The sequence below is a fragment of the Polypterus senegalus genome, chromosome 7 (genome assembly GCF_016835505.1).
Source record: "Polypterus senegalus isolate Bchr_013 chromosome 7, ASM1683550v1, whole genome shotgun sequence".
Classification (NCBI taxonomy): Eukaryota; Metazoa; Chordata; class Cladistia; order Polypteriformes; family Polypteridae; genus Polypterus; species Polypterus senegalus.
This window is the reverse complement of record NC_053160.1, coordinates 122,222,575-122,366,753: the sequence shown is the minus strand read 5'-3', so window position 1 is coordinate 122,366,753 and position 144,179 is coordinate 122,222,575. Positions and strand designations below refer to the sequence as shown.

Sequence of the window (144,179 nt, the reverse complement as noted above, 5' to 3'; positions counted from 1 at the left end):
TATTGTGTTACATGCAGATATATAGCCTATAAATAGCATTCACACATACCTGTAGTTCCTTCTCTTGCTGACCAGGTGGGCCAGTGCTGCATGAAGGATCAAGGTGGTGGCATCCTCAAGGGAACTACTGGAGCGATATGCAAACTGTATTAGGTCCAGTTCTTTTGGCAGAGAAGAGCATGCTATTTTTGACTCGCCTCTCAAAGTACTTCATTTCTATAGGAATTAATGTGACAGAATGATGGTTGTTCAGGCATGTTGGATGTTATTTTTTTGAGGTGCAGGGAAAATGGTGGACCTTTAATGCACTTTGGTATGATAGATTAGGTTAAGGAGAGATTAAATGTTACCACAAACACTGGTGCAAGCTGATCAACAGAGAGCCTGAAACACGTCCCAAAATCCCATCTGAACTTGCTGCCTTCCTGGGGTTCACTTTCTTAAAAGCTCTCATCCTGTCATGTTCTGACAAAGTGAGCACTCTTTCTTCACTGTGCAGTTGTCCCGTCACAGATGTGTTGGACCTCTGACTGCTATTGGTAGCATTCACATCAAGGTACATGTAGAAATTATTAAGCTCTTCTGCCAGAGAGGCGTTGGCCACATTACATAAATTGATGGTTAAGATGGTCCAAGAGTAATGCTTGGAATGTAAGATGACAATCAGAAGTATAAGATGTTGCCAAACTATTAAGAGCCTTACAGTCAAATAAAGGTATTGTCCATTCAAGATACAAGGAGTCAATGCAACGAGGGCAAAATAATGGAGATGTCTTTATAGTATTTGTTTTTGTCAAAGTTGGCCTAAAGCATTCTGCACAATCTACAATCCCCTTTAACTCTGTAGCGCAACTCCGTCTTCTAGTGACTGCGGAGGTTGCCACCAGATTTACATAGCAAGGAAACCGTTACACTTTTAAAATGAGTCACGGATAGAATCGGGCCAACACCTAAGCCCTACCGTATTTCCACCCTGAATATTACAAACATCCAGGAAAATGCCCATACAGATTAAGCACACCAAACACACAAATATACAAAATGTTCCTTATTTGCTAAAATAACTATTTACAAATACAAAAATTACTAAACAAACCCCATGAACAAACCTCCACAAGACAATATTTACAGTCCTGAAAAAAGTCCTTACTGTAAGAGATCGAAGTGATTTTGGAAATGAAAACTATGGTTAAATGATGGAAAGAAGCCTTTATTAAATCCTGATATATCTTGTGATATTACTGAAAGAAGCATTTTCTCAATCCTTCTAGCTAGAACCTTGGAGAGTATCTTAACATCATTATTCAGAAGTGAGATTGGTCTGTATGATGCACATTGTAAGTCCTTACACTTGGCGAAAAATCTTAACATTAGTCACATTTCAATATGCAGCAAAAATCTCTTGCAAACAAAGTTGTGTTTTAAGTTTAGTTTTGAAATGTGACATTAACACCTCATGGTTTCTTGATGAAAATGTTGGTCGTTTCTTTTGATATACCCATTTACCTTCCATCCTAGCTTGAAAACCATGATTCTGTCTTTTGTACTTGAAACATATCTAAAATTCAATCATCAGTTTGAAGAGTGCTGGAAGAATAAGTTCCATACAACTATACGTTATGAGGTAACCCATGCAAAAAACTCCATTCAGAGTAAAGATTTCCCCTATTGATCAGGCTGATATTTGTCAGGATAAGATGGCATTCCACAGAACCTCAGATGAACCATGAGTGGTAGATGCATATTCATAGAGTAACTTCTAAAATGCACATTCTTCAACTTAACATTTTTAACAGATTCTCAACTGATTAATTTAACTGATTTTCCAACTGATCCTCAGTACAACAAATTTCTTTGTCATGCAAAAGTCAAATTTACCACAAAGAGTATACTGTTAAGGAAGGACCCAATATGGTACAGTAGGTTCATATGGAAGCGTAATAGGGTCACGGTGAAGAAAAAAAAAACTAAATGTCGAGATTAAAATTGACATGTTGACTTTATTCTTGACATTTCCACTTTCTCGCCGTTTATGTTGAGAGGGAAGGAGAAGAAAACAGATAAAAATGGAGTTAATGGAAGACTTAATACAAATGTATTTAGAAGTGGTTTCAGTAATCAAGAAATTCTAGCTCTTTCAGCTCATGAGCACAGAATCATAATTAGCATAAGGAGTTTGAAGAGACTGTGTGGAAAATTGCATCTCTTTAGATGGATGAATCATACAAATGTAGATGAAGTGGCTGCTTTTTTGAGACGCGAAATTGCCAGTAACGGACAAATGCAGGGATATCGCTAGTTACATCTGCGAGCAATCCAAAAAGGATACATTGTAACACGATGTGGTGAGACAGTTGATCAAGCTGATTGACCCCGAAGGCATGGAGCTTAGGCGGGCATGACGGCTGAGAAGACGGCACTGTCACACCCAGGGTCCAAATGCTCTGTGGCATATAAACTCTTGTGATAAACTGAAGCCATATGGTATTGCAATTCATTGTTGCATTGATGGCTTCAGCCACTCTGTTTTGTGGTTGGAGACGTATACCACTAATAATGGCCCGAAAGTAGCTGCAGATTACTTTATCTCAACAGTTTCGCGGTTGATAGGATGCCCGCAGCAACTATGTGCAGATAGAGGTACGAAAAACAGATATGTGGAACAAATGCTTTTGTTTTTGCGAAGAAATCACGATGACAGTTTTGCATGTAAAAGGAGTTTCATTTATGGGTGCAGCACCGCAAATCAGCGAATTGGATCGTGGTGGGGAATCTTGAGGAAGCAAAGTATGCAGTTTTGGATTAACTTGTTCCAAACCCTTCATGATGATGGATATTTCTCTGCCGATTTCTTGGATAAAAGCCTAATGCAGTTCTGTTTCCTCAACCTTGTTCAGGTAATATTCTTAAATAAAAAAAAATGAAAATAAATCAACATAAACACAACCGTATGTGAGCATAAATAATTTGTCTTCCAAAATGTTTTTGTACCTTATTTCTTTATATTTGTAATTATTTCTTCATTTATGTATTTCAGTGACATCACATGTAACATAAAATTCATGAAGAAAAAAATAAGCAACAAAATTGTACATCATGACACATTTGAGTATTTAGGCTGCCCTACTATTGCGTTTTTATTTATTTGTTGTTACAATTCACAATACATTTATTTTTTTAGGTAGTTAGTTACTTAGTTATTTTATTTTGTCTGAAATATTCCTTCATAGCCTGAAACCATGCTATCATTCATTCATTTATAACTAATGGGCTGGTTTCAAGGATTTGGATTAAGCCTAGCCTGGTTTGTTTGCAATGCAAAGCAGTATTCTTTAGTCTAGAATTAGACTTAATCTGGGTCCAACAATCAAGAGTATCTCAATAACAATAATAGTCAGTGTTGTCTTGCTTATGAGTAAAACATTGAACTCTTACTTATTTATTTTGTACAGTCTGAACTCAGTGAGGTTGACAAAACGTGGAGTTTTCACAAAACCAGACCTAGGGCAGGCCATGGTGTCATTGGAGGTCGACCTGTTTTGGTGCACAGTGTTCATGAGATGTATGGTCCAGAGGACAAACTCATGGAAGTGGACATGGAGGAGCTGGCTTTGTGTAAGGGTGAGTGCACACCAAAAAGACAGTACCCCTGTGATGAGACAGTTTTTGAGCTCTGGTGTCTTCTAATGGAGGAAAGGGGTTGGAATGCTCCTACAGATGCCTTTTCTGTTGCTGAACTGTACACCTTGTTGAGAAATGAAATACGAAATGAGATATCTGACTCATAACACTCTAGTTCATGTATCAGTGTTGAAATAAAATGGAGCATTGCTCAATTATTACATAAGATGATCTGTCTAATGAAATGCATATGGACACTGTAAAGGAAAAGTTACTGTATAATTCTGTAAAGTGCTTGAAACTATGCTTGCCTTACCCAGCACATTACTATAAAGACTATCATATGACATGTTAGCTTTTTATTTTGTTCTCTGGTAATAATTTACATATAAGACATCCTGTTTAATGAATCAGATATTTGCCAAAGATTTTCAATCTGTTTAACTATTTTGGGACCTTTAGATAATGTTAAGCTATAGGAATGTTTAAAGATCACACCTTTTTATCTGTATTCTTACTAGTGTAATTGAAATACAGTACAGTACTCCCTTGACTGTAGTTATGTAAATGAACCTAATTGATAAAAGATGCTGCACTGTTCAGATATGCTAGTCTGTCATGATGTATTAAACAAGAGCACGTGGCAGCACAATCAGCCTGATGTAATAAAGGACATCCATCTTGACTAACAACTATTCTTTATTTACCAAATATTTTCTCTAATAGACACACAATTTCATTTTGTGCACACATACACTGGGCACTAGTTAAGGCTTATGGTTTTTAATGCACAATTCATATTAACATTACCCTTACTAATGACATTGGATGCTTCAACCACTTTCAACACCTAGAGACTGTTATTTTATGGTAATGTTTACACCGAAATGAGAAATAGTTGACTGTAGTGTTTGGCAAATATGATAATAAATTCAGTATTGTGTTTTTGGTGGGTATTGACAATAAAAATCTGACCCTTGAATAACATTTAATGTATGATTTGGTGACACCACAATATATACTAGTGGTTAGATGACTCAAGAATTTATTTTATTTTTTTTTTGTTCTTTATTTCGCCTTAGACAATTTCTCATAACAGGATCATCTCCAGACAGAGTAGCAGCTTCAGCGACAAACTGCTGTCACTGTCCTTCTCCACTGACAGACTGAGGAGACCCGTTCCTCCCCAACACTATGCGACTCTTCAACTCCAACCTTTTATCAAAAGGTTTAGAACATACTGTGAATGTTTTATTTCACAAACTTGGATTACAGAGTCACAGAGTATTAAATGTTATTGATGCTGAGCATTCACAAAAAAAAATTAAAAAGGCAACACTTATAATTGTGCAATATACCAGTATGTTTGGCATGATTTAGCAAGATAATTACTATTTAATTACTGAAAAGTCAATAAAACAATGTAAACTTTAATAAAGGTGAACAATGAGGAAGTGGCACGCAGCCACCCAAGTAGTATGTGGATGTTTTAGTATAAAGCACTGAACATTTTGAAAACTTTACAAAAAGTCAAACGTTTGACAGAAGTGTGATAACAAAATAGATTGAGTTTCCACTTTGTTTACACAATGACCATTTCTTACGTTGGTATAAAGCACAGAAGGAAACTGTGTAGTTTTAATTATCTTCTAGCTGAAGGATCACCTCACATGTACAACATACTCAGTGTAGTGAAAACACATATAAACACAACAGTAACATTATCTGCCAAATTCAGATCTGAACCTCTGCATATTCTGTCTAGGAATTTTAATAACCAAGACTTTTATTTTTGCCATTCATTTGACTTAAATCTATGTATCCTAATTCAGTTCTGCACAAGTTCCTTATGTGCAATCTCTATTTAAACTGCTTGATTGATAATGGTTTTACCACAGAAGAATTTGGTGTCTACACAATGTCCATCGCCCAAATGTTACTCTCTAGGACATCATTGAATTCAGCACGAAAGTCTGGAAAATTGTCATAACTGTCAGATAGCTGCAGGATCATCCCACATGTGTGTCCTGTTGGCCACCTTGTAAAAGAAGACATAGGCACAAACGCAACAGTGATGTTTTCTGACACCATCAAATCTGACCCTGTACAAAACCTCAAAAACTTAGTTTTACTTTGTCTACTTCCCTGATATACCTTCTAAGATGATGCTCAATCTCTTTCTGTTTTGGTGTCATAATCACTGGGAATTTCAACATCTGTGACACTTTTTTGGATGTTGGTTTAAGATCAGTATACATTTTGGTCAACTGGTCATAATTAAGTTCATTGTGATGCTGGATGATGTCTCTCCAGCTGTCTATCATGAACATTGGCTTCTATACAAGTTCTTTATGTGCAGTCTCCCTGAGAACTGCTGGGAGAGTGTCAGGGAAAGCTCTTTTTCTACACTCATAATTGTCTAGAACATCTAAAATGTCATCAAGTTCAACAGAGGAGAAATCCTTCAAAGCTTGTTTGAGGACGTCTTGCTCTTGGAAACTTAGAAACTGCAACAAGTTTTCCATTAGGTCACTGTAAACCTTTACAAGTAGAACCTCCTCCAGAAAGGGAAGTGCAGGCTTGATTGGAATGTATTTGCAATCTTTGCATCCTCTCCAGAAAATACGGGCAATAGCTTTCCAAGTGTGAGCCTTAAAATCATGTCTAATGAATAGTACTTTGAAACTTGTTCCAATTGTGCGCCGATCGTAGAATTCCTCCCAAAAAGAACTGTACATGTCTCTAACAAGCCCTGATCCACAACCAGCCTCTAAAGAGTTACCTGGAAGTAACCTGTTCAGTGTCAGTGGTCTGGTCAAAGTCTCTGGGTCAGAAAAAGATTCAATCATGTCACTGAGGCAGTTTGCGTAGTGTATAGTTATTATTTTTGACTGTTTTATGTTTTCATTGGATTCAGCCTCATAAATTTCTGTGTCATTTAGGTGATCTTCAAGATCTGTACATGGGTCAAATGTAATTTCAGGATCAGACACATTATTTACAGAAGCATCAGCATGTATTTGGTAAACAATTTCACTTTACTCCATCAACTGATAATGGATGTCACATTGATCTGTACTGAGTGTGTGATTTAGACTGACTTGGTTTTGATCAGAAACTATAAAACCATGAGGTACATCCTGAGGGGCACAATCCTCAGTAGTAGTCTGCCTGGAATCGGTACAGTCCTCAAGATCACTAGTACTGGCTTCAATATCTGACTGCTCCTTTTGTTTTTGTGGCAAGGTAGAAACGCAGCTTTTGTAGTTTGATGGTGTCATATATTGAACCAATTGTGATATGATGATCAAGTGAAGTTTGTTTGAAGTCCAAGATATCAAATATGAATTTGGATTCATGCCCTTTGCTTGAGACACCATCAGGGGGAAAAAAAGACCCATTGCCTCTTTCAGGATTTCAGTGCATCCAGCACTGATTGGCAATGAAACCTTTTGTGTGCCCCCGCCTTGTGTTGCTCTGACCTGTTTAGTTTCCCCCTTGTTACCGTGTATCCACCCTAACTCTATGGTGCATGGTTTTGGCCTTGGTCGGGAACTGGATTGACAATGTTGAGGTGTCTCTTCACTTTCATCGTTTTCCTTCCTTAACTTCATTTTGTCACGGAGCTTCTGAAGAAGGCCAGATTTTCGTATTATGGTGCTATTTTGATTCCTGCAGAAATTGAAAAGTGCAAGTCTGTCTCCATAGGAGGGAATGTAATTGGACAGTGTTGAATCATCCATGAGCAAGACAACATCTCGGTCAATCTGTGAGACAAAATAAAAACATGAAAGCTAAGTAATTCATAAGTATATTAAATACATAATAAAAGCATATTTTTTAAAAACATAACTGCCTTGTAAAGTAACACTTCAAAAAAAGGATATTTGTCAATCCTTTAAATCAGGCTATGCACAATACAGGGTCGTCCAGATCTAATTATGCAGATCCAGATCGTCTGAATGACTGTGATTTATGCGGGGACGATTCCAGTTTGGTGCGAAGATGATTCCTCATGTCGTCAGTTCGCACACTTCTCAATGTTCCAGGATTTTCTATGTACTGTAATAAACTTAAATTATAGCATAATGATAATTGCATAATTAGATCTGGACCACCCTATATATTGTACATCTATATCTATACTAATAAAAGGCAAAGCCCTGACTGATTGACTGACTCATCACTAATTCTCCAACTTCCCGTGTAGGTAGAAGGCTGAAATTTGGCAGGCTCATTCCATACAGCTTACTTACAAAAGTTAAGCAGGTTTCATTTCGAAATTCTACGTGTAACGGTCATAACGGTCGACAACGTGCACCATGTTTAAACTTTCTTATTTATGGCCCCATCTTCATGAAATTTGGTAGGCGACTTCCCTGTGCTAACGGAAACCGATGTACGTACTTATTTCGGTGGTATGACGCCAATGTCAGCCACCATATTGATCTTTCCAACGGTCTTTGTTACCTATGGGCCCATCTTCAAGAAATTTGGTACATGGGTTCCCAACGCTAACTGAATCCTACTTACGTACATATATACGTCCATAGCCTGCAGCTCGGTCACCGTGTGAGGCAGCGTTGGGTCCCCCATCCCCACGCCTTCCACGTTGTTGGCTGCCTGCCTATATAACGCCGTCCGTCGCTCCAGTCTGTACATTCTCTTCCTTGCTTCGCCAAGGGATTCACGTCTCCCTGCTGATAACTACAGCCTTTTTATTTAATCCACGGCTTCTCCGCTGTTTTGTTGTTCATTTATTACGATTATAGTTATTGTGTAGGTATTTTAGACTTAGCTTACATTGTTCAGATACCCATTTCCTTTATCATTCCAACCGTACCCCCATTAACATGTCTATCGAGGTGATCACCATCGATCAAAGAACTGTCACTTACCGAGTGGTTTCCATGCCGGAGATGGCACCTACCTTTTCCATTCTCTTTGTTACATATTGCACGGCCATATCAGGCTCACTCTTGATATTGTGTCTTATTTATTGAATGACTGGGACAGGTTCAAGGTGTGGACTGATGATGGTACAGGAGATAATTATGCTACACAGGAGCACTATAAGAGTGAAATGCTTAAGCCCTTCACCTATGGATCTGCATGTGAGTTGATGGCTGCCGCTGAATTGTTCGGGTTGTCGCTTTCAAGTGTACCGAAATGGCAAAATATTATACACCTTTCGACAACCGCCAATGCCTCTTAAACATCTTAGATTCACAGGTGACGATTTCAGTAGTGGACACTTTGATGTTTATGAATGTTTAAACTCTCAAAAGCTGGATGTGAAGTTATCAATGAAACCGGTTGTATGCTTACAGCGCTTGACAGATGCCGAATGTCACTTCAACACAAGTCCTACAAATACTGTCATAATTGAAACAAACCATGAAACTCAAACCGATTATGACACCAGCAATCCAAGCAGTGAGATTCGAAACAAGATTACTGTTCACATGGCCAACTGTACGTTGCATGCTCAAGAGTAAGCTCAGTGCACAGGATGGTCATATTACAACCGGAGGGCCGAACTCACAATGTGGTATACAAAGAGATCCTTAACAAATAATCATTGGTATATTTTCCCTCAGTTTAAAAAGGTTTAATTTTCTTCATAATAAAAATTTGAAGGCAGTACTTCGCCGCTGCGAAGCACGGGTATTTTGCTAGTTAATCTATAAAATGTAACACTAAAATGCATGCATTTAAAATTACACAATCTCAAGTATAAATCACAGTTTTCTAAATGCTCACGATGTTTCCATAAAATGCACATGCTGTATGGTGATGACTGCCTGTGAGTATAGGGTCTGTGCAAGAAGATGACCGTTTAAGAAGTATTAAGTGTATTAATGGCCAGGTCAGGGAGAACTTCGATTATGAATGACTGAATGCGCTATTTTAGTTAAGATGGGGTTTGAGAAACAGCTTTAAACGTACAATTTCAAGATGGAGTTTATGGCGAACTTAGCGATGGCATGCTTTCGGAAAAAGCAACTCAGCATATACACAATCCCCCTTTAAAACCGTTTAAATTGATATATGACATACACAAACTAACCTTTAATCGTTTAGTTTATTCCTAGACAGACTTGTTTTCGCAAGTCCCAATCGTACGTGCGGAAGTTAAACTTGAGAGAGAAAAAAACAAGGGTTTGATGTGGAAATGTCGAGAATACAGTCAACATTTCGACCGTATTCTCGACATTTAATTTTTTTTCTTCACTGTGGCCCTATTTTTTCTATTAAAGAAATGAAATCCTGTAGTAACATTGCACTTGCTCGTATTTTAATCTGCAATGTTTTTTTTTTTTTTTGCCTTTGTATTTATGCCAATTAATTGGTCAGAATAGGCCACGCTATAATAATTTAACCATTCTTTTTAAAATGCACTTAACAAAATTCAAAGATGTGGTAGGGAAAGTCTTCAGGTAAAGATAGTAATGTCACTAGCTGTGCTCTAAACAGCAGGCTAGTAATTGCTCCTATGTTTCTTTTAAAGAATGAAAGGCAATATTTGTACTTTCTGGGATATTGTGCTGGGCCTTCAAGTTATGAACCAAGTTCTTTATGGCTCCATTTCGACTCGCTCAATGTTCAAGTGCTGTCGGCTGGTGCAAGCTGAGCCACATGATGGCTTCTAGGCAATTCTAAGACAGTGAGACTTTCTGGACCTCTTTTGAAGTTCCTTGTCCTTTTTAATTGACTATCATTTCAGTTCATATTTATTAGCCATCAATCTCAAGTCTGAGAAAATAGGTTTCTGCAAATTTTGAAATGAGCATGTATGGGATCTCTTTCAATTGACAGTGATACCTCTACTCTTCTTTTCTGAGTAATTGAAATTCCCTGGAAATTAGTATTTCTGGAACTTCCACCTTCTATACTTAGCTATCTTAGTAGCTGTGACTCTTCGTACAGTACAGTCAGGAAATGAAATCTATGACTCCATTTCTATAATGGATAAGGGATAATTTTGCTTTGAAAAAAATGAATCTCTCTTGCTTTATTTCATTGTCTAACATTTAGTTCTGACCTATTCTATATTACTACCCATTTATATTCTCTTCTGCATCAGTGCCTACTTTCCTCTTGAAAAATAAAAACATACAGCTATTCATTCATTCATTACCCAACCCGCTATATCCTAACTACAGGGTCACGGGGTCTGCTGGAGCCATTCCCAGCCAACACTGGGCGCAAGACAGGAAACAAACCCCGGGCAGGGCGCCAGCCCACTGCAGGGCACACACACACACAACTAGGGACAATTTAGGATCACCAATGCATCTAACCTGCATGTCTTTGGACTGTGGGAGGAAACCGGAGTACCAGGAGGAAACCCACGCAGACACGGAGAGAGCATTCAAACTCCACGCAGGGAGGAACCGGGAGGTTACAACATAATAGTTACAACTTGAAGTCCACATGCCATTGGTAATTCAATCTGGTCCTTGGTGCTTCTGTTGGAGTAGGACATGTTACATCAGCACTACTTGTTTCGTTGCTGCGTGTAAAGAGTGCCAAGCCCAATATGTCATGTCAGTGTGTTCCACTTTGTTGTACTTGGTTGGCTGGCTTTAACTTGCTGAAGAGAGCTCCTGAAGTAGGCTATTCCTTCACAATTCAGAGGTTTTGTTTTACTTTCATATACTGGTAGTAAAATATTGTATCTATAAAATATCTGCCCAGTTTAGGAAAGAGTACATCATGCATTGCAATCCCTATCTATTTAAAAAAAAATCCAGGAGAGAAACACAAGGGCATCGAGACGTGATCTTCATGTTAAGATCACAGAAGACATTAAAAAGAAACCGCGGGATGAAAGAGACTGGCCACAAAGCATCTCGCGGGGACCTTAAACATGAGACTGTGCCAAGAGATTGACCCAGGACCGTCTCGCGATGACGTGGAACATGAGATTCTTGCAAGACACGCCCTACTTACAATCAATATCAAATAAGCCAAGAGGCAGCAAAACATTCAGTCGTCTAAAGGATTTGAGCACATACAGATCCAGGGCTCTCTGCGCATATAAAGTGTATAAGGACAGTACGTTATAAATGAAACGTCAACGTCAAAGCGAAGAAGAAAGCACCATGGAGAAAAGAGACTCGGAAGCACTGGAGAGAAAAAAGAGCGAAAAAGAATAATCGAGGTGCAAATTCAGAAAATAAGGAAAGTAATTATCAGCCTGGAACAAGTGGAATTGGGAAAAAAAGCACGTCCAATCCGGCTCAGAATTAAAAGACAGAGTAAAAGACAAAGTAGAACTTCATACGTTCACAAATGTTGTGGAGAAAGTTAAAGGATATGAAAGTAGGAAACTTAGAAAGTATAAAAAAAAAAAAGAAAGTAAAGATCGTAGTAGCGCAAACAAACTGCCTCATTTAACTATGCACCTGTCTAACTTTGGTTTGGCACAATAATCACTGCACTATTGTACCTTTACACTTAAAAAAATACTTTATTAAATGTCTGCTTTCAAAAGTCCTCAAGTACAAAAAGTAAAATTACACTTTATTATAATAACAAAATCATGTCTTTGATCAGTACTGCAATCAGAAGAGCTTCTAATTTTCCTCCAAAACATATTATTCACTTGAACAATAGATTTTGCCATTTATAAGCTTAAGTAGTAGCTGTTTTTCAAAATTCCTGCTGTCCAGCCGTGCACATCTAGGGCTAAATAAAACGTTTGTAGTGCAGAATGTTGGATTTTCAAACAGAGGCCACCGGATGAATCCTTTTCGTAATAAACATTAGAGTCATCACAATTTTTTTCCTTTCTAGATGTGAAAATGCTGAAAGATTTTAGACTTTGAAGAGTATGCATTGCTACTGTGACTTAAAAATAGGATTTGAATTTGTAAACTGACAGTATTAATTGGTACTAGACATGAAGTTAATGTGTCCTATTCAGTTTAAAGCTATCCACTCTACTTGGGTGCTTAATGATTGTGTGGTGTGGAGCATACAAAGAATCGACTTGTTTTTCATAGCATTGCTATTGAGTTTAAACACAATATTGCCTTGTTTAAATGAGATCATTTTCGTTTTCTGTGTAGAGCTATTATGTTTTTGTAAGATCATACTTTGCGATGTAGGAATGGAATGAATTTTAACTTGTCCAGGCATGGCAAAATACTGTATGATCTCTGTTAATTATCAGCTTTACCTTCAGCACTGCTGGTAATTTAAAACAATCAACAAGATGACCTTCAAGAGACCAAGTTCTCTTTCACTTGCCAGTCGGGATGCCAGCAATGTGAAGCAATCTGTACAATGAAGTTCATAAATTGTCCACATTGACAATTTCACTTTCTCTGCGATTAGGATGTGGCCAAAAACTTAACTTTCACAAATAACCGAAACACACTTGTTAAAGTAAACAAAGTAAGACAATTTATAACCTAAGGATAATTCACGGATATATGCAAATATAAACAAAGAGAGCTTGAGTAGTTCTTTGTACTTCCATGTTCCACAAGGCTTATTCTCACCTAGAGAAAGCAGGCAAAACTGGCAGCACCATCCAGCCATCCCTGTTAACAGACAAGCTCAGAGATATACAGATAAAGGACTATCTGTTGGGCAGACTGCAGTTTGTGAGATTCGAAAACTGTGTTTCTGGTGTGGATGTGAGCAATACTGGACTGCCACAAGGAACAGTCCGGTCTCCTTTTCTCTTTAATCTGCACACCTCTGACTCTAAATGGGTGCACTGATAAGGGGGATGAGAGAATATAGGAGTCAGGTGGAGAACTTTGTCTTTGTGCAGACATAACTATCTGCAAGTTAACATCAGCAAAACCAAACGTCATTGCACCAAAGAGACTCTATGTCCGATCACTAATCAGGGAATAGATGAAGAGGTGGTGTACTCTTAGAAGTACTTGGGGGTCCACATGATTGACAGGTTGGACAGGTCTCATAACACTGAGGAACTAAATAAGGAAGGTCGGAGTAGGCTCTTTGACCTTAGGACCACATCTTCTATAACACTATGATGGCCAGTGCAATTATCTATGCTGTGGTGTGCTGGGTTGTTAACATCACTTCAAGAGAGGCCCACCAAATCGATCAAATCAATTTTCTCAAGCAAAGTGCCATACATTTGAAAATGTAATTGATGGTGCTTCGGAGACAGTGGCTCTGTTACTCTTCTGCTCTTCTCCTACCTTTGTAGTGGGGCTACATAATAACTTTAAGCTTTTTGTCTGTGCTGAGAGCGTTTTGTTTTCACCGTCCCGTTTACTGTTCAATATATGTGCGTCAGTAAATGTTGTCCCCATAAGTGAAGAGGGGAAGGATGATGGAGAGAGACCGCAGCCCCGAGACGGAAATCACCTGTTGGATCCACCGTCCCATCCGGGACATTCTGCATTTAAACAAGAGGAGCGAAAGGCAAGACGGAGAGAAAGAGGAGAGGCAATTTACCCGTTCCTTTACAAACTCATCAGTGCCGTTTATTACATCATTTCACTGCTTGCTTTTTCAACATCCGATACAACATCACGACAGCCAGAGCCGAGAAACCCTGGGTTTCGGATTCATACCAGCCATTGCCAGGACTTTCACAGTGAGGTTGTTTTGTTGTCGGGAAGGAGCACAAAAACACTACAGCCGGTATCAATACTGCCGGATTTATTTTGGACTCATTTTTTCACCACATTTCAATTGCTGTGTTCAACTAATCTGTGTTTGTATTTGTGTTCCATGTTTTTATTAATTGTTTTTTGTAAAAATTGGTGTATTCATGTTTTATATAGTAATTAGTCACTGGTGTCACTGGAATAGTGGTATTTTGCGAGCACATATCTACATTATTGAATATTTGTTTGTCTCTTCCATTTACAATATATCCGTGTTTGATTTCACATTCCTGTCTGCTGGTTATTTTGTCGTGTGGGGAAAAAGATACAACTTGTAAGGAGTATGGCTTGTTATTAGAGCAAGAAGCCTCAGGTTATCCAAGGAATAGTCTTGGTAGTGTAGTGGCTGGTCAGGGTAAGGGGTCGGCCGTTACACCTTAATCACAGGACCTCTTCTGTCAGTATTGGAAATCAGTTCTACTCATCTGCTGTTTCATCTGGAGCCCCATAGGGCTCTATTTTAGGACCTATTCTCTTTTCAATTTATAGGTTACCTTTAGGACAGATAATTAGGAAACAGTATTTCCTTCCACTTCACTTCCATAATAATATTCAGCTTGAATTGTCCATAAAATCTTGAAGACCTTTTGCAACTGCTTGGGGGAGATTAAAGGCTGGTTGGCAGATTTTCCTCCTGCTGAGTTAAAGTAAATCGGAGATAATCTTGTTTGGTCCACCTAAATGTTTTGCAAGACTCTCTAAAAGCCTAGAGCACTGACCAATATACGTCAAACCGCAGGTGATTTTTCAGCCAGGGCTCAAATTTGAAGAACAAGTAAATATTGGCTGCTAATCTCTCTCTCTCCCTAGTAGGGCGTGAAGAAGAAGATGGCTGAATGTGAGCTTTAGCGCATTGTTGATGAACTCTAGACATCTGAGAGTCAGAGTCAGCAACTCCTTGCTAGACAGATGCACCTAAGGGAACAGAAAGCTCAACTGCTAAGAGACCCCAGCCACATTCAAATTCGAAGTGACTTGACTCAACTCTGCAACCGCTTGCACACTATACCAAGTGAGTTTTACCTCCCCCCCCAATCCTACTCGAGATGATGACGATGAAATCAGCAATATAAACTCCATGTATAGATCATCCCTGTTGTCTCAAGCGAGCGTCACCATCCTTAACCACCAACCCTCTCCGCTCCCCAACTGTGCTGGCAGACTTTCTTGATGTATTTATTAGTGGGAATTCAACTTTACAGCTCAGTATTTCATTTCCTAAACATAAGTTTTGTTTCTTGTTTTCCAGTGCACTAGTATGAGATATTACAAAAAGATCACCACCAGTCAAAGAACAAGAATGGGGCTGTTGTACTACAGGTGCATCTCAATAAATTAGAATATCATCGAAAAGTTAATTTACTTCAGTAATTCAATTCAAAAAGTGAAACTCATATATAGATTCATTGCACACAGAGTGATATATTTCAAGCGTTTATTTCTTTTCATTTTGCTGATTATGGCTTATAGCTGATGAAAACCAAAAATTCAATATCTGAGAAAATTAGAATATTGTGAAAAAGTTCAATATTGTAGACTCATGGTGTCACACTCAACTCAGGTAATTAACCCAAAACTCCTGCAACGTTGTCCTGAGCCTTCAAATGGTCTCTTAGTCTGGTTCAGTAGGCCACACAATCATGGGGAAGACTGCTGACTTGACTTGACAGTTGTCCAGAAGGACCACAACGAGGGTAAGGCCATTGCTAAAGAAGCTGGCTGTTATCCAAGCATATTAATGGAAAGTTGAGTGGAAGGAAAAAATTTGGCAGAAAAAGGTGCACAAGCAACAAGGATAACCGCAGCCTTGAGAAGATTATGAAGCAATGTTAAGCAAAAGTATCCGGGACATGGACTACAACTGTTGTATTCCTTGTCTCGAGCTACTCCTGAACCAGAGACAACATCAGAAGCGTCTTACCTGGGCTAAGGAGAAAACGGACTGGACTCTTGCTCAGTGCACAGAGGTCCAAAGTCCTCTTTTCAGATGAAAGTAAATTTTGCATTTCATTTGGAAATCAAGGTTTGGAGGAAGAGTGGAGAGGCACAGAATCCAAGCTGCTTGAGGTCCAGTGTGAAGTTTCCACAGTGATGATTTGTGGAGCATGTCATCTGCTGGTGTTGGTCCACTGTGTTTTATCCAGTCCAAAGGCAGCAGAGCCATCTACCAGGAAATTTTAGAGCACCTCATGCCTCACTCTGCTGAAAAGCTTTATGGAGATGCTGATTTCATTTTCCAGCAGGACTTGGCACCTGCCCACACTGCCAAAAGTACCAATACCTGGTTTAATGACCATGGTATCATTGTGCTTGATTGGCCAGCAAACTTGCCTGACCTAAACCACATAGAGAATCTATGGGGTATTGTCAAGAGGAAGATGGGAGACACCAGACCAAACAATGCGGACAAGTTGCAGGCTGCGATCAAAGCATCCTGGGATTCCATAACACCTCAGTAATGCCACAGGCTGATCGCCTCCATGCCACGCCACGCCACATTGATGCAGTCATTCAGGCAAAAGGAGCTCCGACCAAGCATTGAGAGCGTACATGGACATACTTTTCAGTTGGCCAACATTTCTGTATTAAAAATCATTTTTTATTGGTCTTATTTAATTTTCTGAGATGCTGAATTTTGAGTTTATTACTTGTAGGCCATAATCAGCAAAATGAAAAGAAATAAATGCTTGAAATTTCATACTGTGTGTAATGAATCTATATAATATGAGTTTCACTTTTTAAATTGCATTACAGAACTAAATTAACTTTTTGATGATATTCTAATTTGAGATGCACCTGTACATGCCGGCATAAACAACACTTTGATATCCATGTTGTGGAACATGATCTGGACACAGACAGGCAGACACATTCAAATCACCCCACACACATTTATTTAACATATTTACAGTCACAAGTGCTTCACAAACCCCTAAAGTCCCCAAAGTCCTGGCCACAACAATGCCTTTCTTCGCCGCCTCCTCTCCTCTCCTTCAAGACTCTGTCCACTTCCACCCGACTCCAGCCATCATATGGAGGGAGGCGGCCCCTTTTATAGCCACCCAGATGTGCTCCAGGTGTCCTACAGTAACCTTCCGCTGACACGCCCCTGTGTGGTGGAAGCACCGGCTGTGTACCTGAAAGCACTCTGGGTCTCCCCGATCCTCTTTTCCCCCCAGCACTTCCGGGTGTGGCAGAAGTGCTCAGGTCCAGGGCTCTCTAGGCACAGGGGTGCCCCCTGGCAGTGACCACGGGCCCCTGCAGGGTACCGCTTCAAAGCTCTGTACCCATGGCCCCCAAAGGAACCAGGGTGGTCACCACCACGTGGTCTGAGGTGAGCGTAAGCCCTCTTCTGGTCTTCCTGGGCCTCCCAGCCGGGTCACTACCCCAGCCATCTCTGACAATGTATAAACATAAAAGGCAAGGAAAAAGGGGAACAAAGTTACAAACCTATATGATCATTAAGTTAGACATGTTAAGACAAAAAAAGACTAAAGTATTGTAAAGGACAGCCGGGTCCCATGCCCAGCAGGGACGCCCCTGCTGCTTATGTTCCGGGGGAGCCACTATGGGCAATCCAGTATCTCCCCCGGGACGCTTGGTGGCAGCCTCCCTGGCTGACGGTGATTCCCCAACCACCAGCAGGGCTCCATGGGAGATGGAGTCCTCCACAGCTTGGTTGGGGCCCAGGGTGGCCGCTAGGTGGGGCTGTCTGCTTCCAACACCCCGGCTGGACGAGTCTTCAGCTCCACCTGGAAGTGCAATTAGGACCAGGTGGTCAATCACCTGGAACGCTTCCGGGTGGGCTATAAAAGGGCCCAGCCACCACCACTCGAGGAGCCAGAGTCGGGAGGAGGAGGACTAAGCTTGAGGAGGTGTGGTGGTCAAGGAAAAAGGATTGTGGGTTGTGTTTGTCATGCTTTGTGACTGTGTTTGGGCTGTGTGGCACGGGTAAGACGTGTCCCACAGCTGAAGAAAAATAAAAGTCTTTGTACTTTTATACGTGCCTCCGTGTCTATCTGTGTCGGGTCAGGCGCCTATATAGCGCCTTCGTTACCATATATAAAAACATACATCAAGGTAGACTCAAAAGCTAAAGGGAAAAAGGGGACATTTGAGTCCATCCATCCATCCTCTTCCGCTTATCCGAGGTTGGGTCGCGGGTGGAGCAGCTTGAGCAGAGAGGTCCAGACTTCCCTCTCCCCGGCCTCTTCTTCCAGCTCTTCCGGGAGAATCCCAAGGCATTCCCAGGCCAGCTGGGAGACATAGTCCCTCCAGCGTGTCCTGGGTCTTCCCCTGGGCCTCCTTCTGGTTGGACGTGCCCAGAAAACCTCACCAGGGAGGCGTCCAGGAGGCATCCTGATCAGATGCCCGAGCCACATCATCTGACTCCTCTCGATGCGGAGGAGCAGTGGCTGTACTCTGAGCCCCTCCCGGATGACTGAGCTTCTCACCCTATCTTTAAGGGAAAGCCCAGACACCCTGCAGAGGAAAATCACTTCAGCCACTTGTATTCGCGATCTCATTCTTTCAGTCACTACCCATAGCCCATGACCTGACCATAGGTGAGGGTAGGAACGTAAATCGACCGGTAAACTGAGAGCTTTGCCTTACGGCTCAGCTCCTTTTTCACCACGACAGACCAATGCAGAACCCACATCACTGCAGATGCCACACCAATCCGCCTGTCGATCTCACGTTCCAATCTTCCCTCACTCATGAACAAAACCCTGAGATACTTGAACTCCTCCACTTGGGGCAGGATCTCTCCCCCAACCCTGAGAGGGCACTCCACCCTTTTCCGGCTGAGGACCATGGTCTCGGATTTGGAGGTGCTGATTCCCATCCCAGCCGCTTCACACTCAGCTGTGAACCGATTCAGAGAGAGCTGAAAATCACGGCCTAATGAAGCAAACAGGACAACATCATCTGCAAAAAGCAGTGACCCAATCCTGAGGCCACCAAACTGGACCCCCTCAACACCCTGGCTGCGCCATAAAAGTTATGAACAGAATCGGTGACAAAGGGCAGCAACTGGCGGAGTCCAACTCTCACTTGAACCGGGTTTGTTACTGCCGGCAATGTGGACCAAGCTCTGACACCGGTTGTACAGGGACCAAACTGCCCTTATCAGGGGGTCCGGTACCCCATAGTCCCGGTGCACCCCCCACAGGATTCCCTGAGGGACACGGTTGAACGCATTTTCCAAGTCCACAAAACACATGTAGACTGGTTGGGCAAACTCCCATGCACCCTCCAGGACTCTGCTAAGGGTGTAGAGCTGGTCCACTGTTCCGCGACCAGGACGAAAACCACATTGTTACTCCTAAATCCAAGGTTCGACTATCCAACGGACCCTCCTCTCCTGAACCCCCGAATAGACTTTTCCAGGGAGGCTGAGGAGTGTGATCCCTCTATAGTTGGAACACACCCTAAGTCCCCCTTCTTAAAGAGGGGGACCACCACCCCAGTCTGCCAATCCAGAGGCACTGTCCCGATGTCCATGCGATGTTGCAGAGACGTGTCAACCAAGACAGTCCTACAACATCCACAGCCTTGAGGAACTCAGGGCGGTGGGGCTCGATGGCGAGCGCCTGGTGGCCGGGCCTGCACCCATGGGGCTCAGCCAGGCACAACCCAAAGAGGCAACGTGGGTCCCCCTTCCCATGGGCTCACCACCTATGGGAGGGGCCAAGGAAGTTGGATGCAGTGTGAGTTGTGTGGTGGCCAAAGGCAGGGACCTTTGGCGGTCCGATCCTTGGCTACAGAAGCTGGCTCTTGGGATGTGGAATGTCACCTCTCTGAAGGGGAAGGAGCCTGAGCTAGTGCACGAGGTCGAGAGGTTCCGGCTAGATATAGTCGGGCTCACCTCAACGCAGAGCTTGGACTCTGGAACCAATCTCCTTGAGAGAGGCTGGACTCTCTACCACTCTGGAGTTGTCCCCAGTGAAGGTGCCGAGCGGGTGTGGGCATACTTATTGCCCCCCGACTTGGAGCTTGTACATTGGGGTTTACCCCGGTGGACGAGAGGGTAGCCTCCCTCCGCTTTCGGGTGGGGGGACAGGTCCTAACTGTTGTTTGTGTGTATGCACCGAACAGCAGTTTGGAGTACCCAGCCTTTTTGGAGTCCCTGGAGGGGGTGCTAGAGGGCATACATTCTGGGGACTCCCTCGTACTGCTGGGAGACTTCAATGCTGACATGGGCAATGAAAGTGAGACCTGGAAGGGCGTGATTGGGAGGAATGGCCCCCCTGATCTGAACCTGAGCGGTGTTTTGTTATTGGACTTCTGTGCTCATCACGGATTGTCCATAACGAACACTATGTTTAAGCATTGGGGTGTTCACATGTGCACTTGGCACCAGGACACCCTAGGCATCAATTCGATGATCAACTTTGTGGTCATGTCGTCGGACTTGTGGCCACATGTCTTGGACACTCGGGTGGAGAGGGGCGGAGCTGTCAACTGATCAGCACCAGGTGGTGAGTTGGCTTCGATGGTGGAGGAGGATGCCGGTCAGGCCTGGTAGGCCCAAACGTGTTGTGAGGGTCTGCTGGGAATGTCTGGCAGAGTCCCCTGTCAGAAGTAGCTTCAACTCCCACCTCTGGCAGAACTTCGACCACGTCCCGAGGGAGGTGGGGGACATTGAGTCCAAATGGGCCATGTTCCGTGCCTCTATTGTTGAGGCAGCTGACCAGAGCTGTGCCCGTATGGTGGTTAGTGCCTGTCATGGCGGCAATCCCCGAACCCGTTGGTGGACAACGGCAGTGAGGGATGCCGTCAAGCTGAAGAAGGAGTCCTACCGGACCCTTTTGTCCTGTGGGACTCTGGAGGCAGCTAATAGTTACCGACAGGCCAAGCGGAATGCAGCTTCAGTGGTTGCTGAGGCAAAAACTTGGGCATGGGAGGAGTTTGGGGAGGCCATGGAGAACGACTTTCGGATGGCTTTGAGGAGATTCTGGTCCACCGTCCGGCATCTCAGGAGGGGGAAGCAGTGTAATGTCAACACCGTTTATGGTGGGGATGGTGCGCTGCTGACCTCGACTCGGGGCGTGGTGGGTTGGTGGGTGGAGTACTTCGAAGACCTCCTCAATCCCACTAACATGCCTTCCAATGACGAAGCAGAGCCTGGGGACATTTGAGTCAGCTTTTAAAAATGGTAACAGAAGCTGCAGCTCTAATATTGAGGTTTAAGCTGTTCCACAGTCATGGGGCCGCTGCTGCAAAGGGATGAGGCACATCTCATGACACCTGATGTAATTACCATTGGCCTGGTGGTCAAGTGGGAGCAGAGCAAGTAAGCAATGTAAGGGTGAGCCAAACCTTTAAAACCAAAAAGGAGGTGTTTAAAATGTATCCAAAAATGAACGTGAAGCCAATGGAGGGAACCTAAAACCAGAGTGATGTCCTTTTCTTTGTGCCTAACAGAAGACTACCTAATATCCATATATAAAGAATTACAATCTAAACATGAGGATATAAATTGTGAGAGAATAATTTAGAGGGAACAGTAATTAAGTATTTTGGTTTCTAGTGCATAATGAAATATATAAGCATGCATTTTAAGAAATGTCATGAAGAGAACCACTGATGGTCTCCTAATGGTGGTGGCATTGGTAATTAATGCCTGGCCATCTCAATTAACAAATGCTGCTCTGCAATCTTCTCAAGTTAATGGGACAGATAATGGGGAACAACTACATTCTCTTGTAAACCTGATTAAAAATAATTCAAATTGTTAAGCTATATTAGATCAAAATGATCGTCTCTGTCATTATTGTAAACATTATTCATTTGAATAATGAATGAAAACGCCCTGAAATCCCAATTTGGAAAGTATATTATGACGAGAAAGTACATATTAGTAGAATTGTATCTGAATCATAATTGTCTCTTTGTAACTCATTTCCCAGTTATGTACACAATACTGGAGAGTTGACACTTGTTGTTCATTATGCACCCAACTTTTCCTAATAACTGAATTAATCCAACAGTCACCAAACCACAAAATACCAAGCCAGAGCTTGGACAATACTCATATAAAATGTCTCATTGCAGCCTAAACCTCTCAGTAAAGAACAAGCTCTATAGAATACATATTGTGAGAGACCTCATAGCAGATCTGGGGAACACCTGCAAACATACCTCCACAACACACCGAAGGAATACTGCATGGAAGAAACTGGCCACCAGTTCAGATGACCAGGTCAAGCAGCTTTTTGCATCTAAAAAAATGTGTGAAAGCTGAAAATAGGGGTCCAAAAGGCAATTACAGGGCATTAGACAATGGCTGTGTAAGAAGAGCTGGGATCAGTGAAGGTACTGATGGTGGGGTTGCTCCCATATTTAGAGAGGTGTTTAGAGCATGGAGTATATTCTGCTCATGACACTGCCCTTTGAAAATGTAACAGTACAGTAGACTCCATGCTGTAACTCTTTCTGCCTCCAATTTATTGCTGTCTATTGATTGTGCCATTGGCAGTGATGTACTGCATGCTGATCTGTATTTTTATATTTCTTATATTGCACAATATAATTTTTATGCATTGCTTTTTTTAATGGTATTTAAATATATTTCATTCAGTGTTAAGCTATACTTCAGTCCAAATATAATTTATGTTTTCCATATTTTTTAAGTGGCATAATGTCTGCAGCATTACCCACCATACACAGAGTTCTTCCACTCTACTGTCATTGGCCACCAGCCTTTTATACATGATGTGAAGGTGTATTGCATACAAAAATTTGGTCTTTCACCCCTCTGACTGCAAGATTTGGTATTATAGCTAGTGAGTATGCTTAACATTCATTATTTGAAACTGGAGTAGCTCAAACTAAACCCAGCTACAGGGGATGCGCAAACGAGTGTGTTTCTTTGTGCCTATCCCAAACCCGGATAAATGGGGAGGGTTACGTCAGGAAGGGCATCCGGTGTAAAATTTTGCCAAATCAAATATGCTGACAACAATACAAATTTCCATACCGGATCAGGAGGTGGAGGTGGATTCAAATTGTTCTATCATGGTGTGGATAGGAGGAGAAATGGAGTAGGGGTTATTCTGAAGGAACAGCATGTCAAGAGTGTTCTGGAGGTGAAAAGAGTGTCAGACAGAGTAATGATTATGAAGCTGGAAACTGGAGGTGTGATGATGAATGTTGTTAGTGCATATGCCCCGCAAGTTGGGTGTGCAATAGATGAGAAAGAAGATTTTTGGAGTGAGTTGGATGAAGTGATGAACAGTGTACCCAAGGGACAGAAAGTGGTGATTGGAGCGGACTTCAATGGGCATGTTGGTGAAGGGAACAGAGGAGACGAGGAGGTGATGGGCAGGTATGGTGTCAAGGAGAGGAATGAAGAAGGTCAGAGGGTAGTGGATTTAGCCAAAAGGATGCACATGGCTGTGGTGAATATGTATTTTAAGAAGAGGGAGGAACATAGAGTGACGTACAAGAGTGGAGATAGATGCACACAGGTAGATTACATCCTATGCAGAAGAGTCAATCTGAAAGAGATTGAAGACTGCAAAGTGGTGGCAGGGGAAAGTGTAGTTAAGCAGCAGAGAATGGTGGTCTGTAGGATGATGTTGGAGATCAAGAAGAAGAAGAAGAGAGTGAGGGCAGAGCCAAGGATCAAATGGTGGAAATTGAAAAAGAAAGACTGCAAGGATGAGTTTAGGGAGAAAGTGAGACAGGCACTGGGTGGTAGTGAAGAATTACCAGACAGTTGGGAAACTACAGCAGATGTAGTAAGGGTGACGGCAGGAAGGGTGCTTGGTGACATCTGGACAGAGGAAAGAAGAAAAGGAAACCTGGTGGTGGAATAGGGAAGTACAGGACAATATACAGAGGAAGAGGATAGCAAAGAAGAAGTGGGATAGTTATAGAGATGCAGAATGTAGACAAGAGTACAAGGAGATAAGGCACAAGGTGAAGAGAGAGGTGACGAAGGCTAAAGAAAAGGCGTATGATGAGTTGTATGACAGGTTGGACACAAAGTAGGGAGAAAAGGACCTGTACTGATTGGCTAGACAGAGAGACCGAGCTGGGAAAGATGTGCAGCAGGTTAGGGTAATAAAGGATAAAGATGTTTTGAAGTTGATTGGGGATGTTTATCCACCATTCAGACTATCCTTCGTTGCAGTCTTTTATCAATTTTTCTCTTCCGTCCACATCCAGGGAGATTAGCTACAGAGCCATGTGTTGTGAACTTCTTGATTATGTTGCGCACAGTGGATAAAGAAACACGAAGATCTCTGGAGATGGACTTGTAGCCTTGAGATTGTTGATATTTTTCCACAATTTTTGTTCTCAAGTCCTCAGACAATTCTTTGCTCTTCTTTCTGTTCTCCATTGCTTAGTGTGGCACACTCAGACACACAACAGAAAGGTTGAGTCAACTTTTCTCCATTTTAACTGGCTTCATGTGTGATTGCTATATTGCCAGATCCTGTTTCTTGCCACAGGTAAATTCAAACGAGCATCATATGCTTCAAATAAAACAATTTACCCACAATTTTGAAAAGGTGCCAATAATTTTGTCCAGCCCATTTTTGGAGTTCTGTGTGACATGATGTCAGATTTGGCTTTTTTTCTCTGTTTTTTTCTGTTGTTCCAATACACATAAAGGAAATAAAAGTATATACCAAAACATTTGTAATTGCAACAATTTTCTGGGAGAAATGGTGCATTTTCTGGGAAAATTCCAGGGGTGCCGATAATTTTGGCCATGACTTTAAGAGTTGTACAGGATATGTACAAGGGAAGTGAGACTGTGGCGAGGTCTGTGGTAAGAGCGATGGATGCATTCAAGGTGGAAGTGGGATTACATCAGGGATCAGCTCTGAGCCCTTTCTTATTTGCAATGGTGATGGACAGGTTGACAGACGAGATTAAACAGGAGACCCCGTGGACTATGATGTTTGCTGATGACATTGTGATCTATAGTGATAGTAGGGAGCAGGTTGAGGAGACCAAGCAGAGGTGGAGATATGCTCTGGAGAGGAAAGGAATCAAGGTCAGTAGGAACAAGACAGAATACATGAGAGGGAGGTCAGAGGAATGGTGAGGATGCAGGGAGTAGAGTTGGCAAAGGTGGGTGAGTTTAAATACTTGGGATCAACAGTACAGAGTAATGGGGATTGTGGAAGAGAGGTGAAAAAAAGAGTGCAGGCAAGGTGGAATGGGTGGATAAGAGTGTCAGGAGTAATAGGGACAGACGGGTATCAGCAAGAGTGAAAGGGAAGGTCTACAGGATGGTAGTGAGACCAGCTATGTTATATGAGTTAGAGACGGTGGCACTGACCAGAAAGCAGGAGACAGAGCTGGAGATGGCAGAGTTAAAGATGCTAAGATTTGCATTGGGGGTGACAAGGATGGACAGGATTAGAAATGAGTACATTAGAGGGTCAGCTCAAGTTGGGCGGTTGGGAGATAAAGTCAGAGATGCGAGATTGCGTTGGTTTGGACATGTGCAGAGGAAAGATTCTGGGTATATTGGTAGAAGGATGCTAAGGATGGAGCTGCCAGGGAAGAGAAAAAGAGGAAGGCCTAGGAGAAGGTTTATGGATGTGGTGAGAGAGGACATGCAGGTGATGGGTGTAACAGAACAAGATGCAGAGGACAGAAAGATATGGAAGAAGATGATCCACTGTGGCGACCCCTAACGGGAGCAGCCGAAAGAAGAAGAAGAGCAGTAGCTAAAACTAGTTTGTAAGTAAATTAATAAAGGTGCGATTCATCAGTCCATACCTCACATTCCAGGAAGAGAATCATTTTAGAGCTGCTTGATGTTGTGCAGTTTTCCTCTCTGACTCGCTCTGAAAACACAACTCAAGTACAAGTTAAACAGAGTGAAACAAACAAGAAACCAAAAGCCACTTTGAATGCTCCACTCTTTCCTACAAAAAAGTTTTTTCTAGAAGTGGTTCATTTAACCATTCTTTAACTAGATGTTTGAGACACTGAGCACATGACTAGACAGAGTACCCGACATTTTGATATTCTGACACAAGTAATTTGAAACATTTTCGTATTGTTTGTTATTATTGATTGAAGCCCAGATTATTAGGAATTTTGTGATCTTTATTCTCCATGAAAAACATGGGACAAGCTTTTGAAATCACTGCAAATAATGGGGATAGGTAAAAGATGCAACTATATCTTTGAGTGGTTTTCCTTTAAGCTGATTATTACAAATAGATCCATTCCATACAAAAATTCCACATCTGCCTAAAATAGAAATGGCAAAAAGGATACAAGCTCTTAAAATATAAAATGTAATTTAATCAAAGTAACACGAAAGGGATCATGTGTGCGCATGAATGGACCTTGTGCAGGACTTGCATCCCATGCAGGGTTGATTTCCTATCTTTCATGCAAAACGCCTGGAAATAGGCAGTGACTCCCTGGGACCTAAATATGATACTCAGATGATCTCATCCATTGGCTTATCGTCTAACCTAAGGAAAGGCAACACACCAGAGGGACAAAACTAAATCCCTGAAGTCTCACTGAGTTAAGCCAAAAAAGTATCTGCTGTGTCAATTAGTTGGTGCGGCCCTTCAATTTTGAGAGTTGCATGTGTCCTGAAAAAATGTAAACAGTTTAGCAGTCATGCAAAACACCTGAAAAACGAGAAAAAGTAAACAGTGCTGGAAATTTCCTGTGCTGTTACGGAAAATATTCCCACATTCACCAAGTGAAAATGTATTTCCATAACTTTCAAAAACTAATCCAGGTGTGCCCAAAACTGGCTGATGACATTAGATCTATGTTCTGCATTTTTGACTTTTGCGATTCCCAGGCAGTTTTTCATGATGATATCCTACACAAGAAGCTGATTATTATGGTCTGCCAATAAACTAGTCCAATAATGGCTCTCTTATGATAACTGGCAAAAATGAACTTACTAGTAAGAAGTTTCATGTGACCGCCCAAAGTATTAGCTTCTAGCAGGAGAATTTGGAGATTATTATAATATTTCCAAACTCACGTAACTAGATAGGTAAGACAGAAATTTGGGAATGTTATATTTGGATGAATGCAACAGTCACTTAATGAGTTTCCACTGATGTTTTGTGTGCAAAATAAAAAGAGACAATCCACAAATGCTACTGGTACAATTTGAGAAGCACAGAGCCAAACAGGGCAAGTGTTGCATGTCCTAAATGCCGGTGGACACTGTTCTGTATGCAAATATATAGACTTGGCGATTAAAACGCAAAAAGCAACAGCTACTTGTATGAATGGACACATCAAATATCTCTAATACATTTTCACTGGCAACTCTAAATTGTCCCTTTATCAGTGGCTTTGTGAGATTCTGTCCACTAACATCCAGATATGGGCTTGTTCTTGCCTTGTACCCAGTGTTGCTTGCATAGGCTTCAGGTACTTCGACTTTGAAGATGAATGGATGCAAGTCCTGGATATACTTCTTTGTTATTGGTGTCTAGTCAACTAATTATGATATTTAACTGCTGACACATAATGAGGGTTAATGTTAAGGCCGTAACCAAAATCTTTCAGTAACATTTGCTCATTTGCAATGGCACTTAAGTAACGAGTGGAAAAGTGAACTCCAGATCTGACAATGTGTGAAGAGCCATTGCAGGCGATTGTTACTAATATGGAACTCAAGAGTCAGGCATGAGAACAAGGCTATCTCAATGTATCTGGACAAATCACAAAATGAGTCAAAAATAAGGTGTAAGAATAGCAACTTTAAACTGCAGAAGTATTTTGCAATCAAACAATTTCAAAAATGCACAAATCCAGTGGGTGGCACCTCACAGGTCCAGCATCCTGGGTCCAGGACTTGCGCCCAGTCACTGTTATTTATTGGACAGTTTTCATTTTCTAGTTGTGTAAAAGTCTTGTGATAACTGTAAATGTCATAAGTGTCTATAGCTAAACTGTACACAGTAATAGATAAAGTAGTGCAACAAGTACTGTGACAGGTAAGGCAGCTATGAAGGGCTTACAGCTGAAATATTTTTTACTTATCCTTCTTTTGGTACTCAAGGGTGATTACTTTGTGCTGGCTAGTCCAGGGAGTGAGGGCAAAAGGGTTACAATGACATTCTAAGATTTTTATTTACAACAGTCCCTGCAGGGTTAGTTAATTTCTTATAAGAAATTCTAGTGATAAAGCAAAGAATACAGTACTGTGAAACCTTCTGCAATGTCTTACCCCTACCCTGTCTCCTGACAAACTGCAGTACAAGTTGGATACTCTGACAACAGAAATTTTGTAAAACTTCCCCACTTAGCATAGCAACCATTTTTGTTTTAAATGGCTAAAGACTGTTCATCGTATCGGCCGGACACCCTACTCTGTTACTGCCAGACTTCAGATGTAGCACAGCATAGCGTTCTTGGTTATCTCTGGTGACCTTCATCATGCATGTGTCTCTTGTCTAAACTCTCTCCTTATGCCTGCTGTGAAAGAATAATTTAGAAGTCACAGTAGTAAAGCATTGTGGCTTGCTGTGCATAATGAAATATAAGTATTTGTTTTAGTTATGTCACGAAGTTATCCCCGAAACAGTTAAGCAAACAAAGGCACAAGGATGTACCAGAGGAAGGTAGATGTCATACACAAAATGTTACCAGGGGATGACTAAGAGAGCAGCAGATGTCCTGTAAACATCAAGACTGGACAGCTGTCACACAGCAATTTCAAGGAGATGGCTAAACCTAAAAGATATGAGAAGATCAAGAGTATTTTAATAAAATAAGACTTATTTTAATAAGTCATTCGGGTGTGGCCAACAAACCAATCAAAGTAAATATATGTATTAATCACCACTGTTATGTAAATTCAGTTCTTTATTTTTCTGACTATTCTAATCATTTTGTAACAGACTACTGTGATGAATGTTCCCTCTTCAATCATTTGCTTAAGAATAAATTAAAGACACAATGGATAACTTTTCTCCTGTCTGTTTTCGGACTTGAACAGGTTTTATCAAACTTGTCCTAGCAGAGGATCAGTTTCTTTCTTGAATTAATACATATAATTTTCTACCACACTACCTACTGTGTTAAGTTCTCAGTCCAAGAAATTAAGACTTTACACCTACTGTATGCTAAAGTTAAGTATGCATATACCCGTATTTCTGCAGCCCTACCACATCTAGACATGCCAGATAGCAGCGTAGTGTTTCTTATGCTATTTTATAAATTAATTGTACAACAAGAATTGATGCATTTCTGGACAGTGAAGGGGACACTGGAGGCTGAAAAAACCCTACAAAATGATGTTGAGGCAAACTACGTGGGACTGTTTAAGTAATCCAGTGGAGAGAGAATTACCTTAGAAGTCAGACAAATGAAAGGAGACCATTCAGTCCATCAAGATTAGTTAGTTAGCTATTAGCTGTGCTGCCCCAACATTTCATCCAGATACTTTCTAAATGCTTTTAAGGTTCCTGCTTCAACTAAATGACTCAGTAGTAGTGCTTCCTGGCTACAGTCTTAAATACACTTCCCATTAACTTTCACCGTCACCCTAAAGTACATAATCTGCTATTAATTTCTAAGAATTCCCTTGGGTCATCTATATCAATGCTTGTGAGAATTCTGAAGAACTGACTTAGGTCCCCAAGTAGTCACTTCTACCTGCGATTAAAGATATTTACTTCCCTGAACCTGTCAAAGTAAGACTTCCTCTTTAGTCCTGGAATGCACTTGGGTTGCATTTCACAACACAGTTTCATGTCTTTTGTATAGTGTGGTGACAACAACTGCCTGGTACTCAAGAGATGGTCTCATTTGTGCATTATACAGGCTGAGCATAATCTCCCTTTGTTTAAATTTAACATTTTTTACAAGATAACCTAACATTTTATTTGCCTTTTTAATTGCTTATACTGATTGTTTAGACCAGTGGTTCTCGAACCCAACCCCAACCTGATTCACATTTAGAGATCTATACTAATAAAAGGCAAAGCCCTCACTCACTCTCACTCACTCACTCACTCACTCACTCATCACTAATTCTCCAACTTCCCGTGTAGGTAGAAGGCTGAAATTTGGCAGGCTTATTCCTTACAGCTTACTTACAAAAGTTAAGCAGGTTTCATTTCGAAATTCTACGCGTAGCAGTCATAACAGTCAACAACGTCCGCCATGTTGAACTTTCTTATTCATGGCCCCATCTTCACGAAATTTGGTAGGCAACTTCCCTGCGCTAACCGAAACCAATGTACGTACTTATTTCAGTGGTATGACGCCACTGTCAGCTGCCATATTGAACTTTCTAACGTCACTAATTCTCCAACTTCCTGTGTAGGTAGAAGGCTGAAATTTGGCAGGCTCATTCCTTACAGCTCACTTACAAAAGTTAGGCAGGTTTCATTTCGAAATTCTACGTGTAACGGTCATAACTGGAACCTACTTTCTTCCATAAACTGTAATAGCCAGCAGCTTGGTCGTCGTGTGAGGTGGAGTTGCGTCTCACATCATCACGCCTCCCATGTAATTGAGTGCCTGCCCATATAAGGTAAATATTTGTGGGTGAAGGACTGTGCTTAGCATATTCATAAGTACAGCTACTGTGGAAACCCTCCCTCAGCGAAAGTGCGAAAGAAACTTTTAACTGCCGGGTCTGAGCTAAAATTAAATAAAGCCGTGGACATTGCAGGATCGTACAAGATATTCGTGAGATACAGGTTTAATGAGAAGATGCAGGGTATAAAGCCTCGATGCTAAAGACCTGGCGAAGTCATGCCTTCTCTGCTGGCCTAAAAAAATATCTGAATCACAAACTGATGTTAATTATATTTTGTCCATGAATACTTATTAAATAATTCCAAATAGTCTGTCCGCTTCCTTCCATAGCTTTTCCGATGGTTGTGCTGCTTCCAGACATGTATTTTCGTATTAAAGCATTTAACCAATTACATTTCAGCCATCATTTTTTGCCAGGCAGAGAGGCCTTCACAATCCGTTGTGCAGGCCCTCTAACACAGAATAAATGTCGATTAAACTGTTGCTTCAACCAATCAGATTTTGAGTGGGTGTCAGTAGGCCCTCTAGCAGGGGTACGGCAATGTTACCGTATTCAGACCCATTGTTTGGATAGAAGCCGATATGAGGAACTCTACGAGGCCACTGAACGCTCCGCAGGCGCTCCAAGCGCAAGATGCCTCGCTCGCACTGCTGTCAACTCCATGGCAGAATTCTGGACAATATTATTTGCCAGACACAGACCAGATTTCAAGACCACGATAAACTGATGTTTGTCACGCTCCTCGCCCCCCAGAAGTTTCGGGAATACAAGAAAAATTTCCCGCATGCAGCTTTCTCCAGTTTAACACAAGAACCATAGAGCAGTTTTTGATCTGTCTCGGCTAAAAACATAACTGACTGTAATGTATGCTATGGATGATTTTGCAGGAAAATCTCCCACTGATCTCCTTGACTTCCTTCATCAGAAAAATCTGAATGAGAGCATGGGGCAGCTGTACACATTGGTATATTTGGCGGTGACCATTCCCGTGTACACTGCTTCTGTCGAGCGGACATTTTCAGCCCTAAAGTGAACTAAAACTTATGCCAGAAATACGACAGGGCAGGTTCGACTTTCAGCATTAGCTTCGCTAAAGATAGAAAGGGACTTTTTGAGGGAACTGAAGTGCACGGATAATCTGTATGACAGAGTAATTGAACTGTTATGAGGAAAGAGAGGAGGATGGATTTTGTTTACAAATAATCCACATTTTTGGTGAGTAAAATGTTGTACTTTTCCTAAATAATATTGCAAGTTTATGAGTTATTATTGATGCTTTTTATGTGTGTCACGGCTGTAGCTGCAGTAGAAAGGAACTTATTCACCCCTGGTTTGTCTATTCAATAAAGGCATTTATTGTGGCTACAGTTATCTATCTGCGATGCAGCAGCTCTTTATACTGTATTTCTGCATATTAAGATGTTTTTTATAACCCTAAATTAGTTTTTGAGGGGCAGGTTGATTCAGATGGAGCACTATCGAAGGCCTAGGTGTGAAATGCACCGTCCATCACTAGACCAGATGATACGTAAATTTGATGAACATTACAACCCGAAAATAAACGAAACTGTAGAGAGGTTCAGATTATACTTCTCCCAGTGCGTCTGTCTAAATCCTCCATGCGGGAACATTATCATAAGGCTTAACAATCTTATTGTTACTCCTTCTACGTGCACTGAACCATTCTTATTACGAAGTCTTCCTTGCTTTACCGCTGGCTGCTTCTTTCCATTTACCTTCCTAGCTCTTTATTTAAACAGTTTTCCTTCTCACTTTTCCGCTCCTTTGCTGTCTTCTCCCTTTTCGTTCAAAATACGCGCCTCCTTGCCTTTTTACAGTTAGCTACCCTTACGTCACACCATGGTACGTTTAGCACAAGTTAATACCGGGAATGCCTGTTAAACATCTTACATTCACAAGTAGCGATTTGTGCAGTGAACACTTCGGTGAATGAAACCTGTTATCTTTACAACGGTTGACAAACACGGAATGTAACTTCATAACACGTCCTTCAAATATGAACCTGATTGAAAGAAATAATGGTAATCAACAGCAACACTCATAACAGTGACAAAACAATTACATTGACAATCAGGTTATGTTATTTTCAAAATGTTTCCTTTTCTTTTTCATAACATCTTTAATACACTACTTCTCCGCTGCGAAGCGCGGGTATTTTGCTAGTAATTAATAATTATTGATCTCATTTAACTAGCTGGTCTTCAGTGCCATATGTATTAGTTTCGTTGTAATGTCTAATAACTAATTCACATTATCATTGATTCAACTAATGATTCAGTTTCACTTTGTTCTAAAACTGGCTTTACAGCTTTTTGGTTATATGTCTAAGTATATTTTGGTTGAAGGTTCCACCCCAACCATGAATATTGATAAGTTACCATAGCATGGCAAAGCACATAAAAATATTCATTATTTTTTGGCAGTATGATGTTATTTTATCCAATAGATGGCAAACCCCCAAGTGTTACTTGTGCTTAATGCTGTACATCGGAACATAACAGCTTGTCCAATAAGACACTCTGACTTAACCATTTTTAAAAGAATTACAAGCCTGAGAGAACCTCAGGGTTAAACTCATACAAATAATTCAGGCTATTGACATAAAAGTAATTCTTTATTTACAAAATCAGTTTATTATTTTAGCACAATTACAGTTTGACCCACTGTCCGCATGTTTTCTGTTTAGTTTTACAAAGGGTCATCATTGTTACAGAAAAAAAGGCTTTTCTGTATGTGGTGCAAAGCACGCCGTCTTAAGTGAGAACAGGCAGAATGAAAACAAAAGAGTACACTCGTTCCCTGAAGTATGTCAAGTTTTACATCTATGTATTTTTGAAAAACTGGGGAATAAATAACAGTGGACATGCTTCTCACAGGCAATCGATAGGTAACAGGCAAAATAAAAGAAGTATTTGCAAAACTGAGAGACATATATGCAGAACTGCAGTATTTCTGTGGGGTACCAAAGTCTGAGATGGCAAATGTGCATAATTAAACAACCACAAATTATTAATCACAAATGCAATATAAGGGTGATGCATGTTGTAAAAGCCAACTTAACTTGTATAATAAAAATATAGATAATGATCAAAATAATTCTTTCCATTTATAGCTTTTCTCGCTACTGAAAGTGCTTTACGCAGTGAGTAGGGATTCACTTCAACCACCACTAATGGGCAGTATCCACCTGAATGATGCAAAGACAGCCATTATTGTGCCAGTATGCTCAGCACATATTAGTGGTTAGGTGGTGAAGGGGTGACGATAGTTAATCAATTAGAGACAGGGGATGATAGATAGATAGACAGACCCACTTTTTTGGGCACCTATTCTGACAACCTGGGTTTGCTCAATAATTCCTATCTATCTAAAGATACGTTTACAGCATTTTTAAGCTTTCACAGTTTTTCAAATCATCCTCTTCTGAAAAAACATCTCACTACAGAGGATTTTTTAACACAATTGTTTTAAATATTTGTGACACAACACACCTCTTGTAATCACTGACACCACTGCCCATGATATTTTTAAGGTATAAATGATTTGCAAAGAAAATTCACCTTGTGTCAAAAACCTTAAACCAGAGTTGTCAAAGTGAGATCCCAGTTGGTCACAGGGGCTGCAGGTTTTCGTTTCAGCCATGTCCTTAATTAAAAGCCAATAACTACCACTAAAAGAATGGAATGGACTTCTTTTGCCACAATTTTACCTGACTTGTTTTTAAGATTAAACACCCTCAAATCTGTTCATGTAGTGGCAGGTTTATTTTTATATGAAGCCCCAACATGTGAAATAACAAAAAAATGTAAAACATACAATGCAATATGCCAGGAAAGCTTAAACTGGACTTCTGACATTTTGACCTACCTCTCCATTGAAAAAGGAGGTGAAGGTCTAGCTGCAGACCTCTGTAAATCTGTGTTTAGGGAGCTGTGCTAAACAGCCAATTAAATCGTATGTTTACATCAGATCATTTACACATCAGAAAGTCTGACACACTCTGAGACAGGACTGGCTGTGGCTCACAGCACTGTACCTCACTACCTTTTTTGATAGTCATCCTACATGACCTATCCACTACAAACACATCTACTCAATAGTTGGCATTACTCAAGCGTAACACCTCCCTAATTTAACCGTAGTGTATGTTTCATATGAATTAAGGGCGTGGTACATCTTGAAATGGGTATGTTTAGAAAGACATAAATGACTGGGCATGTCACACATCATGACTGATGTATAATGCAAAGGTTACTAAATTTCATCAAACATATAAAATTTGATTAGCTCCACAAGGGGGTGGTGCTCAAAAAGCCACTGTACCATGTTACATCAGGGTTTGTTTTGGGCTTCTTAACTGACATTAAATGGATCACCTATGACCCAAATTAAGAATATTTAATTATATACTTCCCAAAACATGATTTAAAAAATTTTCAGTAGACTAAAATATCACTCCTTAATGCAACATCATTGAGATCCATTTGACCACAAATTTTATACAATTTACTTACTGTAGTTTGAATGTCTACAACTGTGAGTTTTCATCAAAATGAAAAATATTTAAAAAAATGAAATTATGATAGATCATCTGTCTATTTATCATGTCCAGCTTGGCATATTTCAGGGAAAATGGGGGTCATGGCCTGTTCCAACATTCAAAAGTACAATAAAGTGAACTCATCATTGATTTCTCCTGAGACTCACTCGCATCAAAGCAGTTCTCTCTCACCCATGAGCCTAAAAGAATCTTTGGACTAAAGTAGGAACTTTTAGAACAGGAAAAGTAATTTTTCTGCCTGCTTAATACTGAAAAAATTCTTTATAGTTGAAGCCAGAAGAATCTTAATTGGTTTTGCTTAAAAACATACTTTCGATATCTGAAAAACGTGATGCTGTTATAAATGTAATTCAGAGTGAAAAGTTCATTAATTCACATATGAAACAGATGTGATCACTAGTCAGTGCAAGTTCAGAGTGGACCTTCAGCTCCATTAGACTGTTCCAGTTCCTGTGCAGTTTTGCCACTCAGTCCTGGAGAATCTGTAACACAAAACCAATAAATATGCCTAGCAGTCATTTATTCCTTTTATTTTGTTTAATTGCATGTTACTAAGAAATTCTGATAAAGTTTAATTGGCTTAATATGAAAGATTTTGGATCTTGCTACTCTTTATTAAAGAATACTGTACCTGCTATTGAGCTGCATTTCCTTGGGTCAGAAAACAGTTCTTGAACATTAGCTTGTAAAAATAGTAAATAGACCACCCAGCTGCATTGTTCACCTTCTTCTTGGTACTAACCCTTTATTTGGGACTCCATCCCCAATTATTATCCTTGGATGTTTTCTGTTCAACAGATTTTCAAATGATGCCTGTCCATCTATTCTTGATCCTATCATGATCACTCAAAACCATACTCTGGCTTTCATCTGCTTTACTTGACTAAAATCCTTCCCAGGTTATTATTCTAAAATAAGTCTCTCTCTCACTTGTGGCTCCAGTTTTTCATACACCTTTTCCAAAGCCAGTGCCTTTGCTTTGCCACTGTCCTCTTTGCCTTGTTTATCTGCCTATACATTTCTCAATCATAATTGGTACAAATAACTGTTACTCATCTCTAAAACAGGCTTTAGAAATGGAAGGCAGTGAAATTCCTGTAAAATGTGATGAGGTCATCACAATTGGCTGCCCTAAGAGCACTTTGTGTCTGCACCTACTGTGAGGTGATTAGCATGGCAATCACTCCTACATCTTTAGAAACACTCACTCACTACAGCACAGCTTCATGGAGTAGCTGCCTTCAAACCTTCATGTTTCATCGATTAGCACAGGGCATCTCAGAAATGCTCTACAGTAAAACCGGCATCCTGCAGCTGCTCCCTCAGTCACACAAATCTACTCAATTTACATTTTTATATTACTGCTTATTTTGTCTTGTTTTAATTCAAACTCTTGAGCTTCATGTATTAATCTATTATTTGATGTTTAATGTTTGATAACAGCTTGTATTTAGTGATCTTCATCTGTGATTTTATTCTTTTGTGCCCTTTTGATTTTATGCAAGGTGCTTTGTCTTTATCAGCTCTGTTTTTGTCTCCTTCCTCAACCTGGCCGACTTTGACCCATTCATTTCTTTTGAACCCCGTCCACCAGGAGGCCATTTCTACTTGATCTTTCAGACTGTTTTCCGACTTCCTTCAAGTTGATCCATAGATAGAAACTCTTAGAGACTGACTGTCCCAGGAAATCCCTGCTGCCAACCTCCACTAGCACATTTCATACACTTCACCTCTTCTTTTGAGAAGCTGATACTTCTTAAGTTTCTATCTTTTCCTGTAAATCCACAGTCAATTTAACAAGGGCTATCTGCATTGTGCTTTCTAACCAGACAATGATGAATTCTCTTTGGAGGTCCTTATGACAATTTTCTCTGGTCATCTAAGCTGATTCTTGAGATGGGCTTACTTCTCCCAGTCACCTGCTGTGGCCATGAACTTACTGCCTCCAGAATCCTTAGCCATTTACCATGGCTTAACTATACTTTATCAAAGCTGAAGATTACAGCATTACAGTACAGAAGTTTAGCAGATCGTTTGGCCATAAAGTATTGAATAATATGGGTAAGCCTCTTTAATGTTTTTTGTGCATAATTTTAAATATATTTTAATTGTGTTCAAACTGAGTCAACTGTGCTACAAAACTGTGTATTATGATGGTTGATACTTAAATTTCATTAAGCAATTTGTTGGGTGTCTTTTGCCTGTCCTTCTACTCGTAACTCTCTCTCTCTCAATCTAAGATAGAGTTTTGGCCTGTGCTCTGCGGAAAACTTCATACAATGGTATCCACTACTATTTTGAGATTAGAGGGCTAACTGGATATAACTAGGATAGAAAAAGAAGGGGAAGGGTCAAAGGCAAAACTCCATTAAAAGGAGAAGTACGTCAGAGTTTGTAGCTTGAGAAACAAGATGCCTTACAGGTCCTCAATTGGCTTCTTCGTTTAATTCACACTAAATAGCAGTATAACAGTGAAAAGAATAGGTTAAAATGGGCAAAAGAACGGAGATTGTGAATTCCACATTTGTAGCCATTTTAACCTTTTCTTTTTATTTGCCAGGTTTACCATATGGCTTGTTCTTCTCAACACTAACTCTTAGGCCAGCATACCAAAATTGTGTTCCGTTTTGAAACCGTTTTATAAAACCTTCAGTTTTTTTTAGCAATCTGCCTCATGGAATAAACATCTTTTCACAAACCAGCAATACATTAACTTAGTGTTTATTTGTGAAAACTCTTCCATTTTGGAAATTTTTTGAAACCAGAATTAGGTACATGTATGCAAACTGCAGATAAAGTCAACTTGTGTGTAATTTAAACTGACATTCAATGCAAGGCCTATCATCCAACAACACAAACTCTTAAATGTATTGTTCCTAGTCAGAGATTTCGGAATATCCCCACTTTGTCACTGGGGGGACAACTATGAAGCATATATGAGAGAGAGAGAGAGAGAGATTAAGCTGATGTACAAATAAGCAAGTCTAACTAAATCTAAAGGGTAATTTTTACCCTCCTATACAAGCACCATCTTGTTTCTTTTTCCCAGATGTAAAGTCTGCATTAATTTGTGCTATATATGTTTGTTTTCTGGATGCCATTGCATTTCAGTGCTTGCTGTGGCCTTGCAGGTGGCAAGATGACACAGCGGCTCCTTGTAGTGTTTAACAGCCAATCAGGCAACATGCGGTCATCCAGTCAGCAGGCACATGGTGGCAAACACCATAATCAGCCATGACTCAAGGTGTTATTAAGTTCCTGGTATCCCTTGTTCAGGACAAGTTCTGCATACTTTTATTGACAGCTTTTGTTTATGTATTAGTATTTTTTTAAGTGCTGTTCTACTTAGACTAATTTGTTAATCAGTGACTCAAGGCTGCAAATTACATATCTCTAGGAACACTGCAGACATATAATCTCTATCTACTAAGGTCACAATTATAGCAAGAGCAAAATGATTAACTAAAGGAAAAAAGGGAGCAGCTGGAAATTAATCCTTTGTACAACTGTATACCTTACCTTAAAATACCTTTAATTTGTATAATTATATACTGTTGCACACATGCGCATGGGAGGCAGCTAAAGGGCATGAATAAGGGTAATTCCACAACAGACCACTGGGTGGCGGAGTGTACTGACCCTTAATCTCTTTCAACTGCACACCGATTATGGGAAATTTCGCCTGTGTCCAATGACCTCACTTTCCGGTTCCAGCCCCAATGACTTCACTTCCGCTGCTCTCCCTTAAAACTGCCATCTTTGCCTCCTTAAGGCAGTTCTGTGTTGGACTCATATCTGTACACAATGTACTCCTAATTTAACTCTTTCACAGTCAGGAAAATCATATGGGTGGCTGCACCAAACCTTTTTCTCGACTCTATTGTCTCATCTTTGACAATACTTTACAATATGTTTAAACCTTTCACCTTAAAAACACTCTGCACCAGAAGAATCTAAAAACCCTTTGCTAAAAAATAATATGAAGAGTATAGAAATACTGTACAATTTTTAAATTGAGAGAAATAGGAAAAACTGAGTATCTTAACTTGTCCGTGCTCACCTGCATGTTCATTATCCTGCTGCACTACTTTAGGTTTTTGTAAGAGTCTTGGTCCAGCCAAGCCAATAGCCAGAGCTCCTATTGGTGCGGTGATAAGGATTGATAAAAATGCCACAGTAAGAATATCCATACCATATGCCTCCAGCTGCACATCATGTTTTTCTCTAGCTGTATCCAATGCAACAGGACCTATTGCAGCCTTGAAAACAATAGGAAGACAAACATTACCATTACAGGAACCCCCCAAATCATAACTGAAGAATGTGCTTGATAAAAAAAGAATTCATCTGTAAAATAGGAATGCAACTAGCCATCACAATAGCCACACAATAAATATTTAAGAAAACTTTTAAGTGAAGTTTTTTAGCCAGTACATAAGAAGAACACTAAAGTTTTTGATAAGAACAAGAAATTCATCCCATCCCAGTAGGGACTACCATCACCAGTTTACCTAATATGATTACCAGGAGCACAAAGAGAAAAAATAAAAACAGTATAGGAAACAAAGCTAGTTATTCATCACAAACACATACTGAAATATAGTTCCCAAAAAGTACTGTAAATACAGTACTATTCCTGCTAGAGAAACAGAGATATTGGTCTCTGACAAACCAGGTTAACACATGCAAATTTCTCTGCCAATAACCGGTTATTTCACCATGTAAAACCTTACCTGGGGTTCACTTAAGTATTTTATAGTGCTTTCACGTCTGTTGTTGTCTTTACTTTGTACAAAATACAGAAGTACCACAAAAGTACATTTTCAGAGGCACATGCTCAATCAGTCACATTATTTCTTCTCCTGCTTTAAATAATTGGTTGCAATATTTAAAAAAATCACTCAATTTACGTTGATGAACTGAACATGTGTTAAGCTCAGCAGCACAATGTCGGTAGCAGAGTTGAGGATGACACATTAAAAGTATTGTGCATTAAGTAGTCTGTTTAATTTTTAGAGTAATATGTTAAACATAAGTAATAGGTTACTCATTTTATTGAAGTAAAAATAACTGCATTGTTATTTATTATCCCAGCAGCACTGGATGTAAGGTATGAAGCACATGCACCAATATGCTGGTCGTTTGCAGGGCTCAATCACATAGCCAAGCAGAAACAGGAGTGCTGCATACAATGTAGTAACAGACACATATTATTAAAGTGTTAATTTAGTTCTCATCCAGCTATTTGCCATAAATATGTTGAAACAGTATGATTGGGTGACACAGTGGTCAGTATTCATATTGTTGAATTCATGAATTGTTGCTGGTTCAGGTCAGGGTTGAAAAAAGGAGATGCATATCATTTACATCGCAAAACACATGAAGGACTAAAAGGTATTAATAAAACACAAGAATATTATCATGTTTGATTCAATTATTGGTCAGTTTCATGAAGGTTCATATATGGGCTTATGATTTAATAACAAATGGAGGTCAGTCTTCTTTTTTATACAAATTAAGAAAAAGAAACACAAAAGTACCACACTGTTTATAACGTATTACATTTTATAACAAGTAAATATATAACATATATAGTAGCTTTTTTGTAAGTAAGAGTAAAGTAACTAAGTAACTTTGAAAATTAATATTGTTCCCTACATTGATTGTGAGACACAAGCTCCGTGCCTGTTTTTGGATTCAAGACAGCCAAAGAGGGCATTTGATGTTGCTTAGTTTAATGGCATCAGAGACTTTTGCCAAAGGTAAACTTAATAAATGGACTCATACATGTAGACAGGGTTATTTGAGAAAGCAAGTTTCTGCCTTTACCGGGTTACTCACTTTATCTCAGTTTTGTGTGTGTGATTCCATGACAGTCTGTGGAAACAACTTTTTTGTTGCCAGTCCCTTTTTTTACCTTGGTGTTCTCCAAGTATTTAATTCTTTCTCCTTTTACTTGCTCCTGCCTAGCCTCACTGGCCATAAAAGAGGCTCTACATATGTCCTCTGGTAAGCCATTCCCCATTTCACAGCACTAATTCTTATGGTCCAGGCATAAGTAGTGTAACACAATGCCCTGCAGACTAATCCTTCTGTCTCGCTACCTTACATCAAATTCTGGCCTGAATGTTATTTGTGTGCAACTTGTACTTTGTGCACTTGCCCAGGAGGCTTTTTTTGAGGTTCCCAAAGTTTCTCCTGATTTTAAATACCACCGTATGAGCGAGTGGGGGTGAGTGCATGAGTGTGCCCTATGATGGTTGTTGTCGCAGACAGGGATTGTTCCCTCCTTGTGCCCACTGCCGTCAGGAAGGGCTCTAGCTCCATTCTAAAATATGCTGAATTTGAAATTTGAAAAAAGGCTAAAAGAAAATGTCAAACTACATAAGGAATGTATTGTAATACATAAAATGCGTCCATAAAATAAAGTTTTGTAATTTAAAGATAGGATGTGACTTAGAAATTGCTAATGAGTAACTAATTTATTAATTTTTAAATGATTTTCTTTATCTATTTCTATGGAATAAATAATTAGAAGCAATGAAAATAATCTCTTTTTTTGGAGGCTTCATATTTCAAGGCTACACAAGAATAAGAACAATCATTTAAACAACCTTGACAATTCCATTATTTGGAAAATTAAAAAACAAAAACTCCTCTTCAAGGGCCATATAGAAAGACTGACAGGATTTATCTGAAAAATTGAACAGCTTTTGAAAATGGTTTTCAAGTTTTGTTTCTAAGAAAATTTCAATATGTACTTTTAATAGGTCACAATGTAAGCACTATTTGTAACTTCACAAGCAATGACTTGAGGCAGTGATGTCACCTTGAATGAATGCTACCTTACTGGCTGGATTCAAGCATGTATAATAACTTAATACTACCTTGAAGATAATAATGCACATTGGCAATCACTAGGTCATTAACTGTATTCAAGTAAAGTGAGAATAAAAATTGTTGCATGTCTGTTTTAACTACATGGTATGTTAAACATTTAACCTATGGCTATAATTTTGATGAACTTGTATAAAAAGACTTGCAGTCATTCACTTCATTAATTTTTGGAGCTGCTTAATCCAATTATCTATCCATCCGTTGTTATTCAAAAAACATCAGGCACTATGTGGAGTACCAACCTTGGAACGTGTGCCAGGCCAGCAAAGGGCAAACTTTCTCTCTCAAGGGGTCACTTTATTGTCACCATTCAATCTAACATGCAAGTCTTTGGGATGTGAGGGAAAAACCATTCATAATACAAGGTGAGAACATGCAAACTCTACAAAGGGTGTGAAACTTTCTTACTCGTAAAATCATAATGTGAGAAAAACATGCATGTGTACATAATACAAGAAAAAGGACTATAATGGATTAGAAATTTGAACTAACAGTTTATGATGGATTTACATGTTCTAGTCATACCGGTCTTTAAGATGTGAAAATTTCTGCCATGATGTTTGTCTGTGGCAATAAATTTTAACTTGAGCACGAATTTATCAAATTTAGCACTCTTATTACAACCCTGAAACAGCAGAATGACTTTTAACAAAATCATAAACAACAAAAAACAAAATGCGAGTCTAAAAGATCCCTTTTCAAAAAATGTTTTAAGTAAAGGTAGTAGAAAGCCAGAGCTCATGAAAGTTGAAAATACTAGTTTAGGCTCACTTCCACAACAGTTACAGGCCTCAGTAATTGAAAACATTGTTATAATGTTTATAGAAAACTCAACTTAGTCTTCATAATTTCAATTTTCCACAATATGCTTTTGGAGCATGTAACCTTTTTTCTTTATTCCTGGCACTGCTAGCCTGTTCCCAAATTACTTGAGTAGGTCATTCAATCCTGCAGTGCTCTTGGTATACATTTGTTCATGAGTGCTTAATTCTGAGAAGTCATAATTCATCCATCCATTAACCAACCCGCTATATCCTAACTACAGGGTCACAAGGGTCTGCTGGAGCCAATCCCAGCCAACACAGGGCGCAAGGCAGGAAATAAACCCCGGGCAGGGTGTCAGCCCACCGCAGGAAGTCATCATCATTATCATAAATCATTTTGAATACTTATGTATAATACAATTTAGCAATTTATTCACTGAAACATTTGGAAATGTATTACATTTCATTTGCATTTCTTCTTTCAATGTTGAGTATTTGAAGACATTTTATCATCACTGGTGCTAACAGCTAATACATTATAAAATGCAGTGTCTCTCCCTCACTTCCTCATGTTAGGTTTACTAGAGGGCATTCAATTCCTGTGCTGCCCTCCAGTGCTGCTGCTGCTGCTGCCATTTCGATCTTCCATGGGTCCTTTTATGCAGCTCCATTTATCTTTTTTCTGCAGTCTTTAGGGTTTATACATTCGCATCTCACATTCATTTGGTGTCATAGGCAACACCATCTGCACTTGATTATCCCTTTCTGTTAGCCAATCCAAGCCAAAATCCTCCCCAAAAATTGCCGGCAGCCACACAGGAGGGGCAATGGATTTAATTAAAGGAGTGTCTCTCATAATTTAAGTGCTTGATCCTTCCTTTCCCTCAAACTCTGCACAACATTTCAGGATGGTTCTGCCCTTTCTGACAGTGACTTTCTTTTTCATGTCCATGTGGCCCACAAGGACTTTCATTAAAAAATGCCACAGTTCTACATGACACACTTACTTTGAAACCAAATTCCCTTATTAAGATGGTCTTTACCCTGCTCTGGAGGTGACCCATGGCAGGGACCCCTGGAAAAAATTGGAGATACTCACAGTACCCTATCTGGGTACCACAGAGTTAGAGTTTTTTTTCCAGTGGACTACAGACTGGCACCACACAAAAATCTGAAGTATTTGACCATTTTTGAGATACTGAATTCTATACTTGAAATAGTACCATCTACTGGCTATCCAATCCTACAGTAAGAATTCAACACAAGTGGTGAATGATGGTACCTGAAGGGGCAGAATTGGGAGGAACAACCAACCTAATCTGAATTTGAGGAGTGAATTGTTACTGGACTCCAGTGCTGGAGATGGACTTCCCATAAAGAACACGCATGTAAAAACACAAAAGTGATCATACGTACACCTAGATGGACCCTGTTTAAGACTACATAGTGGAGACAATCATGGCAGCAACCCCAGAACAAGTCCATAGACAGTAGTGGTAATGTGAGCTGTAAAGTTTAAAAAAAAAACAAACAGACACAGGAATATCACACAATGTAAGCAGAATGGTCTCCATATTTGACTTTGAAGTATCAGCATGCCTAAAAGGCAGCATCTACAACAGTGCTTGAAGTGAAAACCCACCTGTATGTGGAGTTTGGCAGAAAGATTGACCTTAACATGATAGTCTTTGAAGAAAATGTCTAACCTGGTAAATACACCCTACAGTAGTTAAAAAGCTCTGTAGTGGCAGGGCCAAAGTGATGGATGAAATCCAACCAGAAAGGCTAAATGCCTTGGTGAGATGTCTTGGCCAAAATGTCCCTTCAGCATTGCTTGGAAAGTGGGGCAGTGTTTCAGAACTGGAAGACTGGTATGATAATCTTCACTTTTAAAGAGGGTGGCAAGAGGGTTTATAGAGAGACCACACTCATTAGTCTATTGGGGAAAACCTTATGTCTGGGGTACTGAGAAGGAAACTGATAAATAAATTCCAGACCAGGAATGGTAATGCACATTCTATTTTGGACAAAGAAAAGTGAACCAATTCTTTGTCCTTGCACAAATATTTGAGAAGTCATGAAAGTTTGTCATTTCTGTTACCAGGTGCTTTGTGGAAATGGAAAAAGCTTATGACCACGTAATATCTTGTGGCAGGAACTTCAAGTGTTTGAGGTTCTAGGTCTTTTGCTTTATGCCATGATGTCCTTATATTTGTGTAATAAGAGTTGTGCTTAAACACTTGGCATTTAAATCTAGTCTGTTCAGTGTTGGCATTGGACTCTGGAAAGGACGAGTCTTAACCTATCCATAAACAGCATGTACAGCAAAGGATATATTAAAATGTATCCATAAATTGCAGAGTGTCAGGTTTTGGAGCATAAGTGTTGGCATCACCAGATTGTGATCTCAATCACACACTGAAACAGTTTACAGACAAGTAAAATGCAGTTGAAATGAGAATGAGTACCTCCAAATCTTAGATGAAATTCATGATCTGCCTGTTCTTCTACAGTGCAATTTTGATGTACAGTATGAACATAAGCACTAGCGAGTGACTTAAATAAAAGTTTGTGGGCACGTACAACCAAAATGAGATTCTTGTGCAAGCTTGCTCATAAGGTGAACAGCTCAACATTCTTGATGGATGATGGAGTACAACTGCTACTTTTCTGGACTAAGAGGAGTCAGCTGAGGTGGTCTATGCATCTGATTGGGATGCCTGCTGGGTGCCTCCCTTGGAAGGTGTACCAGGCACAATCCATTGAGAGACAACCCAAGAGAAGACCCAGTGCACATACCTGTCAATTGGTATGGGAGCTTCTGAGAATTCCCCAGGGGAAAAGAAAGAAATTGATGTAAATAGGGTATCTAGCTTGTCCAGTTCAGCATATTGCCACAGTGACCCTCAGGGCAAATTAAGTGAAGGTGAGATTAACCATTTTTGGGTGTTTCCAACCATTTCTCATCTGCCATCAATTACACTTACTACATGAGAATTTTTTTTTCCGGTCCTGTAACTTTGTTTTCATAAAAATTTTCAAATGAAATTGTGTGGGGAAATAACTTTTTGAAATTCTTAACCATTTCCAGAAATTGAAGACCTGATGTATCCCCTTGGTGATTCACATCCATCTTCAGGCTCCTGCATTTAATGGTTCACACCATGTATGATACTATTAAATGTGCTTCAGTATTTTATTTATATTTTTGATATTCATAGTTTGAATCACAGGGCACAGCTGTGCTGTTAACAAGGGTGATCAGAGTATGGAGTAAATAAATTTTTAAAAAACAAAATTTAAAAAATGGTTTAACTTAATTGTAATCAGTTACAGTATTTGTGGCCTGCATGTAAGTCACATATTATCACTTATATACTGTCATAGATAACACCCTTTGTGGCTCACACATCTCAGATCAATAATCCCATTGTTTGGTACTCCATGCCTCATGAATTATGCCCTGGACCAAGTCTTCATTAATAAAGAAACCTCTTAGGAATATTACAAATAAAACTAATTTAACATTATGAAAAGTGTACCAAATAGAACTGTAAATTACAACTTTATTTTATGCGTGGGACAGTAGCAGCATACTCTTAAATTTCTTAATGCAACACTAATGCTTTGTCTTTAAAAAGGATGAGGGGCTATATTTGTTTTTGTATACAAGCCATGTACAGAAAGATGCTGATACTGACTAAAGGTCACCCCTTCACTTTCAAGAGGGTTAGGGGTGGAAATTCACGAATAATACTTGGGCCCCTCTAAGTGTGGTGGGATGTGTCACAGCAATATGTTTTTGTGGTTTAATTTATTAATTGCTTTTTGGTTTGTTTGTACTTACCTCACTGGTTAACCGGAGCTGGCATGCAGGTACACTCTTTAATGAGTTGATTGCCATTTAGAGAAATGGCAAGTACACAGTGTCAGCTGGAATTAGACACGCGGATAAAAAAGACAGTGGAGAAACGAAATTATTTAAGTGAGTGAGATGAGTGAGTATGTGCAAGAATAGTGAGAGTCAAGAAGAATGGCTAGAACTCTATGTGGGTTTCCGGTAGAGGTGAGACAGACAGCGGAGTGTGAATCAGCTAGAAGTAGATGTCTGGATCTGCTAAATAAGTAAGGGAGCAGTGAAGGTGGAAGGTAGCTGACGTAGATCCCACAGCTCTCTTTTTTTTGTTTTTACCAAAATTAACTTTTAATATTAAGACTAGAAAAATACCCGCGCTTAGCAGCAGTGAAGTACTGCCTTAAAATTTTTATTAAGAAGAAAAGTAAACCTTTTTAAACCGAGAGAAATATACCACATTGTCAGTTCGTCCCTCTGGTTGTAATATGACCAAGCTGTGCGCTGAGCTTACTCTTGAGCATGCAACATACAGTTGACCATGTAAAAAGCAATCTTGCCTCAAATCTCACAGCTTGGATTGCTGCCGTCATAATCGGTTTGAGTTTCATGATTTGTTTCAATTACGTTAGTATTTGCTGGACTTGTTGTGTTGAAGTGACATTCAGCATCTGTCAAGCGTTGTGCCATTTCGGTACACTTGAAAGCGACAACCGAACAATTCAGCGGCAGCCATCAACTCACATGCAGATTCATAGGAGAAGAGCTTAAGCATTTCACTCTTCTAGTGCTCCTGTGTAGTATAATTATCTCCTGTACCGTCATCAGTCCACACCTTGAACCTGTCCCAGTCATTCAATACATAAGACACAATGTTCCTCCGGATATCAAGAGTGAGCCTGATATGGCCGTGCAATATGTAGCACAGAGAATGGAAAAGGCATGTGCCATCTCCGGGCATGGAAACCACTCGGTAAGTGACAGTTCTTTGATTGATGGTGATCACCTCAATAGACATGTTAATGGTGGTACGGTTGGAACGATAAAGGAAATGGGTACCTGAATGATGTAAAGTAAGCCTAAAATACCTACACAATAACTAAAATCGTAATAAATGAACAATAAAACAGAGGAGAAGCCGTGGATTAAATAAGAAGGGTGCAGTTATCAGCAGGGAGACGTGAATCCCGTGGCGAAGCAAGGAAGGGAATGAAGAGACCAGGGCGACGGATGGCCTTATATAGGAAGGCAGCCAACAACGTGTGAGGCGTGGGGATGGGGGACCCAACGCCGCCTCACACGGCGACCGAGCTGCAGGCTATGGACGTATTTCGTGAAGATGGGGCCATAAAGAAGAAAGTTCAACATGGAGGATGTTGTCGACCGTTATGACCGTTACGCGTAGAATTTTAAAATGAAACCTGCTTAATTTTTGTAAGTAACCTGTAAGGAATGAGCCTGCAAAATTTCAGCCTTCTACCTACAAGGCTTTGCCTTTTATTAGTATAGATATAGTATGCTCTTACACTAACAAACATTAAATAACACTAATATTGCTATGCTGTACAGAAAAGCCAAGCAAAATGACACATTTTATTGGCTAACTAAAAAGATTACAATATGCAAGCTTTCGAGGCAACTCAGGCCCCTCCTTCAGGCAAGATGTATTGAAGTGATTTAAACTATTTTTAGTATTATATACTGTATTTTTGGCTTATGTATTGTCTGCAAATTTCTGCAACCTCCAAAAAATATTCCAATTTTAAATTGTTCACGGCAAATTTGTGAATAACCAAAATGCAAATATTGAATTTGTGTATCTAGGGGGGTGTTTGTACATTAATTTCTGTACATTATTTTCTGAAGTATATGTCTGTACAAGGGTGGTATGGTGGCGCCGTGGATAGCGCTGCTGCCTTGCAGTTAGGAGACCTGAGTTTGCTTTCCAGGTCCTCCCTGCATGGAGTTTGCATGTTCTCCCCGTGTCTGTGTGGGTTCCCTCCGGGTGCTCCGGTTTGCTCCCACTGTCCAAAGACACGCAGGTTAGGTGCATTGGTGATCCTAAATTGTCCCTAGTGTGTGCTTGGTGTGCGGGTGTGAGTGCCCTGCCCGGGGTTTGTTCCTGCCTTGCGCCCTGTGCTGGCTGGGATTGGCTCCAGCAGACCCCCGTGACCCTGTGTTAGGATATAGCGGGTTGGATAATGGATGGATGGATGGATATTTCTGTACAGATTTTTTATTTTTCAGCTATTTTTAAGCAACACGTCTGTCAAAGCAGAAGATGTAAAATTATGCAGAAAAGTAAAATGTGTAATTGACCGTTGATGGACAATTTTATTCTAAATAAAAATTTGGTAACTGTGGATTGTGATAAACTTGCAAAGCACAGGGTACAAATTTATTACAATGCACACCTATTCACGCCACCGCATTTACTCTTAACATGTAATATTTGACTTCACTATCAACTGTAGCACCCGTAACCCTTTAAAGTCAGCCTAATTTTTGTCAATTTTCTGCTACTTTGATTTAAGTGGCTATAACTCATCATCCTTTACTCAATATTCATGTTCTAACCCTGAAAGTAAAGGTCAGACAGTTCTCTTTCAGACTTTTTACACCTGGAGAATTAGTTCTGTTGTATACATTTGTTACAGCAAAATAAGTTGTAAAAAAAAAATAAATAAATAATTAAAGCATTTTGAATGGTGTTGTCAACCCTTCAAAAACTATAAAAGTGTCAGTGAATGTGTTAGGGACAGCCTTAAATTGGTTATTAAAATATCTACAAGTTTTATATCTAGTTTTACTGTTTTGAATCAGTACAAAAAAGAACCATGGCCTAAGCATCATTTGGAAGGGCAGCTCTTCAGAATATATAGTTAGCAAAGAAATTATACTGTGTCTCTAAATTACAACACCAATAGTTACAAGGTTCAAAAACATCCTAAGAAAAAATTCTGAAATACAGAAAGTGGAATATGGTGTCACTTGAAAGCTGAAACATCCCTCTAATTTAGTAGATACCCGGCAGTTTGTCATATTGTACGCAATTAAATAAAAAAAAATTAAGAAAGCCATGGGGGTGGGGTTGGTAGCAGGTGTTGTTGTAATGCAGCAATATGGCCATCTTTGAGGGATGAAAGGAAAACACTGCAACATGGCATAACAATATGGCATTTTATACAGTTTTTTTTATTTTAATTTGATTTAATTTTTAATTTCAATTGTTGAGTCCTAAAACAATGAGACTGAGTTTATAGAGTTGAAAATACCAAAAAAAAACTATAAAAATGTATTTCAGCCAGTAACTGAACTGGAGTACAATAACTAAGAGGTGACAAAACTATCTGCTACACCGCTCCTGCCATTGACAAAATAATGATTATTAAATACTCTAACAGAATATACTCAATTCTAACAAATAAGGCAAAATTTACCTGAACTGTTGCTTTTGGCACCCAAGCAAGAGACACAAAAATCTTTTCTTTTAAACTGAATCCAGCAAATGACACCATGAGGAAAGTGCAAAGTATTCGTACTGCAAGGGCAGCAACAAGAGCTGCCACACCAAGACCTGTAAGAAAACATGTAACAAAATTTCTAAGCAAAATTTCAAAAGTAAAGTTCATACTGAAAATGAAATATTTTTTTTAAACTTCAAGTTCTAAAAGTTAAGCGATGATGTTCCATTTTCTTTTTCAGGATAGAGTGAACCAGAAAGCAGAAACCTTATATGTTGTTCAGGATTTATTGCAATGCATTTTCATTTTCTAATGGAAACTTTCACTATGTGTTAAAGCATAGGAACCTACGATCATCTATTATACTTTTAAAAGTACAATGCATCTACAGTATATGGTAACCATTATTGGTCTCTGAACTAGAAATTTTAAGGGGTTGCAGGTTTGGTCACAGATAGCAGGGTCCATATACCTTTTAGCTATAGTATTGGAGCTTCCAATATATTCTCATTTTCAGGCTATACTTAATATTTTACCCACTATGCTTTTCAAACTTTACTGTAATGCAGAGCATCATAACTGACTGTATTCTACAGGACAATTGTAATGTTTCTGAAACTGAAGGATTGTGTATATTTACTTCCCACAAAGTACTTTATCTATACTTAATCCATTCAAATTGCCATTTGTAGAATGCACAAAATTACATTTCCACCTCTACTACTAAAGTGAGACAATAGTTGTAGTTAATTGCTCCAGACTTGAAGGACTGAAAGGACAGATCACACTGCATTCATGTGTTGTTTCAATTGTCAGATAGTGGTGGGACAGGACTAAAACTACAACTCTGTTTTGTTTTTTTCTCTGACAGTATGCACCTCAGTCATGACAGACATGACAGATGGTTATGGCATCGACTGCATATTAAATGATTATACAATCAGTTGTGTGCAGAGTCTTGGTTGTATTCCAGTTTCATCAAGTGAGTGCGAACGTAGGTTTTCGCAAATAAAACTAATTGTTACTCCAATACAGCCTCATTGCTGATAAGCACTGTCCCTGTACTTCTCTTCATACGATTGGTTGGCTCTCCACTCACACGCTTTGATCCTATGGATTCATGGCTGTTACAAGGACAACAATCAGCCACTGACACTCAAAGCAAAACATGAATTAGAAAGGCTGCATTTGATAAAAACATCCAAAAATTTTTTAATTTTCTTTAAAACTAAATCAAATTAATCACTGATTGCTTTGCGGGGCTACAAAACAACTTTTTTATAGAATGTAGAACTCGTTATTAACTTGGAGTTAATATTCTTCGATTTTGGAAATTCTGTGTTTGTAATTCTAAACTATCAAGCACAATAATATACAGTACAATACACCTATGCAGCGTGAAAGTAACGCCACTGCCTATGCAATAAGGAGATAATGGGTTCGTGTCCTAAATCCTCCTTGTATGGAGTTTGCAAAGAGCTTTGAATAGGGAGCAAAGCGCTATATAAATGTAGAGAAATATTTTTATACTTGACAATTTGTCAATTTCAAACTGAATAAAACATGTAGTGCTATGACCCTCTGCCTCTAAATACTTTCACAGTATCTCAAACTTGATCCAAAAAAACATTTGTGTACCGCCTCCTTTTTGTTTACAAAAAAAGGCACTGCTAATCACACATGGGGTGATTTAAAATGAATTTGTTTCCTTAATGTGCAGTAGACGTATTCGTTACTCTTATCACTTGTATGGGTTCATTCACTGATAGCTTTGACAGCATTGATAGTTCTTTTTAATTCTGTTAAATGTCATATATGATCCAGGCAAATCACAATGTGCCCAAGTATTTATTTTATTTCAAAAGGGAAACAAATGTTATTGCTAATACAGTGCATTATTTTGTTGTCATACACTGAGATGTGCCTAGGTCAAATATGGCAAAATAAAGTAATGCCACTACCTCAGATTCTGTATAGTTATAGCTCTTTTACTTTTTTTATGCACTTTAGATGTGCCTGTGTCAGATGTGACCAAATTTAAAAGGGAAACAATGAATAAACATTACTTGTTTTTCAATACATTCATTTATGTTGGTTTAAAATTTGTTATTACCTGCTGCTGAAAATGTCTGGCTGAGCTACATTTCTTGATTTAAAAATCTGGCTCAACTGACTATGGAATTGAATAGCCCTAGAGCAATGCAATCTCACAAATGCTATCTGTTGGATATAATCCAATCCAACAATGTTAATGTCAGACAGAAAATTTACTGGGTTTTTATTTATGACAATTATAAGAAATTAATTTCTCCCTTACCCACTGTATTTGGGTTCAATGAAGTTATAGATATTTCTGCTCCAATAAGACCAAAAAGAAGTGGTTGGAAAATATTCCAGGCAACTCCAACAATATCTTCTACAACACCCTTTAAGATAATAACATTTGTGAGAGAAAAATATGTATTATTCTTTTATCCAAAAGTTAAACGTAATATTAAACTAAAAATGTTAAATCTTCTCTAGACAGTACCCCTTAACATAAGAACAAATACTCCTGGGAATCACAAAATACAAAATAATCTAAAATTCTGTAGAATTTCAGTTCATTGTCAACAAGCAAAGACTTCAGAAGTTATATGGAATTAAAAGAGGAGGTATGAGGTTTAAAACATGTCATCAGTCTCCTACCACAATGAAAACCTAAAATAGCTTTCAAGCAAATGTGATGGAAATCGGGAGCATCAGTGAACTCCAAACCTCTAAAACACGATCACACCAAGTCCCGGGTTCAAATAATGGAAGGTTTATTAAACAGTTCCTCCACAAAGTCAAACAAACACACAAGGTTTCTCTCTCCACAATGCCTCTCCTTTTACCACCACACTACCCTCCTCCAGTTGAGTGTTGCTTCAAGTCCTCCCAGCTATGACTCACCTGGATAAGGAAGTATGGTCCCTTGTATTACAGACCTGGGAGTCCTTCCGGTGCTAGGGTGATTACCTGATGGAAGTATTTCCGGGTCACACAGAAGTCTCATAAATTGGGGAGGGCATCTCCCTACAGTGCCCTCTTGCAGCACCCATGGTCCCCAGCAGTGCTGTATGGCCAGACTACAGTGTACAGTAACTGTAGTGTTACTAGGCAGCACAATTGGGGTCCACAGGTGAGGCTGCTAGGGGGGCAGCCTCATCTGTTAAGGTAAATGCTCCACCTGGCCCAGAGGCACTTCCTTCATGTTATGTAGTGACAACAGAAGTACTCCAGGGTCTGGTTTAAAGGAAGCTGCTCTGTTTCACTCAGGCGAGTTACAGCCAAAAATAGAAGACAGAGAAAGCTCACCTGGGAAGAAAAAAGGAATATTTGTGCTTATGCAAACCTTAAGAAGCCACCTTTTTTAAAGTTTTTGGTTACAAACATTTATTTGAACGCAGGACTTGAATCTATGCAATTGTGTTTGGGGTTGGGGCACTGTTTCATCCCTATTAGTGACAGCATATACTACATGTTTAGATTCATGGTAGGAAACTTTAAATTCTTTCTAAGATATGTTCCAGTTATGCCCCTGCTGCTGCCAGGTTCTACTTTGATTAGTCCTAAATTTAAATTTTAACAACTTAGAAATAAATTGGATGGGTAGATACTTCAAACTCAGAATGGGTAAGAATAAATTGATTTGATTGCTGTCCCTAACAACATATGCAATTTGCTTTGTTATGCCTGTGCAGTTACATATATGTTACTGGTATGTTATTTGAAATGGAAAGGTGTTGCTGATGTAAAGGATTTTCTAAAAGATTCTAACAAGAAAGCTGCAAAGCAGTAATACTGACATTAGATCAATACCTTATTGTACCTATGGAACAGTAAAAGAAAATTATTTCAATTCTCCTTTGCCAAGAAACAATTTTGCAAATGTTCTGTAAAATGACTTTGAAAGTGAACAGAAGGTTAGATATTACCAGGGAATGATTAAGTGGAAACTAACAAAGGTACACTAGAACAGTAAAACAATGCAGTGTCTGCCTGTGCAGTACCCTCTCATGAAAGTATAGTTGAATGTGTGATCAATCAACAATGATTGCAGACAAGGGTCCTGGTCTATCATCCCAGATATCCAAAATCAGGCCATCTAATAAATGAAACACTAGATATAGTGGATCAGCACATGCACAAGATTCAGCTCGCTAAAGGCATTTCTGTTTATCAGACACCCAAAGAAACTGTTCCAGTACAAAACAAAACTAGCTTCTCACAGAATTCAGCTTTGTTAATTAAAAAAACTAAGAATTGTACAATTTATTTTTGATTTCAACCTTTCAAATTTGAAAGTTGTCTGTTAACATATTGCTAATTTCACTTCATGAAGGATGGAATCAGGGAATTAGAGACTGGAATTGCATTGCTTTTATATTAGACCTAGGGGGATATCAAGTTGGGGCGGCACACAGTTAGGAGACCTGGGTTCACTTCCCGGGTTCTCCCTGCGTGGAGTTTGCATGTTCTCCCCGTGTCTGTGTGGGTTTCCTCTGGGCGCTCCGGTTTCCTCTCACAGTCCAAAGACATGCAGGTTAGGTGGATTGGCAATTCTAAATTGGCCCTAGTGTGTGCTTGGTGTGTGGGTGTGTTTGTGTGTGTCCTGCGGTGGGTTGGCACCCTGCCTGGGATTGGTTCCTGCCTTGTGCCCTGTGTTGGCTGGGATTGGCTCCAGCAGACCCCCGTGACCCTGTGTTCGGATTCAGCGGGTTGGAAAATGGATGGATGGGATATCAAGTTAAAATGTTTGTCGTTGGCACCCACACAGCATCCAAAAATAGGAAAAGGATACTGTTGAAAGTTGTCGGGAGATCATGGTGTACAATTAAAAAGGCCACCACAGTAGGGTTGCCAAGACATTAAAGGATAGAATACAGGAAGGTACTTGGTGTTTAGCTTTTGTTTACTGAATATTACCCCTTTTTATAAACAAATAACTTACAGAAAAACAAAAGACATATGGTGGTTTAGTTGAAATTGCTTGGTACTTCTGCAGTAGATAGTATACAAGATCTATGCAAGCTCAAACCTTAAGGCACTCTGGTCTTGATTTTAAAGTTTCTACATCAGAACAGGTAATCCACCTGAAGCTAAGCACATTCAGGCCTGGCTTGTAGTTGAATAGGAGACCAACAAAGAAAAGCTTGGGTTGCTACTTGAAGAGATGTTGTTGAGGCTAGCAGGGAGGCTTACCATTTGATCTGAATGTGGATCCCAATGTCCCAGTACAGTAACAAGGACACTGTGCTGAAAGATGGTGCTGTCCTTCGGATGAAACATACAATTGAGGTCCTGACTCTCTGTGGTCATAAAAGATCCTTGGGCATCCTTCATAATGAGTAGGGTGCATCCCAATGTCCTGACTAAATTGCCCACCATGGCCTAACCAATCTGCCCCCATAGTCATCCCCCATCTATATTGGCTAATCATCTCTCACCAATTAAACACGTAATAGCCAATGTTAGGTGGGCGTACTGGCACAAAATGGCTGCCATTGCATCATCCAGGTGGATGCTGCACATCAGTGGTTGTTGAATTGGCTCCCCACTTGCTACATACAGTTCTTTGTAAAGAATTATTATTATTACAATGAAAACATTATAGATCAGGAGGTCATACAGTACTTTATCTTATGCAGATGGAATGAGACACCCCCTTTCCTACTCAAACGAGTATAAAGAAAAAACTTTAACATGAAGTAATTATTGATATTAAAAATTTTAACAATCAAGGACAAAACTGTTAAATTTATTACAAAAAAATAGTTCCTTGACTTTTATTTTTTCTAATTTTAAGTTAAAATGATACATAACTTTCCTGTTGTGTTATGATAGATAGGTTGGAATTCTTTCCAGTGACCAAGATAAGATGCAGTGCTAGCAGTGAGCACTCTAACCCTACATGACCTCTGTGTTTAAGAACTTCTCTCTGTAAAGACTGAAAGAGACCCCAGTGCTAAATGTATGGAATGGAAGTGTAGGTATCTGTACAGGAAGGAGTTCAGGGGAATGTGAGATCATTAAAGGTCTTTAGAGAATGTTCTTCAGCCTTGACAGCAACACCTATGATTTGTATTGCTCATTCTGAACCCAGTTACTGTATACATATTTCTTTCTCTCTAAGTCTTGGATAAGTTCTCTTACATAGTAGCTCTATATGCCTTAAAAAGGAGGCATGCAGATAATTACTGCATTGTAAGAAGAATGAGGATTGAACAAAGCGTTCAGCTACATTAAGAATTACTAAATGTTTAATATGTGAAAAAGAAGATATGATAAAATGCATGTTGTGGAATAATTGTTAACAATGATTTTCTATAAATACACTTAAAAACAACAATGCTACCATGAAATACTTTACTGATCCATTTGACCAGCATTACTCCAATTTGAAAGATGTTACTGAAAATATTATATTAAAATCAAAATGTTATCAATATGGATAAGGAAGACAATGTTCTCAGAGAGCAAAGATATCTAATCACTAGTATATCTAAATTCAATACAGTAAAGGAAAAGCAGGAAACAGTGATTATTACTAAAAGAACTAGTGGTTATGATTGACTTTACTTTGGGACAAGGCTTTAAGATACCGGGTTTAACAAGATGTGAGGTTGATCTTGATTTCTTTAACAAACCTTTGAGTCTGCCCACCCAACTCCAGCAAGAAACGACATCACAAGTGTGCAGAGGCCTCCTGATCCAGGGAAACCAGCCCGACCGCTGCCAAAAACTGCAAACACAGCCAGCCCCAGAAGCAATGTGCTCCTCTTCACAACAAGGCTTTTCTAGAGAAAATAAATTAGAGTTTCATTTATCACCTTGTGTGTTATATTTAAAGATACCAAATAAATATATTCAACTCAACCCACCAAGGTGCAGATCTAAGCAAAATCACATGCATCTGATGCTTCTCTATTTATTAGGCTTGATAGTCCAATAAAAGAACATCTCAAATAAAGAAAGAACAAACATGAAAACAAAATGTTTTTATTTGGGTTAACCATTGTCACCATTATTATAATCATCCTCAAAGTAGCCAAATCCAATTCAGAGTATTGGGAGGTCTGTGGCAGGAGCACTGGGTGCAAGGCAAGAAACAATTCTGGACACTGCACCAGTTCACCACAAGGCACACTCATGCACATTGCCACACAAGGGCCTATTCAGAATCATCAGTTAACCTAATTTTAGTCTTTGGGGATTGGGAATGAAAACCCATATGCATTAGGAACAAACATCTCATGCTACATAATGCTTTATAAACCATTGCTACATATTTAATAGCATTCCAGATTGCAGGTAAATCAAACAAATGTTTGTGTGCGATTCTGGTGCGTTTCTGTCTGTAAATGATATTTGATTAAAAGTTTCAGTGAGTGTTTTCGGCAACATTTTTTTTCATTGACAATTTTTGACTTTGTTCCTTTAGTGGCTTACGTTTCATCTCCTGGTCCTTAAAACTTGACTGCTCAGGTTACTAGCAGTGGCAGTATGCCATCAAAGAACCCTGCCATGGATTATGAAGACCACATTTTTGACATAGGATCAGTTCATTACTATCTAAGAAACAAAGGCATGATGCCTAGTGATGCAAACATATGATTGCTACCATTCTACGGGTCATGGAGGAACACGTCTAGTCTGTCCAGGAGTTAAACCACTACTGACTCTCTCTGGAATCTTCAGTTAGCCAAAAACTCTTTGTGAGATTACTGCATTTGTATGGCTCTCCATTTCCATTAAATACCAGGAACCACCTTTTCCTGACATAACATACAATAAAATAAAAAACGCAACATGTGGAAATACCACCCATCTAAGTCCAAACACAACACAAGGCTTGCAACTTGGAGAAGCACCAGACAGAAATAAAAAACAAAGTTATGAGAAGGAATGTAGAGAAAGGTAAAGAAGTTACATCTGCACTGGTAACACAGAGCACTGCTTTTTTAGATCTAACAACATATTGATTATGTCAAGATATTGTTCATCCACTTCAATAATTATTTTTGTTTTTTACGTCATTTATATTGTATTTACAAATAAGCATAAAAAATTTTAATTTATGCAATATATTGCCATTCAGGCATTAACCTATTTATGTTTGGCAGAGGTACTTTGGCGACAATTCTCCTCCATTGCTAGGTTGGGAGGATACACCAATAGCGTGTTAGCTTACATGAAAAACAATGGAAGACTGGCATGATATTCATTTAAACATGGATCAATCATAGAGTACAGGTGCCAGTTATAAAATTAGAATATCATGACAAAGCTGATTTATTTCGGTAATTCCATTCAAAAAGTGAAATTTGTATATTAGATTCATTCATTACACACAGACTGATGTATTTCAAATGTTTATTTCTTTTAATTTTGTTGATTATAACTGACAACTAATGAAAGTCCCAAATTCAGTATCTCGGAAAATTACAATATCAATTAAGACCAATGCAAAAAAAGGATTTTGAGAAATGTTGGCCAACTGAAAGGTATGAACATGAAAAGTATGAGCATGTACAGCACTCAATATTTAGTTGGGGCTCCTTTGGCCTGGATTACTGCAGCAATGCGGTGTGGCATGGAGTCGATCAGTCTGTGGCACTACTCAGGTGTTATGAGAGCCCATGTTGCTCCGATAGTGGCCTTCAGCTCTTCTGAATTGTTGGGTCTGGCGTATTGCATCTTTCTCTTCACAATACCCCATAGATTTTCTATGGGCTTAAGGTCAGGCGAGTTTGCTGGCCAATCAAGAACAGGGATACCATGGTCCTTAAACCAGGTACTGGTAGTTTTGGCACTTTGTGCAGGTGCCAGGTCCTGTTGGAAAATGAAATCTTTATCTCCATAAAGTTCGTCAGCATCTGGAAGCATGAAGTGCTCTAAAACTTCCTGGTAGACGGCTGCGTTGACCTTGGACCTCAGAAAACACAATGGACCAACACCAGCAGATGACATGGCACCCCATACCATCACTGACTGTGGAAACTTTACACTGGACCTCAAGCAACGTGGATTCTGTGCCTCTCCTCTCTTCCTCCAGACTCTGGGACCTTGATTTCCAAAGGAAATGCAAAATTTACTTTCATCAGAGAACATAATTTTGGACCACTCAGCAGCAGTTTTGTCTTTAGCCCAGGCGAGACGCTTCTGACGCTGTCTCTTGTTCAAGAGTGGCTTGACACAAGGAATGTGACAGCTGAAACCCATGTCTTGCATACGTCTGTGCGTGGTGGTTCTTGAAGCACTGACTCCAGCTGCAGTCCACTCTTTGTGAATCTCCCCGACAGTTTTGAATGGGTTTTGTGTCACAATCCTCTCCAGGGTGCGGTTATCCCTATTGCTTGTACAATTTTTTCTACCACATCTTGTCCTTCCCTTTCGCCTCTCTATTAATGTGCTTGGACACAGAGCTCTGTGAACAGCCAGCCTCTTTAGCAATGACCTTTTGTGTCTTGCCCTCCTTGTGCAAGGTGTCAATGGTCGTCTTTTGGACAACTGTCAAGTCACCAGTCTTCCCCATGATTGTGTAGCCTACAGAACTAGACTGAGAGACCATTTAAAGGCTGTTGCAGGTGTTTTGAGTTAATTAGCTGATTAGAGTGTGGCACCAGGTGTCTTCAATATTGAACCTTTTCACAATATTCTAATTTTCCGAGATACTGAATTTGGGACTTTCATTAGTTGTCAATTATAATCATCAAAATTAAAAGAAATAAACATTTGAAATACATCAGTCTGTCTGTAATGAATGAATCTAATATACAAGTTTCACTTTTTGAATGGAATTACTGAAATAAATCAACTTTGTCATGATATTCTAATTTTATGACCGGCACCTGTATATCAGCAAATGTATACAATGTTACCTTATTCCCGGATTATTTGTAACATTATCATTATTATCAAAACATAAAATGCATAAAAAACTGGCAACAGTCACTGTCTAAAGAACTAGAAACACAAATTTCCTCTATTTCTTAAGCCTTTATGTGTGACTGCATGAACAAGTTTAACAAGGGTACCTGTAATACTCCACTTTAACATATTATGTAAGCACACATAGTAAAAAGAGTTTGGAATAGTGGTTCAGTTTTACTGTCATCTTGTTCTGCTGTACTGCAGTATGCGGTTGGAATAGTATTACTATATTTACTATATTCTTAATATGGAACACTTATTTATAATTGTCCCTACACTAGTAATTAGTAATTCATGTTACTCTCAAGCCCTTTTTGGATGGGACTATTTTTACTCTAGAACAGGGGTGTCAAACTCCAGGCCTGGAGGGCCGCAGTGGCTGCAGATTTTCATTCTAACCATCTTCTTCATTAGTGACCAGTTTTCACTACTAATTAACTCCTTTACCCTTTATTTTAATAGCCCTGTTTTTAAGGATTCAGTCCTCTGAATTGAGTTGTTTCTTCAAGAAATGGCAGCCAAACAGAAACAGCTGAGCAGTTAAACTGGGATTTCAAACTCCAACCAATTTCACTCCAACAAATATATTATTGAGAAGCTGATTCTTGCTGTTAATAAAGCCTGCTATTTAATTCTGTGGCCTGTTGCTGCTCTCATTCTGCCACAGCAGGCATTTCCAAAACTGTTGATTTTCTGTTTGTCAAAATGTTTTGGTGACCTGAGAGATCAACCTTACCAAGACCTTCACCTTTCTTTATTTTCAGATATTGTGTGATGGGCACAGGTGAGCTGGTCATGTGGAGGGCTCGTTCTGTGTCTCGTTATTGTTTAGCTGCTAATTAAAAAAAGAGGCAACTAAGGGGCCTGAGTCAAGTTAATTAAAACTAAAGCAAAAGAAGTTAATTAGCAGCAAAAACTGGTCACTAATGAAGAAGATGGTTAGAATGAAAACCTGCAGCTACCACAGCCCTCCAGACCTGGAGTTCGACACCCGTGCTCTAGAAGGTGCGATAAAGTAAGAAATTACTGGAGGACATCTGTCATTTTTAAACTCTATTTGGACAGTATTTACTTTTATACCAGGAGGTGGTGTAAAATAAGTGACTTACCAGCAGTTCTTCACTCTGTACAGGTATTTCCCATTTCCCTTTAGTTAAATGTATGTGTACCATCAGTTCAGACCACAATAGCAAAATTTATTTTTAAGGACAATATATCTGTTTGCACCTCTCTGGGGGACAGCCTGGCACCCACCCAATTTTCTAAATTGTGAACATCAGCATACTTGCAGACCTCCAAGGGGATATAACACTACCAACCACCTATTATTCAGCATGCATAAGAAGGAGTACACTGACAGCTCTTTTTTCCCCATTTCAAGCACTGGGTAATGTAATTATTACAGGAGGACCTCTAACGTTAGTCCCATTTGAAAAGTTCAAATGATAGAATTTTACTGACATGTTGAGTCACATGAGACTAGTTTAATCTGTTTTTTAAATTTAAAAAAAAAAAAACTTTTTACAGAAGGTAAATATCCCTGTAATTTTACTGAGATGTGAACGCGCAGTGCATGAAAGTTACATGAGTGATTTCAACAGGACTAAAATTGCTGAGGTCCTATGGTAAAACTGACTTTACACCACCTCCTGCTATAAAACTAATCCTGCCTGGAAAGGGCTTAAATACACTATATTGGCACTGAATGGTCCTATACCACTGTGTCTGGAAGCAAATGTGTTCCATTGCACTGTAAGTTATAATGACATTATATTGAATTGAAACTGAAATTATTTTAGCTTTAATGTTGACAAAGGAAAATATAACTTTGGTGAAATAAGCATGACAGTGCTATGTATTTCAGGTAGTTCGACATCTGAAATGAAATGCTTGCTTGGCATGCTGTATTACTTAATTTTATTTGATTAAACAATGTAGTCTTTGACTTCTTGCAAACCAAAAAGACCTGGCCATCTAAAGCATTCTGACAGAAAGAGATAATGTCACGAAAATGCGTTACAGAGAGATACAGTACATATCATTTTAGTTAGGTTAGGTAGGGCATGTACATATGTACAGTTTTGTGTAGTTTTTCCATTTGTAATTCTGCAATTCGAAAGTTTATTTAATAAACCATTCAATTTTGCATATTTTTGGTTCAGTCGTAGTTTTTATAGGTTATGGATGGTGGCAATTAGTGTTCAGTGGCATGAGGCAAAAAAAGTACTATATATGGTTTTGTACTAAATTAGAAGTGATTTATGCAGTTTAATTTTATTGAACTTTAAAGCCTACTAAACCACTAGTGAAAAAAAATTATTTTTATTCTATTAATATTTATTTTTTGAGCTTAATTAATTTAATTATTGGGTTGCTTGGGGCCAGAGAATATCCTGGCAGTATTGGATATCCACATGCCCACACCAAGACTAATTCACACTTCAGTTTCTTAGTTGAAGAAATAAGTAAACCCATGAAGGCACATATGTATACTCCAGAGTCTGAGGTGAGATTGTAACCCAGTTCTTTGGAAATACGAAGCACTATTAAATTCAGTACCATGTTTATCCCCAATACATATTAAACAACAACATCTGTGTATTTAGTCTGTCTCTATGAAAAGCTAGCAATTAAAATATAAATCTAACAGATGCAGGTAAAGCAAAGTAAAAATAAGAGGATGATTTCAATTTTTCTCCAGCTGCTCACCTGGTCTTTACTTGGAAAGAACTGCAAAAAGAAACCCGTTGCTACTCCTGCAATAATACCACCAACCACTTCCATGCTTCCTCTAAAGATATTGTACAAAGATGAACCTATAAAAATAATAAGAAATATATATGTAGAAATACTGATTATCAAATAAAGTATTATCTTTCTAATTTAACTACTAAAACCTGGACAGAGTCCAGAACTGTACCTTATCTTGTATGGTTTAAGAGAAGAATGAATCATTAAGACAGATACTTTGGCAATCATTGGTGCTTGTTTTATTTTAAAACTTGTTTCTATACTCAGTTTTGGTCCACTTTTTTATATGTATTGTTTTTGACACTAGTCTCAGTTCCTTCTTTAGAAAATCCTGTATTTATTTTTTCCACTTCTCACTTCAACCAAGACTGTTGTTATATGCAGGGAATGAATTGTGAGTTGAATACGAGATACCAATGTATCAGTCCGATCATTAAGGTTAAGGTTTTTAAATATGTTCCAAACTGCGGCGTCAGGACAGTCTTATGTTTTTCCCCTGTGTCAGCTGTTCATTGTCTTAGAATTCTTAGGATTTTTTTGCAGGTGTTTTGTTTTCTAAAAGACAGTAAGATGACAAACGATCCATAGCACTGAGAAAGCATGGCAGTCCCATCACAGTTTCTAGTACCAATATTCTCTATCATATTTTTGTGAAATACCATACAAGCTGGTATTACTTTTTCTTGATCAGATTAAAAGAACAGCTTCATCAGTTTTTTTAGGCTAGTAAATTCAGAGGTCTTGCAAAGAAGCCTGGTATTTTCTCTTCTCTAAAGCTGGGTATACAGTATCTAGTATTGTGCTCATAAGAATTGCTTATAAATGGATTTGAAAATCACTATTTTTGTTCCAGCCTCCTGGCTCACCAGTACAAAAAAGCTCCCACATATGACATACTGTTTGATTTGTCTTGATGTTTAGTTATGCATTATTTGAGTTTTTTAGGGATGCCTTCAATTTTGGCCATCTAGACTTTACTCCTTTTCACAAAACTTAAAAAAAATGTCATTTGTTATATAGACATTTTGAGTGTCATTTTATGCTATTTTGAGGTCATTAATCACCAATATGATAATTTTTTGATATGCGAGTCTTTAACAGTGGTTCCAACCCTCAAAGAGTCATTCTGAGAAGGTTAAAAATGAAAAATTTCAAACATAAGCAAGTGGGGTATTGTTTTAGGCTATTTCAAGGTCAGTAATTATGAATACGGTATTATTTTTGATCCTTTACTAGGGATCAAGCTCTCTATGGACCTCTATCAGAGCATGTAAAATTATAAAATTTAGATTACAATTGAAAATATTTAGGCATTAAACTTTTAAATTGGAGCACACATTTTAATATTTCAAATATCTGGTGGTTAAAGAAGAGTGACAAGTTGGCTTATTACCTGTGGAAAACGCCATTCCCAAGCAAGTGTTAAAGCCAGTGATGGCCAGAATGTCATCAAAACTGCCAGCTGCCATTAAAAGTGTTGGGACACCTTGTTCAACACCATAGCCATCCTTCTGGAGAATTAGCATGGAAGGAACTACAACAGCGGGAGACACAGCACCTAAAACAAACCTGGAAAAATGCAATATAGTAAATGTAACATTTTGTTTTCAAATTTATAAGTCTTAATATAGTCCACTATTTTATATTATTACAAGGCTTTTACTTATTATGTCAATGCCAAAATAAAGAGAAAACTTTAAGAGATATTTTAATGCTATTCACATTACTAAAAATACACACAAACAAAACCTAACAAAACAAAGGAACAAAAAACAACCACCGAAAGGAATATTTCTACAAACTGTAAAACAAACAATGAGATTAGGAAACACTAAATACATCCGATAAGAAAATGTCTTCAGTTGAGTGTCAGGTAATTGCATTTGTTGTGCCAATAACAGTAATAGGAGGTACAGTCAGACTTAAACAGCATGTAAGCCTGAGGCCAAATGTTTAGAAATGAGCAAGTCTGGAGGTTTGGTATTACCTCTAAATTGTATTTTAACATTTTTATTCTAACTTCTTACTCTATAAAAAAATGGTTAGATGTTTAATGTATTTGACATAATATTTTAAATAGTAAAACAATATTATAGTACATTTTTATATGTCAGTGTTATGAACTAGAGAGTTCCTAAGCATGAAAGTCCCAATAATTACTCACAATGCTCACTAAATGGGGAATAACTGTCAAAACCGAGCTAGTCGCACAAAGGGCGATGAATAATTTTTACCAGTAGAGAAGGCAATAATAAATAAACAATCCCAACAGCCATAGAAGTCCCAATACAAAACCAAAGAGTAGTCAAAAAAACATAGCACACAGACTCAAAACAATCTAGAAATTCACAACAACACAACACTAGAGAAACCTTCCATACCATGAGGACATTCACAATGAACTGCAAGGGACTGTAAAAGTTGCTTAGACATAACAAAACTAAAGATTAAACAATGTTAACAGAAACAATGAACAAAATCAACATAAAAGAAATCTTAGAACCCTAGCAGGGAAAGTGCTCCCCTCAGTAATATCACAAGACCAAACTGGATTTATTAGGGGCCGACACTTATCTTCAAATCTTCGACGCCTGTTTAATGTAATATACTCACCAACTAAATCAAACACCCCAGAAATATTATTATCATTGGATGCAGAAAAAGCATTCGACATGATTGAATGGAAATACCTTTTTACTATTTTGGAGAAGTTTGGGTTTGGCCCGAACATTTGTGCATGGATTAAATTACTGTATACTAACCCAGAAGCTTCAGTTTGCATCAATAACATTTGCTCAGACTACTTTAAACTAGAACGTGGCACAAGACAAGGATGCCCTTTGTCACCACTGCTGTTTGCAATTGCCATTGAACCACTGGCAATACATTGTCGAAATACTGATCAGATAAAGGGGATTAGCAGAGAAGGACTGGAACAGAAAATCTCATTATATGCAGATGACATGGTACTGTATATATCGGACCCAGAAAATTCTGTGCCTGCAGTCTTAGCAGCACTCACAGAATTTCAAAAGCTCTCTGGTCTCAGAATTAATCTGAATAAAAGTGTACTCTTTCCGTGAATTCGCAAGCATATAATATTAGATTAGACACCCTTCCTTTTATCATTGCAGAACAGTTTAAATACCTCGGGGTAAACATCACAAGTAAACATAAAGGTCTATATCAACAAAATTTCGTCGTCTGCATGGAAAAAATTAAACAAGACTTGCATAGATGGTCAACCCTTCATCTCACACTAGCTGGAAGAATTAACACTGTTAAGATGAATATTCTTCCTAAGCTCCTTTTTATTTCAAAACATACCAATATACATTAATAAATCGTTCTTTAAGCAATTAGATTCAACAATAACCTCATTTATTTGGAATTCTAAACATCCACGCATCAAAAGAGCGACACTACAAAGACAAAAGGCAGAAGGCGGATGGCTCTACCTAACTTCCAGTTTTATTACTGGGGCAAATATACAGTCGATAAGAACCTGGACACAAATAGAAGAACATATACAGGCATGGACCGCAATAGAAGTAAAATCCTGCAGTACTTCTTTGTATTCCTTGCTTTGTGCTCCAATAAACACACGCTATCGGCAATACACTAATAACCCAATTGTGCTCCACTCACTTAGAATCTGGAACCAATGTAGAAAGCATTTTAAGACGGAGAAGCTTCTTTCTGTGGCACCCTGCAAAAGAACCACCTCTTTCAACCCTCACAAACATATGCAGTTTTTAATATCTGGAAAAATTTGGAATTAACTTGCTTAGAGATCTTTATATAGACAACGCCTTTGCATCCTATGAACAATTACATTCCAAATTTAACATTCCAGCTACAAATTTCTTTCACTATCTTCAAATCAGGAACTTTGTTAAACAGAACCTTCCAGATTTTCCTCATCTTGCACCCTCATCCACGCTGGAAAAATTATTGCTCAATTTCAAGGAGTTAGACTCCATCTCTACAATATATAAAATCCTTTTACAATCCCTTCCTTTCAAAGATCCAAGAGGACACTGGGAAAATGACCTCTCAATTAATATATCAGAAAAGGAGTGGAAAGTAGCAATGCAGAGAATTCACTCAAGCTCCATATGCGCAAAGCATACAATTATACAACTCAAAATTATATATCGAGCACATCTGTCTCGACTAAAACTCTCCAAAATGTTTCCAGGGCATGATCCAACCTGCGAACGTTGCAACCAAGCCCCAGCCTCACTAGGTCACATGTTCTGGGCCTGCTCCAAATTAACATTATTCTGGACAAAAATTTTAATTACCTCTCAGACAGTCTTGGACTCACAATCCCTCCTAACCCATTAACAGCTGTGTTTGGGGTTCTTCCAGAGGGTCTTAAAGTGGAGAAAGACAAACAAATTGTGATTGCATTCACTACACTGTTGGCACGCAGACTTATTCTGATAAACTGGAAGAACCCAAACTCTCCTCTTAAGTCAGTGGTAAACTGATGTGTTATATTATTTAAAATTGGAAAAAATCAAATACTCAGTTAGAGGATCTGTGCAGACTTTTTTCAAAACATGGCAGGATCTAATCAGTAATATTTTGAAATGATTTTATAAAGCACAGAGAATTTGTTGATTTAGGTATTTTTACAAGCCTTAAATTTTACACGCTTGGCTTGCTCTCTCTCTCAAGGGTGGGGATCGATCTGTTCTTAGCATAATTCTTTTTTTTTGTAAAAACTTGATTGCTATGTATTGATTGTAATAAAATTAATAAATAAAAAAAAAAAAAAAAAAAAGAACCCTAGCAGGGAAGAAACCATGGTTGAAATGTCTCAGACAGAATGCATTTGACATATTTAGAAGGTCAATAACCACAGCTAATATCAATAGATATCTGAGAAGAAGAAAGGACAACCTCTGAGTAAATAGTTTTGTGTCTGGATACAGAGTGGAGTATAAAAATAACTCAACAACACAGTAAAAAGGCAAACAAGAACACAAAACTTAAAATGTATGGCACGTGTATGTGGATTTCACTTTCACCAAACAACAAAACTCTTCATTGGGAAGAAACACTACATTTTCCTGATGGCTACAAGTCTCTGACTTAAAGTTTAAAGCCAAACAATATCTACATACTTCTGTCATATCACCTATGTCCATATATTCGATCTCTTTTCGCTTTTACCTTTTCGTCAATATCGCATTGAATTTTGATTCCGTGTTTGGAATTACATCGTGACAACACAACTTAGAACTGCCCGTGAGTGAATATCGTTTCTTTCTCTCTACAAGAAATTTGTCTGACAATAGCATTCATTCACACATATGAAATGATTGAATCGTGTGCTTGGTTATGTGGGCAGGACTTTCCCAAATCTCTTTGCATAAGCTCTGTCACAGGGTTTGAAATTTTCTCTCACAGGATTTCACTTTCACCAAACAACAAATCTATTAATTCTCACAGATAGGCCTCTTCATTAGGAAGAAACACTACTTTTCCCTGATGGCAACACAAATTAGATGATCTACAAGTCTCTGACTTAAAGTTTGAATCTAAACAATATATTCAATTTCTTTTCGCTGTTCCGTTATTTCACCAAGTAATAATTTCCGTTTGTTTGCGCTAATGTGATCTTTACTATCATTTGTTTGAGACTTTTGAAATTTCGTACTTCCATTATATGTAACCTGCTCTGCATGTGTACCATGCCAAAGTTTCTGAATTCTTTACGACGTTCTACTTTGTCATCTACTTTTTGTCTTTTATTTCTGGCCTCAGGCGTGGTGAAATCTCTTGGCACAAAGTCTCATCTCCCGGGATGTGAAAGTGTCTCTCTGAGAAAATCACGTCTTGTCTCCATCCAAGATTTTTTTTTTTATAATAGAGAGAAATATTTATAAATAATTTTATTACATACTATTTGTAAAATGTAAACTGATTTTTAAAACATAGAGAAATATAATTTATTGATTGAAATGTTACTGTTAAAATACAGGACAATGCCATGGCTAGTGCTGCTGCCTCATGGATTCTGCATCCTGCTTTCAAATCATATTCTTGGCTATTGTCAATGTGGAGTCTGTACTTTCTCTCTGTGTTTATGGAGGTTTACCTCCCACACCCCCAAATAAAATACATATTATCTTTACTGGTCATTCCAAACTGGCCATATATACAGTATGTGGGGGTGTTAGCCCTGCAAAGGACTGGAAATATGTCCAGAGGTCTTTTCTACCTTGCTTTCAGTTCTGCTCCTGCAACCCGCAACCTAGAATTGGATTAAGTGGGTTTGAGAATGTGATGTATTATTTTATGTTGAAATACTGTAGGCTTTGCATTTAATATAGGTTTTTGACCAAATGTAATGTAGTTAAATATCATGCTTTAAAATAAACTGTGATATTAATTCATTGGCCATTTTTAACTTGTGTGTTTATTAGAGGCTTATTTAGTGATAAGTACTTTACATTCAGGGTACTGTGTGGAAATTACAGGTTATCCTTTTTATTTTTTCTTCAGTTTTCTCTATAGGTTAACAAATTACTTCAGATTGGTGTACTGTGGATGTTCAGTATACAATTATGCCCTGTTGTAACAGACTTGCATCCCATCTATAACTGGTTCTTGCTTTAATGCTCCCCTTCCTTTCAGTTTAAACATCATGGTAGGCTTCTAATTGGTGAAGATTATGAAACACTGATCTTGTATTAAAGTGCATTAAAAAGGATGGTTTATTGGCATCATATAAAGTGCTGACTGTACAGACACTGATTTATTGTATAAAAGTAATTTGTATATTACAACAGATTTTAGTCTTTTAAGATGCTGCAATGTACAGCAACATATGTAAAAGTCAGACAGAAGAGGAAATAAGACCAGATTTCCTCTTAAAAATAGGTTAAAAACATATATCATGTCAAATTTATGTCTCAGTATGCTTATTAATGAACTGGTGTTCTTTTCAGTGTAGTTTTTGTTTCTTTAATAATACAAACACCTCGTGTAAGAGAAATCATGTACACAATGCTACTTTCTTTCAACAGAAACATATGAATTTAGTTTGGGCAATTTTAACCAGTGTTCACTAAACAAAACACTTCGTCATTTTTATCAGTATGTCACTGCTCTAATTGTCACAGCAGAGTGCTATTATTTGCTAATTGCTAATTCTCACTGACATCTAAAACATTATTTAGACCTTATTTTAGGGGTTTCAAAAGTCAAGGAATTTTGTGGTTATATCTGTTTTGTTGCTGGATACATTTTCAGCAATGTTCAAAATAAATAGCCTTTTCCCACAACATAATTTTGTTTTTCTTAAGGGCACTGCCATTTAATGTGCATTAGTGGATGGCTGCTATGCCAATACTAGGCAAGGTGACCCCGAAATGTATGGCATATAACATATCTGTATCAAGCGTATAAAAGTCGTGGTGTACACTTCCTGGTTGACCTTGAATAGACTTAGCCAAAACCTCAAAACTTGAATTCCTTTGTTGTTTTCTAAATACATGTCCTGTGCAGTCAGCACAAATGCTTCATCTGTGCTACAGACACATCAAAGGAGCTTAGAGACAAACCTCTGCAGGGTTCATCAGATCATAACTGCACTTACCTCATTCCTGAATATAAAACAGTCTTCAAAACAGAATAGCTAGTCATTAAACAAATCGAAGTCTGGGTTTAGAGGCTGTTTTGAATGCAATGAGTGGACCACATTTAAAAAATCCTTTGCTGTTATTAAAAAACACCATAAGCAGTTACATACAATTTTGGGAGGATTACCGTCACAGTTAAACCAGTCAACAAAAGATGTTGATTGTTATTCAAAGTAAAAGCAATACTTTTGTGGAACTGGCAGGGGGTAAAAGTGTTTATCAATTGGCTCAAATATTCAATGAATTCTTTTTAAGGCCTAAGAAACAGGACTTTGATTCAGATATCATTCAGCAAAAGACTAGAAATGGGACAGGAGCTGGGAGTCATTTATTGTTTATTTAAAATGGTGTCAAGCAGTAATCCTTCAAAAAAAACTAAAAATCAAAAAAAATTTTAGACCAGACACAGTAAGTGAGTGCCTGCTTCAGTCCAGTAATCCAGTTAATTAAGGTAAAGAAACCAAAAGGCCAAAGCTAAAAATAATTTATTATGCATTTGAAATCAAGATTTCTTGTTGTAAAAATGGTCTTGAGCACTTGAGCAGTGTCAATGATATTCCAGTCAAGATGGGTATTAGTTACTAATTATAAAACTAACTATGACTGGACAATACAACACATTCAATTCTTGATACTTATAAAAAGGAAAGCATTCAAAGTAGGTATCACAGAACACAATTGCAATGCTGTCAGAAAAATCGGGAGTGGTCTCCTCTAGACTTTCTCTTATACTCAGATACGGGGATGGACATTTGAGGGGTAAAGCACAAGACAATGATTGTACTTTTATACTAGCAAAATACCCGAGCTTCGCAGCGGAGATGCAGTGTGTTAAAGAAGTTATGAAAAAGAAATTGAAACATTTTAAAAATAACGTAACATGATTGTCAATGTAATTGTTTTGTCACTGTTATGAGTGTTGCTGTCACCAAGGATTTGATTATCATTATTTCATTCAATCAGGTTTGTATTTGGAGGACGTGTTGTTTTCAAGTTACATTCCGTGTTTGTCAACCGTTGTAAAGATAACAGGTTTCATTCATCGAAGTGTTCACTACACAAATCGCTACTCCTGAATGTAAGATGTTTAACAGGCATTCCCGGTATTAACTTGTGGATTTGCCTGTGAATGTTTAGCGGCAGCGTCTCTATGAACTTGTGGAATTGCCTGCGAGTATTTAGCGGCAGCGTCTCTATTAAGTTGTGGATTTGCCTGTGAGTATTTAGCGACAGCGTCCCTATGAACTTGTGGATTTGCCTGCGAGTATTTAGCGACAGCGTGTCTATTAACTTGTGGATTTTTCTGTGAGTATTTGGCGGCAGCGTCACAAAGTTGTTTCCATCTAGCTGAATCAGAAAATGTACCACAACGTCTGACATGCCTCCTTTTTACTGTTTTCTCACAGCTTGGATTGCTGCTGTCATAATCGTTTGAGTTTCATGGTTTGTTTAAATTACGTTAGTATTTGGAGGACTTGTGCTGAAGTGACATTCGGCATCTGTCAAGCGTTGTAAGCATACAACAGGCTTCATTGATAACTTCACATCCAGCTTTTGAGAGTTTAAACATTCATAAACATCCAAGTGTCGGCATTGGCGATTCTCCAAAGGTGTAAAATATTTGGCCATTTCGGTACACTTGAAAGCGACAACCGAACAATTCAGCGGCAGCCATGAACTCACATGCGGAAGCATAGGTGAAGGGCTTAAGCATTTCACTCTTATAGTGCTCCTGTGTAGTATAATTATCTCCTGTACCGTCATCAGTCCACACCTTGAACCTGTCCCAGTCATTCAATACATAAGACACAATGTTCCTCCGGATATCAAGATTGAGCCTGATATGGCCATGCAATACGTAACACAGGGAATGCAAAAGGCTGGCGGCATCTCTGGGCATGGAACCACTCGGTAAGTGACAGTTCTTTGATCAATGCTAATCACCTCGATAGACATGTTAATGGGGGTACGGTTGGAACGGAAAAAGAAATGGGTACCTGAACAATGTAAACTAAGTCTACAATACCTACACAATAACTATAAGTGTAATAATGGAACAATAAAACAGCAGAGAAGCCGTGGATTAAATAAAAAGGCTGCAGTTATCAGCAAGGAGACATGAATACTGTGGCGAAGCAAGGAAGAGAATGAAGAGACCGGAGCGACGGACGACCTTATATGGGCAGGCAGCCAATTACGTGGGAGGCGTGGGGATGGGGGACGCAACTCCGCCTCACACGGCGACCGAGCTGCAGGCTATGGACATATATATGTACGTAAGTAGGATTCAGTTATGACCGTTACACGTAGAATTTCGAAATGAAACCTGTTTAACTTTTGTAAGCAACCTGTAAGGAATGAGCCAGCCAAATTTCAGCCTTCTACCTACACGGGAAGTTGGAGAATTAGTGATGAGTGAGTCAGTGAGGGCTTTGCCTTTTATTAGTATAGATTATGCACATTAAAGAACCATCAACAACAACCCCATTCATATTAATAATATATTGAACAATTATTATAAAAGTAAAGTTGAATAAATCCGATCAGCAGCTGCATGAAAAAAGGTACCACTTCTGGTTAATGGAAATAGCCGAAAAGTTGACAGAAATCTACGTTTAGTACCTAATACTTGTACACAAAATTTGGTTGACCCAAGTGAAAGTGTACTCAAGTTATCATGTTTACATACCCCCACACAGACAAAATTCCAAAAATGGTATTTTCAGACTCAGGGAGGTCTAAAATATCAAGATTCATCAAAATCTCAAAATAGAATTTTTAGAAGGTTCTAATACTTTCCCTATACTTCATATACGAGAAAGTGAGGGAGGTCTAAAACGTCGAGATTCATCAAAATCTCAATATCAAATCTTTGGACGATTACAGTACAATACTTTCCTTATACTTTGTATACGAGAAAGTAAAAAGAAGGAGGCTATTTTGCCAGTGTACATGTAGACTTTCAAAAGGCAGATACGTACTAATTTCTACCTTGAATTTTTTTAGACCTTGCTCTGATGATGTCTTTTGTTAAACATTGGGTGTGTCTTTATCAAAGATATAGTATACATACAAAATATCGTTTCAAATTGTTTATTTTTGTATTACACATAAAAGGTTACACAACCAAAGACAGACAGTGGCTAATATTTTAGGAGTGCAATTTATAATTGTGAATGTCACAGAATTGTATTCAATAATATTCTTTTGCTCTTCTGTGCTTAGCAAATGGCAAAAGTAATATATATAAAGGATATGTAGGAAAAGCAATTTTAAGTATTTTAAGTATTAAGTATTTAAGTATTTTCAAAAACATATACTCCAACATAATACAATATACTCTTACCCTAGGATAAATCCCCAAATCCAAGGAATCTGCAAAAGAAAGTGACTCAAAACAGCCACAGAACATGCCTCTGTTAAACACGGGCCAAATGCAAGCCTTACACACACGGCCTTCAGTTTTCGAAGAGCCTATGGAATGAAAATTGTAAATAAATGATTAGGAACAATTAAGTAACATTAGAAGCAAGTGCACCTATAAACTGTAATATATGTAGTATATTTAAAAAATGGACAGTAACATTTTTTATTCAGAGGCTGCAGATGCCTTAAGTCCCAAAGTACAAAATGTAATAACCAAGAGCAGAGAAGTAACATGCTCATGCAGTAGAATTGTCTGCAACTACAAGAAGCTAAAGGTGATCCCTGATCATGGAAGTCTAATATAATCAGAAATCACTGCTCAATGTCAGGAAAATAAAGTTAGGATACGGAAAAAAGTGACCTCACTGACATGGAAAACCAACAGCCAAAAAATAAAGATAAAGTCAGTAAAAGAAAAGGGGAGGTTAGACAGTAACAGGGTGTGAAAGATGGAAGACATCTTTAATCTGTAATCAATCAATGCCCTGTTTGTGAATGTGAAAAAAAGTGTTTATAATGTTACAGGCTAAACTTGAATATTATTTAAACCTTTTAAAATCCTCAAAATTTTCTCTTTATTTCAAATTATGTTTTTTTTTTAAATGCTGTATTATTTTTCTTCGCTCTTCCTTTATGGTATTATATTTGTTCTTTTAAAATTCTTATATAACTTTTCTATTTTAGAAGTTTTTTGTGCACATTAAGGAGTGAAGTCAACAATGTTTCAGTTAGTAAATTCATTAAAAACATGATGAATACATATAAGGTATAACTAATAACATAAATAACCTTCTGAAACAATAACCAATTGAGGATTGTGGTGGACCAAAGCCAGAAGAGGGTGACAGATCATATTAGATCAATATTAATATTACTGACTAATAGAATAAAATTTTCTGCATAAATATTGGGGAGTCCTATGATTTTTCACAGCAAATTCTTAAATTGTGTGTTCATCATTCAATTATTGGCTTCTGAGATTTAATAAAATTCAATGCCATAGACGTGAAATGCATATGATAACAATAGATCAATGTATGTGATAATTCCTTTATGTTCTCTGAAAATTTTGATCATACTCTAAGTCTGTGCTTCTTCCACTTTTTCTACATGGACATAAAATCTGTAGCTTTCTTATCGACCTCTATTTGCAAACAATGTTTAGGCATTTAACAGCTGCTACACTTATTTGATTTTATCACATTAATACCTGATGAAAGCTGAGCTTGAAACCTAAAAATTTCTTATCCCAATGTACATTTCTGAAAATCTACTTTATAATATATTTTGGCATGTTTAAAAGATGACAGTCTTATATAAAGAACATTCACAGTATAAATAATTTTACTGAAAAACAAACAGCATGATGACATTCCTGAAGCTCCTAGATTTATACAGAAATTGCCATTGTACCTTTGCATCAAGTCCAAGTCCAGCTCTTGTCAAAATAACTGCAAGAGCAATGCTCCTTAGAGAGGAAGACCACTTCTGACTTATATTAACAGCTGTATTGACAACTGGAACATTATGAAGAACAAATCCTGCTAGCAGCATTCCTGAATCAAATACATAAAAAATTAGTATACAAGAAAACTACACAGCTATATTTAAATAATTGTACTATGCATACAGTATTCATTATTATTTTAAAGAAGACTGTAATAGCTCCATTGCCTTGAAATAACTATGTTAAGAGTTATTATTCTTTAATTAGAAACCATGTTTATTGAATTCAATTAACTGAAGCAATAAATTTGCCTGCATACCCTAAAAATATATGACTTGTAGATACGTATTAAGATGTTTTATGAAATTCCCTCACTTACTGAATACTTAAAAATGATAAAATTAGAGGAAAGTGGCTCCAAAAAGAGCACCTGGATATCTGGAATCACAGAAAGAGTTGAAAAGTGACATATTTGTGAAGGGGCTCTACTGATTGGAGTCAATTCCCCGAGAAGAGAGGCTGAGCAGAAAAAAAAAACAATTTCTAAAGACAGATGCCCCAGTAGATACAGTTAGGGTTCATACAGTTTAATAGGAAAACTTATATATGCAAAACTGAATTACCAAACTGGCCAAGTGATATACTCTGGAGTCTTAAAGAAATCTTCTGGTTCAAGTGCAGTGACATCATGACTGCTTAAAAGATCTCAAAGGGGAACAGCATGAGGACTTCTATTATTGCACCTATGAGCTTTAATTGGCAGGTAAGTGAGTAAACAAACTGAAGAAAAACAAAAGTTTACTTATCTAAGTTGTTATAACTACCAAGGAATATATCATATGAATATATGATAACAGTTAAGCAGGAAGAACATTGTTGAAGGGTCATAGCTTAATCATAAACTAAATAGCTGTGCTGCATTTTATGTTGTTTCTGTAAAAATAACTATGAATGTTACGATCTTAAAATGTATTGGTGTCACCATCTGCCATTTTATGGTATCTAAATAGTCTCCTAAGCCTTAAGACATTACAGCACTGGAAAATCTTTCCAAATTCCAGGCTAATTCAATATAGGCAATGTTTTAACAAATAAGATAAAGTTTAATCAACTGTAAATATTTGAAATAATACATCAAATTATAGACATCATCGCATGCAAAGTTTGCTCCCATTTATTCTTTAATAAATGTATTTCTATACCTTACAAGAAACTAGCAAAATGAAAATGGTTCAAAATTATCAGGACTTATAACTTTTTAATTGCAATTTGTTCTTTTCAGGTAATCTATACTAATAAAAGGCAAAGCCCTCACTCACTCACTCACTCACTCACTCACTCACTCACTCACTCACTCACTCACTAATTCTCCAACTTCCCGTGTGGGTGGAAGGCTGAAATTTGGCAGGTTCATTCCTTACAGCTTCCTTACAAAAGTTGGGCAGGTTTTATATCGAAATTCTACGCGTAATGGTCATAACTGGAAGCTGTTTTTCTCCATTTACTGTAATGGAGATGAGCTTGAACGCCGTGGGGGCGGAGTTTCGTGTGACATCATCACGCCTCCCATGTAATCACGCAGTACGTAGAAAATCAGGAAGACTTGCAAAAAGCGCTGAAGAAAACATGCATTATATAATTGAGAAGGCAGCGAAACAATAAGAAGCGAGCGAGTGACATATACAACTATATTGATGAGTTCTGCTACTTCGGAAACAAAGCACGATGTAAACCTACACTTTAAATTAAGTTCATAGACAAGCTGCCGCTGGCGTTTGTAATTTAGTGCCTGCCCATATAAAGGCCGTCCGTCAGCGGCAATCCAATAGCAAACTCCCACTAAATATTCACGGGTTAAGGACTGTGCTTATGCAGAGGAAGATGAGATGGTCAGGGTGGTGTTTGACACAAACTCAGCGAAACTGCGAGAGAAAGTTTTAAGTGTCAGGACTAAGGTAACATTAAATACAGCCATGGACATAGCACGAGATGGCACCAGCACAGCTGGGAACCTTCGATGCATGTACACCGAGCGGCTCACGTGAACTGGCGAGTGCACAGATAAAAGGCAACAGTTCCAAAGAGCGTTGAACAAAAACCGAATTACACAATTGAAAAGGCAGCAAAAAATATGAAGCGTCTGATACATACAGGCATATTCATAAATGCTGCTACTGTGGAAACAAAGCACACGGTGGAAAAAGTCAATGTCCCGCTAAAGGAAGACAGTGTAAAAAACCCGTGCATGCAGTGTGTCAGGTCTCGGATAAAGAAGAAGACGAGCTGTTTATTGATGCAGTAAGAAACGAATCGATGAATGAAACCTGTCATCTTTACAACGATTGACAAACACGGAATGTAACTTGAACACAACACATCCTACAAATACGAACCTGATTGAAAGAAATAATGATAATCAAATCCTTGATGACAGCAACACTCACAAAACAAATACTGTATATTGACAGTCATGTTACGTTATTTTTAAAATGTTCCCTTTTCTTTTTCATAACTTCAACTTCTCCACTGCGATATGCGGGTATATATTTAAATGTATATATAAATCCCGATCTACAGTACATACTCTCGCATAGACAAGTCACACGCTGTGGCGCAATTGTAGAGTCTTCGCCTCTAATGCGGACATTCGAGGTTCGATTCGAGAGGGATGCACTGAGTATGTACGCGCTATCCGATTCATTTTACCTTCGATCTTCTTGGTTTGGGACGTATGAAAAATATTCGGTTAACGCAGAATCATGTTACGTTATTTTTAAAATGTTTCCCTTTATTAGCACAAGCACAGCTGAGAAGCTTCGATGCATGTCCTCCATAACGCGTTAAAAAAATAACGCATTTAATCACACTTTCAATTCCAAGCAAACGGGAACTTTTGTCAATGCATGATTTCCTGGTACATCCATTACACTGATGCACACATCACAGCTACAAAAATGTTAAGAGTCCTACGTTCCTACGACTGATCATTTCGACTTCCCGAGCGAAGCCTTGATAAAAGCATGGTTTTGTGCACACTGAAAAGCAAGCAAAATTAGATGCATTACAGAAAGCAGACTTTGTGGCTCTTACTGGGGATCATTGGACTTCCGTGACCGTTAGTAATTCTAATTACATCTAATTACAAAATGTTCAATGATCACACTGTTTTAGCCTAATGTACAAAATAATTTTGGCTAAGGTTACTCAGAGTTTAAAGATTAAGTTGGTCAAATTACCTTTTATGTTTCTGACTTATTTTTTTAAGAAGAAAAACTGTACTTTATGTTGAAATTTTGGTTATTATTATTTAAAGACAATACTATTCTGAAAATCTACTTAAAGTACTTAAACTACCACTTTATTTTTAAGTCTGCCCAATTTTAACCAGGGATGATATTTTTGTTTCTGTTTTGAATTCAAATGCAGTTTAAAGGCTTTTTTTTCAGAAATTAAAACAGCTTCAGTTTACAATATTCATGTCCATGTCTATTATTTGATTCTGTAAGCCCACTAAAACACTTTTAAATTTAAAAAAAAAAAACATTTGCGATTTGGGGCAAATTTACGTGTGCGATTACATACGATTAATCCTCTAATTAATTGGATTAATTTTTTTAATCGAGTCCCACCCCTAATATATATATATGTGGATATATATATGTAGATTTGTATATATATGTGTATATACAGTATATATGTAGATATGTATATGTGTATATACAGTATGTATATATGTGTGTGTGTATATATACAGTATGTATATATATGTATGTGTGTATGTGTATATATATATATATATATATATAACTGTGTATATATATGTGTATAGATGTATATATATATATATATATATATTTATATATATATATGTTTGTATATGTGTCAGTGTGTGTGTGTATATATATATATATATGCCAGCAACACTCATGACAATGACAAAACAATTACATTGTCAATCATGTTACGTTATTATTAAAATGTTTCCTTTTCTTTTTACTTCTCCGCTGCCAATCACAGGTATTTTGCTATATATATATATATATATATATATATATATATATATATATATATATATATATATATATATATAGATATATATAAATATATATAAATATATATATATATATATAAATAGATAGATATGACAACAACACTCAATATCAATGACAAAACAATTACATTAACAATCATCTTACGTTATTTTTAAAATGTTTGCTTTTCTTTTTCATAACTTCTTTAACACACTACTTCTCCGCTGCGAAGCGCGGGTATTTTGCTAGTTATTACATAAATCTGACATAGACTCAACTGAACCCAACATTTTAGAATAAATAATAACATTTAAGTTACTAAAACAGGAGAAATATTTTTGTCCTACAACAATGCAATGGATTTTTTGTTAAAATATACTTTATTTACATGCACAGAATATACATACATACATACATGCATACATATACACAGACACAGATATAGGACAGACACTTTAGATTATCAAGTATCTCACACAGGCATCACAACAGTAATTCAAAACAATATCTGCCTGCCAAGCTTTGTCCTTGCTGAACAATATGCTGCCTAGTAGGAAAACGTTGCTTATTGGCCACTCTGATATAAGCCCCAAGTCTTTCTGTCTCTTCCTCTTAAGTGCAATGAGCTACCAAAGGAGGAGTTGGCTTTTATCCTTTTTAAGGATTGCATTGGAGTTTTTATCTTTCTACTTTAAAGGATTCTATATGTTGATGCCTCCTAGTTTGTCTAACTATTAATGCACCCTTGAAACGTCAAACAAAAAACAAAAACAAAGAGCCAAGGTCCACTTATTTCACAACTTTCAAAAAGTTAATTATACTATATATAAAACTATAAGCCCTAAATGCAGTAAAACTATAAAGTACTGTTCTGAACATCATAGTGGAGTAAAACATGCACAGTTTATTCGCTTCTTAGATTAATACGAAGATCCAACAAGCAACTCTATAACATGGGAAGCTCAATTAATAGCATGCACTGACCTCAAACTAAGATTATGGTTAAACCATAAAAAACCTACCGTAATTCTACGGGACCAGGTATGCCTATTACTACTGTAATGGTTCCCAATATATCAAGTAATATACTGAAACCATTTCTTTCCCTAATCTTGGAAGAATGGTAACTACACCACTGTGCTCTTTTACTTTCAGACATTCAGTATTTCTAGGTTTCTGTCTTGTTTTTATCTTTAAGTATGGAATAAATCGTACATAAAATTTTTGCTTAACTCAGAATATCAAACTGTTAAATATTAGATTATAAAATAAAATTTAAACAAACCATTAAGCACATACTACTAGGTACATTTTTCTGTGCATTTACGGTCTTTACAGTTTCTTTATAAAGAAATATTTTCCAGTATTTAAAAAAAAATTTACCAGTTTCCATCGGTTCTCCACTTGCTCGTGTGAAAGAGATTATTTGAAACTAACAGCTAACATTCAAGTTAGAAATTACCTTTGGAATTAAAAACCCAGGGTTCTCTATTTTTTATTTCCATTGGCTTAAACACATTAAATCCTTATTCATAGTTTATTTCTTTCGACTTCTCTAAAGACTTGCTCTAGCATAGTAAAGAGTTTCTTGAAATATGCAGAAAAGAAATGTGCACAAAGTATGTTCCACTGGACCTAATTAGGTGGGACCACTCTTAGCTTGCAATTGACAAAGCATGTGAATTGACCGAACATACTATTGGCATTTTAATGATTTATATAAAACATCTTGTTGTGACAGTGTTGAATCATTGGAACTCTTAAGTCTTTTTCATTGGGCATACCATGTTGCTCCAACTACTTGAATGTATACATTTTTCATGGTGTAAAATGTACAAACTGACATTAAATTTCACTTGCAACATACACCCACCCTGTGATGGACAGATGCCCTGTCCAGGGATTGTACCTACCTTGTGCCAGGTGCTTGCTGGGCTGGGCTCCAGATTCCCCGCAACACTGCTCTGGATAAGCAGGTTTGAAAGATTCCTACATTTTACCCAATCTATAAGGACTTTGTGGATTACAGTGTATATTTATATACTGTTTATTGTATTCTTAAAAATTACTTATGAACACTTTGAAATTGTTTTTTTTGTCTAGAACCTGCTGACTTACGAGAAAAACCCTACATGTGATATACCGTTCAATTCCCCTTGATGTTTAGTTATGTAAGATGTTGAGCTTTTTGGATTCCCCCCACCCTATTTTTTGCCCCTCTGGACCTGAAAAACCCTCATTTTTAGGCCATCGTGGACCATATTTTGTGCAGCAAAATATACCCTAATGATAAAGGGTAAACCAATTAGTCTCTTCAGCAAAAATGATCAGAAGGGCAAGGACCTGAAGTTGTGCATGCCACAGCAATTGTCTCCAGGGGTTCAGCTGCTAATGGAATATGAGGGGTCAATGTTACTCCTATTCACAAAACTTCTTAAAAAAAATTCACGTGGTAATCTCGAATATGAGAATAATTTTGATATCTGATTCTAGACTATTTCAAGGTCAATGATTATGAATATGGTGATTGTGATGATTTTTTGATCCTTCACTAGGGATTTAGCCCTCAATGGACCTCTATTAGAGAGTTAAAAATGACAAATTCTTGTTTATGATATACTTCTTCCTCATGAAGTAAATCATTACATTTCTTATGAACACCAACACATCAGGCCAATTTACGATAACTCAGAATTTTTAAATTTGTATTAAATGATCTAAAAAGATTTGTGAGCCCTGTGATTCTTCACTTCTTCATCTAATTCAGAAAAGGATACTTAAATCATAAACTCTTTGCTTCAGTTTTTAAGTTTACTTTATCTGAGCAGTTTAGTTCAAATCACTCTTATAACTTGATAATGCACTCATGACATGCTGTGTCAAAAGCTTTTTCAACACATCACGACAAATACTGTACTTTTCACTCTACTACTTAAAATGTTTTAACTTCTTCCCCATGAAACGACTTGTGTTTTACTAGTATATATACAGCATGATGGTAAAACAGGACCTTACCTGTCTAAATGCACATCCAGTTTTTGCGTTAACAAATTCCTCCTGGATAGATGCTTTTAAATCTTGTCATTTGCAAGGATTACCATTAATTTAAATGATGAGTTAAATAAACTACAGTTTGTTTTTTTTTTAGTTTTTTTTTAAACACTGCAATATTTACCAGATTTAGGTATTTTAAGAATTTACTCAGCATATACTGTTCTAAAATATAAATACAAACTCTTAATGTACAGTATAAAATAATTACTACTTTAAGCAATTTGATTAATGTGGTCTGGTTCCATTAATTTATTTCTTTTTAGCTTTTTCACATTACTTTGCAACAAATTATCAAAAATTCTCAAATCTACTTTTTATTCATTTCAGGGTGTCAGGGATCCAGAGTCTATCCTAGCAGTATTTGTTTGCAAGGCAGAAAATAAGGGGTCAACTTCCAGACACTCCCATACATTGGGGCAATATGGAATCAACAAATTAACCTAACCCGTGTATCCTTGAGGAAGTGGGAAGAAAACCAAAGTGCCTTAAAGAAAATTCCCACAGAGAGAGGTAGAGCATGACAATTCCACACACTGCCTAGGCATGGAAACCAGGCACTCATTTGAAGGTTGGATTCCTCACAATATCTGATTAACAGAACAGTTTATTTGAACCTTAATATATCTATTTCTTATACTGCCTTGATTGCAGTACATTTTCAAAAGAAAAAGGACAATCATATTTTTAAGACAATCAAACTATAAAGTAGCATTGTTTATAGAAATTACTACATTTATCCAACAACAGAACACCTTTCCAATGGAACTGAAGGCCTTATTTCAAAAGTAAACAGTGCAAATTATTGCACTTTCTACTGTTAAACGGGTATGCACTCTTGAATCATGAAATTTCATCTTAAACATACTGTACATCTTGCTCTAAAAAACTTGCATATTTTAATTTAGCAGCCTAGCTTGCTATCACATAACGAAGTGATGAGCAGTGCCTGGTTGTCTCCACACATACCGCTTAGAATTAAGGCCAAAAAGTTCTCTTGGTCTTATCAGACCCGAGAATCTTATTTCTCACCATCTCAGAGTCCTTCAGGTGTCTTTTAGCAAACTCCATGCGGGCTGTCATGTGTCTTGCCTCCCCTCAGTGTGTGGAGACAACCAGGCACTGCTCATCACTTGTCCAATACAGTCCCCACAGTGAAGCATGGCGGTGGCAGCATCATGCTGTTGGGGGTGTTTTTCAGCTGCAGGGACAGGACGACTGGTTGCAATCGAGGGAAAGATGAATGCGGCCAAGTACAGGGATATCCTGGACAAAAACCTTCTCCAGTGTACTAAGGACCTCAGACTGGGCCGAAGGTTTACCTTCCAACAAGACAATGACCCTAAGCACACAGCTAAAATAACGAAGAAGTGGCTTCACAACAACTCTATGACTGGCTGTCCACCAACGTTTACCATCCAACCAGACAGAACTGGAAAGGATCTGCAAGGAGGAATGGCAGAGGATCCCCAAATCCAAGTGTGAAAAACTTGTTGCATCTTTCCCAAGAAGACTCATGGCTTTATTAGCTCAAAAGGGTGCTTCTACTAAATACTGAGCAAAGGGTCTGAATACTTAGGACCATGTGATATTTCAGTTTTTCTTTTTTAATAAATCTGCAACAATTTCAAAAATTATTTTTTGTCTGTCAATATGGGGTGCTGTGTGTACATTAATGAGGAAAAAAATTAATTTAAATGATTTTAGCAAATGGCTGCAATATAACAAAGAGTGAAAAATTGAAGGGGGTCTGAATACTTTCCGTACCCACTGTATATCCTTCCTTATTCTGCCATATACAATATTAAGCTACAAGAAGTTCATAATAATATTATTTATAACTGTGAAATGGTTTTAGTTTGTTATTATAAAAACAGATCTCTGGTTTTGATTCCAAAATGGATGATTCGGTTATGGCTTATATTGGAACTTACTTTTATTTTGCGGACTCTGAGCCCTGGTCATAAGTATAAATTTCAGTAATTTTAATACAAAAACTAAAATAAAACTTAGGTTGGTCTGTGCTATAATTATGTTTTCATTTTGTCAGAAGTGCGACCATTCATTATGAAATGGAACAAGTGAAAGGAAACACTGGAAAGGGTTTCTGTACCCGATACCCAAGACACTGGAAATGACAAACATCACATAATCAGTCTAATTTCCTCCAAGGAGGGAACAACAGAGTACAGACTACCTAAAATTTAATAAGAAAAAACATAGACCTCCTTGTAGCTACGCGAATACTGGGTATATTATCTTGGCCATCTTTGTTGCTTATTTGCGACACACATTCCAGTAAACACAATGTGGCTCTAAAAACTTTTAATTGCCTTTCAATCTAGTACATCTATTTTACTTATTCGAGCTTAAAATATTTCATAAATAAACAAACTTTAAAAATTCTACGTTTAATATTATGTAGGAAAAGAATACTTACCTAACAAAGGGGGCAAAGGTGGTAAGGTTGGTATTTTAATCAGACCAAATAATTTTCCTGCTACGACAGCACAGAATAGTAACAGCAATATCCCAAACAGATTTCCTCCAGGTAAACACTCATCTCCTGTAATTGACCAGACAACTCCAAACAGTAGTGCTGCCATCATAACTACAACAGAAAATAATGCAATTGCATTTTAGTCTTTCTCACATCATAACAATTTGTGGCCTATTATCATTTTTAAATGTTACATTTCCGTAATTATTTTTTTTTAATTAGAATTGTGTAATACTGTTCTAAAAGAAATAAATTTATATCCACAGACTCCATAGTAATTGATAGATTAGCAAGAAATAGGTAAATAAAAAATAGCTTTTGCAAAAATAACTGAACTACTTGGTTTATTAGCATAATCAATGAGGTAACATAAGCAATTCCTAAAATAGTTAGACACCAAAGTAACTAATCAAAGAGACTATGGCCAGGACCATATTTAAAAGGCTTCTGCCATTTAAAATTAAGAAACCCAGTCAATTTGGATTTACTTTGCATTATACATCATGCAGCAATCTGCACAAACCTTTGATACATTTTTGAGAAACTGTAAGTACTCCTAATCATAACTGTGGAATTTCCCAATTGCTGTCTGAATGATGTCTGCATGTTTACTCTTATCTTTTTCTAGAGGTACTCCAGTTTTTATCTAGATCCCCAATGACATGTATATTAGATGAACTGTCAATTCTAAATAGACCCTATGATGGTGCGTAAGCGGAAAGTGTATTGGACAGGGTCTTATGCAGGGTTGTTTCCGAACTTGTACCCAGTGTTACCTGAATAACCTGAAAACCCCATAACCCTGAATTGGTTGAAGCAGGTTTAACTATGTCAATAACTAATATAAAATAAAGTACAGTGGAAGGATTATCATTCTGCTTATACTAATTTCATAAGGAAAAACACATTTGGGTGGTCTTGTACATACCCAGAACAAAGTTCTCTGGACAAATGAATCTAGAATTCATATCTAGGATCTGTAATCATCTGGCTGTGTATGTTAAAGCGAGGTACTGGGAAAGAACTTAGCCTGATGTCACCACATACAGAAGTGCGCTGCTTAGAAGCTGACCAACCTACAAGAGGATGAGTTCTCTTATTGCTCTCTGCAACTCAAAAGCTTTATGGCCTCTTTGTAACCCAAAGGCCACCAGCTTTTGATGGAACAGTGGTAAGTGGCCCGTGGTACCACAGAGTGAAATCCCATTGAGATTGAGCTGAAAAGTTTTATTCAGCATGACATCATTATTAATGTTTTCATTCCACCCTCACATAAGAATGATTCTAGAATTTCAGCTATTTCATAAGCTAAATTAAGAGAAAGATATTTAATGTTTTGTTATGGCCATGTCAGTGTCCACATATTTGCTGAAAAAGACTGTTGTGGCAGGACATGATACAGGCTATGCAAGCAAGAAAGCCAAAACAGTTCCTCAAAGGAAAACTAATGCCAATTAATAATTAAATTAAACATTTGGATCCTGTCAAAACCCAGTAAAATATTGATTATAAAGATCATTAACTTTTGTACACTGCTACCAGAGGTTTTTGTTGAAAAATAATTTAACTAAACAATGAAAATATATACATATTATTTAATGCGAGTCCACTGCTCATGTTGTCTTCATTAGATTTTGTAGTTCAGAATAGTTCCTTTATTGCCTAGGAAAATAAAACATTGTGATCACATTCTTTACAATTGATCATTCTAACTAATCCATAATCTCGATTATAGAAATTATAATAATTAGAATTTTTTCAAAAAAATCAGTTACAGCACATATGCAAGTGATGGTATGACAAAAGTATGAATTTTGCTTTGTACTGTTTCTTAATGTTGGAACGGTTTATGCTGGAGCCCAAAGATTGTTTTCCTTGTAAAACTGGTTGTTATCTCTTGCCAAGCAGAAACTGCAGACTGACTGTCTCTCTAGGAGCAGTGGTTACCCGGTCTTACTTTTCAGGGTCTTGTTCAATTGTAGATGTCCAGCCTTCAGCTCTATCTCACCAGTGTAACTGCTCTGCTGCTGTGCTCTTCTTAAATAAGCTGTCTAGCAAGAAATTAGCAAATTATGTTTGTTAATCCAGTTCCATTGTATGTGTTTGTATGTTGCCAGTCAAGCTTCAAGACAGCGATCTGTCTCTGGCTCTTCATAGACTTGTTTGTAGCAATAATTAAATCGCTACCTTAGCAGAATGTCCTATGTGTCTGTGCAACTGGCCTCACCACCTTATGATTTTTATGGTACGGCCCTCAGAAAAACTCTTACAGTGGTGGTCTTAATACTTTTTTCAGGTTGAATCCAGATAAAAAGGAAACAACTTGATCTTTTGGGTTTCTGGTTCTGACCCTCACACATCTGGAATTTGCAATTACGGTAGTCTCTTATTTTAGACACAGTGATCTACATCTACAAGTACTGATTCTGATCTGCACATCCCCTAACCCTGGCTACTCTTCTTAGAAATAATATTCACAGCATTTCTGAGTACATCCCCATGCCTTGTTACTGATTATAATTTTATCTAGGCCTTGCATAACTTGGCTGCTGCTACTCAGAAATAAACATGATTCAACAGGCATAAAGAAAAAAAAAATTTATTAGGTGCCTAGCTGGATTTTACTATTTTAATAGTGTATTGCCTCATTTTTTTCTAGCTTTAAAGCACTTCTCTGTCTAAACAAAATAATATAAATATAAATAAAATGTGCATTTGGATGTATATTGTATAATTTATTTTCTACATGAAACACAGAGTCAAGGCAAGCCATTTACATACAGAAATACATCAAACTAGTATATACATATTACATGCAAATTAAGTTCCTAAAGCATTCGAATATCAATGCATAAAAGAAAACGTAAAAGGAAATTCTAGATTCCCTATACCAAGGCATATATAAACTTATAAATTCTACAAAAGCAAACTATCTTACTGGAGTTTATTTGCATTATATTGTTTTACTTTGATCAATGTGATCAACTTACTTTAGAATATCTGAAACCAAATAGTGATTGAAATAAAACATTAGAAGTTACTGTATTTACAGAACCTTAGTCTAAATAAATAACTTATGCATATTAAATGAATTATTAACATAATTTCCCATTTATTTAAATCAAGCTTTATATGAAGAAAACAATTTGCTATAAATACAATTTATAGAAGAAGAAAATTACCTTTTGTAATCACATTGGCTAAGATGCCATGTGGGGGACACGAGCAAAGTCCCTTCTGAAGCTGGCTTTCTTCTGAGGAGCAGTCATGTTCCTGATTGCTTTCTTGACCATTTTCCTGCAGAAAGGTGGTCTCTCCTGTTTCTGCAGGATTTTGTGCATATCTTATAGGAAGTACATAGGCATCTTTATTATCCATCTCCTGTCAGAAGCACAAAATCCATGCTTACTGGCATTATTTATTAAAAAAAAAACAAACTGTCACTCAGTTTAATGCTAAGAAAATGCATATTCACACTAATGCAAAGTTATTCATATAAAAATATACTTTACTTTTTGCTGACAAGTCAGACACCAGAATATATTGCGTTATCTTTATGTGCTCTCTGTTGTACATTTTAACCTGTTTAACAGAAGCTTGCCAATTATCCTTTAAAATTTACTTTAAACCAATAAAAGAAATTTAGGTAATTCTCAAAGAGAAATCTACTGTATTATCTACTGACCACTGAAACAGCAGTGTGTCATGGGGCTTGTAAGCAAAAATTATTTGTAATTCCTACCACCATACATCATTAAAAAATGACTTATTGAATTTAATTCTGAAAACACTGCACCAATTTTTTAAAGATAGAGATAGAGATAACCTTGCCTTATACAGCCTACACTGTTATGTACTTTCTAATTTGGATTTTTAAAAACATCTTAAGTTTGGGTTGGTTTTTTTTTCACTTAACTAACTTGGCTTCACAAAGCATTGTTTGATTCACAGTTCAATAAAACTTGTCAATCTAACGAAGCACAGCAAAGCTACATAATTAAGTCCAGAGGTACAGAATGCAGTTCCAAGTACAAATTGGTAATACTGGTGAAGACATGGACCACATAGATTTATAATTGAATCAGCAACCTTCAGTAGCACGACTATGTCTCTTGTATAACCTCTTTTACAAGTCAACTTCCACCAGCTTGTACCGCCAAGAAAGTGTATCCAAACACCTATATGCACTACAGTTGCTATCTGGCATACACCTTTTCTTTCATGCTTCTTGCCTCTTCACATCCAATGCTCACCTTGTCAGTGCTGCATTCATTTTCTTCTTTTCTTCCACACCTCTGATCACAATTTCCTCTACACCCACATCTTTACGCCTACACTTCGCTTGCACCAGCAAACAATCACAGGTGTCATAAGTGCAAAGCTTTTCAGAAAATATCACATTGCTTGCCAACTATTTACAAAGCAGAAATCTACAATATTGCTTTTTTAAAAACTAAAACTTGGTTGTCCCTTAAATGTATTGCATATTATCATACAGACATCCTTGCAATCCCTTGAATATTAAGTACTTTTCAATAGAAATACAATATTTACCTAAAACCTCAAAACAACTGAGATCTCTCTCTGTAAAGTAAACTGTTATGATATAATTGACAAGCATTAAAAAGGTAAGAATTGACTAGCGTCAACAGCAGTACATACAGGAACCAATATAACCACTTCTGAGATTTTCTGTTCCTATCCAAAAACTACTTAATGGATGCCTGTGGGATTGTTAGCAATGTTAAAACAAAAGTGTACAAATAAAGACAGCTGCTATACAAATAGCCCAATATCTATGTTTTACCTAAAGACTTAAGTTATTAAATACACAAATGGAAATCTATGCTGCCATGGAATAGCCAAGATCTGCACCTTTCTCTAGCAGAAGTAGACAAAGTCGTATAAAAATCTAGATTATTAAAACATTTGATACTACATTGCAAGGACACCATAGGGAGAATTATTTCCAAGATAGGTAATTAATATCCTTAAAAAAATATTTTTAGTCCTGTTTATATTACTGAAAACAAAATGTTAAAATTGTACTTAATTTCCACTCACATATGGACTGAATGAAAGATGTGCCATGCTCAGTTCCTGTGCCACTGCCATTACAAATGCTTATGACCCGGCAAGCAGACTACTACAAGATGTAAGGTGTGGTTACAACCTCGTCTAACTACAGTAAGTTTGATTACATTGTTTATCAGTGCTAGAGAACATTGAGTCATATTTATTGAGACTTTCTGATCACTCCCACTTCAAGATTCCGTAATCTCAAAGTAGTATTATATTACAAATAACCCAATGTTAGCTACCAAAACCATAAATTATTCATTATTATCATTAATTTTCATTATTGAAATATGTAACAAATGTATAACTAAGTTTTAGTTTATGTTTAGTTTATCTTACAGGCTGATGCCAGCTAACAATTACTTCCTCATTTCTTACAATACTGTATGTGTTATATGCACTTAAGTGTGACCAAGTAGTTTTAATATAATTTGTTATATTCTAATAGAATGTTAATGTTATTTCATAATCTAACGTAAACTAAGAAGCCACTGTGTCAAAAAATAAAATTTGGAATATTTTTTTACATAAAGTGTCATGGGAATCAAAAGTTTTACAAATATCTGGATCAGATATTGGGTAAGTATAACTATTAGCTATCCAAACAACCAATATAGATTATATTGTCTCTTTTGATTTGTAAAATTCAGGTTAACGTCATTAGATACTAGAGTTCAGACAAAAGATCAATTAGATTTTCTTTGTAAGTGGTAAAAAGTGAAGACCTTTTAAACAGTAGCCAATAAGTTCCTTGTCTAATCAAATAATAAGTAGACCCACAAGCTCAGTGAAGTACAATATAGTTGAAATTTTGAGCATACAGCATGAAGCACCTAGTGCAGCAGTCAACAAATATGCATTTTGCTCATATGTTACTGTAAAGATTGCAAACATTTTTAAATAAAAATGGATTTAAAGACAGGTGTTCCATTTTGAAAAATTCAATAAACGTATTGAGAAATTGGGTATGTTTTTGTTCCAATTTTCATTTATGCTTCAATTAAAAATGAAAAGAATAGGCACATTAACATGTGTTATCTTCTAGCCCTAAATAGGGAAAGACTTTCAACTTTTCACAAAATAAATCTTTAATATTATAGCTTGGTCAAAGACCCAGCAAAACACATCAATGCTTTCTTTTGCTAAATTTACTTTACTTTTTTTTCCCCCTAATATTTTAGCCTAACATTTTATGCCTTCCAAAAGAAATAAATAAAAATGCTTATAGTGTTTGAAAAGCTAATGTTGATAGCACAATATTTTTGGTAATATCTAAAGTTAAGTAAGATGTGTTTTTGCAATGAACTACCACAGCTAAGACACCTTTTTTTATTAGCCAGTTTGTTGTCTGGTTTAATTTATCACACAGATACCCATTTCTAAACCTACTGATTACCTGAGAGTCCCACAGTCGACTGATGTTTTTAAATGAAACCTAAAAACGTATCTTTTTAAAAAGACATTTTGTTAAAGTATTTAATTGATTCTTCTGTTTTATTACTCTATTTTTTTTACTCTGTAGCACTTTGAGATTGCTAAAATATAAAGTGCATTACAAATAAAATGTATTATTATTATTTAACTATTTGAGGATATCTGGAGTCAAACTAAAACATGTTGTAAGATGGAAACATGAACACGAAGATTTGTACTAAGATTTTACTTAATAAAGTAAAAATGTGGAGAAATTAATATGAACTTGATTGGAAGTGTTAAAAAGTAAGCATTAGTGACCTTAAAGGTGGGAGGTTACATATTTTCTACATAAAGGCTTATACCTGGCACAGTAAGAAAGTGATTATCTTATCTAATCAAATAAAAATACTTTCATTTACAGTTTACATTGAAAAATAATTTGTTTTTCTGTTTTACAGCAATAAAAACAAATGTGAAAAAGTCTTTTCTGTTTACCTTTGTGTTAGGTTTTACAGCTTCAGGGTCACAGTTTCCATTATCCATTAACAGCGATGGCTTGTGCATCTCATCTCTCTTGACAGCATTTTCTTCACTCATATTATTATGGCACAAGCTTTGGAAAAATAACACCTGAAGCAAAAAAAAAAACAAAAAAATGTATATATTTGATTAGCTACTGATTTGGCAGTATACCAAAGGCAAAACCGTTCCCTTGGAGACATCAGTGCAGTGTTTAAACAAAGGTCTTTACAATAGATTAGAAAGCTGCATGTGTGCCAAAAAGGCAAGATACAGTATCACAACAGGTCTTAGGGCAAACAATCTAACGTTATCACTTGGGAACAAGGTAAAAATTGGAACTATTCATTCATTATCAAGTTTCAAAATGTACATTCTTTCATTAAAAAAATGCTTAAAAAAATGAAATTTCACAAACACGCATTTATTTTTGAAATCCTTCCAAAGAGCTAGATCACACGTAACAAATGATCACCGACACTTAAGCATTGCTTAAAAGCCATGAACTGAAATTGGGCACAGAATAATACTAGCAAGTATATTTACTAATGCCTTATTTATATTGCCTTTACAGTAGAAGTGTATTACTATAGTCACCATTTTCCTATTTTAAATTTTACCAAATAATGGAATAGAACTCTCAAAAAAAAATTGTCAGAAAGTGATCACACAAAATAATCAGAAAACTCGTTATTCAAAGAGAAAAGCATGTCCATTTATATGGATCATATGGTAATGCTTTTACAAAGGTACTCAAGAAGAAAAATTTGTAGCAGCATATTCGGTTCATTCATTCATCTCTTAAACTAAAAAAAAAACACCACACTAGTTGAAATCGTTGGGATGCATGCACTGCAGGAGGGATGATACTGAACTTTTTTACTAAAATAAGACTGCTGCTATACAAGAGAATATTGCCATTTCACCGTACTGCACAAGGATCTTGGTTCAGTTTTCATCTGCAAATTCTCTTTTCACATTACTTCCCACAGAAGAGACATGCTGGTGAATCTAACACAGTGCATTTGAGTTCCACTTGCAAATGACTGGAAGTCTTACCAGTATGCAACCAGTTTAATGCCTTGTACTGCCCAAAGCACTAAAAACAAAAAGCATAGAAATAGAATGAATGAATAGTGGATCTTCCTATTAACATTTGGCACACTGCATGTTTTACAGACTTACAGCTTTATCTTGCAGTGGACCTCTTAATTAACTTTAATTGTCTCATCACTGTTTTCTTTTTTTTTTTATATTTTCTGTCTGCAACACTGAACAAACTAACTCGTCTTTGTCATTATTCATCTGAGTCATCAGTTACTGTAGATTATAAACATATTTTAATTAGATTTGATATTGGATAAACAGGTTAGGAAATTGACCAACATTTCTCAGGTTGTTTGAATAAAGCATAGCAGTATTCAAATCTATCAATATTTAAACTGAGTTGCAAGCAGAACTGCAATGGGTTGCTGAAAAGTATGATCACCCACAAAATCCATCCATTATCCAACCCGCTATATCCTAACTACAGGGTCACAGGGGTCTGCTGGAGCCAATCCCAGCCAGGACAGGGCACAAGGCAGGAAACAAACCCCGGGCAGGGTGCCGGCCCACCACAGGGCACACACACTAGGGACAATTTAGAATCGCCAATACAACTAACCTGGGAGTGTGGGAGGAAACCGGAGCACCCGGAGAAAACCCACGCAGACACGGGGAGAACTTGCAAGCTCCACGCAGGGAGGACCCAGGAAGCGAACCCGGATCTCCTAACTGTGAGGCAGCAGCGCTATCCACTGTGCCACCGTGCCGCCCCCTCTTTGGTCCAGTAAGCAATAACTTTCTAGCAATTAAAAGATGCTATCAAAAAAATGTAGGCACAAAAAGTAATGTGAAGCATATTTACACCCTTGTAAAGTCCAGTACATTATTTTACTTTAGTCCACTGACACATTCAGCATACAGACTGGCACTTGATGGGCTAAAATTGCATTTTTTTTATATACTTTATTACCTTTGTTGGCAGATTGGGGTTTGAGGGGATGTTGTAAAAATGCAAACATTATTTCAACTGATTAAAATCACCAAACCACCATTTATTACACAGAAACAAAAACCCAACTGAAATCGTTATGCCTCTGGAAATTTATCGGCTCTCCATCACAACATGGGAACACCAAGATGTTCCACAAATGGCATGATGTCATCATTCATCACATGTACTAAATTCACCATATGTTTTACAAAAAGATTGATTCACCAGTATGTTCCTTTTATGTAATTTATCAGACCCACAAATGTCATTTCACTTAGTTTTAAAATTGTGTGTAAAAGTCCTTTAACTCAGCACCTCATATCTTTACCTGAAACTGTGTCAGCAACAGTCATAAATGTCAACGGGGCCAAGGCCTCAACTTTGGTCAGGATGTGCAACAACATGCAGCTCTGTTTCTCATCCAAAGCATTTTATTTGCTCAATTCAATAATGAACACTTTATTCCCTCAATTATACAAAAAGTATCATCTGCTTCATATGGTTGGAACTGAGCTTTGTCTGGTCCTCTGCTTTACCAACACACATAACTCCCTTATTAGAGATGGTTTGGAAGTAACCTCAATTTCTCCATCATGTCTGCTTCAATATTTCCTATTCAAATTAAAGTTAACTGATGGTGTGGAAGATGCTTTGACTTCATTGGATTTTACGTCTGTTTTCTGGCTGTTGTGAGGGGTCTGCTAAAGTACAGTGAGAGTCCTTCCATAGTCATGACCACACCAATTTACTCTTGATTGCTCATTACTGTTGTCATCTGATATATTATTCAAGAGGAATTTGCATTTGTTTGAAAGCTTGTCAAGGCAGAGACTTGTGCTCAGCTACTTGGAAATTCAGATATAGCATCCCAAGTCCTACTGGACACAAACTCTAGAGAAATGGCTCTCTAGTTTAGTCCTTGAGGTCCCCATATAGATGAAGGTGTTTATTCCAATCAATTTTATGATCAGTCTTACTTTTAACTAACCTCATTATTTTGTGAGCTGTTCTTTATTCTTTTGTAAGATTTTCTGTCATTTTCTTTTTCATTCAACCTTTTTTTATAGTATACCCCCTTAATTGTATCCAAAGTCTGATAACACTGAATGCTAAAGGACAGCCATTATTTTGCTGCCATATTCAATTGTCTACTCAGTTGTACGGAAAGTGAAATCCACATATGCAAGCAGCAGATACGTGAAGTGGCTGGTGTGTAGCGCAGGCCGGGGGTTTGGCAAGCTTAGCAAACAGGGGGCAAAACCCCCTAGTAAACAAAATGAATAAATTAACATAAAATTACAGTGATTGAATTTTGTAGATGTTTTTAAATGACATTTTTAAAATAATATTTTGCTGTCATGATGGTGCAGGTTCAATTCTCTACACATGTGGATTCAAATCCTAGCCCAGGAACCCTCTGTCTGGAGTTTCCCACATGAAAGACATTTAAATTAGTGGCTTTGGCACTGTATATGTGCATCCACCATTTTTTTGGCTTTAGTAATAACTGTGTCAAACTCAGAGACTGGCGGGCCACAGTGGCTGCCACTTTTTAAATCAGTAACTAATTACTTCTAGTAATGGAAAATACTTTGCCTTAATTGTAATTGCCTTGCTTTTAAAGATTCAAAATGTTTGATTGCATTTTCCTTAACCAGCAATCAAGCAATAAGGAGGTGCACTCCAAGCCGACAGACGATCAGCTAACTCATGGGTCTCAATCTCAAAGTTCCTGGGCAGCTGCCATTTTCAAAACAGAATATTCTGCGGACTTCACTGGATCAGAGTCTGACACCCCTGATTTAGCAGCTGTTTCAATGCCTTAAAATTGTACTTATGTTTTTCTATTTTCTTAACATTATGTTCCACATCATAATTCATATAAATCATAGGTGGAGTGGTGGCTCTGAGGCTAGAGATCTGCACTGGCAATTGGAAGGTTGCCGGTTCGAATCCCGTAAATGCCAAAAAGAGACTCTGCTCTGTTGGGCCCTTCAGCAAGGCCCTTAACCTGCAATTGCTTTGCGATTTGAGTAACTGATAAAAAAGCTCTATATAAACGTAATGAATTATTATTATTATAATTCAATTGAGGGCACAGAAGGCTGCATTGAGTACATAACAGGAAGCAACCCTAGCCATTGTGCTCATCCATCACAGACCACACTTGATAAGAGGCTAGTTCGGTGTCACCAATTAAACTACCATGCATGTCTTTTGAATGTGAAAGAAAAAACAGAATACTCACACCGACATGGGGACAACATTCAAATTCAAGAGAATGGTGACGAGAAAAGCCCTTGAATCCAGACTCCTGGAATATGTGGCAAATAAAAAGAATATCTGCCACTCATTAAGCAGATACTCAAATGACAGGAAAAAGGGCCTGCACTTGGAATATGACAATGAGATGAAGGTGCAAAAAAAACAAAAAAAGACTGATCAAAATGTAAACATATATTCTGTATGCATGTAATAGAGCCCAGATGAAAAGTTATTATGAGGTCATGACACTATCTATAAAACATTTTCATTAAAAAAAAAAGAAATTCTGTAGTTACATAAAATAGCTGTCAGACCGCAGCACAGTAAATGAATCTATACAGTCTCTTTTTCCCCATCTCATGCTCAGCTTCCTTACCCTGCATTTGAAGTATGGTGAGAAGTTACAGGAATGGAAAAGTACCTGATAAACACCATGTGAATACATTCCCCACTTTCAGTCCTTCACAAAAACATTTCTTTCCTCAATCATTAAGCAATGAGCTTGCCAGACACCAATGCGACTGTGGAGAGGATGTTCGCTATAACAAACATACTTAGACAGCCAAGTGGAAACATATGGAGCTACCACACTGAAGGCTTTGCTCACCACTGCACTACATTTGTTCAGACTTTTACAAGGACCTCCTGCAAAACAAAAAGCTACTGTGGAGCATCCATTCCTCAGGCGTGTATATTCTGCCACACAAAATCAGTAAATTAAGCTACCAAATTAATATGACTTTTACAAGACTATATAACTCAATGCATATAATAATGCATTAACATTCAACATGGACCTTTGAAAAGAATCAAAATTCAATGAGTTTATCCAAAAAGCAATTGTAAACGGTTATTCACTATTAAATGCACGGAGTTTGACCATGCATGTAATTTATTAAATTCACTGGTATGTTTAAAGGAACAACATAAATGTTTATTATTATAACATTGTATTTTAAAAACTGAGTAGTGATTTGATGTAGACACCTACGTGTTTGTTTATGGAAATGTTCTTTACCCTGATCGCTTTTCGAAGAGGATGAGACAAGGCATGCATTAAACAAATAAGAATGGGCTTTCTGCGTGGGCTTCAGTTAACACACATACATGCATGCTGTACAAGTGTCCCAGATTGGGATTTCAATCTGGCTCCCCCGTCCTTATTGCTGCTCCACTAGTGCTCAATACTACACCAGTCGTGCTAATCATGCCTCGAGCAGCTGCCGTTTGGAAAACGAACAAAAACGATTCATGGGAAGGATTTTATAAACATGATAAAAAGAGGTACATGGAACGGTTAATTTAAGCGCCTTATCCATCTGTAGGCATCAAAGACAACCTAACACGAAGGAGCTAAAAACATATCCTCAAACTCGTGAATGCGTTTAAAAATCACTCTAATGAAATTCTGTTTTTTTCATTTTTATTAACCCCATTTTCTCAATCGGTGATCCGAGTGATTTTAAAAAACGAGATAACTTCGTGTACTTAAACGGTAAAGTAAAATAATCACAGAGATCCTACTTAAGAGAGACGTCTTCCGCCGCATCCTTCCTCTCATTGGAGTTTATCTTGATGCAGCCGGATACATCCGGTTCCGTAGCGTTGACAGTGCGGGCGGCGTGAGCAAATCCTAGGCACCCGTCATATGGCGCATCAAAGGTCTTCGGTTAACGTGCTTCCACAAACCCCTCTTAAAAATCGCTGTCGGAGCCGCATAATCCGAGTAAAGATTACGAGAGTGCGGGTGACTACTACAGACAGCGCTGTACTTTAATTCCTCGCGATGTCCACTCACTTTACACACACAGTGGCCGGTTAGAGTCGCAGGATTCAGGGAAGGAGAGCGCAAAACCCGCACGCACTTCATACGGACAACTCAGAATCGTGAAACCGTGAGGCAGGCCGTGTTAATTTGCTTCAAATGGAGATATTCGCCAAAACGTATAATAAACCGGCATTATGTGGCGTTTCAGTAATTTGTTCTTTTGCGTTAAATTAAAAAAATAACAGAACAACAAGATTGCATATCCAACAAGAACAACAACATGATGAATATATGTAGTTTGGTAACTTGTTTTTTTACCTTCGATTTTTTTCTTTATTTCATAGAAGTGAACAACTCTTATTTGTTTCTGTAAATTGAGTGGATATATATATGCAGGTAATAAGGCTGAAACGAAGGGCCCGAGTCTAAAGGAAGGGAGGGAGGGATGCATTGACCACCAACCATGGAAAATATTTGTGTTTTTACCAGACCCTCTAAATAAAACCACAAGTATCGAACTCTGGTCCTGGAGGGCCGCAGTGGCTGCAGTTTTTCATTCTGACCATCTTCTTAATATGTGACCAGTTTTTGCTGCTAATTACCTCCTTTTGCCTTAATTTTAAATTACCTTGACTCAGGCCCCTTAGTTGTTTCCTTTTTCTTAATTAGCAGCCAAACAATAATGTGCCACAAAACAAGAATCCATATGACCAGCTGACCTGTGCCCATCACAAAATATGTGAAAATAAAGAAAGGTGGAGGTCTCAGTAAGGCTGATCTCTCAGCTCACCAAAACACTGTGAGGGTGGTCTTAGAAAAAACAAAAAAATCAACATTTCTGGAAATGTCTGCTGTGGCAGAACGAGAGCACCAACAAGCCATGGAATTAAATAATGAGTTTAATTAACAGCAAGAATCTGCTTCTCATTGTGAAACTGGTTGGAGTCTGAAGCCCCGATTTAGCTAGTCAGCTGTTGGCTCGTTTCATGCCTCATTTCTGTTTGGCTGCTATTTAATGAAAAAAGAAATCAATTCAGAGGAATGAATCCTGAAGAACGGGGCTATTAAAGTTAATTAGCAGTCAAAACTGGTCACTGATTAGGAAAAGGGTTAGAATGAATACGTGCAGCCACTGCGGCCTTCCAGGCCTGGAATTCGACACACCTGAAATAAAACGATTATTTTTATACTTTCGTGTTTTAATGTTATCAAAAGAACGGATAAATAATATCAGACTAGAAGAATAAACCTAAAAATGAGACACAAAATATGTATTTCTTTCAGGTAAATTGAATATTAAATATTAATGTTTTATTTTTTAAAGAAAAAATTAGCTAGAAGGACCAAACAGAATTACACAATAAAAACTTATATACTAGTAGCAATATTCCTTTCAGTTTGATATTGCATATTAGTATTTTTTTTTCTTCAAAAAATTGGTCATTTCACTGTATCATAATTGCACTTAAAATGGAGCTTTCCTGGCCAAATATTACCAAATAGTTGAGTAATGTTATCAAAGTCCTACTGTCTGGTTAACATTGTCAGACTGCTGCGATGTTACTAGCACAATAGATCTTAACACATTCTTACTCAGTTGTTACTTCCCTCTCATGTGGGGATGTTGAAGAAAGTACAAAAGTAAAAACGATTCACAGATCCATTAAAGTAGTTATTTCAGTTGAGTAATGAAGAAAAATAAATAATAATGCAGAGCATTTAACATTTCTTGTGTTCAAAACAACAAGTGTTAACCGTGAGTGGCTCATGATATACACTCTGGGCCAGTCATTCATACTGTAGGCGAACGCTTCTCACCTCTGTCTCCTCTTTCCCAGGGACCCACTGTGGCTGACAGTTTTGCTACTGTTTTTAATTGGACTCCTGGGTTAAGTAAAGGAACTGTTATTTTCCAGATTCTATGTTTTGGGAACAATATCCAAATTACAAAAGTAAGTTTGGTAAAAAAAAATTTAAATGTAAGCAGTTATTGGTAATAATGTATTTTTTAATTTTTTGCAATATTTTCATTCAGATTTTCTCTCTATTTTTCCAGGTGTTCTAATTGTTTAAATCATTTTTTTTACTAATCAGTGGGTCTGACGCAAAAGTAGTTACAGCCTTTCACTATTCATTGTTGTTTGCCTGGGTGTCTTTTCTGCCCATTTTTAATTATCATTATTAAGATACAATGAAGTGAGCAAATGGCATAGAGAAAGGGCAAAATATAATGACATCATCAAAAGAGAATTAAGCATTTAAATATACAGCAAAAATAAAAATATTTCTAAATATCCTATAAATGTTTAAATCATACTACTGTGCTTTTTTGAATGTAGAATAAGAGAAGAGAAAAAACAGCTAATTAAGTTAGATCAGTGTTATCAGTTGCCACTGATTATGAATCTGCTGGAAACAAAATCCTGAAGTTACAGTGGGCCCCCAGGACCAATTTTGAGTACCCCTGCCGTAGACAGTTTTTGGTTCCACACACACTCGAGAAAGAATGCAGACATCACATGCATCAACCAGATCTTTGACTTTGCAGAGATTCAAAAACAAACACGTTGTGTTATTTTAAAAAAGTAGAAATTATTGAATAATATATTGGGACCACTAGGAATCTCAGAACAGAGGAATCTTACTCGCTCTCTTCTTGTCTGGCTCATCACAGCATCAACCTTTGTTGCACTTTGATTGCTTTTCCTGTTTTACAGTGGGCTCCCTCTCACATCCCTAAGACATGTTTACTACTTTAATTGTCTTATATATATATATAGAGAGTATCCCCAGTATGTGTGTCTGTGCAAGTGCACTGAGTGATGTTCTGCATTCTCATCCAGAGTTGATTCCCACTTAAGCTCTGACAGTGTCGAGCAAGTAGTTCACTGAATGTGAAATGGTCTCCGGTGAAGGTTAAACAAATAGAAAGTTAAAAAAGAAAAAAGTATTAACTTGATAAAACACACTAGCTGAGCAAATTATTAGGACCACTATGCTAATACTAGGTAGGGCCTCATTTTGCTCACAAAACAGCCTTAATTCTTCTTGGCACAGATTCCACAAGATGTTGGAAGCATTCCTTTGAGATTGTACTCCATGCTGACATGACTGCATCACACAATTTCTGCAGATTTCTCAGCTGCATATTCATACTACAAATCTCCTATTCTACCACATCCCAAAAGTGTTCTTTTGAAAACTGAACTCATGTTCATGAAGCTAGTTTGAGATTACGTTTGCTTTGTGACATGATGCATTATCAGGTTTCAAGTAGTCATTAGAAGATACAGTAGGTAAATTGTGGCCATGAAGGGATGCACATGGTCAGCAACCATACTCAAATGGACTGTGACATTCAAGCGATGATTGATTGGTATTAACAGGTTCAAAGTGTGCCAAGAAGACATTCCCCACATCATTAAACCACCATAACTAGCCTGGACTGTTGTCACAAGGCAGGTTCTGGCTGGGTGCGTGGAACCATGTTGTTGGTGCCAAATTTTAACCCTATCATCTGTGTGCCTCCTCAGAAATCAAGATTCATCAGACCAGGCTATGTTTTTCCAGTCTTCAACTGCCAAGTTTTGGCAAGCCTGTGCCTTCTGCAGCCTCCGCTTTCCATTCTTGGTTGACTGGAATAGAACCTCATGTAGTCTCCTGCTGTTGTAGTCCATCTGCCTCAATGTTCAATATTCTATGCATTCTGAGATGCTTTTCTGTTCACCACAGTTGCACAGAGTGGTTATTTGAGTTACTGCAGCCTTTCTGTCAGCTCAAACGAGTCCTGCCATTCTCCTCTAACCTCTCTTATCAACAAGGCATTTCCATCCATAGAACTGTCGCTCCCTGATTTTTTTTTTCTTTTTTGCACCATTCTGAGTAAACTCCAGAGACTGTTGCTACTGTTTGATAATAATTGGTACAAGATAATACTGTACAAATCTTCTTATATAATACGATACAGTGGTTGTTCATTTTGTCTGTCCAGGATTTTAAATCACCTGTAGCTTGCAAACTGTTTGACCTATTGACCTGAGATTTGGTACACATGTACTATTTGACGTCTACTATCTGCTTTCGGGGTGATGATTGACCTCCATGGTTATTCCTCTTTTTAATTTATTGTAGAATCAACTCTCGGCAGCATGCAGCAGGGCAGCCGTGTGGCGCATGCGTACATGCATCGTTCTCATTCCCTACCACCATCGTGGTCACTTCCCCTACCTCTTCATATGTTAAATCACTCTTGAGGCAGATTGAAGACTTAAGTGCCAGGTTAACTAAAAAGTAATTGCAACATAAACATTGACTTAAGATGTCGACGAAAGAAGAGAAGAAGCGGGCTGCTAGGGTGGAGAAAAGAAGAGTTGCTCAGGAAGAAGCATGTACATCAACCTCTGAGCAAATGAATGCTAAATGTACAGAGAAAGAGAATGAAAACTAGGAATGCTCCAGTCAAGTGTATTCACTGCACGTTATTGCGCAGCGCGCCGTTACTGTTGAGTTCTATAATATACATTTTGTATTCCTGCTGTGTTTTCTGGTAAGCAGACCAAATTTCATCATACATAAATAGAGCAGAGACACAGAACTGAAAACAAACAGAAAACCTCCCCTTTTAAGGAATTGCTTCCTCAGTGCTACAGGGTTTTCAACTCAAACTGGTCTAAAAGAGGGGTCCAAACAAAAAACATAATTGAGTTGGATGATTGTTCTTGATATATCAAAGAGAACATTGTCTAGAACAATGCCACTCACAAGGTAAAAGGTGAAAATCAAGTGCAGTGTCAGTCAAGTGACAGGCAAGTGTAGGGTGAACCCGGGTAAACTAGACCTTGGAAGCCTAAACTGATCCTTGGTTTACAGGGTCATTAATGTCACATGCACAGTGTACAGTGAAATTCTTACTTGCATGTGCCTATCAACATGCAACATGTCACCACTCTCCAGCTTCATGATTAGTTAGCATGACTACCGTTACCACAGTACTACTGCCTCACCTAAAAATCTTGGGACAGATCTGTCAAGCATGTGGAATAATACTTTTCTGAAGGAGGCAAATATAGAAGTCAAGCAGGGGGCTGCAAAATACCAGGTAGATATAAACAACATTGGCTCTTAAACCAAACAGGTCAATTAAGGATACTCTCTTTCTTTCTACCTCCAACCACTCTGAACTTACCTCTTGGTGTAGGTCTTCAGTGGGTGTATTCCCTAGTCAATTCTGAGGTGAATCAGCATTATGATGATAATCTTCTTTCTGCTGTTACTTTGACAGCCAGAATGGATTAGTACCTTTCAATCTGTAATCTTTTGTAAGTCTTTATTTCTTTTTAAATACTTTATTGAGAAAGCAACTTTATGGTGAATGTAGTTGTTTTATCCATTTAGTTATAAGTTATAGTCTGTCTTGGTACCACGGGAAACAAGGCAGGGGTCGGCTAAGAATGGGATGCTTCTTCTCGAGGCAGTTTCACCCACAAACCCACGCCATATCATGCCAGAGTAATTTAGAGCTTTGAAATAATGTGTAAATAGTGGCAATGTAGTTTGTGAATTTCCCCTTGGGATTAATAAAGTGTCTATCCCTCTATTGTTTAAATGTTGGCTACTGTGCCTTGCTAGATCATGTCAATTTTAATTGGAAGCTGAAAAAGAATGATTAAATGTATAAGTTAAGAGAGAAACAAAAAATACTTAAGAGCTCTGAATCTCAATATGCTAATGAAGTACAGTACATCTTAAATGAAGAATGTGGGCTGAATTAATTGCTGTTCATGAACTGTACTGACTGCAAAATGCAAATTTGTGAAGTTGGCAGAGAGTTAAAACCTGCAATATTTGTAATGTTTAATTTTGTAAACAGAGACCTGTCTCAAACAATCTATCTAATAAGTGATTTGTTCCAATAGAAGTATTACAGTCAGTTTAGGAAAATGTTTGGCATGAAAATGTGGTCATCCAGAAGATGAGTTTGACAGCCCAGTTCTACTATTAATGATAAAAAGTAGGAATTACATTAAACATATTCTTCTTAAGCACACTTCAACTAAAACTATGAGCCCAGTAGTCTATATAGTGATTAAAAATATACAGCAATAGGAAAAAGGAAACTCAATATCAATACAAGATCATTTTGAAACATAAACAGAGAAATACCATGCAATATGTACAAAAATACTTGTATACAGACACATACATACATATACAGTATGCAGGATGGTTTGAATTCCAAAAATGAGATTAGTGACATTCTGTAAAGGAAAATTTCATAGGCCAAAGATGACAATTTTATTTGGATAGAAAATACAGTGCCCTCCATAATGTTTGGGACAAAGACACAATTTTCCTTGATTTATCTGTCTGTTCCACAGTATAAAATTACAAATCAAACAATTCATATGTGATTAAAAGTGCACATAGCAACCTTTAATTTAAGGATATTTGCATACACTTCAGTCATATAATGTAGAAATTGTTCCACAACTCATAACCCTGTCTCTTCTCATCAGATTCTCCAGTCCCTTCTTGCTTGGCAGTAACTGAACAGCCTGGGGATTGAGATCCCTTCGCCTGGGACTTAACAGTATGCATAAGTGTTATACACTTACTTTAGTAACTCTTACTGGCAACATTTAAAATATCATCTATGTTTCCATCATTGGACTTGTGTAATCCAGTTTAAGATCAGAATGGCTAGAACTTTATCTTGGCAACATTGGGCACAAGGCAGAAACTTACCTGGGAAGAATATAGGTCCACTGCAGAACCAGCTCAAACGGAACAGATTTGAGATCTACACTTAACCTAGCACACGTCTCTTTGGGATGTGTGAAGAAAACCAGAGTGCACAAACACAGGGAGACCGTACAACCTCTGCACAGATTGCACCCAGGCTTCAGATCAGTAGTAGTGGCAGTAGTGCTTACAGCAGTGCTAGGATACCACCTGGGCATTTTATCTTTGATTTTATACATCAAAAAACAGTTTAAAATGTTAGTTATAAATGAATCGGAACAATTTGCTGTTTTTGAATCACTACGCTCACATGACTAACCCAAAATGGCTGGTTTCAAGTGAATATTTTTCTCTGTGTTTCTGTTAGTCTGTATTATTTAGAGGTGTAAAATTGAACTCAATAACCACCGATACCATTACAGTGCTACGGTTGTACAGAAGAACTTTCTTTGGACCCAGTTATCCTGGTGCCACTGTCTTATATCACCTTTTTATCTCATGCCAAAAGTAACTCCTTTGGCTAGATTTACACATTCCAAAAACTGATAAATGTCCACAGGAGTATGATAAATTCATTTTTAGACTTCATGTCTGACGGCTTACTTTTTGATATACTGTTGTGAGAGACGGCCGCATTGGCATAATTGTGTGAACCGGTCCTGGACAGGGCTGCAGTATATATCAGTGCACATTCACTCCTCTGTGGCAAATTTAGCATCACCGTTTAATCCAACAGGCAAAGCTTTGGGAATATAAAACAATGCAGACACAGAGTGTGTGCTGATTCCCCACAGATTTACCACAGCAACACAATGTATGCATAATACTCCAATTGTAGATTATGACATGGCATTATGTTTCATAAACACACTGTGCACATACTAGCATGGAAAATGTGTACATAGGACAACCAAATGAAGTTTATAATGAAGTGGATTTACTCTCTCCACGGATTAAGTTATTCAGTATTAGACCCAGTTATAAATTCTGCCATTAGAAAATTCTGAAATTTGCAAACACTTGTAGAAATAGTTAATAAGGCTGGCAATGTTTCTCATAGGCTAGAGATTTACTATTAACATAAGTATACATTAGCCACTGCGGTGAGCTGGTGCCCTGCCTGGGGATTTGTTCCTGCCGTGCGCCCTGTGTTGGCTGGGATTGGCACCAGCAGACCCCCGTGACCCTGTAGATAGGCTATAGCGGGTTGGATAATGACTAACTGACAGACATTAGCTAGGAAACCAAAGGTGTAGGCAAAATGAAACAGATACCGTTGATAGAAAGTTTCAGAACAAAGGCAAAAAAATAAACAAAAAAAAGCAAATAATAGATTAAAGGAGACCCATGCAACTTGTCCAAAGTCTCTTTAGTTTAGAATCATTCTAACACTGCTATCTACTTTTTGAACTTTATATTTACACATACATTTGTATTTTATTAATGCCTATAGGTTTGTATTTTTATCTATCATGTGCACTTCTCCCCGATGTGTGCTGTAAAGCATAATCACAATTACAAAACGCCAGGCAAGCTGAGTAAGGCTAGGCATATTAATGGCATATCTGTAATTCAAGAGAACACGGGTAACACATACACACTAATCACTCGTCACTTCCAAAATTCCAGAAATTGGCAATATACTTATTCAACATGCCATATCATAAATTAATTTTGGTAACTGATCATTTTTAGTGTTTTTGGCATACAGTATTTTGCCTTGGTTTAACTAACACATTCAGGTTTATAGACTGTAATCACAGACAGCTTTTTTTCAACAACATTTTGTAATTAAATATGCCTTTTTAAAACCCTCTTTTTCCATTTCAGGGACACAAACAAGCAGAGTCAATTAGGTAAACAGCAGGAAAGTTAGACACCAATCTATCAAATGGCACCCACACAACCACATTCACTCAGGTCACCTTTACTAAGGAGTTTGCAATTAACATAAACTGCACAATTTTGAGGTTTGGGAGACGCCCACCGGGACACAGGGAGGACATGCAGATTACTAATGACCAGTCACTGGCAAAGGTTAATACCGAGAAATATGCCACAGTGGCACTAATTAGTGCTGCTCCTTCCAAAATAATCCAAACATAAACAGATTCATTCAATTTGTAAAATACACCTAGCAATAATGTGCATCATGTTGTGCAGAAAGGCTGGCATTGACAAGCAGAACAATAAAAATTGTTTACCCAAGAGAATGACTTTGGAAATGCAGAATTCTTCTCCAAACTGGCTTTCTTCCTTACTGTATGTGGCTTTTTTTCTGGATGGATGAGAGACTGAGTTGTAAGATGAAAGAAGTCCACCTAAAATATACATAATGAGTCAGTTCCATTAATCATCATAAAACTCATGACTCTGAGCAAAATTAAATAAACAGAACCACTGCCCTTGGTCTGTTTTTAAATCATGGAAAATTCTTTAAAAATGGTCACATTGCTTTAGTTCATGTCATGAAGGAAACCAAGTTTATCTTTGAGTCACTGGTGCAAGTTTAACATAATGTATGATTAACTCTTTTAAAAAATACTTTGAAAGGCATAAAATAATAAGAAGCACTCCTATGTCACAGTCAAAATGAAGAGAAAGTCAACATTATGGTGATATGTCTACCAGCAAGAAGTTTTGTTTTTAAACTCTTTAGCTGAATTTTCAGTGTTCTTTGTACAGAAATGTTCCACAATGCTGGCTGTAGTGTAGCAAGGCACGTAGTTCTGGGGACAGTACTTTATTCCATATGCACCTTCTGAGTTCTGTAACATTAAAAATAATTACAATCATAATGCAGAAAATATCCAGTGTCCTCTTTATAAAAGAGGATATAAATATAAAAATGAACCCTCCATCTATTTTCTTAATTCACTGTTTCTGTTACAGAAGTGTAGGGAACAGAAGCCCCTATAGTAGCTTTGGGCATTCGGCAGCAGCCAGTTGTCACAGGGCCCACTCCAGCAGCAGATCAAAATCAACCTACAATGTGAAATCATACAGATGAGCACAGGTTTGGTATGTGAATCCAGGTCTTTGGAGCTATGATCTGTCAATTCTAATTACTGGGCTGACCAAACAAATTTATAAGCCACTTTTACACAAAAGGTAAATTCGAAAATAAAAGGAAAAAAGGAGAAACTTTCTGGTTATCTCATAAAAGCCAAGATTATTTGTGGTCTTGCCAGGAACTCATACTGTAAACCCAATGAAAATATGTTCTGATTTGCAGCAAATAAAAATATTTTTCAATTTGCATTCAATAGTGAATAACAGCATCAGTTAAAAAGTGCAAATCTCTAGCCTTATTGTAGCCCAGAAAAATAGGTGGATGCTCATAATTTAGAAAATATGCAAATACTAATGTAGACTTGACAAAAAAAAGTAATGGACTAGTTGGTCGTTCAAGTTTAATTTGCACCATGCCCTTGATTCATCTTGAGAATCCAGCTTCCCTCAAGCCTGTTTTGGAACAAAATGGTTTCGATGACAAACAAATGAGTGATATAAAGAAAAACCTAATTTTCGTTTTGTTCATTTGTACAGTCATCAGATGTTTTAGACTTGTAAATAATTCTTCAGTTATTCAATGAGGCCAGCAGAAAGAAACAACATGGGTATAATTCTATCTTGTACAATATGTGACCCCAAATTGGATTCGCAGAATCCACTTCAACCTAACCCTTTCAATGTAGTGGGGCTCACAGTGTTGTGGGATCATACTGGTGCACAGTTAAAAGGCAGACAATCAAAGGGCTTCTGGACACTTATTTTAATGTTGTGACAACTGAAGATGCCCAAAGGTGGCATCACATGCTTTCTTCGGACCAATTCAGATACCTGTTAGCCCTGCGTTCTCATCTATGAGAGATAACCTTAAGGAACTTCAACAGAAATAAACTGTTCTTGCTACAGCTTTGAGGTAACATTGTTATACCCAGCACTCCATTTACTTGTAACTTTGTCACTTGTCCTTAACCCTCTTCCAGTATGGACTCGTGGTGAGGCACACACTGCTTCCTTGCTGCAAATTTGCCTTGGCATTTGGGTCTGTGTCATTGTCAGTAGGCAGCCTGTCACGCTTTCAAAAGCTCTGTGGAAACAGTGGCTAATATTGTAGACAGGTGGCTGATCCTAACCTTGTGACAAGAAGTCTCCAGTAAACTTGGGCTGTTGGCTTGGCCCTGTGGTCTTATTTCTGCATTTACTTGTGTCATATTATCTCACCAGTAATTTACACAGCAACTTGCTTCAAGTACAAGATGGGAAAATTTGACCTCTAAATGTATTATAAAATTATTAAGTGTGGTTTAAGAAGAATTTTGTTAGAAATCAGTATTAATGCAGTGTAGTGATTTAGAAACATTATACAAACTGCAAGGATGGTAGTAACCTGGTGGCAACTCTAATGTAATGTTTGTGCAACACACCATTTTATGTAAGGCCTACCTACCACAGAAAAACTGAAAGCAAAAGAAAAATCACAACACCTGACCCACTTCAGGTCAGTGATACGATCTCAGAAATTTAAGTAAAGTTGCTGGAAGTCAGTATGGGGATGAGTTGAAGACTGACTATAGCATTAGATGTTACAAACTAGCTTACATTAGCTAAACATTCCTTTGTCATTCATTTCTCCCCCAGATGAATTTAATGTTGGCCCAGTTTGACTGCAATAAGAAACTTCTCTGCTGCATTGTGTGATCCAACATTGTATTTCAGCATCTATAATGTATCTGGTTTGCATGGAATTTTAAAGTGTGTTTTAAGACCCTTTTCTAACTGATTAGCTTGTGTTTCTAATGGTATCTTTAATATCTAATTGATAAAATATTTACTTCGAAAACAGAACAGTTATCCCATAAATGCAGATCACCAAGTTGCCACCCGCTGCAATTCAACTGCTTTTTGGTTGTCCAAACTGGCAGAACCTGGCCTAGTTACCACCACCTCCTCCACAATGATCCACAACATAGGGATCTCCAAAGACTATTGTTGTATTCCTTATTCAATAACTCCATCATTAAATTTGCGGATGACACCACCGTCATGGGCCTAATCACCAACAATGAAGAGATGGCTTACAGAGAGGATGCTTGCCTTCTGACATAGTGGTGTCAGCACAGCATTCACTTCCTTAATGGCAACAAATCCAAGCAGCTGCTCAGAGATTTCATGAGGCAGAGAGCAGACCACAGTCTCATCTAAATCAGTCTGGGTTTAACTTACTATCACCCATAAACAGAATTGGAAACCTCACATTGTACCAAAGATATATCACCTGTACCTTTTATTTCTTAAATATCAGAAGAAAGCCCTGATGTCTCCATGTATGCCCCCCAAATCCAACAGGTGCACACAGGAGCCCCATGCTCACTGGCTACAGAACATCCTGGTAAGGCACCTGTTCAGGTTTACACAACAAAGCATTATCCAAGACCAAAAGATAGTGTTGTAAGTATCACTGCTGTGTCTAAAGCCTGGAAGGTTTGGCTTACATTCTGGCCTGAACACTGTACGGAGGTTGCATAGTTTCTCCCTAAATTTTCCTCAGGTATTCTAAGTTTCCTTCCACATTCTGTAATTGTAAATTCTGAGCTTACTTGTTTCTCTAAATAAACACTAAGATAATGAATGGATACCATCCATATGATTATTATCTAGTCTATACAGGCACAAGACAGGAACAAAACCAGGGAACTCATGTATAAACGGTGCGTACGCACAGAAATGTTGCACAAGAACTTTTCCACGTTCAAATCGCGATGTATAAAACCTACACTTGGTGTTAAGCCACGCACTTTTCCATGGTACCTCATGCCTTGTCGTACGCAAGTTCTCCGCTCGGTTTTGCAGATTGGGGGCACCCAGCGTCAAAGCAGTGGTACTGTTCCTGTGTGGTTACTCATTATTTTCCTGATGCGGCTTTATAAATACACTGAAACTAACTGCATATTGTTTATTAGCGTAATGCATCTGATTGTAATTAACTTGTAACAATATAATGGTCCAGGGAATAGCCATAGTATTCCAAATACCATAACTGCTTTCGCGTTATTACTCTCACTGCACCTTCTACTTCTTGTTCTTCTTTCAGCTGCTCCCGTTAGGAGTTGCCACAGCGGATCATCTTTATCAATATCACTCTCACTGCACCACTCAGAGTATTTATATCACTGTATCTGAGTGGGGAAGCACAGCAACAGCTGATCGGAAAGAGAATTATCGGTATACAGTATCAAGAACACGCTGTCTCAGCCACGGCAAAACGTTTCAAAGCCTTTCCTGTACGGACTTCGCGGTTCAGAAACAGTTTCATCCCAAGAACTTTAAACGCACTCAATCAATTGCTCCTTGTAGAACTGTTTGTACTGATAAGTACAATCACCCCACTATAAACTTGCACTACAGTTATAATATTAAACAAACTGAGCCACTTTATAAAGAGCGTATTTACATATGATGACAATATCATTTTTAAGATGAAATGCAGCAAAATATGTTTATTATATTATACGGATAAAACTTTAACTTCATTTAAATAATCTATATTCTTCACTGGAACTGGCGTGAAGGATAGAATAATTAACCATGTACAACGAAGATATTTCAATGTCCCTTAAACGTTTTGAAGAATCGGCACTCTAAGCATACAGATGGCTTAACGTCTATTACAGAGCTGATTGTGTGGCGATTGTTTACTTGGAGAAAGAAAAGCAAGGACTGCAGGGGCAGCCACGCCAATATATACTGCTCAAAAGAATTAAAGGAACACTTTTTAATCAGAGTATAGCATAAAGTCAATGAAACTTATGGGATATTAATCTGCTCAGTTAAGTAGCAGAGGGGGTTGTTAATCAGTTTCAGCTGCTGTGGTGTTAATGAAATTAACAACAGATGCACTAGAGGGGCAACAATGAGATGACCCCCAAAACAGGAATGGTTTAACAGGTGGAGGCCACTGACATTTTTCCCTCCTCATCTTTTCTGACTGTTTCTTCACTAGTTTTGCATTTGGCTACAGTCAGTGTCACTACTGGTAGCATGAGGTGATACCTGGACCCTTCAGAGGTTGCACAGGTAGTCCAACTTCTCCAGGATGGCACATCAATACGTGTCATTGCCAGAAGGTTTGCTGTGTCTCCCTGCACAGTCTCAAGGGCATGGAGGAGATTCTAGGAGACAAGCAGTTACTCTAGGAGAGCTGGAGAGGGCCATAGAAGGTCCATAACCCATCAGCAGGACCAGTATCTGCTCCTTTGGGCAAGGAGGAACAGGATGAGCACTGCCAGAGCCCTACAAAATGACCTCCAGCAGGCCACTGGTGTTAATGTCTCTGACCAAACAACCAGAAAGACTTCATGAGGATGATCCAAGGGCCCCATGTCCTCTAATGGGCCCTGAGCTCACTGCCCAGCAGCATGCAGCTCGATTGGCATTCGCCATAGAATACCAGAATTGGCAGATGCACCACTGGTGCCCTGTGCTTTACAGATGAGAGCAGGTTCACCCTGAGCATGTGACAGAAGTGAAAGGGTCTGGAGAAGCCATGGAGAACATTATGCTGCCTGTAACATCATTCAGCATGAGCAGTTTGGTGGTGGGTTAATGATTGTCTGGGGAGGCATATCCATGGAGGGTCACACAGACCGCTACAGGCTTGACAAAGGCACCTTGGCTGCCATTAGGTATCAGGATGAAATCCTTGGACCCATTGTCAGACCCTATGCTGGTACAGTGGCTCCTGGTGCACGACAATTCCTGGCCTCATGTGGTGAGAGTATGCAGGCAGTTCCTGGAGGATGAAGGAATTGATACCATTGACTGGCCACCACACTTTCCTGACCTAAATCCAATAGAACACCTCTGGGACATTATGTTTTGGTCCATCCAATGCCACCAGGTTGCACCTCAGACTGTCCAGGAGCTCAGTGATGCCCTGGTCCAAATCTGGGAGGAGATCCCCCACAACACCATCTGTCATCTCATTAGAAGCATGCACTGATGTTGTCAGGCATGTATACAAGAACACAGGGGCCATACAAAGTGCTGCGTACAATTTTGAGTTGCAGCAATTAAATTTTGGCAAAATGGACTAGCCTGCCACATAATTTTTTCACTCTGATTTTTGGGGCGTCTTTGAATTCAGGGCTCTGTAGGTTGATCATTTTCATTTCCATCAAACGATGTGGCATCCTTTCGTTCCTAACACATTACCCAGTCTATATCAGTATAGATATCCAGGAGGATTTCTTTTTCCCATTGAGATCTGATGTGTTTTCAAAGTGTTCCTTTAATTTTTTTGAGCAGTTTATATTGAATATAAAACAGAAAGAGAAAATAACAACACAGCTAAAAACGCAGCGGCAAATTTCGACAAAAGTTAAACTCTTGTGTCATGAGCACGAGGCGGCTATGCAGTGTCCGCAATAGACGTGGCCATCTATCATGCATAAGATACCATATTGACATTGGCGGGCGAAGGGGCCACCGATTCTTTTTCTGCCCAGGGCCGCCACACGCCTAGAGCCGCCCATGAGTACTGCTGCAATAAATACTTTAATCAAAGGTCACGCACAATCACTGCGCCGTGAAACCCATGTTTAATAACGTGCTTTATCTCCTATCATCATGAAAATGATATCACGTATACATCTCAGTATTTTAGTTATTCAGAGCTGTAATATCATGAATGTAATTGATTCTGTGTCCAGTTGGAGGAAGAGAGCCGGTTTAAGAAGCAAGTAATGATTTACACACATAGAGCACATAGAAGATCACATACAAAACAAAACATTTAAAGTGCTACTTTAATTACGATGTGATTTGAGAAACTGGTTAATTAAACGATTTTAAGATGTTTATGATGTTCTACTTTAATGACAAAATAAACTACATGGTTAAAGTGGAAATTTCGAGATTGAAGTTGACATTTCGTGCTTTTTCCCTCTATGTGCCTTTTTTTTCTCTGTACCCAAATAAGCTTTCATATGACAATCAGACGGTGGGTTACAACACGTCTTTTCACGGCAACTTTAATATCTGAAAAGTTCTTTTTTTATTTCCGTCACTGTGCAACTTTGTGAACGTGAGCTTTCAAGTTTCTCCAACACGCTATGTCACTTGATCAACTTTCTTTTGTTGATTATACCACGGTTTAAATAAACAAATAGTATGTTTTTCTTTTGCCTCCACTTGGTATTTGCTGAAATTCTTATATTTTCCCCTGTGCTTTTCCTATTGTCTTTTCACAGAAGGCTGAGCTTAAGGGCAATTTATATTGATTTGCATATTCATAATTCTGGGAGGAGTTGAGGTGGGACAGAAGGCGCGTGCATGTGCATTAGTTTTCATGCTGATCGGGATTTATGTAGCGGAAGAACGCGGAAGTTGGAGTACACACAGATTCCTGCATCTGGATTTTTCTGTGCGTAAGCACATTTCGGCTTTTGTGCTTATGTCATGTTATAGTGCAAATTCTATGCACGGCATTATACGTGAGGCCCCAGAGCTGGATGCGTGCACACACACACACACTAACATAAGTTGCTTTTAGCATAACAATTTAGAATTACCCATTAACATGCATATATTCTTAACGGAGGTGGAAGCCACTGTACTCGTAAAAAACTGAAATGAACATTGGGGAAATTTATAAAGTCCACACAATGCAATATGACCCTAAGGTATGGGGGATTAATGGTAGAAGCATTAACCATACATCACCGTGATTATTACTGTAAGCGTCCAATTTTAAAACATGCAAACTTGAATGTATGCATTTTCTGTGGAAGTCCACAGACTGACATTGCAATAACTATTGGTGGTGAGTAAGGGATAAGAGATAAAACAACATAGCAGAAGTTATCAAACCCACTTATCTCAGGGTGATAGGAACTTGGTAGTCAGCTACACAATTACATTAGTCTGCTCCTTTGAATGACCTATTTTGAGATAGATATACTGTATATAATTAAAAAAAATCCTGGGAGAGGAAGACTAAAGAGACGAGACATGATCTTCACATGAAGATCACGGAAGACACTAAAAAGACCTGCAAGACGAAAGAGATTGGCCACAGAGCATCTAGCGGGGACCTTAATCATGAGACTTTGTGCCAAGAGATTGACCCAGGACCGTCTCACAGGGACATAGAACATGAGATTCTTGCAAGACACACCCTACTTACAACCAATATCAAATAAAACCAAAAGGGCAGCAAAACACTCAGACATGTAAAGGCTTTGAACACACACAGATCCAGTGCTCTTAGCGCATATAAAGCGTATAAGGACAATACGTTATAGATGAAACGTCGACGACTAAGCAAAGAAGAATGAGCAGCACGGAGAAAAGAGGCCCAAAAGCGTTGGAGAGAAAAAAAATGCAAAAAAGAAAAATAATAATCTAGGTGCAAATTCAGAAAAGAAGGAAAGTAATAATCAGCCCGGAACAATTGGAATTGGAAAAAAAAAACATTTCCAATTGGGCTCAGAATTAAACCTCTAACAATAAAAAACAAAGTAGAACTTCATAAAGATGTTCGAAAACGTTGGAGCTATACACATGCAGATCAGGTTAGAGATTATGAAAGCAGTGGAATTCGAAAGGCTCAAAAAAAATGTTGGCTTGTTACAAAATGCCTAACTTGGTCCCAGGTCTTAAAACAACGACAAGCAATACATGTGCATATTGGCATATTTAATATTTTCTGACTAAAACACTACTCTTACCGAACCTGGAGGGTACTGCCATTTTTGTGATTCATGGTGATCAGTAATGAATTTCACTTTTGGCCCAGAAGAAATGCACTCTAACAAGATGACTCACCAGTCATGCAAATTGACCTGTGTCATCAAAGTTGCAACAGACTACACCAAACTGATTTTCTTAAAACCATTAAAGATGGTTTTGTGAACTTTGATGAGATGCATGGTGTCTCGAACAACAAATGGCACAGAAGACTAACTACTTGCAGGTACAATAAGAATCAGAGATTAGACTCACTACACATTCACATATGGGAGTATGACTTTTAGCTGTATGCCTGTCATCAATGTACCACCCTCCACTATGTTGGTTCTGAGGCGACAATGTCATATCATCTTTAACCTTCCTTTGTGAAATGATTCCCATCACGTCTGCTCCTTTGTGGAAAAGAGCATCGGCTGTTGTGAAACAAGAGTGCCTAGTGTGGCTCAATGACAATGAGATTGAGACTCCAATAACCTGACCAAGCTTTTGAGTAATTGGTCTAAGGAAAGCTTGTTATATAGCAGAAACCTTGGAAAAATTATAAGAGTTAACGAAAATGACCAGTACTTGTAAATCGTTCCATTCCAGAAATTCTTACGATTGATGGATTGGCATCATTCTGAAGAACACACAGCCCTGGACTCAACACCAAAGACATTTGCCAACTCTGAATTTCTCTTTAGGATTATCAATCTATACAAGACAGCTTGGAAATGGTCACATTATGAGGGAAGGTCTTTATGGCAAATAGACAGTGAATCACATTGGATCTCAATGAACAGACTGATCCTACATTATCTGACAAATTTTTCTTACTGTTTTAAAAAGATGTTTTTTTGACCTCTCTTAATTTAAGCCTGCTGTAGATTTACCGATCAACTAATACTTTCCTTTCCTTTCAGTTAGACAACTATATTTCTGTTTATAATACTCTCTACACTGTACACCTACCTTTGTTCAGAGGTCAGATTTTTATGGATCCCCTCTACACTACTTTTGGTAGTGGTAATGCTTGGACATACAATACTGTGTTTATGCACACATGCATGCTCAGTCACAACAGGTCAATTTGCCAGTAGGAGAAACTGCCCAGAAATGGCACAATAAAAGTACACAGACTAGAAATCAAAGTGGAGTTCAGAGATGGCAACACTAGGTTCTGTGCCACCATGTCTACCTACTTGCTTTTTGGAAAAAAAAAATCTCTCAACTATTAACTTAATTAATTAAAAAATCAGAATGTACAGCAGCTAACTGTGGAAATCTGAATCATGAATCACCTAAGTGCACATTTTATCAGTTGAGTGTGGAGCCATCTAGTGAGAAAATGTAGAATACAATAATTCAATCATTTTCTTGCCTGTTTTATCCAGTTTAGAGGCTCAAGGTGCTGAAATAAACAAAGGCAGTAAACCGCAAAGGCTTTCTATTAAAATAATATACTGCCTGTTTCAGAAAACTATTTCAAATTCTTATAACAAATTGAAATCTAAACATATAATAGTTAATCTAATAATATTACAACAAAATATTAAATATTAGACTAAATTAATTACTTTTATTCTCAAGATCCATTTTATTAAGTATCTTCATTTGGCCCTTAAATGTTATATTTGTCCCAAGAGATATCAAAAGTCTTGTTCTTTATAAAATGAAACATGCATATTAACTCATATTAGTACAAATTTATAAAACAAGAACCTAACTACCCAAATTATTAACCATTTTTTTCTTTATAATTTTGTTGTACCTACCTGTGGCATAACAGGTAATGCTGCTGGAGACTGGATTTAAAATTCATGCTGGTCCCCACCATTTTCCTCCTGAATCCCAAAATCTCACAATTTAGGCTAACTGGCAACTAGAAACTGGCCTGGTATGAGCAATTGTGGTTGTGATCATAAGTGTGCTCGCAATGGACTGGCACACCATCCACTGGTTAGCTCAGGCCCTTGTACATGATGCTGCCTTAATAAGTTAGCTTTGAAAATATGAATGGAGTGAGTGATTATTGTTGCCATGCGTTGGAACCCTATTATTTTTAATTAAAGGGCTTAGAAAATTGATACAGGTAGTCAGTTTAATTCAGCTAATTAAAAAAATGTGAATATACCAGGAAATGCTGTATACTACGTTTTACTTTTTTTATGCATTTGGTCAATTAAAAACAAATGGTTTCTTTTTTGCAACTGTTAATTACACATTAGAAATTCCGTGCTGTGTGGCACACTAGTGTGTTTTTTTTTTGCACATTTACATTTTTTACAGCCTGTTCAGATGATGATAGCAGCTCAACCTCAACACTGTTTTACTGAAATATAGAAATATTTGTACTATAATCCTGTTATATTACTAAAGCTCCTAATGCTATTCACTTTTAATTATAACCATGGTCCAAAACAGCTTTTTCATTACAAGATTATGATGATCCAAAGCAGCTGTGCAATTCAAGAACCAATAGTGGGCAGGATGTCAGTTCATTACAAGGCCAAAACTCACAAATACTCTCACACACTAGATTAAAATTGGAATGTCAGACCAACATGGATAGTTTATGGATGTAGGAGGAAAATTGAGTACCTAGAGAATGCCCATGTGGACAACACATACAACCAGTATCCCAGCAGGAGTCAAATGCAAGTCCTTAAAGCTGTTTGGCAACAAGACTCATCCCTACACTACTGTGCTAACCAATTTAGTAAGTCCTCTGACCACAACTCAGTCCAATGTACATATGAAATCTGCTTATGTAATATAACTTACCTTATTAATACTCAAATATTCACATGTAAGAAATACCATATAGGAGATAACGATGATAACTGATGTCAGTGTATTTTCAAAGTTTGAAAACTGTAAATTAGAGATAAAATGTTTTGCATCACTGGATGACCGTAAAATGTCACTCGAGATATTTTACTAGGCTGTTCTTCTGAAACACTCTTCTACAATTTCAAAAGCTCTTCTAAACTGACAGGTTTCTAAAACTACAAGAGCTTGTAAAGGCTGAAACCAGCTTGCATCAGCAAAAGGGGAAAAAAAGAAATAAATAAATCAGAACAGATGAATGATGAGAAAATAAAAATTGGAGACACTATATTTTGGCTATTTTTGCTTAATAAAGGCTAAACATCTGAATCTGTAAGCTTTTGTTTTTATACATCATGAAAGGAAGAACATAATCATTTATTGCTCCCACATGTATTAAGTGCTAGCTTCTTACACACCTTCCAATAGTTACTGTATATGTATGTGGAGTAATTTATAAAATCCAGTGTGGTGTGAAAATAACATTCTAAAAAAAAAAAAAAAAAAAAAAAAAGGGATGATGTTTTTTTTGGCGGTTTATCAATTTCACATTAAATTCCCAGTGTGCTTTTTACCAGTTCAAGAAATCTGAAAAAAGTATGTTAAAATTTTTTGCATATATGATTTGATCATTCTCCTTAACCAGCTCATATAATGCCATGATTTTTTCTTAGCTTCTTATATTAAAATCAGATTTACACTACCATTTTGGTTAATCTAAAAAATTAACAAAGAAATCCTCCATAAAAATTTAAATTTACAAATTAACACAAAATGTCTAAAAGCACAAATAATTTTTATTCTCTAAATAGTTCTTCAAAACATTATACATATAAGAATAAAACACTAACTACAATGTAAACAGTTGCCTGCAGCACAATTACTGAAAGACAAATCTGGTAAAGTTAGCCTTTGAACTTAACTGAAACATATACAACAGAAAAATCCTAGGACTTGGGATTTATACATGATATAAACATAAAATAATTCAGTTATGCTAAATACTTAACATCTGAATGTGCTTTAATGTACTTGATACTCTGCATTTCTGCAAAATGATGTGAAAGTTTTCTCAACAACTAAATCACTCTTATTTCTGAAGTCTGTTAATATACACTATATTTTGTCTTTTTCACTTAGTGAACTGGTGGAATGATCACAGTTAAAAAAATTATCGTACCCAACCCTATTAATTGCTCTTGTCAATTATATAATATATAGTGTATACATACACACTGTAAATACACACTAAAACATCAACCTTTTGTCACTCTTTTTACAATTCTACAGCAGGATAAAAGGCACATTTAAAATATTTACTCAAAACAAAACCAAATTAAGTACAAAACTAAAAAAAGTAACGCATTTCACCCACAGCAGAACTAAATAAATACCTAGAAACACTTCTGTTTCTGTAAATAGTCTCATGTGGACCAGATAAGAAACTGCTCTTCACATCGAGTTTGACAGCATGTATTTCTTCCACTTTTGGCCACATCTAGTAATGTTTCCTCCCTCTGTACATAACTTTAGAGGGATTAACATTTAAAATTCACATCAATATTTGTCAATTTTTAAAATATTACTCTAGCTTATTAAACAAGCACTAATAAGTTAAGAGAAATTTGACAATAGTGCACAATACCTACTGTATCATTTATTACTAATTCAAAGCTCTCTCTCTTTGCATATAGTACTACCATAACCACACAAGTTTTTATTAAAAGTCTACAACAGCTTGAAATCAAATGAGTTTATCATGTCATGGAATCAAATGAAATTTTTCAACAGAGGATCCTGAAATAATACTACAGAATTTGTCCATTCATCATTTGGAATTTTGTTTACCCATTACAGGGTTGAATGGACTAAAGTGCTAATACATGCAGTAAAAGGCAGGAACCAACCCTGAATGAGATGTCAGTCCATCACAGGAAACTCAAACAGATGGCCTCCACTCACACTGTGGCATTCATTGGGAATAAATGTATCAGATAAAGTAGATCCATATATTCTGTAGGAAAAAATTCTCTTTAGAACTTTCCATTCTTATCCACATGGAATTTATACATTACCACACATCTGCTTCTCCAGATTTGCCCAGTTTCTCAATAGCTGTTATAGGTATCTTTGTTATTAACACAGAGTTGGGTGTTACAATTTTAACAAGGATCTAAAAAATTTGTTGCTTTGCATTTTTTGCAGTGATACTTCTAATGGATCCTTTCCACACTGTCTAAAAAAAAAAAAAAAAATTCTACAGGAAAGAGAGACCAAGTTACTAGTCAACCCTCATCCATAACACAGCATAGAAAGCTGTTCTTGGATACAACACACAAGCTGCTGACAAACCAATACACATGCTATTATGTTTAAAACATCTTAATTTAAGGTATATTAGTGCTAAAAGTACTATAGTATTGCCCCTTAAGCTTAGTGTTTCAAAGACCACTTCTTAAGGTGGCTCTACCAAACATATGTTTTTAAAAAGGCTAGTTTTTAAAGCTTAACAAGAAGGCTTACTGTCAACTCTTACGCAGAAATTTAAAAATCTCTCTCAGTCTCTCAACAAAAATAAAATGAGCTGTGAGATTAATGTCTCTCATTTATCTTACTTAGGTGCTGAAGAGCAAAACTGCACTTATAAACACAAAAAGTAATTCTGACAAGGAATGAAAAAACACTACAAATACACACACACACACAAATATCACATTTTAAGTTCATTTCAACAGCTCTGAGAAGTTTGGACAAACAGATAAGAACAGAAATGAAATTGGTTCCACATTATAGCACTTTCTTCTTAAGAATTAGTGGTCCCACGTTATCTCCCGTCAACTCATTATGTTTTATGTGAGACTTATCACAAACGGGAAACTGAAATAGAAAAGAAGAAGCAAATTAGGCAACTGTAAATAGCTGAGCAAACATTATTTGTGCTCATTATACTCTGGCTGTTTAAAAAAGTAAACACACAAGTGAATGAGAATTCAGGAAAATTAATCCATTCACATGTAGTATGCAAAACAAATCTTTTGCCAAGTTCCTTAAAAAATAGCCAACTTCAAAGCTAAAAATGGGATAAATAAAATTTTATTATACATAGAAACTGGCTTCCAATAAAGAAATCAATTGGACAAATGAAAGAACAGTGAGACTACAGCTGAGCATCAGTGTCTTTGACAACATCTAGTCCTTTCCCATAAAGGTACACTAGCAGTAGGAATAACACAGATATTGGTTGGTGGTAGTAAAACAATTAGTTAATCACAAATACTCACATCTGAGATATTTTTAAGTTACAATCTTTTTTTTACAAGTGAATATATATTTGCATTGCATGCGCTGTATCTTTAATCTGAAATACAGCAATTTTAAATAAATTATTTTACAATAAAAAAAAAAAATCACTATTCTTACTGTTTTCGATCGCCAACACCTGCAGTAACAGGCACTAGGACTGTTAAGATCCTCAATGTCGATTTCATTTACAACTTTTGGGTTTTCTTTCTGAATCTTCAAATTAATAAGACTGTCCTTCTGTTTTTTCTTTTTTGGAAGGAAAGGACGAATGGTGATGTACCCAAGGAGAGCAAGAATGCCAAGCAATGGAAGTAGGCGTAACCACTCTGAAACTAATCACAGACATTTAAGAAGGCAAACGTTATTTTCGCATATGATCATTTACTTTAAATCATCTATCAATGACCCAGAAATACAGGTTTACAAGTCATCAAATAATTCCTAGTCAAGATGGCTTTTACACACTGGTAGGTCTTATTTTTTCCAAGATAATATGTAATCTTGCACACACAATATTTAGTTTTACAGTTTAATGCATTGTATAATCAAAATAAAAGTATAACAAAACTATTCTACAAAACTTGACCTAAAAATACAATCAGAGTTTCAAATAACTTTATATTTTGATGATATAGTTAAAATATGCATGCAGACCGGGTTAGTGTTATCTTTATTGCTTTAGTTGTAAAGTAAATGGCTTGTTAAAAGCAAAGTAAATTAAAACATCATCTCACAAGACTTGTGCTGCTAATGGTACCAGCAGGTGAGTTCAAGAACAATTTGACACAATACACTAAATTATTAAAGCTAAAAATAAACTGGACAAGTGAGTACAGCTGTGCATGCATGTCAAGCTTTAACTTTGATGAAACTGATACAGTGTTAAAAATAAATGACTAATGATATGTTCAAGTACAATAAAGGCATCAAAGTACATTTATTACCACTTATTATTTGACTGCGTGCGATTCAATGTTACATTTCTTTTTTTTCCCAATTGGAGTACAGTCAGTTGATGTGACTTGCTCATCATCACACAATGTCAGTAGTGCGATTTGAACCCACAGCTTTAGGGTTTGAAGTCCAAAACCTCAACCACTATATAAATGTAAAATGCAAGTAACAATGAAGGCTAAAGTTTGCTAGAGAGTTAAATTATTAATCTAAAAACTGTAAACTCTGTCTTTAATAAAAATAATTTAGAATTAAATTTTGGGACCAAACATAACCTTAAATGTCTTTTTAACAATATAAATGTTCTAAAGTGAGAGAGTGGGCAGCCATAATTCCTGACCAAGTTGATAAATGCTTGCATCATAGTATGCGGTATGGCACTGCACAACTCAATTGTAACGTGATTCTTGACTTTTGACCAATATATATTTTATTCTAAATGAGACCACTTGTTGCTTTTAATACAAATTTATATTTCATCTTAATAATAATATGCTGAACCTAATTCCATTATTTTTCCATTATTATAATACAATAACAAATGGAAGAGTCAACTGACAAATTCCATTATGTGTCAGTATATTTTACAGCATTGTGTAGAACCCACAAGAAATGTAAATTTGTGATTTACTTAAAATTTTCAGCCTGTCCTCAATCACTACAAGTAACAAAGGCACCCCCTATTACTCATGTATTTTACTGCATTTTTTCCACAGGTTTTGAACACTTCAGCAGACTTAATATTTAAAAAAATAATCTGCTTCTCAAACATCAACCAAGGTTTTTAAAATTGTTGTACATTTTCCACCTATATTGTATCTGGATATACTGTATTTTAGTGGGAATAATTACATATAATTGCACATTTAAATGTACCTCCAGGGTGTCCGGAAAGAGACTGCAGTTAGATCTCACTGACGGCCCGACTTGCTCACTGTAAGATGAGGGGCTTTAATCTGTCATATTGGTTGATCAGTTCATTAAAGAATGCTGCTGTTTGTTTCTCACCACTGTGAGAAACGGTATGTGAATTGATCAGCCTGATCACTCTTGGAAGAAAGAAGGAGCAACTAGACTTGATCTGATTAACCGGGACTTACGCAAGCGGTGTTATGCAAAATGATTTATATTTGTGTACATGTGTGGATTTTTTCAGACATTTTATTATGTATGTTTACTTTGTGGGGTTTGTTATTTTATGGTTTTTATCCCATTTTTTTTCCAGAAATAAAGTCCATTACTCTAAGGGTACACTGTATTATGTGATGTTTGATATTATTAGATGATGTTTGTTTTTATTTTTTGGCTAAGAAACAGTTTCTAGGAAAAACTGCTACTCCTGAACTACAAGGTGGGCATGAACTTAAGACTTTATCAAATGGCTTTTTATTGCGCTGTTGACAACATACCATGCACTACCACGAAAGGCACCTGCTATCTGGAAAGTTCAAGATTTGTTGAAATATCTCGAACGGATTATGTAGTGTATATTTTTGAATTTTGGAAATCTCCAATTTAAAAGCACTGGTGAGTCTTAAAATAAAGACAAATGTTCTGTGTGACTTCAATTCCAGATTATTCTTATGTTTCAGATTTACCCTATTACAGAGTCACTTATCTATCCTATCTAGTAACTAATCAAAGAGACAGATTTGACAGTATCATACAGTTAAAAGCCAAGCCTAAATAGAACTGTGGTGGCTGAAATGGCTTTCATTCAAGTAATGTCAAAATTGCATCAATCAATGTACTGTTGTTTGTTATGTAGGTGTAGGGTCTGTTTCTAATTGTAGTTCATATTTCTTAAGCATAATGTTTTGTTTCTGCTTTTTAATATTAATAAGTACTAGAACTGTTAAAACTTGTGATCTAAAGCTTAAACTGTTGGCTGCAATGAACCAGAACACATAGCACATCATATAGAACTTTGTCAATAAATAATAGTGTCAGAGAAATACTGAATCATTATCTGTAAATCATTGGGTTGTTTTAAGTGTACACAGCATTATGCTATGGGAATGCTTCTCTGCAGCAGGCCCTAGAGGGCTTGTGAGGGTAGAGGGTAAAATACAGCAAAAATGCTTGGATATCTGGAGGAACACCTGATGCAATGCGCAGAAATCTGTGCCTTGGGAGAAGATTTTCTTTCCAGTAAGTCAACCAGTACATTTACATGATCGCACAGCTAAGCAGAAGAATGTTCTGCACGCAATCCATTAACAGAAACATTATTAGTAAGGTGTTAGTTTATTTTTAATCCACCTATTTGCTATAGATATGTTGAAACGGTGTAATCCGGTGATGCAGTGGTCAGTGTTCATAATGCAAATAATCAAGGGTTGAGGGTAATCTACAAAGAGGATAAATGTTACTTACTTGGGACCACATAAAGGACTATAAACATTTCTATAAAACACAAGAACATTATCATAGGCGTCATGCTAGATTTCGGATTCATGGTGGCAGATGATGACATTTAACTCTTTTTGGCACAGTTTAGTGATGTTAGAGTGCTTTGGTAAAGGAGAATTCCAGAAGGTTATTTGCACATGTAAACACGTATTTTTAAGAAACCAAGCTTCTGCCTTAACTGGGTTATTCACCTTATCTCGGTTATGTGTGTGCATGTAAACACACTCAATGACCCCAAACATAAAGCCAAAGCTACATTGGAATTGTCTTAAACTAACAATTTTAATGTCCTAGAGTGGCAGAGTCCAGATCTCAGTCCAATTGAGAATTTGTTGCCGGACATGAAAAAGGCTGTTCATTCACAATGCCCATGCCACAGAGGTTGAGCAATTTTTCACAGAAAAATGGGGAAAAATTGCAGTGTCCAGATGAGCAAAGCCGATATAGAACCAAGCATACAGACTCAAGGCTGTCATGGCTGTCCAAGTCAGTACAGTATTGCCCCCAGAATCTGAACGCTCCAGAACTCGAATAACTTGGAATCCAAACGAAAAATTTGAGCAAGTTTTGCCCCGGAATCCGAAAGCCCAGCAAGTTGTTTGTGTGTTTGTGCGTAAGTTTTCCCAGTGCTCGGGCCTCCCATACACTTTGTCATTCAGTTCGTTGTTGGAAGCTGTAGCGAAAGCATCTTGTGTGATTTTCGCTGGTAATTTTATGCTTTTGTGCCTGTTTTGTGTTTTTTTTTTTTTAAGTAATAACAACTTAGTGTATTCACCAATTGGTCCTAAAAAGTGTAGTGAGGAAAATAAGAGTAAGAGGGAAGCTGTTAGAGCTACAACTGAAGTTAAGAAAGAACTTATCGCTAAGCAAGAAAGCGGTACACGTGTGGCTTCTCGTTACTATGCTCGGGATGCCTAAATCGACTGTTTGTACGATTTTGAAAAATAAAGAAGCTATGAAAGCAGCTGAAGAGGCAAAGGGTTACGACACTGACCTCTAGGACAACGAAAAGTATGGAAGAGTTTGGATTAATGAAAAACAGGTTTTTATATTTTTAATTTACATTTTTATTCATATACTATTATTATTTGTTAATATTTTACCTTAAAATCCAGTGTATTTACTGTTAAAATCATTTTGAAAATTTGAGTTTGGGGGACCCAGGAATGAATTAATACAGTTTCTATTATTTTAAAGGCGAAAAACTGCCTTGGAACTCGAACAAGGTCCTGGAAAGGATTATGTTCGAATACCAAGGTATCACTGTACTTGGTAGAAGCACCTTTAAGGGGTGTATAATTCTGTGATCAGTTATTTTGTGTTTTATATTTGTAATTAATTTAGATCACTTTGCAGAGATTTTTTCCCCACTTTGACATTAAGTCCTTTTTATTTGTTGATAAGTGTCAAAAAAGCCAAATTAAATGCACTGTGACTCAATGTTGTAAAAAATACGTGAAACCTCCCAAAGGAGGTAGAGTGCTAATCACAGATGGTATCAATCAAACATACAGTATGTATGGAGGCACCACTTGTTTTCTTTTCAATAGTTGTTGCAAGTTCATTTATATTTTATTCCCTCTTTTGAATGACTTAGGCCCTGTCCACACGACTATATTTTCATTTAAAAACACAAATTCTCCATTTTTGCCTTGCACTCACACTACCCCAAGTGTTTCAACGCACAGAAACAAAGACTTTTGAAAAAACTCCCCAGAGCTGTATACTTCCAAAAATGCAGTCTCAGTGTTGTAATGTGTATGGGAGAAAATGCAGACTCTTGACCATGCTCTGATTAGTTTGTGCTTGTAATAAGCAGGCTACAATCAGGGAAGGGCCACATAATTAACATCTCATTCTCTGGTCATTCTTCATGGAAGAAAAACATATTGCCACATAGCATGGAAAAGAATAGTTGCTTTCCAAGGCGCTTGTTGTGCTGCTTACCTTTATGCATCTAAAAATTGCATTTTGTACAATTTTAATTCTGCATGCATGCACAAAAAAAGCAAATAATTTACAGATTGTTAGTTATGAGATAAATCCTGTGGTCGGAGGCATTACCATCCCTTCAGGGATTTTTCCACCAAAATACACAGTGTAGGACAATTATTACGTCATATGTATTTTCAGTCATCTTAGTGTACATGGAGATACTTTTGTAAAAGGTGTGAAAACACTAGTATTGATGGAGATCATGTTCACTGAAAAATGCCATTTTGAAATGAAAATGTAGTAGTGTAGATGTAGACTTAGTAACTGGCATAACCAGTATTAAAAACTTTCCTGCATTACATTCTGAGTTGCCTTCTCTGGCTGCGGTGGGCTGCTGCCCTGCCCAGGTTTGGTTCCTGCCTTGTGCCTTGTGTTAGCAGGGATTGGTTCCAGCAGACCCCCATGACCCTGTATTAGGATGTAGCGGGTTGGAAAATGACTGACTGACTGCCTTCTTTGGTCTTATTTTTCATGTCATTGGCCAAAACTGGACCACAGGTAATATGATACTGATAAGATTAACTATAAACTAAAACTGAAGTCTCAATGTAAATGAAAATAGAAAAAAACAAACTAATTACCCATTAATCTTTAATTTAAAAGTAGCAAGTAAACAGGCACAAATTACCATTCATATCCACAGATAAATATAAATGGTTAAATGAGGTAGAATATGCCTGTCAATCAAGTCCCTAACTTTAATTTTAATAGTGAAAATGAATGAATAGCTAACTGCAGCTATTCAAATATATCCACAGCTATCTGATTCAGTCTTGTCATCCATATTGCCATCATCATCAGCATCTATTAAAACCAATTTGTCAGAGTGCCAGGACTTCTGTGTCAGACAGACACAAAAGGTCCAAAGTTCCACTGCAATTGCTTCTGTGGTGAAAAGAACGCAGTGATTGATACAAAGGTTGGCATAAAGATTTGTTTCTGCACAAACTTTAAAAAAAATAAAATAAAAAAACTTTGCCACCAACATCTGTTTCTTGTGAACACATCATTTTAAAGTTTGGATAGGTAACAGGACTAGAATTTCATTTTTGAAAGGGGGAGGGTGATGAAATTCTGCTTGGAGAGTTCAAAAACCTACAGTTTTTCAACTATTGTAAATTTACATACATTGTACATGTAGCAATTTCCACACATATTTGGCCAAAAAAATTAAATTACAAGGGGAAAATTGCACCTGTAGAATAAAACAAAAATAAAAGTCACAGGTGATCAGTAAAAAGAGGACTTAAGCACTGAACAGAAGAATAAGTCATTTTCTTGAATAAAATGAATGGTTCTCCTTTTTTACAATATTCATAATTTATTCAGTTATTCAGTTACAGAGACACAATCACAGCCATTAACACATTTACAAGTGATGCTCTGATTGGTCAGATGCCGATCTAAACCAACTGATTTTCACTACAAAAGACCTGATTGGTAAATTGGCCTAATTTTCCTGAGCTTTACAGTAATTTAGTTGTAGTTCTCCTATACATGTTGTATAACACTAATTGACTAGAACAGGTCTTTTTTTGCTGAGAACTTCCTGTAAACAGAGAGAAGATTGGAATATTTGCTTTTCCCTTAAAGAAACTGGGAAAAAGACAAGGAAAAGGAAATTGGAGGAGTCATCCTGCACAATTAAACAAACAGCAAGAAAAGCTACATTATCCTTTTTATTTTTTGACCTTTTTATTTTGTCCTATAATTAAAATGGACACTGCTTGTCTGAGTTTGGACAGTGAGCAAGCTTATGTTTAGTACAGCAGATCACATTTTAAATTACAAAAATAAAAGAACAAAGAATTTGAAAATGCAAATTAATAAACAATAGGCTGGTTGGATTAAAAGCAAAAATTTACTTGTAAACTTGTTAAACACATTAGCCTTGTATCTTCTTGACAAATATCTTATGTACATTTGATAGCTTTGTGGTTTTTTTTAAGGTTTGTAGAGTGTTTATTATTTGTTTGTGTGTGCTATACAGCATAAGTTTTGATAAGAAACAAAATACTGCAAAATTAAAATGATAATCCAAATTTATAATTACACCTCTAGTTGGTACACATAAATAGTAAAAGTTATTTAACATTAAAATAATCTGTAGTGCAATTAATGATGAAAAATTAATAAAGCATATCACGGTATATTTAAATTAAAGCAGTGTTTAATTGCTAATATTAATTAATTGAATCAATATGTGAGAATATATTTTCTGTTACAAAAATGGTGAAAACCACTTTTTTTTAAATTGAGCTTTGTTTCAGAAAAGTACATTACAAAAGAAATTATGCAATATGACAGCTTTTATTTCTTTATTGAAATATGGATTATGTATAAATTGTTGTATTTCTCTACATATTAGTTAATAAATTATGTATTTTAAGAGGATTTTGTTTATTTTAGCATTTTTAAGGTCACCGAAAAAAAAGCCTTACAGAATTTTGTTAATAAAGGAGGATCAAGTGACACCCATGGTCTACAGTTTAATTATAAAAGTAATCAAAAGGTTTATATAGAACATCAGGCTTCTCTGCATTTGTTATGTAGAGAAGTATCAGTCCTAAAAAAAACTGATCAGAGGAACCCTAACATTTACCATCCCTTGACAATTATGTTTCCCAAAGTAAGCTCAAATTCTACCCAACAGATTTAATACAAACCCTCAAGCCTGAAATCTACTTATTGTCACCCATTACAACAATTACGTACAATTAGAACTATCACTAAGATCTTCAGTTATATCATATACATGAAACAAACTTGCAAATTTTCTTTAAATAGATCTTCATCAATAATAATAATAATGATAATGATGTCAATAGCAGTGATAACAATGAACCAAAGAAGAATATTTATGGTGAATGAGGGGTCTTGATTCTTATTACTAAAGCTTTTCTTTGATGGATTATGGATTCTCCTAGTGAGCATTTGTATTATGTATAATTTCTAGTTTTATTTTTCAAAACTAAGTAATCTCCAGTTGCTTCAGATGTAATGATGACCTACAGTTGCAAAGAAAGAAGTAGTAACATTTTGAAAACACAGTGGTGACATGATCATTTGGAATGAACTGTGAAGAAACATTTTAAAACCCAAGAGTGAAAAGTGCAGTTGGGCACCTGGGGTGACATGTGCAGTTTGAATGAACCATGAAGCAACACTATTAAACCCTGGGGTTACAGGCACAGTTGGAATAAAATGAAAAGCATGCTCTGAAACCTGGTGGTGACATGTGCAGTATGATTGAACCATTGAGCAAACGTTTTGAAACCCTGAGGTGACATGTACAGATGGAAAGAACCATGAAGCAACATTTTAAAACAAGTGAGTGTCATGCACAGTTGGAATGAAATAAAAAGCACTTTTCAGAATGTGAGGGTAACATGGGCAGTGGGAATAAATCATGAAACAATGCTTTAAAACCCTGGTGCAATATGTGCAGCTGGAATGAAACACAAAGCAGGTTTTGAAATCCTGTGGTGACATGCGCAGTAAGAAAAGACTAAGAAGCGGGGCTTCATAACTTTTGTTCTTTGAAAGCTAAATGAAGCATTGATAGGTGGAACAAAAATTTGTGAAGCAACTGTGTTGTAAATTGTTGTTTCCAAACATTTGTCAACCATCCCTTTAGTTATATTTTACAGAATATTTGTATTGTCATGCACAGAGTGTGCAGGTAACTGTGTCATGATGCACACTCTAACATGAGGGGTCTCTAAACCTCTTCTGTCTGATTGCCAGATCCAAGAGTTTTGAATCCTGGGTGTGGCAGAGTGAACAGGGCTGACACCACAATAAATTCAGCAAGAGTTATTATACTGGGATTGTTATCTTCTCTGTTATACATATGCAGGCATAATGCAGAACGCATACATTTTGAATGGGGGAAAAGAGAAGATGCATTATTGTAATATGCAAGCTATGGTTTGAAAATTATTCGCATCAATTTATTGGAGATTCTATGTGGAAATTATTCCTCCCCAAAGAACAAAATCTTGCAAGATTTTTCCCAAACATATTTGTTAACTTGTAATTACTGTTATGTCTTTGCTTGGACAGTGAATCACACCTATGAAACTCACATTTTATTTATAAAGCACTTTAAAAACAACATCAAGGCTGACAAAAGTGCTGTACAATAAAAACCCAACATATCACAGACACAATAACCAAAGGGTAAATGAAACAGAAACACAAACACATACAAGCTGAAGAGATTCATTATAAAAAGTATACAGATAGCCAACATATCATAATGGGTTAAAAGCCGGAGATGACTCATGACTCAAGCTCCTTTCAACAGCCCATGCAGAGTGCAAAGGGCCACTACTTTTGCCAGTGGAAATCCTCATCCAAACAATTGACTAATTAGGCTTCTAACAGAGGGAGTGTCAGTGACTTACTGATCATGTGATGGGTACATCTGAAACCTTTGCACTTCAAAAGTGTTGATACTTAAGCACTGAGCATCCCATCGCTATTGTCTCCTCTATTTTCAGCAAAAAATGCACTTTGCATTGGTAGGTGGGGCAACAACATGCCATCACTAAGCATACTGGTTAGTGGAGAGGTCCTCAATCAATGTCCTGGAGTGGCCATAGGTTTTTATTCCAGCCAATTCCTAATTAGAACTCAATCCTTTCTGATAACCAAACATGGTATTTATTTATTTATTTATTTATTTATATATATATATATATATATATATATATATATATATATATATATATATATATATATATATATATATATATATATATATATATATATATATATATATATATATATATATATATATATATATATATACCTTGTTAGTGCTTTCATTCATAAAAGACCCATTTCAGTTCCCTGGGGACTCATGTATAAACGGTACATACTCACAAAAATGTTGCATAAGCCTGTTTCCACGTTTAAATCGCGATATATAAAACCAAAACTTGGCTGGGACTGATGTGACACTGGAAGGATAGAATAATTAAACATGTATTACAAAGATATTTCAATGTTCCTTAAAAGTTTTGAAGAATCTGTGTTCTAAGCTAACAGATGGCTTAATGTCTATTACGCAGCTGATTGTGTGCCGATTGGGTATTTGGAGAAAGAAAAGGACGGACAGGAATTGGGGGTTAGTACATTTGAAAGAGACAGTACTGCTGCAATAAATTATTTCATCGAAAGGTCGCACACAATCATTGCGCCACCGTGTTCCCATGTTTAATAATATGCTTTAACTCCTATCATCATGAAAATGATATCAAGTATCCATCTCAGTATTTTAATTATTCAGAGAGCTGTAATATTGCAAATGTAATGGATTCTGTGTCCTGTCGGAGGAAGGGAAAGCCCGGAAGCAAGTAGTTTTTCACACACATAAAGCACATAGAAGATCAAATACAAAACAAAGCATTTAACGTGCTACTTTAGTTATGATGAGATTTGAGAAACTAGTAAATTAAACGATTTTAAGATGAAGTTTATGATGTTCTACTTTAATGACAAAATAAACTATGCGATTATAATGGAAATTTCGAGATTAAAGTTGACATTTCATGCTTTTTTTCCCCACTATGTGCCTATTGTTTTTTTCTCTTTCCTCTAATAAGCTTTCATATGACACTCAGACAGTGGGCTACGACTTTCCTTTTCACGGCAACTTTGATATATGACAACTTCTTTTTTATTTCGGGCACTGTACGACTTTGTGAACTTGAGCTTTTGAGTTTCTCCGACACTCTATGTCACTCAATCAACTTCCTTTTGTTGTTTATACCACTGTTTAAACCAACAAATAGTATGTTTTCATTGCCTCCACTTGGTATTCGCCAAAATTCTATTCCCCCAAGTATTTTTGCCATTGGTTTTTCACAGAACGCTGAGTTTAAGGGCTGTTTATATTAATTTGCATATTCAAAGAGGCATACAGTAAGTCTGGGAGGAGACGGGTTGGGACAGCAGGCGCGTGTATGTGCGTTACTTTTCACGCTGACCAGGATTTATGTAGCGGAAGAACGTGGAAGTTGGCGTTCGCACAGATTTATGCATCTGGATTTTTTTGTGCATAAGCACATTTCAGCTTTTGTGCTTACGCCATGTTATAGTGTGAATTCTACGCACGCCATTGTGCATGAGGTCCCTGGAGGTTGGGAGTGACTATAGGTTTTCACTTCAACCAACTTCTTAATTAGTACCCATTAATTTACTACTAAAGCAATATGTTATTTTGGGCTTAATTTTAGTTATCTTGTCTACTACAATTCAAAGCCATTAATTGCCTATTTTAGTTTTACAAAACTGCATTTAAGTTTCAATTGTTGCCTGTTTTCTTAGCCAGACATTACTTAATAATGAAATGCAGATAAGCAATAAGCTAGCAGCTCTCCAGCTAATGTACTTCCTTTTTAAACCTGTGCATATGCTCCATGATGTATCTGTGTTAAAAAATGTTTAGAAATAAATGAGATGGAATTGGAAGGATCATTAAGTTTAAACTTGTTCTGGTCTATAAAACACATGGGTAATGTTCTCGGAGAAAGAAACTCTACAGTGCAATTAAAATTTCTTTAGGATGAAAGAAAGCATTAACAAGCCTAATAGTTAAACACCAAGTTTCATTATTTGCAAGGATTGTCTTCTAATTAGGACAATAGTTGGAAGGAAAACACGCTGCCACTGTGGCCCTCCAGGATCATAACTAGTGGGTGTTGGAGTGAACATAAGAAAGAAAGTGAAACATCATTACAAATATTCATAAATGAAACAAAAGCTAATGCAAACTGTTTTTTCTAAATATATATCTAAACCATATACCATATCCATCATTGAAGCTAATGTTGCTCCAAATTACATATGAAACAAGGTAGGAGAAAAAAAAAAACTTACACTTTCAGTTTAAATGACTGAAAAAGAACAGTTGGGTGGCAATCCATTCAGTGCATGAAATCCCAAGATCACCGAAATGGCCTAATAAACACATACACTGAAAGCCTATGCAGAAAGGCCATCGCCAGGAGTGAAAGCAAGGACGTTATTGTGAAATGTCAAACTGTGTATTTTATTTCAAAAGATAATTTTAAAGCACACATCTTTATGGATGTAATGATATTTCAAAGAGAGGAGTGCCTCAACACTCTTAACTCCTGGTGCTATTGCCTGCCACATTACATGGAGTATTCAAGGAAATGACACAATTCAGTCTGAACTGCAGGACTATGTCTTATTATTTGTGCTTGCTGATGAGAACAAAGAAATTTGTCAACAGAAAGCTATGTCTCTGAAGAAAAAGAATAATGCCAGAAACCATCTTCCTATAAAAGTATGGAGCTAACACATGCTCCAAGAAGTACTGGGAATTCTGTAAGAGAACAATGCGCACACTGGGGTCATCTAGGAGTGATGTAGTATTGGTATTACTGCAGCAAACAAATGATTGTAATCACATTAGCTTATGCCAGCATTGCACCTTGAAAATCAGACATCAAACAGACTAGACTACCTTACACAAGTTAATAAATATTCATTAGTGCATTATTATTATTACTACAAGCATTCTGCTGCATGATTTGAAAACTCTGAAGGATCAGAAACAGTACTGGATAGTTACTGAATATGTTACCTATTTTTACTTGTATATATAGCGACTTCAGAAAGTTTACAGACCCTCTCTCTTCCTGCACATTTTGTTGAGCTATATATTATTAAATGAATTTGCCATTTTTCTACAGTTTTTTCTGAAAGCTTGCATTTAACAATATTAGCAAAAAATTTATATTTTTATGTTGTAATAAAAATACTGGAAAACTGACATGTGGATTATGCAACAACAGTAACACCAGTTACCCTATGGGTCTTTTCTTATTGTTTGCCTTTGTACAGGATTGGTCACCATTGGCTTTTACGGTATTATATCACAAACTTATTTATCTTAGTTTTCCATGAAATCAAGAGATTAAAAATGTTACTCAGTCATTACTACAAATCATACAGGTGTAAATAACCTGTAAATAACTAGCCATATTACCTGCTGATATCACTTGCTCTACATGCACCTTCAGTCAGTGCATTTCTTCTGCACCTCGCATGCCTGAATCTTTTTTGCCTAGGTGCCGATTCTGAAAAGTGTATTCCCATAAAGCCTTCTTTAAAGATTCTGTCATTTCAAGCCACCTTCCTGGCCTCCTTCCCACTTTTATACTCCACATTTTTAAATTTGACTCTTAGTGTACCTTGTATGTAAAAAAGCACCATGTTTTCAAATTTTGGAATTGTACATCACAATTCTCACTTATCATGTAGTCTGTGTGTGACCGAAAGAATCAGATACAAAAACAAGACCCTGAAATGAGGTTCTTGGACTCACACTTTGGGATAGGGTGAGGAGTTCAGGAATACAGGATAACCCAGGATAAGAAACACACCAACTACTAACCAACAGAAGTCAGTTGAGATGCCTCTCACTTAGGAAATGTGCAAGATACGGCCCACTGGAAAAAGACACTGGAGGGATTGTATCTCTCCAGAAGCACCCGAGGATTCCCAAGTAAGAGATGGAAGACGACGTTGAAAATAGAAAGGCTTGGTCTGTCCAGTTCTGGACATTGCCACCATAATCCTCCTTACAATTTGTAAAAATAGAGTGAAAAATAAGTAGATAGAAATGTATAAACCAGGATAGTGTGGCTTGGTCTGTCAGTTCAGCACATTACAACCATAACCTCAACTAGAATAAGCAAAATGAAAGTAGATGGCAGTGTATAAACAGACACATACACCTGGCTGTTCTTCCCAGCATGACTTCTAAAGTTTCCATTTATTTTTAAACTATGGTGACAAGAAATGCACACAGTACTCCAAACTGACTTCTTAGCATATTAGTAATGTGTGAGCATAATATCACTTGATTTATATTCAGTGCTCAATGTAATTAGCACCTGTACAGTAATCCCTCCTCGACCGCGGGGGTTGCATTCCAGAACCCCCCGCGATAGAAGAAAATCCACAAAGTACAAAACCATGTCTGTATGGTTATTTTTATATATTTTATGCCCTTATAAACTCTCCCACACTGGTTATAAATATTCCCTGTACAGTTATACAGCATAAACCCTTTGTATTCTCTTAGATATTAGGTAAGATTCATTGAAATTATGTATATAAACACACTGTTTATATACAGTAAAACCTAAATATTATTTTAAAGATATCGAGTGTCTCCGATATCACATATGTTACAGCCATTACGATAGACAGGCCACCAGCAATAAATACGTGCAATGCAAGAAAAATTGTATACAGTAAATGTGTGTGCAGTGACACTAAATGTATGTACATGTACTAAGTACTGTAAGTAGAAAATTAATTATGGTTACTTACCAACAAAGACACAATGACTTGTCCGATAACAATGAGTTTAATTTTACTGCACAACAAAGGAGAGCGTTACAGCCCTTCTAAAGGAGCCTCTTCAAGCGATTGTGTAGCACTGCCGTTGTTCTTCTTCAATCCAAATCCATAAAGCAGATTCCATCCAGACTACTGCCTTATTACATCCACTTACAACTCGTTTTGGACCCTGGTTAAAAGGACACTGCGGACGTAGATCTTATATTCCTTTCCTACTTTTTAAATAAAAAGAATTGTAGCCTCACTGATGCCGTAATGGTGTCCTATAGCAGTGTAGCTTTTCCCTTCCTTCAACAAATCCAAAACTTTTACCTTTTCGGCAATCATTAACATCTTCCGTTGGCGCTTGGGCACGGCCCCTGAAGCAGTAGCAGGAGCAGATTGTTTTAGAGCCACAATGAAGGGCTTGACTATGCACAAAGATAAACACAAAAGACCACAAAAGTTAACTCTTTACACAGCGAAATACATGGATGGTGAATGAGCAAGACATGACTTCCTGATTAACGCCGCAGAATCGAATACGGCGCTCCATCGCTAAGCCATTCAGCACACAGGAACTTAACTGCGTCCTCTGATTGGTTAGCTTCTCAGCCATCCGCCAATAGCATCCCTTGTATGAAATCAACTGGGCAAACCAACTGAGGAAGCATGTACAGGAAGTAAAAAGACACATTGTCCGCAGAACCCGCGAAGCAGCGAAAAATCCGCATTATATATTTAGATATGCTTACATATAAAATCCGCAATAGAGTGAAGCCATGAAAGTCGAAGCGCGATATAGGGAGGGATTACTGTATATTTTTGTTTGAGCTTTCACCATAGCAATACAATTAAAAGAACAAAGTCAGTAGAAAAATGTGAGATATAAGGAATAGTTAAAGAAAAGACAGACTTTGGAGTATTTAAGACTAATACAAAACATACTACATTTAAAGACATTTTCAAACACAAAACTGCTCAGAGAAGTGTTTGTCAGGTACAAACCGGATTCCAAAAAAGTTGGGACACTAAACAAATTGTGAATAAAAACTGAATGCAATGATGTGGAGATGGCAAATGTCAATATTTTATTTGTAATAGAACGTAGATGACAGATCAAACGTTTAATCCGAGTAAATGTATCATTTTAAAGGAAAAATATGTTGATTCAAAATTTCACAGTGTCAACAAATCCCAAAAAAGTTGGGACAAGTAGCAATAAGAGGTTGGAAAAAGTAAATTTGAGCATAACGAAGAGCTGGAAGACCAATTAACACTAATTAGGTCAATTGGCAACATGACTGGGTATAAAAAGAGCTTCTCAGAGTGGCAGTGTCTCTCAGAAGCCAAGATGGGTAGAGGATCACCAATTCCCACAATGTTGCGCAGAAAGATAGTGGAGCAATATCAGAAAGGTGTTACCCAGCGAAAAATTGCAAAGACTTTGCATCTATCATCATCAACTGTGCATAACATCATCCAAAGATTCAGAGAATCTGGAACAATCTCTGTGCGTAAGGGTCAAGGCCGTAAAACCATACTGGATGCCCATGATCTCCGCGCCCTTAAACGACACTGCACCACAAACAGGAATGCTACTGTAAAGGAAATCACAGAATGGGCTCAGGAATACTTCCAGAAACCATTGTCAGTGAACACAATCCACCGTGCCATTTGCCGTTGCCAGCTGAAACTCTACAGTGCAAAGAAGAAGCCATTTCTAAGCAAGATCCACAAACTCAGGCGTTGTCACTGGGCCAGGGATCATTTAAAATGAAGTGTGGCAAAATGGAAGACTGTTCTGTGGTCAGATGAATCACGATTCGAAGTTCTTTTTGGAAATCTGGGACGCCATGTCATCCGGACCAAAGAGGACAAGGACAACCCAAGTTGTTATCAACGCTCAGTTCAGAAGCCTGCATCTCTGATGGTATGGGGTTGCATGAGTGCGTGTGGCATGGGCAGCTTGCATGTCTGGAAAGGCACCATCAATGCAGGAAAATATATTCAGGTTCTAGAACAACATATGCTCCCATCCAGACGTCATCTCTTTCAGGGAAGACCCTGCATTTTTCAACAAGATAATGCCAGACCACATTCTGCATCAATCACAACATCATGGCTGTGTAGGAGAAGGATCCGGGTACTGAAATGGCCAGTCTGCAGTCCAGATCTTTCACCTATAGAGAACATTTGGCGCATCATAAAGAGGAAGGTGCGACAAAGAAGGCCCAAGACGATTGAACAGTTAGAGGCCTGTATTAGACAAGAATGAGAGAGCATTCCTATTTCTAAACTTGAGAAACTGGTCTCCTCGGTCCCCAGACGTCTGTTGAGTGTTGTAAGAAGAAGGGGAGATGCCACACAGTGGTGAAAATGGCCTTGTCCCACCATGAAATTCTGAATCAACATATTTTTCCCTTAAAATGATACATTTTCTCAGTTTAAACTTTTGTTCCGTGATTTATGTTCTATTCTGAATAAAATATTAGAAGTTGGCACCTCCACATCATTGCATTCAGTTTTTATTCACGATATGTATAGTGTCCCACATTTTTTGGTATCCGGTTTGTAGTTGGCTGGCCTAAGTCAGGAACATGTGTCTTTTCTGAATGACTATGGACACTAGGGGTTTATTATCATCTCTGGAATTTGCATAGACATACTGTATATCTCTCTCCTGTGCTACTAAGAGGTAACATATTAATATATTTACTAGACATTAAGCCGTTACAATAACGGGCGCTAGAACAGTAGTGCATAAACATTAGTAGGAACAGTCTATATTAAATGGCAAGGGACCTTGTATGTGGCTGTAATATGCGTCACTGTATTGTGTGCCTTTAATTTTCTCTCTCAGTAATACTGGTTTGTATTTCCGTAAAATGCCTGTACTTTTCTCGGACAGTAATACAGTGAAACCTCGGTGGAACCAAAGTAATTTCCCCCATAGGATTGTATGTAAATACAATTAATCCATTCCAGACCGTATGAACTGTATGTAAATATATATTTTTTAAGATTTTAAGCACAAATATAGTTAATTATACCATTGAATGCACAGCATAATAATAAACTAAATGTAAAAACATTAAATAACACTAAGAAAACCTTGAACAACACAGAAAACTAACACTGCAACAGTTAGTGCTATAGCCTTACGACCCGCTCGCTAAAAACACCTTTTTTAATGAGTTTTAAGCACAGGGGAAAAAAATGAACATTTGAAAAATCCATATTCTAATAAACAACCAAGAAAAGTAACATTGCAACAATGCATGCATGCGCCTGTATGTGTGTGACTCTGTCCCGGGCCTGCGTGTGTGTGTGCGCGTGCCTGTCTGTCCCCCATGCGGGCCTGCATGTGCGTGTGTGTCTCTCGCACCGGCCGGCCTGCCTGCGTGTCTGTCTCTCGGGCGGGCCTGCGTGTCTGTCTGTCTGTCTCTCGCGCGCGCACACACCTGTGTGTGTGTGTGTGTCTCTCTCTCTCTCTCTCTCTCTCTGCACACACAGGGAATGCACAGGAAGAGACTGAACACGCGCACTTCACCAGAAGACACACACACACACACACACACACACACACGGACACCTGGACACACACAGGGGTTTTATTAAAGAGGATTCCAGGGGTCCCCAACTCCAGTCCTGGAGGGCCCCAGTGGCTACAGGTTTTCATCCTAACTCTTTTCTTAATTAGTGACCTGTTTTTACTAGTAATTGCCTTCTTTTGAATTAATTTTAATTGACTTGTTTTTTAAGATTTGTTCTGAATTGCTTCATTTCTTTCCTTAAATGGCACCCAAACACTACTAAGTCAGGACCTCAAACTCAAACAGTTTCACTCCAAACAAGTTGCTTAAGTAGGTGCCGATTCTTGTTGTTTATTAAACTCTTTCTTTAATTCCATGGCTTGTTGCTGCACTCACTGTGCAATAACAGACATTTCTGAACTGTTGATTTTTTTCTTTGCTTTTCTAAGAGCACTGTTAAAATGATTTGGGGACCTGAGCAGATCAGCATTCCTGAGACCTTCACTTTCCTTTATTTTCAGATATTGTAAGATCAACTATGCTGGCCATGTTTTGGTTCATTTTGTATATCATTATTGTTTGGCAGCTAATTAAGAAAAAAGGAACAATTAAGGGGTCTGAGTCTTCAAAAGCAATTCAAATAAAATTAATTCAAAAGAAGTTAATAAGGAGCAAAAACAGGTTACTGAATAAGAAAAGGGTTAGAATGAAAACCTGCAGCCACTGGGGCCCTCCAGGACTGGAGTTGGGGACCCCTGATTTATACACACATTACCATAATAAATTAAATTACTTGAGGAGCTTTAAGAACACACGTAAACCCCTGGTTATCCTAAGGCTACATGGACAAACACAGCTTAGATGTCACCAATAAAATTGCTGGTGACCACTCCAGACAGATTTGTCGTGTGACACAGTGGAGCCAAAGACCTGATTATAGAGTTTAGGAAGCAGAACTGTACATCCCATCAAAGTGAGAGCAGGTGCTGTGGAGAGCAGTCAGCAGCTTTAAACCTTGGAGTTACCACTACTGAGCACAACACATCTTGCCTTATGTCATGTGTCTGAGGAAAGGCCAAGGTGGGTATAGCCATGTTAATAACTCCTACTGATATACTCTGAAGTCAATCCATATTAGTTGCATAACTGCAGCATCTGCTCAAGAAAGGGCCACAAAGCACTGCAGCAGCATTGAAAACTACTGACACACAGTCTCCTTCTGCTCAGGACATATTTAGAATACACTGTTTTAAAAGGGCAAGTGGCATCATTAAAAACCTCAGCCATCCTGCACTGTCACATCTCTCCCTTCTTCATTCTAGCAAACAGTTCCAGACCACGGGTCTTGTTCAGAAAGCGGACGCTAACTCCTTCTTGTTTGTTTTAGCCTACCCCTACGACAAACCTTGAACTTAAGGTTCGTGGGGGTAAGGCCAGGTACACCAGGGTCCCTAATCTTCAAAATTTAGAATAGGTGCCTAATCTTAAAAACAAGTGGTGTCCGCTTTCTGAACAAGAGCCTTAGACCACTAGCATTCACCCCTACTGTAGACACTCAAGGTCGGATTTCACCCTCTGCAAGCGGTTTATTAACATCATCATAATAACTGCTTAACTGTAGCCTTTATGGTTCTGGGTTTTTATTTTGGTGTATTTATCCTTCCAGTTCAAGGCTACTGCTATTGTCAGATCTGTCAAACTACTCTTGCTAGCCTGTGTGTAAAATGCAAGTAGTAATTTTATTATGCTGTTTACAAATGACAAACTTGATCATGATAGACTATTTTCAGTCTATTTCAATTCAATGTATTTATTTTTTTAATGCTGGGTTGATTCTCCCTTCTTTTAACTACACCTGTAAATAGGAAGTTCAATGTACAATCGTAATTAATTTACTTTGTTTAAAAAAAAAAAAAATCACACTACTTATTATCCTGAGTACATAATTAAGGCAAACTAATGAAAGAAGTATGCAGCAGTGGTTTCGCCAGGGGGCTTTAAACAAAAAGGTTATTTAGTTATTTAAACCTGGACAAACCAGTGTTCCAACTATGTAAAATGCATATATGCAAAAAAAAAAACAAACAAAAAAACTTTCTGCACCCTAATTCTGTCAAGCCCTTTGTGGAGAAAAAAATGCGATGAAAATTACAGAGTATTGAAAGTTAATGACCATTGTTCGAGGCCTTTCTGAAGCACCGCTGACCAGATCACTAGACGTGCAGAAGCTGCCGGGAATGCGACCTAATTGTGTCCTTGTCGCTTTTGAAGAGGACACGCTACAATCTCCCGATCGGGCTCATTAGAACTCTACAGCAGTGCACATATTGAGGGCAAGTCGAGATAAGACAGCATGCAGACATCTCATTTTGGAGAGATGAACTGCGGTTGCTGATATTTTGTGCGGGGGCCTGGGAGAGGTCGATAAGTTTATCTTGTCCCGCAGCCAAGATGTACCTAAGCAAAGTGCGAATCCAGAGATGGACGCCGACCCGTCAGGACATTATATTTGCGTAGGACGGAAATGTTCACAGGCCGAATAGTTTTCTCGTGCTTTTTACAACAAACTCATAATTTTACCCAATTTAAAAAGTCCATGGAGATAGCAATTTAAAGAATAAAAAACAGAGAAAAAAACGTACAGGCTACTAAATGTTCAATAATATACTTACCTGTGAGCTTTGCAAAGCCCGTTAAAGTTTCTGGAATGGGCAGCCGCTTGAGGTAGGCTGGAAGCTGTACTTTTATTATTCTGGAAATACTTTCCAACATCATCATCATGACTGTGTCCAAACTACAGAAGTATTACACGAATGTGCATTATTTCCTGGGTCCCGCTGCTCTGGGGTGTCTGCGTAGGTTGAATGCGCATTCGCTACTCTACTTCACCAAAAACAACCACTAATCACGTCGCAAACGCGTTTGGGAATCGCGAAATCAGGCTGTACAGCACACACAAGCCGCGGCCAATGGCGTTCTGCGGAGCTGTTCGCTTCTGGTTGGATGACAGCGTTGTGTGGCTTAGTTCAAAAACTCGGGCCGAGGAGTCGTCGCGGTGGTTTCGTTTGTAGGACTGAGAGCGCAAGGATGCTGACGGTTAAATAAGAGGAAACTGAATAAAAATGAAAGCAAAATAAATAAAAACTATACTTTGTTGTTAAGGAGAGACATATTTTTTAGATATACCTTGTATTAGTATATATTTTATATAGTATATATTATGACCATGGTAATATAGCAGCTTTTTTTATGAGCGTCACCTAAATTAAATTAAAGTATTGTATCGATTATTATTTTGGCGTGAGGGTGGTGAAAGAGTAAGACGACTTGAATAAATAAGGGAAAATTAGGAATTTTTCGTTGACCACCGTAAATGTTTTGAAAATATGAACCTCACTTATTCACACTCCTTTTTAACAGAGATGGATAAACGAATAGTATGGTATCGAAATGTGCAGATGTACACACAAGCAGACCAATGGCCAACAAAAGCCTGAACTTTACAAGAAATGAATAATGTAAAAATGACAAATGTCAGAAAAAAACAGAAGTAATTGTGATGTGAAATCTGAAAGACATAAAACCAAACAGAAACAGAGAAAATCTGAGATTGAGAAAATCAATCAGATGAGCCAGTAATAACTAAATGCATATTTGCATTCTCAGATTTGCTTAATCCAATTCAAGATGCCAGAGGGATTGGAGCCTATCACCGGACCACTAAGTGCAACCTGGAAAATAGACTTGGATGAGGCCCCATCTTTCACTGGATGCAACATACACATACAACAATAAAGGCAACAATACTAAGATTATGTGAAAAAAGTTACAATACCATTACATACAAACTCAATACAGTCAGAGCTCTGAAATGTGTTAAGGGTATATGCTGCATCACGTTGTTTACCATCATAGAAGGGATTGCTTTGAAAGGTGTAAATAAAAGATCAAGGAATAAAATGTCAGAATTTGGATATAAATATCAAAATTGACTGAACATCATGAAAAGAGTAGAAGTTGA

At 37.5% G+C, this 144,179-nt stretch overlaps 2 protein-coding genes across 4 annotated transcripts; both read right to left on the bottom strand.

Annotated features, from left to right (window-relative positions):
- Positions 1 to 34,054: 34,054 nt before the first annotated feature.
- Positions 34,055 to 107,839, bottom strand: LOC120532820 (sodium/hydrogen exchanger 9B2-like). 3 transcript variants are annotated; one of them, XM_039759223.1, is made up of 14 exons: positions 107,634 to 107,839; positions 107,210 to 107,326; positions 92,170 to 92,304; positions 88,362 to 88,560; positions 85,120 to 85,290; positions 75,564 to 75,706; positions 74,071 to 74,198; positions 64,460 to 64,635; positions 63,025 to 63,131; positions 57,030 to 57,179; positions 52,676 to 52,784; positions 50,335 to 50,471; positions 39,441 to 39,639; positions 34,055 to 35,862 (listed from the first exon to the last, which is right to left on the bottom strand). In XM_039759223.1, exons 3-14 carry the CDS (start codon positions 92,269 to 92,271, stop codon positions 35,792 to 35,794), a joined length of 1,692 nt encoding a protein of 563 aa, XP_039615157.1. In that variant the 5' UTR covers positions 92,272 to 92,304; positions 107,210 to 107,326; positions 107,634 to 107,839; the 3' UTR covers positions 34,055 to 35,791. The 3 variants fall into 3 exon arrangements, with proteins under 3 accessions (XP_039615157.1, XP_039615156.1, XP_039615158.1); XM_039759222.1 differs by lacking the exon at positions 107,634 to 107,839 and having other exon boundaries at positions 107,210 to 107,428; XM_039759224.1 differs by lacking the exons at positions 107,210 to 107,326; positions 107,634 to 107,839 and adding an exon at positions 98,021 to 98,124.
- Positions 107,840 to 119,350: 11,511 nt separating this feature from the next.
- cisd2 (CDGSH iron sulfur domain 2) lies at positions 119,351 to 143,187 on the bottom strand. The gene is made up of 3 exons (XM_039759221.1): positions 142,831 to 143,187; positions 121,992 to 122,206; positions 119,351 to 121,448 (listed from the first exon to the last, which is right to left on the bottom strand). Exons 1-3 carry the CDS (start codon positions 142,937 to 142,939, stop codon positions 121,359 to 121,361), a joined length of 414 nt encoding a protein of 137 aa, XP_039615155.1. The 5' UTR covers positions 142,940 to 143,187; the 3' UTR covers positions 119,351 to 121,358.
- Positions 143,188 to 144,179: the final 992 nt, after the last annotated feature.

What these genes read in the sequence shown, in the direction of transcription:
- LOC120532820 (XM_039759223.1), bottom strand. Translation starts at nt 92,271, where the DNA reads ATGAGTGAAGAAAATGCTGTCAAGAGAGATGAGATGCACAAGCCATCG. An exon ending in AGCCAATGTGATTACAAAAG is followed by an intron (nt 85,291 to 88,361) that starts GTAATTTTCTTC and finishes TTTCTGTTGTAG; the next exon opens with TTATGATGGCAGCACTACTG. An exon ending in ATTGAACCCAAATACAGTGG is followed by an intron (nt 50,472 to 52,675) that starts GTAAGGGAGAAA and finishes GTTTTCTTACAG; the next exon opens with GTCTTGGTGTGGCAGCTCTT.
- cisd2 (XM_039759221.1), bottom strand. Translation starts at nt 142,939, where the DNA reads ATGATGATGATGTTGGAAAGTATTTCCAGAATAATAAAAGTACAGCTT. An exon ending in GGGCTTTGCAAAGCTCACAG is followed by an intron (nt 122,207 to 142,830) that starts GTAAGTATATTA and finishes GTCTGTGATTAG; the next exon opens with TTTCAGAGTGGTTACGCCTA. An exon ending in GGTGTTGGCGATCGAAAACA is followed by an intron (nt 121,449 to 121,991) that starts GTAAGAATAGTG and finishes TTTCTATTTCAG; the next exon opens with TTTCCCGTTTGTGATAAGTC.